At 42.4% G+C, this 127,782-nt stretch overlaps 1 protein-coding gene, 1 long non-coding RNA gene and 1 other non-coding gene across 9 annotated transcripts; 1 reads left to right on the top strand and 2 right to left on the bottom strand.

Moving 5' to 3' along the window:
* Positions 1–7,480: 7,480 nt before the first annotated feature.
* Positions 7,481–7,582, bottom strand: LOC128776305 (U6 spliceosomal RNA). Its single transcript, XR_008421383.1, has one exon. It is a non-coding gene; the product is annotated as a U6 spliceosomal RNA (small nuclear RNA).
* Positions 7,583–9,268: 1,686 nt separating this feature from the next.
* Positions 9,269–61,607, bottom strand: NUP160 (nucleoporin 160). Its single transcript, XM_053899704.1, has 36 exons — positions 61,475–61,607; positions 61,095–61,206; positions 56,141–56,351; positions 55,607–55,829; positions 54,199–54,277; positions 53,237–53,351; positions 52,581–52,739; positions 46,083–46,160; positions 45,729–45,826; positions 44,030–44,114; positions 42,387–42,455; positions 39,037–39,120; positions 38,335–38,505; positions 37,479–37,578; positions 37,041–37,206; positions 36,455–36,582; positions 36,205–36,365; positions 33,269–33,402; positions 32,493–32,563; positions 31,475–31,634; positions 30,806–30,875; positions 29,289–29,387; positions 28,234–28,353; positions 23,909–24,004; positions 23,715–23,809; positions 23,523–23,619; positions 23,328–23,433; positions 18,155–18,315; positions 16,938–16,998; positions 15,867–15,977; positions 15,553–15,676; positions 14,523–14,624; positions 13,760–13,901; positions 12,452–12,577; positions 10,816–10,920; positions 9,269–10,345 (listed from the first exon to the last, which is right to left on the bottom strand). Exons 1-36 carry the CDS (start codon positions 61,572–61,574, stop codon positions 10,256–10,258), a joined length of 4,209 nt encoding a protein of 1,402 aa, XP_053755679.1. The 5' UTR covers positions 61,575–61,607; the 3' UTR covers positions 9,269–10,255.
* Positions 61,608–61,642: 35 nt separating this feature from the next.
* On the top strand, positions 61,643–125,537 carry LOC109245139 (uncharacterized). Of its 7 annotated transcripts, none has more exons than XR_008421135.1 (6): positions 61,643–61,693; positions 74,011–74,095; positions 74,322–74,403; positions 74,807–77,738; positions 80,796–80,944; positions 125,295–125,537. It is a non-coding gene; the product is annotated as an uncharacterized LOC109245139 (long non-coding RNA). The 7 variants fall into 7 exon arrangements; XR_008421133.1 differs by lacking the exon at positions 125,295–125,537 and adding an exon at positions 89,756–90,097 and having other exon boundaries at positions 74,877–74,930; XR_008421137.1 differs by lacking the exon at positions 125,295–125,537 and adding an exon at positions 89,756–90,097 and having other exon boundaries at positions 74,877–77,738.
* Positions 125,538–127,782: the final 2,245 nt, after the last annotated feature.

Raw genomic sequence — 127,782 nt, 5'->3', positions numbered from 1 at the left:
TTTTTTTTTTTTTTTTTTTTATAATTTCTACACCCAACATGGGACTTGAACTCATGACCTTGTAGTCAAGAGTCACAGGCTCTTCTGACTGAGCCAGCCAGTTTTTGGATGTAAAAGCCATGATAACCGTGACTTATCCAGTTTGTTCCCTGTTTACGAAACGCACTTTCTGGAACATAAGCACTCAATTTTTTTAATGAATATAGTATGTAAACATGTACAAACTTGAAATAAGTAGCAAGAATTCTTTCTTGCCTATGGGAGAAATATCTGGATTAGTGTCCTGAGATTAGACTCCCCAAATTTCTGAAAAATTAGCAGCTAGAAACAGGATAATTTGCTGCTTTGAAGCTATTATCAGTTTTCTGACATTTCTTAGGGAAGAGGCATTGAAATATAGTAGTTGTGCATAGGAGTTCTGAAGCCAAACATCTTGGTTCAAAAACACCCTCTGTACCTTCCAGATGTGGTTGCTTGGATAAGTTTCTTTTTACTTTTTTAGTGTTTGTTTTGAGAGAGAAAGACAGGTCATAAGCGGGGGAGGGAGAGAGAGAGGGAGACAGAATCCAAAGCAGGCTCCAGGCTCTGAGCTGTCAGCACAGAGCCCAATGTGGGGCTAGAACTCACAAACTGTGAGATCATGATCTGAGCCAAAGTCGGATGCTTAACCGACTAAGCCACCCAGGCACCCAGGATAAGTTTCTTAACAACCCTAAATTTTGTTTCAGCAGCTATACAATGTGCTAGTAACAGTATTCTTAGGGTAGTCGTGAAGTTTAAATTAGAACATAGTTTTAAGATCTTTGCCTTGTACAAAGAACAAAATAAGCAATCGTTATATGGTAGCTATTATTATTAATAAGCCTTTATACAAAAATCTAGATCCTATTATAAAACTGGCTGGAACCAAGTTGAGATTATGAGCTAAATCACAGTGCACAGAAATGGGAAAGGTTTTTTTCTTGGGGAACTTATATTTCTGGAGGTGACTGAAATAACTGTAATATTTATAACCATGGTTCTCAATGCTGTCTCTTCATAAAACCATCTGGATAGCGCTAAAGCAATATAAAAATCAGAATCAGTTGGATTGGGGGTGGGAGTACAGAGCTCATATCAATTTTTTTTCAAATATGCATTTATTGGGGCACCTGGGTGGCTCAGTCGGTTAAGCATCCGACTTTGGCTCAGGTCATGATCTCGCGGTCCATGAATTCGAGCCCCGCGTCGGGCTCTGTGCTGACTGCTCAGAGCCTGGAGCCTGTTTCAGATTCTGTGTCTCCCTCTCTGACCCTCCCCCGTTCATGCTCCGTCTCTCTCTGTCTCAAAAATAAATAAACGTTAAAAAAAAAAATTTTAAATATGCATTTATTTATTTGAAAGAATTTTTAAAGTTTATTTATTTATTTTTGAAAGAAAGAGAGAGGGAGAGAGAGAACCAACGGGGGAGGGGCGGAAGGAGAGGGAGGGACAGAGGATCCAAAGCAGCCCCCAACTGACAGCAGAGAGTCCAACGAGGGGCTCAACGCCCAAACTGTGAGATCATGACCTGAGCCAAAGTCTGATGCTTAACTGACTGACCCACCCAGGTGCCCACCCATATCAAATTTTCTTTTCAAGTAAGCTGTATGCCCAGCGTGGACCCCAAGATCAAGAGCTGCATGTTCTACTGACTGAGCCAGACAGTCAGGCATCCCAATATCAATTATGTCTGTCTGTCTGTGTGTATGTATGTATGTATTTATAATAATCTCTACACCCATCGTGGGGCTCTAACTCATGACCCTGAGATCAAGAGTTGCATGCTCCTCTGACTAAGCCAGTCGGGCACCCCTATGAATTATTTTTTTTAAAAACTCTTTATAGTATTCTAATGCTTAGCCAGGGTTGAGAACCACTGGCTTTTGAAGGAGACATAGTCTGCTGTTATTGCCCTCAGAGAAGGTGTTAGGGATCTGGACCAGGAGTAGGCAAATTATAGCTATATCAGACCTTTTATTTTATTTTTATTTATTTTATTATAATTATTTTTAAAGTTTGATTGATTGATTGATTGATTGAGAGACAGAGTACAAGCTAGGGAGGGAGAGAGGGAGATACAGAGTGTGAAGCAGGTTCCAGGCTCTGAGCTGTCAGCACAGAACCCAATGCAGGGCTCAGACTTGCAAACTGTGAGATCATGACCTGAGCTGAAGTCAGACGCTTAACTTACTGAGCCACCCAGGAGCCCCTTAAAGTTTTTTGTTTTTTTAATGTTTATTTATTTATTTAAAAAAGTTTTTTTTTTTAATTATTACCTTTCTTTATTTTTGAGAGGCAGAGAGAGACAGAGTGCGAATGGGAGAGGGGCAGAGAGAGAGGGAGACACAGAATCCGAAGCAGGCTCCAGGCCCTGAGCTGTCAGCACGGAACCCAATGAGGGGCTTGAATTCATGGACCATGAGATCATGACCTAAGCTGGAGCCAGACGCTCAACTGACTGAGCCACCCAGGCGCCCCTAATGTTTATTTGAGACAGAGACAGATTGAGAGAGAGAGAGAGAGAGAGAGAGAGAGAGAGAGAGAGAGAGAGAGAATGAGTGAGGGAGGGGCAGAGAGCATGCTCCAAGCTGACAGCACAGAGCCTGAGGCGGGGCTCAAACTCAGGAACTGTGAGCTCCTGACCTGAGCCAAAGTCGGATGCTCAACTGACTGAGCCACCCAGACACCCCTTTAGAATTTATATTTATTTATTTGAGAGAGAGAGAGAGAGAGAGAGAGAGAGAGAGAGAGAGAGAGAGAGAGAATGAACAGGGGAGGGGCAGAGAGAAAGGGGGACAGAGGATCCAAAGCAGGCTCTGTGCTGACAACAGAGAGCCCAATGCGGGGCTCAAACTCATGAACTGTGAGATCATGACCTGAGCCAAAGTTGGATGCTTAACCAACTGAGCACTTAGGCACCTCTATTGTATTGTATTGTATTGTATTGTATTGTATTGTATTGTATTGTATTGTATTGTATTGTATTCTATTCTATTCTATTCTAGGGAGAGAGAGAGAAAGAAAGAGAATCCCAAGCAGTCTCCACACTGAGCACGGAGCCTGATGAAGGGCTCAGTCCCATGATCCTGGGATCATGATCTGAGCTGGAATCAAGAGTTGGAAGCTCAACCGACTGAGCCACCCAGACACCCCTAAAGCAGACCTTTTAAAGGGTCCTACAAAGGGGCTCCTGGGTGGTTCAGTCAGTTAAGCGTCTGAATTCAGCTCAGGTCATGATCTCATGGCTTGTGAGTTCGAGCCCTGCATTGGGCTCTGTGCTGACAGCTCAGAGCCTGGAGCCTGCTTCTGATTCTGTCTCCCTATCTCTCTTCTCCTCCCCTGTTCACTCTCTCTCTCTCTCTCAAAAATTAATAAACATTAAAAAAAAATTAAAGTGTCCTACAAACAACAAAATCAAAGAATGTGTGAGAGAGACCATATTTAGATTACAAAGGCTGAAATGTTATCTGGCTCTTTACAGAAAAGTTTGCATATATCTAGACTAAAAGTGGTCAAAGTTACTCCCTTTAAAGAAAAATCAGGCCTGATTCCTGTTTACTGGGGACTTAAGCACCTCTGGAATTACTGAGATTTTTTGGTTGTGGTGATAATGTTGTTTCAGTAAAACCAAATGATCAGGGCTGACATTTGACAAGTAAAACCTAGGAAGAACAATCGTTTAAGTAAACAAACATTTTCAGTGGCCCCTGGGTGGTTCAGTCAGTTAAGTGTAAGACTTTGGCTCAGGTCATGATCTCACAGTTCTTGAGTTCAAGCCTTGCATTGAGCCCCGCACTGACAGTGCAGAGCCTGCTTGGGATTCTCTCTTCCTCTCTCTCTGTCCTTCTCCCACCTGTATGTGTTCTCTCTCTCTCACTCTCTCTCTCTCAAAATAAATAAACTTCCATAAATAGATGTGTGTTTACATATTAAATATATATTTAATTATAATTATTATTTGATGTGCAATGGGGTGATGTCTTTACTCAGTATTTGATGTTAACGTCAAAAGTTGACCTTCCTGAATTCATTTTAAAGCTCTAGGTTTTAGGGGCGCCTGGGTGGCTCAGTCGGTTGAGCGTCCGACTTCGGCTCAGGTCATGATCTCGCGGTCCGTGGGTTCAAGCCCCGCGTCGGGCTCTGGGCTGATGGCTCAGAGCCTGGAGCCTGTTTCGGATTCTGTGTCCCCCTCTCTCTCTGACCCTCCCCCATTCATGCTCTGTCTCTCTCTGTCTCAAAAATAAATAAATGTTAAAAAAAAAATTTTAAAGCTCTAGGTTTTGGAACTTCAGGAGGTCACCTATAGAAATGGACTGTCTACAGAAGTCTCAGCTTTAGTAGGGTAGAATGAAGCTGTGTGTGTGTGTGTGTGTGTGTGTGTGTGTGTGTGTGTGTGATCTAAATTTTATCAGTCTCACTCCCAACTGGGTGCACTTTGATCAATTCAATTCTGACAGTAAGCACTCCTCCCCCCCCTTAGGGATTTAGCATCAGATTCTATAGGCTCACTTTCCCCACAAGACTGCCCTTACTTCAGAAGCCAGCTCTCAGATTTCCCAGGACACTCACACTTTGGACTGGCTATAAGATTGGGGGTTCCCACGACCTCAACAAGTTCGGTAATTCTCTAGATCCATTCGCAGAACTCAGGAAAGCTCTATACTTACAATTACACTTAAAAATTTTCTTTTTAAATGTTTATTTATTTTTGACACAGAGAGAGACAGAGCATGAATGGGGGAGGGGCAGAGAGAGAGGGAGACACAGAATCTGGATCCGAAACAGACTCCAGGCTCTGAGCCGTCAGCACAGAACCCCATGTGGGGCTCGAACTCACGAACCGTGAGATCATGACCTGAGCCAAAGTCGGACGCTCAACCAACTGAGCCACCCAGGTGCCCCTACACTTTTATTATAAAAGATAAACATGGGGGGAAGTCTGGGAGGGAGCACAGTGCTCCCATGCTGCCTGCCCCCCCGTGGAGTTAGGGCATGTCACTCCTCCAGGCACAACGAAATGTTCCTTAACCAGGATGCTCTGTTCAGCCTTGGTGTACAGCTTTTACTGGGACTTCATTATACAGGCACAGTTGATTAAATCATTGCCCAGTGTGACCGATGAACTCCATCTCCAGTTCCCGGTCTTCCCAGGAGGTTGGCCTGGCCCAAAGTTCCAACTCTAGATTCACCATCACAGGGTTGGTCTTCTTGGTAACTGGCCCTATTCTGAACTTATCTAAGGGTCCCCCTCTACTCACCTGATTAGCATAACAAAGACTTCTATCTATATGTGTATACATATACGTGTATTTTTTAAGTTTAGTTTTGTGCGTGTGAGAGAGAGGACGCAAGTGGGGAAGGGGCAGATAGAGGGAGAGAGAATCCTAGGCAGACTCTGCACTTTCAGTGCTGAGGCCAGCGTGGGGCTCAGACTCACATGAGATCATGATCTGAGCCAAAGTCAGAGGCTTAACAGACTGAGACACCCAGGTGCCCCTATACATGTATTTTTTAAGTGTTTGTTTATTTTGAAAGAGAGCGCAAGCAAGGGAGGGGCAGAGAGAGAGGGAGTCAGGGAATCTGAAGCAGGCTCTGTGCCATCAGCACAAGCCCAACATGGGACTGGAAATCATGAACCGTAAAACCATGACCTGAGCCAAAGCAGGACGCTTAACCAACTGAGCAACCCAGGCACCCATATATATGTTATATATACATATACACAAATATATATATGTATATGTGTGTATATATATATACACATATACATACACATATATATACACATATATATATACACATATATATATACACATATATATATATACTCATATATATATATATATACACATATATATATTCTTTTTCTTAAAATTATTTACTTTAAGAGAGAGAGAAAGTGACTTGGAGAAGGGCAGAGAGAGAGAATCCCAAGCAGGCTCCACACTGCCAGTGTGGAGCCCTATTCGGGGCTTAAACTCACTAACCGTGAGATTATGACCAGAGCCAAAATCTAGAATTGGACACTTAACTGACTGAGCCATCTAGGCACCCCACAAACATATATATATAAATATTTTTCAAGTAATCTTTACACCCAACATGGGGCTCGAACTCATGACCGCCAGATCAAGAGTCACCATACTTTGTTGACTGAGCCAACCAAGTGCCCCAACCAGATACATTCTTTATTATACTACACTATTTGACTTGTTTTATAGAAGTTCATTTAAACCATGAAACCTCACTTACTGGAAGAAATAGCTATTTTTAGTGTATACAGACAGCCATAGGTTATTTGAACAATAAATTCGTCTTTTGATGACGGAATTCCATACAGATGTGGAAAGGTATATTCTTGTAGATTGGGGTTAATGAGTTACTTATTAAGGTCTCAGTTTGTGAAAAAACATTAATACAGGACTGTTTCTAGGTACAGACAAAATTGGAAAGAACTGTGAAGATTAAAGAACACTTTAGAAATTTCTATTATACTGTGTTCTTTCTATTATACTGTATTCTATCATACTGTGTTCTATCTATAAAAATGGGGGCACCTGGGTGGCTCAGTCGGTTAAGCATTCCACTTCAGCTCAGATCATGATCTCGAGGTTTGTGGGTTCAAGCCCCACATCAGGCTCTGTGCTGACAGCTCAGAGCCTGGAGCCTGCTTTGGTTTCTGTGTCTCCCTCTCTTTCTCCTCAAATAAATAAAAACATAAAAATTTTTTTTTTAAATGCACCAGGTTGAGGTAAATTAGGGTAATTGTTATAGACTGTAATAAGACTTTTCACTTATTGATTAAACAGAAATCTCATTTACATTTATATTAACCCCCCCCCCCCCCCGCCATGAGGGGAATATTGGTATCAGCCACATCAGAACAGCCTGGCACCCAAAGGGTGGGCAAATAGTACAATCTATGGGGATGCACACAGTCCGTATTTTCTAGAACCTTCCATATCTTGTAACTTTTTATTTTTAAAAATTTACATCCAATTTTTTTTTTTTTTAAGCTTTTGTTTTTCTTTACTCCTAAGTGCTCAGCGCAGTTTCAGTTTTAAGAGACAACACAGCCTGGACTTTGGGAGGGAATCAGAATGGGGAGAGAAAAACCCATAGTGAGCTGGTGAGAGGTGACCCCCGGGATTCTCGAGTGTTTTAGTGAGGACGACTGGCAGAGGTGACAATGCACAATGTATTTATAGAACAGATTAGCTTTTCTTGGAAGGTCACAAAAATCAGTGATAAACTTGGTAAGAATGGTCAATATGAAACTCATGTGTATCATCAATTCTATTAACCACAGGAAATATTTTATTGTCACAGGCTGTTAAGGTAGGGACCTTATCAGTTACACCTTGTTACATGAAGAATGATAAAATTTCCGTTTGAGAGTCTTATCTTTATTTAATGGCAGTTAAGTACTAAAAAGGGGGGAGTTGTTTTTTTTCTTTTTTAATGGACTACTTCGCGAATTTGTGTCATCCTTGCATAGGGGCCATGCTAATCTCTGTATTGTTCCAATTTTTTTTTTTTTGTTTATTTATTTCTGAGACAGAGAGAGACAGAGCATGAGTGGGGAGGGGCAGAGAGAGAGGGAGACACAGAATCAGAAGCAGGCTGCAGGCTCTGAGCTGTCAGCACAGAGCCCGACGCGGGGCTCGAACCCGCGAACTGTGAGCTCATGACCCGAGCCGAAGTCGGACGCCCAACCGACTGAGCCATCTAGGTGGCTTTTAAGTTTATTCATGTATTTTGATAGAGAGAGAACCAGCAGGGAAGAGGCAGAGAGAGAGAGGGAAGGACAGAGGATCTGAAGCGGGCTCTGTGTTGACACCCATGAACCATGAGATCATGACCTGAAGTTGGACGTTTAACTGACTGAGCCATCCAGGTGCCCCTGTATCCTGTATTCCAATTTTCAGTATATGTGCTGCCGAAGTGAGCACAGGAGGCAGCTTTTTTTTTTTAGGATTTCATTTTAGTGTAATCTCTACACCCAACGTGAGGCTCAAACTCACAACCCTGATATCCCCTGATATCAAGAGTTGTGTCTCCCCTGACTGAGCTAGCTATGTGCCCGTTAAGAGGGAGCTTTTTTTTTTAAGTTTTGGGAAAGAGAGAGAGAGAGCGAGCAGTGGAGAGAGAAAATTTCAAGCACTGACAGTGTGGAGCCCAACGTGGGGCTCAAACTCACAAACCGTGAGTGAGATCATGACCTGAGCCAAAACCAAGAGCTGGATGCTTAATGACTGAGCCACTCAGGCTCCCCAAGAGGAACTCTTTTAGTAACATTTTGTAATCAGAAATTTTTGGTGTGGGAAAAACAAGGAATAATGATGCTACTATGGACTATGAAAACATCACATAGTCCAGGAAAACAAAAATGCAGAACTAAAGTGGAGAGAAAAGTGAAGTGAAAGAATTTCCATCATCTGTTCTGGTTGGAAACCAAAGTGAAGAAGGTGGGAGAAAATAGAAGAGGGGTGCCTGGGTGGCTCAGTCGGTTAAGCATCCAACTCTTGATTTTGGCTCAGGTCATGCTCTCAGTTTGTGAGTTTGAGCCCTGTGTTGGGCTCTGTGCTGACAGTGTGGAACCTACTTGGGATTCTCCATTTCTCCCTCTCTTTCTGCCCCCCCCCCCCCAGCCATGCTCTCTCCCCAAAATAAATAAATAAACATTAAAAAAGAAAGAAAGAAAGAAAGAAAGAAAGAAAGAAAGAAAGAAAGAAAAAGAAAGGAAGGAAAAGGACAGAAGAGCTGGGTTTGCTCCAGCATGGGTGGGGTCTTGAACCAAAATACTGACAACAGGAAAAACTGGTCAGGGTCTTGTGAACTGCCACCATGGAAGCTACTGCTCTGATGAGCAACACAGGTGGCTAAATTTCTGGAACAGGGCCAGTCTCAAGCTACTTCCTGTTCTCCAAAATGGCTACAAGAGGATTTGATTTTTTCAGACTGTGGCTTATGATCCATTAGTCATTCATGAAAGCGTTAGGTTACACAGCAACAAATACATATTCTGTGAAACCTTTCTTTTGGTTTTATATGTGTATATTTGGTTATAAATGTGTATTTCTTGCTATACTTGGGAGCCACACGGGTTTATGAAGCTCTGGCAGGGCAAGGGCTCTTCCAGTCCCAATTACATCAAACACTTCACATTAATCTTGGCAGAGCTAAAATGAAAAAAGAGCCATACATCTCAATATCTACCAATAACAATACCACAGTGAAGCTCACATTGTTATTTAAAATATATAATGTAATTATGGTATTGATAGTATAAAAATTAAAGGCTTATGAAAAACTCAAGAGAGGTCAAAGGGCATACAAGTAAGTAATATACAGATCATTTCCTTAAAAGATACATTTTAATATACAGAATAAAATCCAAGATTTTACTTTTCATGATCCCCCCAAATCTGTGGACATGAATACTCTGAATCCGACCAGGAAAGTTTATATTTTGGTCCAATACATTATTAGACAAGTTGTATGATCAAGTCCGGCTTGATTATCATAAATCATAGAAGTTAACAGAATTTACCTTGAAAATTGGTTACTTTTGTAGGTAAAATCCCCTATTTTTTTCTTAGCTAAGAGTTTACTCAACTTTAGCCTCAGAACCAGATTCAAAACCAGCTTCTTTCACAGCTGATCATAATTTTAGGTTTAATTTAGGCAAGTTATTTAATACTTTACTGAAGATCATACAAAAACTCCACAATAAATAATGAAAAGAGTATGCAAAATCATTAGCCTCTGTTTGCAATACAGAAAATACATGTCAGTTCTGGACCAAAATAATTCCACTGAAATACAGACAGTGGCAGGAAGAATGAAAGGGTCTGTAGTGGCTGCGTCCAGTGGTTGGCCACAACCAACCACCACCATCAGCTACTGTGGCAAGTGAGGGTGGGTTTCAATTTGCAGATAAAGAATGTCTTCGGTTGTTTAAAAAAATAGAAACTCTAAAAAAGCTTGTGAATCATATACAAAAGCAGCTGTTTGAGACCAAGGTTGAGAACCAGAAATTGTGTGTTAGCACCGCCAGCAAGCACAGGTTCTGTGACTCATCTGCCCTCTTCTCTTGTGCAGGATGCAGACTCGATGTTGCACACACCATTTGCAGGTATAAAAATTGTCCTGGAATCCAGGGTTCCTGTAGGGTAAAGTCTTAAGCCCTAAGAGGCACCAAGCGGTTACAAAAGCTAGGCAATCATCCAGATCACAAGTTCCGACGATATAATAAATCTCGTGTTGCTTTATCAACTTTTTGCTGGTAGTCCTCCAATTTGTCAAGTATTTTCTGGGACAGCTGGAGGAGAAAAGAAGGGAATCGTTACAGAATAGGTCAAGGACTAACAAAAGACTGAAGTTAGTCATCACTTTGACTTCACCAACTAGCTTCCCCCTAATAAAGATGTCCGCCACTCTGCTTCACTTACTCAACATTCAGTACCGGAGTCTGTTCTGTGATTCTACTGATAAAATTGGATTCCACTGTTCACACACACTATCCCACTCCTGTTCTAATGAATTTTCTAAACATGCAAATCACATCAGTATTTTAATAAATGCATTACTGGCTATCTTCTCAGAACCGGAGAGACTACATGTGATTTAACTAATCATTTTATAAAGGGATTGGAGCAGCATGTTAAGGGCAACAAATGCTTTCTGTTCTCCCCTTAATCCTTGAGAGCTGAAGAGCCAGCTTCAGGTGGGAGTGCTAGTGCAAGGGCTCATAAAAGACACCTGCCCCGCCACATGAAAGGACCGACTTACAGCAATGTTGTGACTGTTGGCACTGTTCTCTCCCAGAGCCTGGAGAAGCTGGTCAATAGAAGAGTATGGGAGCCACACCATCGGAGCTGTTGCAGACAATGGAAACTGGAAAGAAAAATATCTTCTATTTGAAGAAAATCTCAAAAGTGGACCATTTCTTCTGGGTAGTTTCATAGGTTTGGACAACATAAACTACTAATTTTTTTTCACAGTAAGAAACTGTGTGTGTATGTATGTACATGTACACAGACACACATTTGTACCACCCCCACCCCCTCGCTTCTCTTTTCAACTGGGAAACTTGTCCTTTTCTTAGTGAAATCAAATGTATTTTAAAAATTTTTTAATGTTTTATTTTTTTTATTTTTATTCTTAGAGAGAGAGAGAGAGAGAGAGAGAGAGAGAGAGGAAGGGAGGGAGAGAGAGAGGGAAAGACAGATTCTGAAGTAGGCTCCAGGCTCTGAGCTGTCAGTATGGAGCCCGAGGCAGGGCTCCAACCCACAAACCATGAGATCATGACTTGAGCCAACGTTGGATGCTTAGCCAACCGAGCTATCCAGGCGCCCCCAAATGTATTTTTAAATTCATGTCACCTCTTAAAGTAACCCTAAGGCCTATCAAGGAAAAATACACTCAATAAAACTCTAAATTGTCAATGAATGCTTCTATTTGCAGTCTGAAATATAGATTCAAATTAACTGGAAAGAAAAGTTTGGAAAAGGAAAGCTCACCTTTCAAAGTTCTGAATACTTTTCTGAGAGTTTAAGAGCTTGGCTTTGTAGACCCAGATTTTAGACCTGGCTCTTCCATTTACCATCTGTGTGAGCTTTGGCAACTTACTTAACCTTTGAACCTCTGTTTCTTTGTGGGTTTAAAAAAAAGGGGGGGGGGTAAAACAATCTCCCATAGGTGGCTGTAAGGATTAAACGAGAAAACACTTGCAGAAATTCAGCACAGTTTTGGAACACAGAAAATAGCATTTTGTTCTTAATTACCTCTTTCCTCTAAATACTAACTAAAGCTACGTTCCTTTGATGGAGAAAAATGAAATGTATTTCCATTTTATAAACAGGAAATTGGGAAATCCTACAGTGCCAGTTCCTGATTATAAGGAAAACTAGTCGTGAGGCCTCCTGGCTGGCTCAGTTGGTGAAGCATGCAACTCTTAATCTTGGGGTTGTGAGTTGAGCCCCATGCTGGGTGTAAACATTACTTAAAAATAAAACCTTTTTTTTTTTTTTCTTAAAGTTTCTTTCTTTATTTTGAGACAGAGAGTGTGCAAATGCATGCAAGTGGGTGAGGGTCAGAGAGACAGAGAGAGACAGAGAGAGACAGAGAGAGAGAGAGAGAGAGAGAGAGAGAGAGAGAGAATCCCAAGCTGGCACCTCAGAGCTGATGTGGGGCTCGATCCCATGAACTGTCAAATCATGAAATGAACTGAAATCAAGAGTTGGACACTCAACTGACTCAGCCACCCAGGCACCCGAAAAATAAAATCTTAAAAAACAACAAAAACGAAATAACTAATCGTTTAACTACAAATAGTAAAGGGTAAATCCACTATTCTATAGCTCAATCTACTTTCACATCCTGACTTTATTAGAGTGATAATACAGAAACACGTATGCATGCCTACCTCAATTCCAAAGTACTGATGTCCTTTCCCCAATACAGCATCTACATATTCTGAAACCAAGTCCACAGCTTCTTCTAAAAGGTCATAATTTAAGTACAAACGGAGCAACTCAGCGGCATCGACCTTCTGTAAAGAGTCAGAGATTAAGAACATCTACCTATTTCCATCTTACCTGGGCAGTGACCAAAGGATGCAGAGTGTCTAATTCCCTGGGATTTATACTTCTCAATATAAATAAATGAGCATCTTGGTTTACTTATCCTGGGACAAGGGTTGGATTCCTAAGAGCCCAATTACTTCTGGGTACCTTGTAAGACTTTATCTGTTAAGTGGTCTTCCTGCCCTGTTTTGCAATCTAAGACACATTTTATTATTTTTCTACTTCAGTGTCCACAGTAGTAGTAAAAGTCAACAAACCTCAGAAATGCTGAGTACTGAAGAGATGATATATTCACGTTAATTCCCAGAAATATATGAGTGACAAATGCAAAAGAAGTTAAAAGAATTACCAACTTTCAGTACCTGAATTAAATCTTTTTAACTCAGGGTGAAACAAAAGTGAAAACAACCTCAGTTTGGAAGGGCTCTACTAACTATGTAATTATGCTTTCCATATTCTGATATGATCACATTTGTAACTTTCATCATCTTAGCTGCTTTTCTACTTTCTAATTTAACAACAACGACAAAACCCAAAAAGAAAAAAAAAGATCAGTTTTCCTGATTTTAAGCATTACCTTCTCTCTTTCCCTATTCTACTCTATGTATTTCAGATATAGCTTTCACACTTCAGCGTGCATTATTTCAAATTAGGAGCTTGTTAAAATATAGATCCCAGATCCTGGCTCCAGATAACCTGATTCTCTAAGTCTGGAATGGGGCTCAGGAATCTGTATTTTGAAGAAGCCCACTACCCAAATAATTCTGATGCAGGCATTCCAAAAACCCAATTTTGACAAAACTTAAACCCTGCTGCAGTTTTGAAAACAACTCCACTCACTCCCGTGAATTTTTTGCGTAACGAACAGTAAATACAGTGTCATGCATATAGTCATTGTTCAGTTGAGCACACAAGCAGGCATGAACTTAATCACTAACCTGTAGAACTTTAATTCTAAACACCCAGTACTTCATACAGAATTCAAGTTCAGCTGTTCTTAGTGTTTTTAGCTAACTTTAAGAAGTTGCCCAAAGTATATGTCAGTATGTTTCCATAAATTATCACCTCTACTTTTTTATCATCTCATGAAGTTATTCATACTGATAACGACCAGCTTCTTACTCTATACGAGTTAAGATACCACTTACCTTGTAACTGTTTATTAGCCAATTAGGTAGAGGCACTCCATGAGACAAGAGCTTGTTGATTACACAGTGGTGATATAAGTTATTCCGAACTTTGTACCTTTCCAGATAAGTTGATAATAGTCTCCATGCTTCATCTGTAGCACTTGATAAAAGCAGAAAGGACTAATGAGTTCCAGATTCTTAACAGATATTTACAGCGCCATTCAAAGCATCTATTTACAAGGAGAAAAAAAATCTTTAGAAGCTCACAACTGAACTGAAAATATAACTACATGGCAACTAATATCATCAGGGTCAATGTGACTTAGGGGTAGTACTAGAAACCAAATGACATGGATTGTATCTCTCCCACTAATCACATCTTTACTCAACTACACAATTCATTGAACTTCTTTGTTATGGATTCTAAAACAAGGAAACAGGCTCACATCACTGTTTCCAAACCCGATCAAGCATTAGAATCATGCAGAAGTTCTGCTTTAGAAAATGAGGGCAATAGATCTGTATTTTAGTAGTGATATTGGTATGCTAATTTAGGGGTTGAAAACTAATGTCAGAGGACTGCCAAATTGTTAAACGCCCCAATTCTAAAGTTGTGTAATACAAATTGTAAATGCGATTCAAGGAAGGGAATTTTACTGAGGGTTAGGGTTAGAGAAGGATTCTAAAGAAACTGAAGTGCATTCAGGTAGACATGAATTGGGCACTAGGGGAAGTGTTTGGAAGGTAAGCCCTTTGGGGCAGAGGAGCACTAGAGCTGTACCTGGACTCCTTAGTGGTGATGACTGATGAGAGCTGATTGGCTGCTAGCCAGGACCAGGCTTCTGCTTGGGCTGCCTCGCCCCCTAACTGCAACTTGATGCATCTGCAACGAAAATGGTTCCACACGCCATAAACTAATCTGCTGAAAACAATCACATTATTTTGTTACCAAAACTAGAGATAAGGTGATAACTTTAGCTCTGGTCTGCTGCTGAATTCACTACTGGGGAATACTGGCTCTTTCCTCTCCTTAAAGCCACATAACTGGAGGACCCACAAGGCCATTGGTAAGTGTTAAGAGAGAATTTACTTCTAAGGGAAAAATTCTGAAAGTTTAAAAAATATTTCCAATTCACAAACTACTTGACTAATATTTAGGTACAAGTTACTTCAATAAAAAGTACTTTTTAATAATGCTTACAGGGGCCTAAAGGATTGAATACATGCCTTTTCTAAAATGGACCCCAGTGTTGACGCCACATTATCTACTGTCCTGTGGGAATGTAGGCCTAGGAATGCCAGGTTTTTTGAGTTCTCAAGAGAAGCTATAAATCAAGATTAAAAAAAATCATAATTAAAAGAAATTATAAAAATCACTGTGGTAGACTAGACAAAAGCATTTCTTTAAAGCACAACTGGGGGGCGCTTGGGTGGCTCGGTCGGTTAAGCCTCCGACTTCGGCTCAGGTCATGATCTCGTGGTCCGTGAGTTCGAGCCCCGCGTCGGGCTCTGTGCTGACAGCTCAGAGCCTGGAGCCTGTTTCAGATTCTGTGTCTCCCTCTCTCTGACCCTTCCCCGTTCATGCTGTGTCTCTCTCTCTGTCTCAAAAATAAAATAAAACATTTAAAAAAAAAATTAAAAAAAATAAATAAAGCACAACTGGCTTAGGTACTGTGCTGACAGTGTGCAGCCTGCTTCAGATCCTCTGTCCCCCTCTCTCTTTGCCCCTCCCCAACTCATTCTCTCTCAAAAATAAACGTTAAAAAAAAAGAAAGAAAATGAAGACCATGGAAAGACAATTTCGTACATACTTGAAAGCAAGTCCCTCAAAGACTGGCGTCAAGGGAAGCTTAAAAGTCTGACAGAGGGATATGGCAGTGTCAAAAAGGCCAGCCTGAACCAAGAGAGAGACCATCTCCTCTGCTGATGAACTTCCTGTGAAAATGGAAAAGAGCTTTTTAGTGCAAACAATGGTGTATGTGGATGACCCAAAGCCCCAAAGCCGCCCCTGGTATGAGCATCTCAGAGGAAGAGTGAGAGGCTCTGGCCAGTCTAGCCTACTGTGTCCACCGCCCGGCCTGAAGCGAAGCGTGCTGCCAGTGCTCCCAGAATGCCTCATTCCTACCTGCAACTGCAACTGCTGACGGGTCATGCTGAGCCAGAGTGAGGCGGATTCGGGCCAAGGAACACTCTCTTTCCAGGTCTCCCAGTTCCAGAATTTCAATCTGCCGATTGGCTAGAAGCCAAAGAAAAATGTTTTCAATTCCCAAAGTACAAAGGAAGTGTGTCTCATCAGTGCCTATTAATAACTCAGTCTGTCAATTTCCTCTAAACATGAATTCAGTGTCAATTCCAAAGGCACTGGAGGGAAAACACAGGGCTCCATAAAAGTGAACTTAAAAATAAAGCAACAGGGGGCGCCTGGGTGGCTCAGTCGGTTAAGCGGCCGACTTCGGCTCAGGTCATGATCTCGTGGTCCGTGAGTTCGAGCCCCGCGTCGGGCTCTGGGCTGACAGCTCAGAGCCTGGAGCCTGTTTCGAATTCTGTGTCTCCCTCTCTCTGACCCTCCCCCGTTCATGCTCTGTCTCTCTCTCTGTCTCAAAAATAAATAAACGTTAGAAAATAAATAAATAAATAAAGCAATAGCCCTGTGTCCAGCATGCTGCTGAGCCAAATCAAAGTACTCAAATAACAGCTGCAGTTGAGAAGATGCTTACAAGGTACTTTACACAGAATTTCCTTTAACTCTTACAACCCTGAGATGCAGTTATCTACATCAGTATGAAAGGAACATGCCCACAGTGAGAAAGGCAGAATTATAACCAGGTGTGTCCAACTCTGGAGCCCAGGCTTTTTAAGAACCAATACAATGCCTCCATGGTAATATGCAAGGAGCCCGATAAAACAAGTTTGACACTAAGCTGATTCAAATACAGCAAGCAACAAAAACAAGCACTCTCTTTCGAGCATCTTCATTTCTCGTGCAGCCATACGAAGTTTTCCAAGAGCTGCCAGCCAACTTCTAGCAGATTAAAATCTTGAAAATAAGCTAAAAGAAGGAACTTCACAATATTTTTACAGTACTGTACATAATTTACAACTACTATACAAAAACACACATTTAATACAAATAATACTGTAACATAACAATATAATTATTGTCCAGCAAAGAATCCGCGGGAGATGCCCAACTCACTTGGAGCAGCTGTGCATTCTCCATCATGATTCCTCTTAGGGGACGCACCAGGGCGATCACACTGTAAAGACAAAACAAGTGCTTAAATGTGAAAATTTAGTACAGTTGACGCTTGAACAATGTGGGGGTTGGACGCCAAACCCCTGTACAGTTGAAAATCTGCATATAACTTCTGACTCGTCCCAAAACTTAATAGCCTACTGATGACCAGAAGCCTTACCAATAACATAAACAGTCGACTAACATATATTTTGTATGTTATCTGTACTATGTACTATATTTTTACAATGAAATGAGCTGAAGCAAATCAAAAAAATCATGAGAAAATACATTTACATTATTGTATTTACTAACAAAAGCTGTGTATAAGTGGACTTGTACAGTTCAAACTTGTGTTGTTCAAGGGTCAGCTGTATTTTGAGATCATTAACTGATCCAGAGCTCTCATGCTTAAATTCTCTCCACATAAATTATGTTTATTTCAACCAGCACAGCTCTTCTTACAAAGGTACTGTAACTATCAGACACAGGAGTTGTTTGCCAAGTTGGCCAACTTAGCTCTAACATGTTATTGGGTCTAAGGACATGGATTTAACCCCCATATAAACGACTTGACTTTCCTTGGTTCCAGAGTTACATTCTCCAGCCCTAACCAGCCTAGTAATGCAGGAACTATACAAAGCACAAGTAGCTGTGCATATATGACCCCATCAGCATGACAAGAAAAACTCAAAGTGCACATTCTTTAAAACAGTAATTGTAGATTTAATTAACAAAAATGACTGAAATGGAAGCAGTGACCATTTGCTGAGCACTTTTTGCAGGTCAGGCACTGTCACTGTTCTAAGCAATCTACATGAATGATCTCATTTAGCACCCCCCAAATCCTACAAGGTAGACATCATCATCATCCCTATTTTATGCAAAAGGGTAACTGGACACCAAAACATTAAGTAATCTGCTTGAAGTTAGGTCTAATTCCAAAACCACACTGCAATACTTCTTCCTATAATAATTCTAAACTTGAGAACTAAAGGGGTAGTAATACAGAACCGAATTGTTGCAAAAATAGGTAAGTTCACAAATATCCCAGCAGAAATTTTAAATGAAATGAAGCAAAATGAGGTGATGTTTTCTAAAGGACCAAACCAGTTTCAAAAGGACCAACCCTAATAAGCCAAATGATCTCCAAACTCCAAGATGGAAAGTTTTCATACCACTGCACCAGATGCTGGGTGGACGATCCACGCGTATTCTGGACGAATAAGTCGTAAACAGTTAACAGCGGCCAAGTAACAGTTGCCTTGCTTCTCAAGTCCCCGCAGAGTTCGAACTTCTCTGCCAAGACGCATTCCATACTCAAACATCACTGTACCAGCTAGGAGGCAATAATAAGTCAGACATCAGAACTTCAAAAACGTGTTTTAGATGGGCGCCTGGCTGGCTCTGCCCGAAGAGTATGTGACTCTTAATCCTGGGGTTGTAAATTCAAGCCCCATGTTGGGTGTAGAGATTACTTAAAAAATAAAATATTAAAAAATGTGTTTTAGAGAATTTGTTATACTAATCAAATATTAAAATTAAAAAAAAAATTTTTTTTAACGTTTATTTATTTTTGAGACAGAGAGAGACAGAGCATGAACGGGGGAGGGTCAGAGAGAGAGGGAGACACAGAATCGGAAGCAGGCTCCAGGCTCTGAGCTGTCAGCCCAGAGCCCGACGCAGGGCTTGAACTCACGGACCGTGAGATCGTGACCCGAGCTGAAGTTGGACGCTTAACCGACCGAGCCACCAAGGCGTCCCTCAAATATTAAAATTTAAAACAAGATTGAGTTTAACTTAAAACCCCAAAAAATCCTGGGGTATCTGGGTGGCTCAGTTGGTTGAGTGTCCAACTTCAGCTCGGGTCATGATCTCATGGTCCGTGAGTTCAAGCCTGCGTTGGGCTCTGAGCTGACAGCTCAGAGCCTGGAGCCTGCTTCGGATTCTGTGTCTCCCTCACTCTCTGCCCTTCCCTTGCTCATGCTTTGTCTTTCCCTCAAAAACAAACAAACATTAAAACACACACACACACACACACACACACACACACACAATCCTGTGTTGGTGAGGATGTGGAAAAACTGAAACTGCTATACACTGCTGGTGGGAATGTAAATTGGTGTACCTGCTATGGAAAACAGTATTGACAATTCCTCAAAAAATTAAAAATGGGATTACCTTGTGACCCAGCAATTTCACTCCTGGACATATAGTCCAAATATGGAAAACAGGGCTTTGAGGAGATATTTGTATGCCCTTGTTCATAGCAGCCTTTACTCATATTATCCAAAAGATGATGGCAATCCAAGCATCCATTGATGGATGAACAAAATGTGACATATATATATATAATGAAATATTATTCAGTCTTAAAAAGAAGTTACATGTGGGGCGCCTGGGTGGCGCAGTCGGTTAAGCGTCCGACTTCAGCCAGGTCACGATCTCGCGGTCTGTGAGTTCGAGCCCCGCGTCAGGCTCTGGGCTGATGGCTCGGAGCCTGGAGCCTGTTTCCGATTCTGTGTCTCCCTCTCTCTCTGCCCCTCCCCCGTTCATGCTCTGTCTCTCTCTGTCCCAAAAATAAATAAAAAACGTTGAAAAAAACAAAAAAAATTAAAAAAAAAAAAAAAAAAAAAAAAAAAAAAAAAAAAGAAGTTACATGTGGGCTCCTGGGTGGCTTAGTCGGTTAAGTGTCTGACTTCAATTCAGATCATGATCTCACAGTTGGTGGGTTCGAGCCCTGCATCGGGCTCTGTGCTGACAGCTCAGAGCCTGGAGCCTGTTTCGGATTCTGTGTCTCCCTGTCTCTCTCTGCCCCTCGCCTGCTCATGCTCTGTCTCTTTCTGTCTCTCAAAAATAAATAAATGTTAAAAAAAAATTTTTTTCAAAAAGAAGTTACATGCTACAATATGGATGAACCTTGAAGATATTATGCTAAGTGAAATAAGCCAGTCAAAAGGGGTGCCTGGGTGGCTGAGTTGGTTAAGTGTCCGACTTTGACTCAGGTCATGTTCTCACAGCTAGTGAGTTTGAGCCCCACATCAGACTCGCACTGACACTGCAGAGCCTGCTTGGGATTTTTCTCTCTCCCTCCCTGCCCCCTTCTGTCCCTCCTGCACTTGATCTCTCTCTCAAAATAAACAAACTTAAAAAAGCCAGTCACACACAAAAAATACTATATGATTCCAGTAGCCAAATTCATATGGACAGAAAGAATGATGGTTGCCAAGGGCTGCAGGAAGTGGAAATAGGAAGCTGTTGTTTAATGAGTATAGTGTTTTCATTTTGCAAGATGAAAAGTTCTGGACATTGGTTACATGTAATGTGAATGCACTTAGCATTACCGTATACTAAAAGTGGTTACGTTAGTAAAGTTTGTATGTATTTTACTACAATTAAAAAAAAGACAAAAGATCATGTAAATATTATTTCTGACATTCATTCATTCATTCATTCATTCATTCATTCAGAAAGTAATCTCTATATCCAATGTGGGGCTTGTGATAACTCACGATCTTGAGATCAAAAGTCCCAAGCTCTACCAACTGAGGCAGCCAGGTGCCCCGATTTTTGACTTTTAGATACTACATCCCCAAACAGTACAGAAGACTAGTTTAGAAGGCTAGTTTCAGCCACATTGTTACCTAATTCCACACCATGAGACCAAGAAATGTTTGGATGCTCTGCTCAAGAACAGATTATTTTTATAAAACTTTAGTTACACAGGTTGAATGAGATATGAGGAACACCTTGTTCTGAGACAGCATGAGACTCCAGAAATCAAAGGGCATTAAAAATATCTTTTAGTTTTCAAATGAAACTATTTTTCATTCCAAGTTTTAAAGTTTATACAATTTTATTTAAATTGAAGTTAATTGACTTTTTCTCCCCAACAAATGTTTCTGAGTGCCTGCCATATGTAAGACATTTTGTTAGAAGAACAAGCCTTGCTTCAGAAGACCTCGACATTAATCAGGCTAAACTGGTCTTAAACAAGTTGATGTAATGGATGTTGTAACTATAAAAGCAAACAGGGAGCGGTACTTAATCACCTATATTTCTCTGTATGGGTCAAGGAGATAAGAAATACACACACGTTTTACCATTAGGAAAATTAAGAGCATGTCTACAAATTACTTGCATCTATTCTTACCAATGAAAATCAGCAAGAAACCTTATTAAAAGTTTTCTGAGCGAGGGGCGCCTGGGTGGCTCAGTCGGTTAAGCGGCCGACTTCGGCTCAGGTCATGATCTCGCAGTCCGTGAGTTCGAGCCCCGTGTCGGGCTCTGTGCTGACAGCTCAGAGCCTGGAGCCTGTTTCAGATTCTATGTCTCCCTCTCTCTGACCCTCCCCTGTTCATGCTCTGTCTCTCCCTGTCTCAAAAATAAATAAAACGTTAAAAAAAAAAAAAATTAAAAAAAAAAAAAAAGTTTTCTGAGTGAAAATGGTATAAAAATGTAACCATTTCCAAAGGGGAACCACAATGGTGATCTTGTAAAATAAGATCTTCTAATAGACATGTAATCCCTTCATTTTAGCTGTTCTTTTTTTTTCCTGTCTTAAAGACTAATTTTTTAAAGCCTCCAAGGCTCAAATTTTTTTTAATGTTTATTTATTTATTTTGAGAAAGAGTGAGAGGGTGTGTGTGCCTGTGTAAGCAGGGGGAGGAGGAGGGGGGGGAGGGGGAGAGGGGGAGAGGGGGAGAGGGGGAGAGGGGGAGAGGGGAAGGGAGAGAATCCCAAGCAGGTTCTGTGCTGTCAGCAAATGCAGGGAGCCAGATGCAGGCAGGGGTTGATCTCCTGGACCCGGGAGATCGTGAACTCAGCTGAAATAGAGTCCAATGCTTAACCAAGTCACCCAGGTGTCCCATAATTTTTTTTCTTTTAAATCTCTTTATTTAAGTGTAGTTGACACAATGCCACATTAGTTTCAGGTGTACAACACAGTGATTCAACTCCTCTATACATTATGCTATGCTCATTTTAGCTGTTCTGATAGAGTCTTCATTAGTCATCATACAAATCCAAACGAAGATACATTCTACAAAAATAACTGGCTTGTACTCTTCAAAAATATCAATGACACCAAGGGCAAATTAAGGCCAAAAGAAGGGCTCCAGATTAAAGGAGACTAAAGAGACATGACAAATATGCAATATGTGATTCTGTTTTTAACCTTTTTTTTTTTTTTGAGAGGCAGAGAAAGACAGAACATGAGTGGGGGAGGGGCAGAGAGAGAGGGAGACACAGAATTTGAAGGAGGCTCCAGGCTGTCAGCACAGAACCCGACGTGGGGCTTGGGCCCACGACCTGAGCTGAAGTCAGATGCTTAACCGAAAATCCACCCAGGTGCCTCTGATTCTATTTTTTTTTTTAAGTTTATTTATTTTGAGAGAGTGAGAGTGGGGGAGAGACAGAGACAGAGAGAGAGAGAATCCCAAGCAGGCTCTGTACTGTCACTGCAGAGCCAGATGTGGGGCTCAAACTCACAAACCGCAAGATCATGACCTGAGCTGAAATCAAGGGTTGGATGCCCAAGCAACCGAGCCACCTAGGCGCCCTGAAATATTGTGATTCTAGACCAGGGGGTAAGGATGGTATAGGAGGAATGTGCTATAAAAATAGTCATGATAGGGGCCTGTGGGTGGCTCAGTGGGCTGAGCATCTGACTCTTGATTTCGGTTCAGGTCATGATCTCACAGTTCCTGAGACTGAGCCCCATATTGGGCTCTGCGCTGTGAGTGCAGAGCCTGCTTGGGATTCTCTCTCTCCCTTCTCCCTTCTTACATGCACGCTCTCTCTCTCTCAAAATAAACTTTAAAAAATCACAATAGTATTATATTTACATTTAATTCATGAAATTAGTTGTATTTCCTTAATCTAATAATTGTATTGAAATTAAATAAGAAACTGTCCTTAGGAGATACATCTTAACTATGCATGAGATAATGATGTCCATAACTTATTCTCAAAAGAATCAACAAAAATAAGAAAAGGCCACTAGCAAGCTGGCACAAGAAGTCACCACCAGCCACAAGAATTCAAGACGCCTCTAGTAAAAAAGTTAGTTTGTCTTAAAATCAGACAGAAGATATAGACGGAATGACATCTCGCTGGAAATACCTCAAGAATGTTCTAGAATGGGATAAGTGCATCTCTTTAAGGCTAGCTGGTAATCTCAAAGGGGTGAAGCCAATCTTGTAATTAAATATAATTTTCCCAAATGCTTGTAGAGAACACTCATTCAATAGTAAAAATAAGGTAAGAATTACATAAGTCTAACAGTATTTTTGTAAACATGACTAAACTCTAAGGTTGCCCCCAACAAAGCTGTCGGCTTCAACCGCTCACCTTTTCGGTAATTGTGGCGATAGATGTGAAAGGCATAGAGGAGCTCATAGTAATTGTGAGTCATAAGGTCCACAGCTCGTGCACGTGATTCAATTATTGCCACAACCTAAGGAAGGGGAAGCAATCAGATTTCAAAGTAGCTAGTGTAACAACCACCACAGCTGTGTCCAGTCAGCAGTGGACACGTAAAATTACCTCATTATGCAGATTCACATAGGGAAACTCTACAAGATCCTGTAGCTGCGAGCGTTCACAAAGAACGACCACCAGCTGCCGCAGACAATCTAACCGCCTAGAAGGCAAAAAAAGGAGTGAAGGCAAACTGTCTCAGTGGATTAAATAGAGCTGGTAAACTGTCTTCTCTAAAAAAAGACTAGGATTGACTACCTGCTGGAATCAGGAATGTGGGTTAAGGCTTCATATGCTTGGCTATTGTGACCCAAATCCAAATGATGTTTGAAAATGCATGTCCTTAAAGTAGCCTAAATATCAAATATAGGGGGGAAAAGAAGAGTAGAAATTGAAATACTACATCCAGGACCAATCTAAAGGGAAATAACTAGATTACAGTTAGTTCTTACCTGACTTTTCCAATCATCCCCTGCTTCAGTTATTGCTGACATGGCCAACTGAATAACCAGCTCAGGCAAACCAATAACATCTAGTAGACGCAAAATCTAGAGAAATAGAGTGTCCATGAAAATTAATATGGTAGTGCACTTCAAACTGAAATAGGATTTAAAACAATCAGAAAGACAACTAGTTAAGATCAAAGATACTGACTACAAGACAGGACTATGTGGTTAATATTTATGACTTTCCTTTAGGGAGAACTGTCTGGCTCAGTTAGAAGAGCATGTAACTCTCGATTTTTGGGTTGTGAGTTGGTGGCCACCCATGTTAGGTGTAGAGATTACTTAAAATAAATAAACACAATAAAAAAAAGACTTTCCTTTAGATTCTACTGTCAACAGACTTACTGTAAAATTTCCTATTGATCTTTTTGTTCACAGCTCCATCCTCAATGTTTAGGGCTCTCAGTAAGTATTGGTTGGCAATTTCACTAACTTTTCCTACTGTTTAGGTCATAGACGAATTTAAAGCCCAATAAATAAATGGCCGCCATAGCCTTATAAAACCCTAAAGAGAATGATGTTTGACATAACCCATTTTTAAAACAAGACAGAACAGTGCTCTTCAAACTTCTCTGACTGTCCACCCTATTAACAATGTCTGTGCATGGGGTGCCTGGGTGGCTCAGTCGGTTGAGCATCCGACTTCAGCTCAGATCATGATCTCACGGTCTGTGAGTTCGAGCCCCGCATCAGGGTCTGTGCTGACCGCTCAGAGCCTGGATCCTGCTTCGGATTCTGTGTCTCCCTCTCTCTCTGCCTCTCCCCCGCTCATGCTCTGTCTCTCTCTCTCTCTGTCAAAAATAAACATTAAAAAAAAAAATCTTAAAAAAAACCAATGTGCATACTCTCCTAGACCTGTGCACATGTATTTACTTATATACACACAACTGTCTAATACATACATATAAAACACTCAACATATACATTTATAGAAGATAAAGATAAAAAACAGTTTAAAATTATCTTTATTAGTACTTATTCTTTTATTAACAGTATAAAACACATTTATCTTTTAGGTGCTTAGTTTTTCATACTTTCCACTGAAAGAACATATTTAGAAATGTACATAAATCCTAGGTATGTAGCTAATTGAATGTTCACAAAGTAAACACATCCATTTAACAAGCACCTAAATTAAGAATTGTGTTATGGCAGTACTCCAAAGCTCCCATGTGACTCCTTCCAGCCACTACTGACTTGTACTGGTTTTGTTTTTAATTTCATGGAACAGAATCTTATGGTATGAATTCTTTTGTGTGTCTGCCTTATTTTGCTTAACATGTTTATAAGGCTGATCTGTTATTACATGCAGTAATTCCTTTCACTGATACTGTATTCCATTCAAAGAATATACCGTAATTTAATGATCCATTCTATCAATGGACACTTGGGTTTCTAGTGTATGAGTGTTATGAATATGTTGCTTGGAACATAACTGCACATCTCTTTTGGTAAATACGTACGTGTTTCTGGGTAGATCTAGAACTGGAATTACTGGGTCAGAGGGTATACGTCAATGACTGCAGCTAGTAGACACTGGTAGTTTTTCAAAGTGGTTGACACCAATTTACACTCCACCACAGGTAAGTAGGATGTTTAATACCTTGATAATTTTCATGGTTTCATATTATCTTAAATTGAAATTTTATTTCAAGGTACATTTATTTTAAAATAGCATTCCTGAGAAGTTCAACTGTTATCAGCTGATTCTTATCAAACCTGATTCTAGACTGTCACTGTTTTTACCTTCCCATATGGCTGATCAAAGGCAGAAGTGTCAGCCCTATTTTGTCCTCATTTGTTGTACTTTTTTTTTTAAACGTTTATTTTGATAGCGCATGAGTGGGGGGAGGGGCAGAGAGCGAGGGAGACAGAATCTGAAACAGGCTCCACGTTGCCAGCAGAAAGCCCGATGAGGGGCTCGCACCCACAAAATGTGAGATCGTGACCTGCACTGAAGTCAGACGCTCAACTGATCCAGCCACTCAGGTGCCCCTGCTTGTACTTTCTTAATCTAGGTTCTTTGAAGGAATTTTTAAAATTGTGAAGGTGATTTTCATTAAAATTAAGCAATATAATGTGCAAATTAATTTAACCAAACATAATCTACTAAAATGAAATATAGGAGTGTAGGTGCCACTATGTGCCCCACCCGAGCTGTGACACCATCACTCTTTCAGACACCTGCTTTGAGACTAAATGATAAATGACCACCTGGTAATAGGTCCAAATAAGGGCACCAGGGATCAACCAGCGTTGATCCTTATATACATATTTTTAAGTGTTAATTATTGAGAGAGAGCGCATGAGCCAGGGAGGGGCAGAGAGAGAAGGGGACAGAGGATCCTAAGCAGGCTCTGCGCTGACAGCAGTGAAATAGCGAGTCTGATGTGGGGCTTAAACTCTCGAACCACAAGATCATGCCCTGAGCGGCAGTGTGATGCTCAACTGACTGAACCACCCAGGCGCCCCAGGTTGATCTTTCTATTAAACATTAGCACATCTTAATTTAATTCTTCTGTGAGTATTCTCTTCCCAAGGCCCACTTTGGGGTTCACTAGAGCAGTGATTCTTAAGTCCTTTTTTTTTTTTTTTTTTTGCATTTTTTGGAGCAGTGATTCTTCATGTGTTTTGAATCAGTAAGTTTCTTCTGATGAAAGCTATGGAGCTTCTCCACAGAAAAAATACAAGCAACATTTTGCACACAATTTCAGGGGATTTATCAATCCCTCAAATCTATCTAGTCTCAGATTAAAAATCCTCAGAATTCAGAGGGCCTGGCTGGCTTAGTTGGTGGAGCATGCAACTCTTAATCTCAGGGTTATGAGTTCGAGCCCCACATTGGGTGTGGAGATCATTAAGAAAAACAATAGGCGTATCTTGGGGCACCTGAGTGGCTCAGTAGTTAAGCATCTGACCTTGGCTCAGGTCATGATCTCACAGTTTGTGAGTTGGAGTCCCACACTGGCTGAGCCCCACTTCCCTCTTTCCCTCTCTCCCTCTGTCCGTCCTGGGATTCTCTCTTTCCCTGCCCCTCATTCATCTGTGCGCCACCCCCCCCCCCCCAATAAAACAAAACAAAACCCTTAAAAAAATCCTTAGAATTCAAAATAATTTTCCCATTAGTAGGATGGGGAAGGTTATGAAGAGTTACAAATCTATTTCATTTATCTTGGTGTGCCTGGCTGGCTCAGTCGGTAGAGCATGCGACTCCTGATCTTGGGGTCATGAGTTCAAGTCCCACATTGGGTGTAGAGTTCATTAAAAAAAAAAAAATCATTTTATCTCTTTAACCAGCAATGAACAAAGTAGTTAAGCCTGCCTTTACTTTCTGGTGGGGAACTCAGATAACAACAAATAGATACTCAAAATATGACAACAAGCATGGTTAAATGTTATGAGGAAAATAATAAAGGATGGCAAGGACAGAGACTGCTCACAGTGCCTCAATCTGCACGTGGGGGGGGGGTGGTACGGGTCAGCACGCAGCCCACGAGCACCACAGCTATTCTACACGGGGAGACAGAGAGGAACTCCCTGAGGTGGTGACAAATGCACAGAGATCTCAATGAAACGTGGGCTTGAGGTTTGACTATTTGGATAAAGGGGAACAGCAGGTAGAAGGGTCTTGGAGGGCAGACTGTGTGCTTGGCTTGCATGAGATAATAATAGGCCACCCTTGCAACAACTGAGTGACCAGAGCATAAAAGGCCAGAAGAGGAGGGCCAAATCATAAACTAAGGCTGAATACAACATTCAAGTTAATTCTTTGAGATATCGGCAAGACTGATATTAATAAAATTCTAGTGATGACTTTGCTAATAAAATGGTATCACAATGGGAATTTCACTGAAGTTAAAAACATTTACCAGTTTCATTAAAATACACATTTCTTTAAATTTCTCAAGGCAAATTCATTTCTCTTCTTTTGGAATTTCAGGGAATGACTTAATTTTTTTTAAACGTTTATTTATTTTTGAGACAGAGAGAGACAGAGCATGAACGGGGGAGGGTCAGAGAGAGAGAGGGAGACACAGAATCTGAAACAGGCTCCAGGCTCTGAGCTGTCAGCACAGAGCCCGATGCGGGGCTCGAACTCACGAACCGCGAGATCATGACCTGAGCCGAAGTCAGATGCTTAACCGACTGAGCCACCCAGGCGCCCCGGGAATGACTTAATTTTCACATTATTTTTCTCCCCCAATACCAAAGCCATTATTTCAGATACATTTTTACACAGGTAAGAAAGACCAAACCGAGCCACAATGTACCTTATCATAATACTGCATCCTGGGGGTGGATACAATCTCCCCATCCTCTGAGCGAATCAAGCGATCCAGGAATTCCTCTTTGCCCACTTCAGATGCTGCCTGGCGGAAGCATTGCAGAGCCTGGAGAAGTAAAAGGATACAAAATGACTTATAATGGACTGTTTCAATTCTAAGTGCTAACAATTAGGGTGGGTGGGTGCGGGGTTCAGGTGCTAAAGGAAAGCCAAAAAAGAAAAATTAAGACTGTTGACTACGTTTACATTTTCTGCTGTTCTAAATTCTGACACGTTATCTAAAGGTTTTTTGTTTTTTTTGTTTTTTTAAATGTTTATTCATTTTTGACAGACAGAGCACAAGTTGGGAGGGGCAGAGAGAGAGGGAGACACAGAATCCAAAGTGGGCTCCAGACTCTGAGCTGTCAGCACAGAGCCTGACACGGGGCTCAAACTCACGAACTGTGAGACCATGACCTGAGCCGAAGTCAGATGCTCAACCGACCGAGTCACCCAGGCACCCCTCTGACACGTTATTTAATATTTTTCTTTATCTCACTTTTTAACTTAAATGCTATTAAAAGGTAAACTTTAATAAGAAAATTAATATAAGCATACTAATATGTTAATATTTGTAGAATTTGAGTGGTGAGTATATGATGGTTTATTATAAGTCTTTAAACTTTCCTGCATGTCTGAAAATGTACATTAATAGGATGTCAGGGAACAAATTAGATAAACTACCATAATGGGGGAAGAAAGCAGCATAACATTTTAAAAAATATGTAATAAAAACAATGTAATCGAGTAATAAATTTGATTTACAAAATTCATCCTGGGGCAAAAGGATTTTAATGTTTTCTTCTTCATGTTTTCCTATGTTCTAACTAATTTGCAAAAGTACAAGAAAGCTGAACAACCCCCACATGGCTCTTGCTGAAATTAGTTGTCTTTATCCTTATTTAGAGGATTCTGTGCCACCCCATCCCCCCTCACCTAGTTAGATGGAGACTAACTGTCCTCTTTGCACTGAAGTAGGTTCATCATTTGAATACAATTTACCTTCTGTCCTTCTCCTGTAACCAGGTAACAACGTCCCAGCATAAATCGACAGGAACCAATGTTGACTTGACACCAGGGATGGAGCAGTTGAATATAATCCTGAAAGGCATAAAAGGTGCTTTCTGATTAGAAAGTAAGTGCTATTTAATGCGATAACCACCCCCAAGCTCTTCACAGAGGGAGAAAAGATAGTGGTCAATCAACAGAAAAGTATTTCCTGAAATCATCCAGAAGTTAAAATCTAATTCTGTTAATCTATTCTTGTATTAAGTTAGACACTTTAAAAACGTGAACAAAACTCAATACCAACACATATAAACACACACATGCTTTTCCAATTCAGCAATTTCCCAACTTTATTATTTACTGGTTCAATGACTAGATTCCTGTAAAGGATTTTTTTTTAAAGTTTATTTATCGGGGCACCTGGGTGCCTCAGTTGGTTAAGCATCGGACTCTTGTTTCAACTCAGGTGATGATCTCCCATTTCTGGAGTTCGAGCCCTGATTCTCTCTCTGTCCCTCCCACGCTTGCATGCACACACTCTGTAACACTTAAAAAAAAAAAAAAAAAAAAAAAAAATTATTTATTTATTTTGAGAGCAAGTGCACGCGAGCAGCAGAGGGGCAGACAGGGAAAGAAAAGCCCAAGCAGGCTCTGCACTGCCAGCATGGAGCCCGATTCGGGGCATGAACCCAGGAACCATGAGATCATGACCTGAGCTGAAACCAAGAGTCAGACTGCCTAACTGAATGAGCTATCCAGGTGCCCATCCTGTAAAGGATTTATATGAAGACAACGTTATGTTTGTTTTACTATAAAGAGAACCTAATAGGGGGTGCCAGGGTGTCTCAGTCGGTTAAGCGTCCAACTTCAGCTCAGATCTTGATCTCACAGTTTGTGGGTTCGAGCCCCATGTTGGGCTGTGTGCTGACAGCTCAAAGCCTGAAGCCTGCTTCAAATTCTGTGTCTCCCTCTCTCTCTGCCCCTCCCCGGGGCTCTCAAAAATAAATAAACATAAATTTTTTTTTTTTTTAAGAGAGGCTAATAGGATTAAAAAACAAGCCAAGATACTCTAGAAAAAAATGTTAGGAATGACATGTCAAGAGAGAAGTACATAAAGAAAATCTCTCTATAGATTTTCTGGAGTATGTTTTGGTGAAGTCAAGTTTAAATTATTGTGGCTCTTTTTATCAGCCAATTAAAATGCAGGTAACATTTAAAATTCCAGAAATCCCATTCTTTAAAAGAACGTCTAAACCAGAAATATTTGGGGCACCTGGGTGGTTCAGGAGGTTAAGCATTCAACTTCAGCCCAGGTCATGAACTCACGGTTCATGAGTTTAGCTCCGTGTCGGGCTCTGTGCTGACAGCTAAGCCTGGAGCCTGTTTTGGATTCTGTGTCTCCCTCTCCCTCTCTCTGTTCCTCCCTCACTTGCACTCTGTCTCTATCTCTCTCAAAAATAAAGACTAAAACAAAAACCAAAACAAAACCAGAAGTATTCAACAGTACTCACCTGCAACTGTACATACTGACAATTGGCCATCAAACATTCCATAAAGAGACAACCAGGATTGCTAGGCCATCTAGTCACTGGATAAGGAGATTTTTTTTTTTTTTTGGCAAAACTTTAAATCATATACATATTGGGCATCAAACTCCATGTAATGACTTAATTTTTAAAAAAGAAGGTAAAGAGAAGGGGTTAGAGCACATGTTCTTTCCACATAACTATATAACCTTAATATAAGACAAATATAGTTTAAAGGCTATACACTAAAAGCCTAATTACCTAACTCAGACCTCAGTTAACTAGGGGCTAAAGCACGTATTTCATCCCTGGACGATCACTTCTAACTCTGGCATATTGCACATACTCTTGATGCCCGTGGGACACCCAGCATCTAGCATATAGTACCTGACGTACAGAGCCATTCAATAAACACCTGTTACACGTATAATGTTGTAAAAGAGATCTAAGTATTACATATTTGTGTACCAATAAAATCTAGCTAACTCCTGAGGAAAATAAAAACTAGGACATCTGATAGTAAATATTATCATTTCTTGTTGGGGGAATAGCACTCAACCTCATTAAAAAACTTCATTATACAGGGAGAATAGAAGAGCCTTCGACTATTTAGACAGAAAAAGCCTTCTAACTGGCTTTTAAATAAAAGGATACAGAAGCTGCAATAAATAATTGGTAACTGCAGTAATCATCTCAGGCCAATTCAACCCAGTTTGGCTCAGAGGTGCCTTTGGTTGAGAGAAGAGATGGGCTATGATGTGTTTTCTTGCAACTTCTTGGAAGAATAATTCCACAATTGTCTGAGGGCTAGATACTTAAAAAGAAAAAAATTATGACAATCACCAATTTATGACAGTAATATCAATTTTCAATTAAGATAGTCTACCAATTCATGTTATATCTGTAATAAAGAACATTTATTATTTCAAAACATGAAATGCGCCATGGGTGTCATTAATGGCAATATAAATAAAAGCAGTTTGTAAAGTGTGCAGTACTATACAAATGCAAAAAAAAGTCACTTAAATCAACATTGCACTCGTTTCTTTTTTTCACTGACCTCACTACAGCTAAGCATCTTCCTTAGGAAGTGTTTACATTAAATATGGTCTCAAGATTCCACGTTTTTGTTTTTTTTTTTAAAGTTTATTTATTTATAATCTCTACACCCAACATGGGGCTCAAACTCACAATCCTGAGATCAAGAGTCACATGCTCTCCTGACTAAGCCAGCCAGGTGCCCCAAGATTCCAAGTCTTTTACCAAAATAATATAAAACAAATTCTCCAGAATGGTTCTTAAGCATGAGAGATGACGCCCCTTGAATTTTTATTAAGACAAGATTACGAAAGCTCCCATGAACTTAGTAAATTTAAAAAATAATTTTGTTGAATTAATCACTGGAGCATTAATAAACAATGGAAAAGCAGCAATACACACGTACATATTTTCATATACGCAACACCCTTAATTTATGCCTGATTTGGGCTTCACGGGGTTTCATGGACTCCCTGTCACAGCCAGAGGGCTCTGGCCACAGCTAGCTTATTAACCTCCCCAAATGAAAGCAGAGCTTACCTAATCTTTCTGCAGCAAAGGTGGCAAAGGACTTTAATGAATATGCAATAAAAGCCCAATTTAAAATCAAACGCATGCACAGACTAGTCCTTACCAAACTTATTTCCCGTTACAGCACCAGAGTCTGTTAGTTCCAGTACTGACAAGTGTTGGAGGTTGGACTCCCTATGAGAACAGACAAAGAGACAGTAGTTGTACAAAAACATTGCTTCAACAAGCTCTCCTACCAGGAACACTGTCAATTTGATTAGTAAGTTGCACATAAAAGTTCTACTGAAAGAACACTGCCAAACAGGATGGTTTATCTTATATTGAAAATGTAAATCTAGTAAGTAATAGATTTCCCTTTTTATTTTGGTTATTAAGGAAGCTCAGCCTACCTTTAATAACTGGTATGTTTTTGTGTGTGGTCCGACTTTCCCTGTGACCTCATCTAACTATTTCGCCCTCAGTAGGATTTATCTTTACGTTAAACACACACACACACGTAATAACTGTACACCCCAAACTAATGTAACATTGTGTCAACTATACTTCAATTTTAAATAAGCATTAAAAAAGTGGGTGTTTGTGAAAAGTCACCTATCTCGACAGTTTTTAAGACAAATTTTAGAAATGACATATATTTTCCACTTCCACTTCAGAATAAACATTTTTTCTTTTCAAAATGCCATACGTATAATAAATACATACTTGGTATTTTGATTCTTATAAGTTGTCTTCAACCTTTAGAAAATGAAGCATCTAAAGCTCTCTGAATTTTAAAGGCAAATCATGTTACTGCATTATGTTTACAGCTTTTTGAAAATGATGAAAAAACTAATCAAACTTGCAATTTATTTTAAAAATAATTAGAATAATGGAACTCACAGTGTGTCAACTGGAACATCAGTTGCTAAGCACTGACTTCCCCACTTAATGAGATAATAACATAAGAGGAGAGGAGAGGTTCGGTGTAGTAGGTCTTGCTGGGCTTGAAAGAGCTGATCAGCTCCCAAGATCGCCTATACATGATGGGTGGGTGGGTGAGATGGGACACAGTGATTAGTGATGATAACTCTTAAGGGTCAGGTGGAGGTAAAATAAATAACAAAACACAGTTACAAAGGGCATACAAAAAAAAGCAACATATGTACATAAATAAAGGCAACACACTCATTAAATTTTAGCGTAGCAAAAATAGCTACCCAAATATTTAATAGTGCAAAAATGCTGATAGTGAAAGAGAAAACAACAAAAGTGTAACTTTCATTGAATGTGTGGGTTCAGAATTCAAGAACAGGAACAGGGATATCTAGCCTTTCTTTATGCTACTAGCCTTGGGTAAAGACAGTTATGAACATTAGAGGAAAATTTTGGCAAAACCACCCAAAGCCTTAAAAATGTGCATAGCCTGGGGTGCCTGGGTGACTCGGTCAGTGGTTAAAAGACTACGACTCTTGATTTTGGCTTAGGTCATGATCTCACGGTTTGTGAGATTGAGCTCCGCATCAGGCTCTGCACGGATGTGCAGTGTGGAGCCTGCTTGGGATTCTCTCTCTCCCTTTCTCTATGCCCCTCTGCTCCCTTTCTCTCGTGCTCTCTCTTAATATAAATAAATTTAAAAAAAAGGAAGGGGCATAGTGTGTGACCAATCAATTCTAGTTCTGAGAATTTATCTTAGAGATATAGTCAGAGGTGTACAAAAGTATTTAGGTAGGAGGGAAAAACTGGCAACAACCTGGCAGGCCACAGATGGGAATGGCTGAATAAATTAAAACTGTGTAGGGAACTTTAAAAAATAATTTTGTAGAAGAATACTTAATGACATGTGAAAATGCAGATGAGGTGTGTAAAGTAGAAAACAATTAGATTCCAAAAATACCATGTAGCATATTCTAATTCTAGAAATAATGGGGGCGCCTGGGTGGCTCAGTCCGTTAAGCGGCCGACTTCACCTCAGGTCATGATCTCACGGTCCGTGAGTTCGAGCCCCGCATCGGGCTCTGTGCTGACAGCTCAGAGCCTGGAGCCTGTTTTGGATTCTGTGTCTCCCTCTCTCTGACCCTCCCCTGTTCACGCTCTGTCTCTCTCTGTCTCAAAAATAAATAAATGTTAAAAAAAAAAAAATTTTAAAAAAAGAAATAATGGAAACAAAACATTTGCATAGGAGAAAAAAGGATATACACTAAAATGTAAGTAAACAGCGGTTATCGGCTGCGTCAATTACAGATGAATTTTAATTTCTTTTTGTTTACAGAGAGGCTTACATATAAAGGTTCTATAAAGAACATCCATTACTTCTGTATTTAGAAAAAAACAATGGTTATAATTAAACAAACAAAAAACCCCACTAAAAACCCTGAAGAAATGGAAGATTCTACAAAGATTGAGAAGAACTTAATAATGGCTGCCTTAAGTAATGGCCTCTCAGGAAAGGTTCCTGTTTCTCTTTGGAGAAACAAATCATCTTCCTAAATGTTTTTCCTTATTTTTACCTGAAATTCTACCATTATCAATATATTTGGGCTAATAAATTCTGACTTAAAAAGTACAAACAGGGGCACCGGGGTGGCTCAGTTGATTAAGTGTCCAGCTCTTGGTTTTGGCTCAGGTCATGATCTCAGTTTGAGACTGAGCTCTGAGTTGGGCTCCATGCTGACAGCGCGGAGCCTGCTTGGGATTCTCTCTCTCCCCCTCTCTCTGCCCCTCCCTCACTCGTGCTCTCTCTCAAAATAAATAAAACAACATTAAAAAAAAAAAAAAAGTATGACTAGTTCTGAGAGCCCCAAACGCCTTTCAGTTATTTATATATTAACATGAGATAACTAGACTGCTTCCTCAGGTCAAGGTTCGTGTGAGATGACCACCTGAGAGACAAGTGGGACTTTTGCATGAGGGTGGAAAGGCAATCTCCAAACATGGAACTTTCAGTAGGGTGAGAGACAAGGACTATCGGACAAGAGTCTGGTGGCCTAAGAAGACTAGGATGGAAAAGGAAGCACAGAATAGAGTTGGGAGGATCCCAAAGACACTGCCATCTCAAAAATGTGCTTAGGCTAAATTTTGTACTGCAGAAAGAGAATTCTTTTTCTTCTTTTTCCTCTTTTCTCCACACTAAATGGTACCTGGCTACCACATGCAGAGTAGTTAGTAACAATATTAAATTTGGGGAAAGCCATCTGGGGAAATTTCCCCACTGCTATATATACAAAGGTTAATTATAAAATAATCTGCTTTATGTACTTAAAAAAATTTTTTTTAACGTTTATTTATTTTTGAGACAGAGAGAGACAGAGCATGAGCAGGGGAGGGTCAGAGAGAGAGGGAGACACAGAATCCGAAGCAGGCTCCAGGCTCTGAGCTGTCAGCACAGAGCCTGACGCGAGGCTCGAACCCATGAACCACGAGATCACGACCTGAGCCGAAGTCAGACGCTTAACCGACTGAGCCACCCAGGTGCCCCTTTATGTACTTTTTTAAAAAAAGTCTGTTTGTTTATGTATGTATGTATGTATTTACTTATTTATTTAAAGGTAATCTCTATACCCCAAATGGGATGGACTCGAACTGATGGCCCCGAGGTCAAGAGTCACAGGCTCTTCTGACTGAACCATCCTGGCGCCCCACTTCATATACGTTCTTAATTTGTAATTTTAGATTATACTGTTTACTCATTCTTAATTCAACGAATATTTATAGAGCACCTACTACAGGTCAAACATAGGTGACAGAGCAGTGGACAAAGACAAAAGTCTGCGCTCATAGGGCTGACATTCTGCTCTGTGTGAGTAGATTTTACAAGTTTTCCTTCAAGCCATACTTACCGCATCGCCCAGCCTCAATAATAGGTGCTGTAAGATCAAAAGGTCTCGGCAGATGAGGAAGCGAGTGCTGGCAATTTTGCACACACCTCTGCACACAATATATCCTGCTGTGCTGCCACCATATAGCTGGGAAAGATTCATCCGAATATTCAAAGGCTGAGCTATGATTAAGAGGAAAAAAAAAGGAAAAGTTAGAAGAAGTTAAATTGCTTTCTCTAAATCAGAGACATGTTTGCTTTTTGTCATTTACCTGGATTGAACCCCTTTTCCATTTCTACTTCTGTCTCGTAATCCATCTCCCGTAGAAGTAGCCCAATGGCATGGACTGGGTTCTTGATCTCTTGTAGCTTACTGCAAATATCCTCCATCACATTTTCTCTAGAAGGACAATTAGAAAACCATTACTACTGAGAATATGTAACGCAGACTGTTTATGTTCCATAAACTAAATGCTCTACGAAACGGGAAGACCAGCTACACAATAAAGAAATGGAGATAATCACTCTGGCATATAAGATACCTTTACTTCATACAGAGAATTTTTCCTCATTTTTTCAGAAATGACAGAAAATGAATGTGAGAAAATACTTTTCTGTTTTAGAATTCATAGCTTAGTTAGTAGTTTAACTGACCATAACTTATGAGTTAGCTTCCAGATCTGAATTCATATGTTAGATTTTGCTTAAAAGGGGAAACACCTATTTAGAACCATGACAGGTCACTTTATCCATAAGCCACTATTGTCCGTACTTGAATGTACATTAAAAACCTGACACTGGCACTAAAAATTGCTGAATTTTCATTAGGAAATGCACTTTACCCTAAATTCTCCTTACACATCAATAGTGATCAAATCTTCCAGAATCTGTTCTGCAGCCTTTTCTGGAGACTGTAGGTTGTAACAACTCATTTCCATCATTACTGACATGTCCATAGTTACTGACTCTCCAATCAGCCGAAGGCATTTTATAAGACACATGACGTCCCGAGCAACTTCCACATCTGTAAGAGAAAGTTAATATTCATGACTCAAGCCAATGAAGAGCTACTGATTAACATTATACTAAAATAAAATATTAATAATTAAATGCCAAGAATCTATCTGAAGTCTTAGAGATGCTTAGGTCTCTTCAGTTTTCCTTATAGCATCTATATTGTGGTAAACTGACCAGGAGAGGTCATAGTGGCAATCAATGTTTTTTTGCATCCAGTCGAAACAAAGCACAGGGTTCATGTAGGAAGGGGCTAAATATGGACACAGTAATTATTATTACCATCAGATATGGCGGCCTCATCCTCAGCCAAAAGGTCGTCATCAGGATGGAGATACAAATGATCCACTAAGGAGGAAGGCACAAGGAAAGACAGGTACCCCTGGAAATATAAATCTTCCAGTTATACTTTTTTTCAATTAATGTTTATAGGTGTAAAAAAAATTGAGACCAGATTCTTATCAGCAGAAAATACCAGACAAATCCAGGCTGAGGGACACTTTATAAAACAGGTATGGTCTTCAAAAAATATCAAGGTCATGAAAGACTAAGAAAGGTTGACAAAAGCCCTAGATTAAGCTAAATGAACATGACAACCAAATATATCCAAGATCTTGGATCAGACCCTAATCGAGAGGAAAAATTATGGGCACAATTGGTAGAATCAGAATGTAACTGTATGATACAATATCAGTATCGAGTCATCTGATCTTTAAATTGTGCTGTGGTTATGTAAGGATACTCTGTTCTTAAGATACGTGGTAAAATATTTAAGGACAAAGGGGCATAATGTCTACAACTAACTCCCAAGTGGCCCAGGAAGAAAAAAACGTATAGAAGGAAGGAAAGCAAATGGCAGTTAACAAACGATGAATCTGGAAGAAGGGTATACAAAAGTTCTTTGTGCTATTCCTGTAGCTCTTTAAATGTGAAATCAATATATAATAAGATAAAATAAAATGCAAGAAAATTATAAATAACGCAGGAGACTATCTAAATAGAAATGAACTAGAATTCTACGAAAAAAAATACAAAGTCCTAAAAAGCTAACTACAACATACAACAGACTGATACTCTGAAAGATCCACTGCATCGTCTAAAGGATTAGACGATTAAGGATTAGCTTTAGCTCCCTTACTTTTTTCAGTAGGCACACCATGTTTGTGTGTGGATTCAAATGCAGGGCAAGAGGATGAGAGAGGGCTTCTTGGTACTGAAGACAACAGGCATAGAACTTGCACCAGAATTCCTGTTGTAAATTTCGAAATTCCTCCTGGGAAAATTCATACTCTGTTACACTTCCTTGGAGCTGGCAAAGAAGAAGACAAAAAAGAAACTGTTAATACCATTTGGGATCTTTCTCCTCCAAAACCTAACTGCCTAATATCATTTTACTAAATTATAACCAAATGAATATCCCTTAGGCCTTACATGCCATAGATTATATATATATATATATACATTCTCTAATTAAAAGGTTTAAATATTTATACTTCCTACTAACAAGGTGCAGTGAAGTATTTGAACCATTCCCCAGTACCAATCTACCCTATATCAAGAAATTATCATTTGTTCTCTACCCAAACCTCACCTCACTTTCTTTTTTTTTTTTTTTAAATTTTTTTTTTTTTAATGTTTATTTATTTTTGAGACAGAGAGAGACAGAGCATGAGCAGGGGAGGGGCAGAGAGAGAGGGAGACACAGAATCCGAAGCAGGCTCCAGGCTCTGAGCTGTCAGCACAGAGCCCGATGCGGGGCTCGAACCCACGAACTGTGAGATCATGACCGGAGCCGAAGTCGGACGCTTAACCGACTGAGCCACCCAGGTGCCCCCCTCACCTCACTTTCAACAGCTAAAGTGACTTCTTTCTTCAGTTCACTCCAGGAAAGATCTAAATTCCTCTCAGTTCCTCGACAGAAAATCTAAAATTAAGAGAGACATTTTAGAGACATTTCATCCAAAACTGAATGAAAAAAACTTCAGTTTAGAAGGCATGGAGGCAATGCGTAACTATACAATAGAAACTGAACATGCCTAAAATACCCATCTACTTCTAATGCTGTGCAAATAATTTCTGTAAGTAAAATCATAGCAAGTTTAAAATCATTTCTTTTTAAAAAATTATTTGAAGAATATTTATTTATTTTTGAGAGACAGAGAGAGATAGAGCATGAGGGGATAGGGGCAGAGAGAGAGAGAGAGAGACAAAGAGTCCAAAGTAGGCTCCAGGCTCTGAGGTGTCAGCACAGAGCCCAATGTGGGGCTCGAACCCACGAACTGTGAGATCATGACCTGAGCTGAAGTCAGATGCTTAACCAACTGAGCCACCCAGGCACCTCTGAAATCATTTCTATAGACCAGAACGAACTATAGATATCCATGAATCTGACAGAATTATAACAGGATACATTTGGATTACTAAAAAAAGCAAAAAGCCCTGGAAAGGCCATTGCTTAGCTGGAGGGAAGTTATAAAATGATGTTAAACACATACTCCGAGACTGGTATAAAAGCAAGCCAGAGTAGTCATGTGGCTGGCCACTCTACTACGAATGACTCTCCTAAAGGAAAGCATTTGATAAATGTCTTTAGTGATTGTTTAATATCTCCGTGTGCAAGAGATATCATAAGAAATACACATTTAATTGCTGTTAACAAGGAAGAAGGCTGATGAGAGGAAAAGAAAAAACACCTTGGGGGCACCTGGATGGCTCAGTCAGTTAAGCGTTTGACTGTTGACTTCGGCTCAAGTTATGATTTCATGGTTTGTGAGTTCCAGCCCTATGTGGGACTGTGTGCTGACAGCATGGAGCCTGCTTGGGATTCTCTCTCTGCCCCTCCTCTGCTGGAGTGCTCTCTCTCTAAATAAACTTTATTATTATTTTTAAATGTTTATTCATTTTTGTGTGTGTGAGAGAGAGAGAGAGAGAGCGCGTGCACATGCAGGGGAGAGGTAAAGAGAGAGGGAAAGAGCAGATCCGAAGCAGGCTCTGTGCAGAGAGCGGTGAGCCCAAAGTGGAGCTAGAACTCACGAACTATAAGATCACGACCTGAGCCGAAGTCGACACTTGACCGACTGAGCCACCCTGGCGCCCCAATAAACTGATAAACTTAAACAAACAAACGAACCATCTCGGAGAGAGTGATCATGTCACACTGAAGTTCTATCAGAGAGAAAACAGAAAACATGTAATAGCCAGATATTTAAGAATGTATGTAACAGAAAGGTCAAGGGTCTATAAACGGTATCACCTGAGAGAAAGTTAAGGCACTGCGTGTACTTGGAGAAAGACAATGCGGAAAGATTCTTGAAATATTTGAAAAGTTGCTTTCTAGAAGAGAGACATGTTCTATGAAGTTCCAAAAGAAAGAATTCACCAAAAGGATGGGGACTAAATTTGATCCAAATGGGAAGAACCTTTAAATTATACAGCTCAGGAGCAAGAACTCCACAAGAGCCAGTGAGAAACTTGTCACTGGAGGCAGAGACAATTAGAAGCTGAAAAGCTGTGTGTTAAAAGCCTCAGAAGGTGTTTTTTTGTGTGGAGGGTCAGGTTAGGAGATTCTAAGGGGTCTTGCAAGTCTATGAGTGATTATCATATTTAATTAATTTATTTTTAAATGTTTCCTTAAATGTTTATTTTTGAGACAGAGAGAGCACATGAGCTGGGGAGGGGCAGAGAGAGAGAGAGAGGCAGAGAGAGAGACAGAGAGAGAGAGGGAGGGAGGGAGGGAGGGAGGGAGAGAGAGGGACACAGAGGATCTGAAGTGGGCTCTGCGCTGACAGTGGAGAGCCCGAGGTGGGGACCAAATTCATGAACCCAAATTCATGGCCTAAGCCAAAGTCAGGTGCTTAACTGACTGAGCCACTTAGGAACCCCTATTTATTTTTGAGAGAGAGAGAAAGAATGCACATGTGTGGGCACCAAGGGACAGAGAGGGAGGGAAAGAATCCCAAGCAAGTTCCTTGCTGTCAGCACATAGCCCGACTCGGGGCTCGATCCCATGAACCACGAGATCATGACTTGAGCCAAAACCAAGAATTGGACACTTAACCTACTGAGCCACCCAGGCACCCCAAGATTTTGTTTTTAAGTAATTTCCACACCCAATATGGGGCTCGAACTCACAATCCTGAGATAAAGAGTTGCATGCTCTAGTGACTGAGTCATTCAGGTGCCCCACTATTCTATTTCAAATCCACGAACTAATTGGCAATTTAAGGAAGCCTAAGTGACTTTTTTTTTTAATTAAAAAAAATTCTTTTAATGTTATTATTTTGAGAGAGACAGAGAGAGACAGACAGACACATGGAGTGTGAGCAGGGGAGGGGCAGAGAGAGAGAGGGGGAGACACAGAATCCAAAGCAGGCTCTAGGCTCTGAGCTGTCAGCACAGAGCCTGACGTGGGGCTCTAACTCCCAGACCGCGAGATCATGACCTGAGCCAAAGTCAGATGCTGAACCAACTGAGCCACCCAGGCGCCCCTTTAATTTTGTTTTTGAAGTTTATTTATTTTGAGAGAGAGAGAGAGAGGGTGTGCAAGCAGGGGAGGGGTGGGGGGGGGGGAGAAAATCCAAAGCATTGTTAGCTTGGAGCCCAATGCAGGGCTCAAACTCACAATCTGTGAGATCATGACCTGAGCCGAAAATGAAGAGTCAGATGTTTAACTGACTGAGCCACCCAGGTGCCCCTCTAAGTGACTTTAAGGTAAAGAATCTTTTTATAAAGCATTAAGTATCTCTTAAGCCATGTGACTTTGAAGATTCAATTTTCAGATTTTTCTTGAATCTGAACATGTCAGACCTCCATTGTATTAACAAAAAGGTAAATGTAGAGTACTATCAAAACTAACGAAGAAAACATTTTCAATTTCTTTCAAGTACAGAGATTATATGCAGTATAGTACAGTATCTTTTTACAATAGTGTAAGCACACATTTCTCTTTCAACTACTAGTATGCTTCAGTAGTCATTGGGAAAGTACCCACAATTCTACCTTCCTGTTGGGAGTCTTATTTAGTGGAAAAAACACACAAAAAAATTACACTGACATTTATAAACACACGCATATGTAACTGCAAAAATGTTTGTTTTGTGCATATAAAACAAAAGTTAATAGTAATTATTAATTATACAATGACTATACAAGAGACAGTCTTAAATAAACATTAAATCTTTTCCTGCTGACCTGTAAAGCTTTACATAAAGCTGCATTTATGAATCGTCCTGGTGTAAATAGAGTCTGCAAATACATCTCCTGTTAGAACAGTAAAACAAAAATTAGTATCATCCTAAATAGGTAAAATTTGGAAAAATTTGAAGGAAGAATTAATCACATTAGCGCCAACACTTGAGTTTCCATTATAAAAACATGGCCCTTCTGTATCTCAGCAATACCAAGTACTAGAGCAGTTCTATATTTTCACATTAAGGAAGAGACTACAGTGTGTTTGAGCCAACTAGGCATACTATAAGGAAATCAGCGTATTCCTCATGGAGTACTTTACTGGGTTCCACTGGAAAACATAGCTTGTGAAATGCCAGCCTTATATGGAAAGGCGAACACAGGTTTATTGGTGATACACACTGGTAAGAGAAGAATTAAGCTAAACTGGTTTCTCCACCATCCATAAAGTACTCATCTTATGTCTCACATATAAAAGGAACCAATAGGCATTACATGTAAAAACAAACAAAAAATGCAATAAACTGTCACTACTTGGAAGATTAAGTAGAGAAGAAAAACGGAAAGTCTTAAGTTGCCCAAATATTTTGCCCAAATTTCACAATTCAGATTTGCCAGGAAGTAGCAAATCGGACTAATCTTCACTCAAGTTTCCTTCCTTCTCCTGGGGTTCTGGGGGGTGACCCAGGGCCCATAATCTTCTACCTCATTTAACATAAAGGCATCAACTGATGCCTTTTTCTCTTCTTCTTAACCTGAGGATATCTCTGAAAAATAGGGAGACTGGCCTGTTTTGCTCTCTACTGAATTATCATCTTTTTAAAAAGAGATTTCATGCCCATTGTGGAGCCCAATGCAGGGCTTGAACTCACAACCCTGAGATCAAGACCAAGGCTGAGATCAAGTGTTGGGACTCTCAACCCACTGAGCCACGCAGGCACCCCAATTGCATTTTAAAGTTATTTTCCTCATAGCATATACTGTTACTAGAATTTATTTGATTTCTAGCTTATATGCATGTACCAACATGGTTATAAACACTAGTGGACACCTAGTGTTTATGCCTACCCAGGATCCATTACCCTTCTTTTACTAACAAATCCCTACCTTCCTCTGGGGGAACCATTCCTCCTCTACCCATATTCCCCATACTCAACTGACTTCACCACCTCCACAAGAACAAGGTGCACATTGGACATGTTTCTCATGCTAAGGCAGATTATTCTATTCTTTCTGATCAGAGTGACTGTGTCAGAAATCAGCACACTGCTCAAGCCAGGCCAATGAGAGTCTACTTCAGGACCAGGGACAGTGGTTCTCCCTCTTCTCTGGGGTCCATAGAATGCGTAGTTCACACAATGCATAGGCTCAGGGAGCCTGCCTGAGAATAAACCCAACAAGAAGGAAAACAAAATACAAAGGAGAAATCAAGCCCTGAAGGCATTGTGGCACTGTTCCCGCCTTGGGTGAAGCCAGGTAACTCTCCATTTCTCAGCTGCACAAATATTCTCCTTTTAAGCTTAAGTCAGTTTGAGGTGGGTTTCTTTCACATGCAGCTGAAAGGATTCGGACTAATACACCTGGTTCTTCTCAAACTAATGATCAGGGTAAATCATCCTCTTACATAAGACTTTAATGTTGCTTACTCTGGGGTCTTGATCATCTCTGATAATGATCTCTTCCTCTGGCAGAGAGTGCATAAAAACTGAATTCCATTGACCTGCAACATTACTATAGGGAAACAAAAAAGGCCATCAGTCTACATAAAAATGATGACTAAAAGCTGATGCTGTTGATCTACTGAAGATTTCAAAATAAATAAGTAAAATTTATTGTCAACAGTCTGGCTTTATAGAAGTGCTCTTACCAGTTTTTTTTTTTTTTAATGTTATTTTCATGTTTATTTTTGAGACAGAGAGAGACAGAGAGAGAGAGACAGAGAGAGCACGAGCGGGGGAGGAGCAGAGAGAGAGGGAGACACAGAATCTGAAACAGGCTCCAGGCTCTGAGCGGTCAGCACAGAGCCCGACATGGGGCTCGAACTCACAAACCGTGAGATCATGACCTGAGCCGAAGCTGGACGCTCAACCGACTGAGCCACCCAGGGGCCCCTTAATTTTTTTTTTTTTAATGTTTATTTTTGAGAGAATGTTATTTTAAAGTAATCTTTACACCTAACATGGGACTTGAACCTACAACCCCAAGATCAAGAGTCCCACGCTCCACTATGCCGGCCAAGTGTGCCCTTGCTCTTACCAGTTTTAACAGGCATCTTCCTGAAATGAACACTCTAACCACAAATCTACAAACAATAGCTAACTTTTATTTTGCATTTACTATTATTAGATATTATGCTAGGCACAGTTAAGGATATTATTCTTATAAGCCTTATGGTAATTCTGAAGGACGTATCACCCACATTTTGTAGATGGGAAAAGTAAGGCTTTGTCACAGCTAAATTTCACAAGTGGACTCAAACTCTTATCTGATACCAGATTCTTTGCTTATCACCACTTTGTTTGAATGCCATCTATAAGGAGTACGCTCATATTATCTGAGATGTGGCTCAACCATCTGGGGCAACTATCCCTATAGTTCTAGTCTAGAGTATAGGACTGATTATGAGGGATCCCTAAAGTTCAATTAGTTTAGTTCCAAAGACATTAAGCTATATTCCAGGGAATCCTGCACAGGGTGTTTTAGGAGTATGTAAGTGTCTGATTAAGAAATTTTTTTCAAATGTATTTTGTAGCTATTAAAACATTTAAAACTATTATGCACATTAAAATATTAGAGACCAAATATATCTATTATTAGAGATAACCAACAATAACATTAAATTGTGTTATAATTTTATTCTCACAAAATACTAGTTTTATATATTGGAGTTCATTATCTTTTGAAAAAAAGGGTTTCCTGTTTAAAACAAAAAAGTTTGAGGAGCACTATACTTGTGCAATCAATTTCTCTTATGATGAGAAAATTGAGAACCCAAAGGGGCTGCAGTATCTTTTGGAAGTTGTGGGTACTGGAAATAGTCTGCTCAGAAGCAGAGTAAACTCCCAAATTAGAAGTATTTTAGATAGGTGCTATTGCTCCCAAGAAATATGGCATTTTATCTCATTCCAACCCTAAGAATCCTTCATTTTGTTCTAAAACCAAAAGGTAAGAAACATCACAAAATGTAAAAGGAGGAATTTTGGAAAATAGTTAACAGTAGGCAAACCCAGGACTGAATCCTTTAAATGCAAACACTTGACTTCGGTTCTACATAACAAGCTCTCTTGCTTTCTTAGAATGGAACCCCTAGGGGTGAGGCTAGACGACAGAGGAAGTGATCCATACTGCTCAAAGGTGATGTATCTCACAACAGTTTGGTTCTCAGCATCATGCCACAGGGCCCAGATATCCGTTGAGGTTAAGGCAAAGTCAATCAGTGTCTCCTAGGAGGAAATGTGGGGGAAAGGGGTTAAAATATGAAAGAGGAATAGCTTACAGCAACTTAAATTTGTATTAATAGGAGGTCAAAAGCATAAAAATAGAAGATAGTACCACACGAACTTGGTAAAACTCAAATGAAATTTGGTCTGCATCTATCAGTAAATATTTCATTTTAAGATTTCCATCCCTTTACAACATAGTTAAGTCAGCCAATTCTTTCTTATACTTGAGTGATATGCAAAGGATGATCCAACCTACCTGAGAAGTGAAAACGGACGAAATGTGATCTAGACTATAGCGGTTATTCTCAGTGCTCACCAGTTGGAAAATGCAGAACTGTTAAAACACAAATTAATAATTCATAACTTGAAAAAAATCAACATGCTACTTTTCTAACAAGTTATGAGCATTCAGAAACCAATTATTTTTTTAATTAAAATTTTTTTTTTACATTTATTTATTTTTGAGAGACAGAGAGAAAGCAGAAGTGGGGGAGTGGCAGAAAGAGAGGGAGACACAGAATCTGAAGCAGGCTCCAGGCTCTGAGCCATCAGCAAAGAGCCCGATGCAGGGCTCGAACTTGCGAACCGTGAGATCATGACCTGAGCTGAAGTCGGACGCTCAACCGACTGAGCCACCCAGGCGCCCCAATTAAAAAAATGTTTTAAGTAGGCTCCATGCCCTGCATGGCAAGAGCTCCATGCAGGGCTTGAACTCATAACCTTGAGATCAAGACCTGAGCCGAGGGGTGCCTGGGTAGCTCAGCAGGTTGAGTGTCTGGCTTTGGCTCAGGTCATAGTTCATGGGTTCGAGCCCAGAGTCTGGAGCCTGCTTCAGATTTTTGTGGCTCCCTGTCTCTTTGCCCCTCCCCTGCTCGTGCTTTGTCTCTCTCTCTCTCAAAAATAAACATTAAAGGGGCGCCTGGGTGGCGCAGTCGGTTAAGCGTCCGACTTCAGCCAGGTCACGATCTCGCGGCCCGTGAGTTCGAGCCCCGCGTCAGGCTCTGGGCTGATGGCTCGGAGCCTGGAGCCTGTTTCCGATTCTGTGTCTCCCTCTCTCTCTGCCCCTCCCCCGTTCATGCTCTGTCTCTCTCTGTCCCAAAAATAAAAAAAAAAAAAAAAAAAAAAAAAACGTTGAAAAAAAAAAAAAAATAAACATTAAAAAAAAAAAAAAAAAAAAAAAGACCCGAGCCAAGATTAGGAATCAGACGTGGGATACTTAACCGAGTGAACCACCCAGGTGCCCCTAGAAACCAATTTTTATAAAGGTGTGGTAAAATACACATAACATTTGTCATCGTAAACCGCCCCCCCCCCTTTTTTTTTTACCATCTTAACCATTTTTAAGAGCACAGTTCAGTAGTATTAAATACATTCACATTATTGTGCCACCTATATCCAGATCTTTTCTCATCTTGTAAAACTGAAACTATACTCATTAAATAGCTCTACACTCCCTTCTCCCTCTAGTCCCTTCCACCCACCATTCCACTTTCTGTCTCTATGAACTTGACTGCTCTAGGCACTTTATATAAGTAGAATATTAACAGTATTTTCTTTTTGTGACTTCACCTGGCATAACATCCTCAAGGTTTATCCATGTTGTAGCATGTGTCAGAATTTCCTTCCTTGAGGCTGAATAATATCCCATTTTATGTATATACCATTTTTGTTTATTCATTCATCTGTCAAGGAACACTTGGGCTGCTTCTACCTTTTGGCTACTGTAGATAGTATGATGACTATGGGCGTACAATTTTTTTTTTTTTTTTTTGGACTGTCTACAAGAAAACACTATCTTTTAAGTAAGAAAGCGCATGCGCATGTGAGCACAAGCAGGGGAGGAACAGAGGGAGAGAGAGAGAATGATAAGCGTGGAGCACAATGTGGGGCTCAATCTCATGACCAACCACGAGATCATGACCTATGCTGAAATCAAGAGTCGGCGCTTAAACGACTAAGCCACCCAGGTGTCCCCAAATACGTCTTTGAGACCTTGCTTTGAATCCTTTGGGTATATACCCAGAAGTGGAATGGCTGGATCATAGATAGGATAATGTTACAATTAGCTTTTAAAGGAACTGCCATACTGTTTCCCACAGTGGCTGCAACATTTTACTTTCCGTCACCAGTGCACAAGGGTTCCAATTTCTCCCTATCCTTGTCAACACTGCTATTTTCTGTTTTTTTGGGGAGGATAGTAGCCATCCCACGGGTGTGAGGTGGTATCTCATTGTGGTCAGAAGCCTGTTTTAAGTTTATATTTTTACCAAAGTGCCAGAGATAATTTAAAACATATGCACAATACAAATCAACACTAGTTAACTTCTACTAAAAACAAAACTCTGTAAAATAATTCAAGTGTAGTATTTAACTCTATTGCCAAAACAAAAAATTTCAAACTCAAAAATGATACTTTATGGATATTTTAAGTAATTTTTTTGGAAAAAGAAAATTCACTATAAACTGGTAAGAGTGACAATGGTTCTCTCTTTATAACACAGAAGTTACTAAAGGGTAGTACTAAAAGAAAAATACACAGGGGCGCCTGGGTGCCTCAGTCGGTTGAGCGTCTGACTTCCGCTCAGGTCATGATCTCAGTCTGTGAGTTTGAGTCCTGCATCGGGCTCTGTGCTGACAGCTCAGAGCCTGGAGCCTGTTTCAGATTCTGTGTCTCCCTCTCTCTGTGACCTCCCCCGTTCATGCTCTGTCTCTGTCTCAAAAATAAATAAACGTTAATAAAAAAAAAATTAAAAAAAAAAAAAAGAAAAATATACAGAGAGTCCCTTCTGAGAAAAAGTTGGAGTGTATGAAATACAAAAGATATATGCAGTGTTCATATTCATCCTAGTCTAGAGCTGTATTTCACAAGTTGCAGATCTCAACCTGTTAGTGGAATATAAATCAATTTAGCAGGTCTCAACCAGCATTCAAACAACAAGAACAACAACAACAAAGTATCAAAGTTCATCAGTTCATCACTCATAGTAAAGGTAAACATGTTTCATATATTTTTTTTTTGTTACATATTTTGTAACAACATATTTTGTATACACATACACCACAATATGTGTATAGTAGATAGCAGAACAAGGTATTTCTTGTTGGAAAAATGCTGGCCAAGCATATAGTGCTTCTCAAATTACCTGTGGTAAAGGACTAGTTTTTTGTTTTATTTAATTTCCAACCTGTTGCAGATTGATACTTTATTTATAACATACAGGAATCTTAAATTTTTTTTTTTCAACATTTTTTATTTATTTTTGGGACAGCGAGAGACAGAGCATGAACGGGGGAGGGGCAGAGAGAGAGGTAGACACAGAATCGGAAACAGGCTCCAGGCTCCGAGCCATCAGCCCAGAGCCTGACGCGGGGCTCGAACTCACGGACCGCGAGATCGTGACCTGGCTGAAGTCGGACGCTTAACCGACTGCGCCACCCAGGCGCCCCATATAACATACAGGAATCTTGAATGTGGATGTCTGTAGCAATGTCAAACCACTATAAAAGTATCTGAAAGTTCACTCTCATGTTCTGTAGCTATCTTACTGCAAACTGGTAAACAAGAATTTGTGGCCCAGGACCAGTCTGTGGACCACACACCATAGTCTACAGGACTTCTGTTTGAGAGTCGTATTAAGGTCTTAGATGGAATACAGACGGCAGCTTGTATCATCAATGAGAACAAGATCCTGGAAATAACCGAAGTAATACACTTACTAAAGAATTAGAATCCAAAGAACCAAAGGAAACACCAGAAATAAATGAATAGGAATGGATATAAATATTAGAGACAAAGGAAAAATAAATTTCAACTGTGCCTATTAGAGGAAAATACAGGCTGAAGAGCAGGATATGTGTAGGGGGAAAAAAAAGTCTACAAGTTCACCATAACATGAGTAGGTCTAACTGCCAAAAAGGTTTATCTGATTTTAGGCTTCATTAATAGAATCATAATGCTCAAAAGAAAGGAGATAACAGCTCTGCTCAATTTCACACCACTCCTACACTCAATTTTGAGTCTTTTAGAGGAGTGCTTCTCAAAATGTAGACCATAGACTATTTCAGGGGATCAGTGAGGCCAAAACTCTTTTCATAAGAATACATTATCTGCAATGTCTGTGTTGATATTTTTGCATTGATGATGCACAAGCCTAAATAAGAGGGTAAAATTACTGGTGCCTTATAATGAATCAAGGCAATGGCACCAAACTGAACACCCTTGCATGAGAAAAACACTCAGTACTAGAAATAGAAAGGAACTTCCTCAACATGATAAAAGGCATTTATGAAAAATTCACAGCTAATGTCATACTCAGTGGTGAAACACTGAAAGCTTTCTCCCTTAGACCAGGAACAAGACAAAGATGCCAGCTCTTCCCACTTCTATTCAATATTGTACTGGAATATCTATCCAGGGCAATTAAAAAAAAAAAAAAAAAGGCATTCAGTTGATTCAATTGGAAAGGAAGTAATAAAACTATCTTTATTTGCAGATGAGGTTATCTTGTATACAGGAAGTTCTAAGGACTCCACTATAACCCTATTAGGACTAATAAAATAATTCAGCAGGGTTGCATGATACAAGACCAATGATACAAAAATCAACTCTATTTCTATAAACGTTCACTGAATAATCTCAAAATAAAATTAAGAAAATAATTTCATTTCAATAATTTCATTTCCACTAGCATTAAAACGAATAAATACCCAGGAATAAACTGGTCAAAAGAACTGCAAAACTTCTACTCCGAAAACTATAAAACATTGTAAAAAGAAATTAAAGATGTAAATATATGGGAAAACATTCCATGTTTATGAACCAAAAGACTTAATATTGCAAAGATGGCAATATTTTCCAGCATCATCTACAGAACCAACATAATCTCTATCAGAATCTATCAAATAATAATAATAAACATATTTTGGTCTCTGCCACTGGGTGCTGGCACTAAGCTAAAACCCTTGTAATTTCCTAAATGATGAAGATGATAGGAGCATCTTATACAAAGCTCTAGAATCCCTTGGAATTTCCTGGGTGATAAATGCCTTTTCTTTTTTCTTTTAATTTTTTTTTTTGAACGTTTATTTATTTTTGAGACAGAGAGAGACAGAGCATGAACAGGGGAGGGTCACAGAGAGAAGGAGACACAGAATCTGAAACAGGCTCCAGGCTCTGAGCTGTCAGCACAGAGCCCGACGCGGGGCTCGAACCCACAAACCGTGAGATCATGACCTGAGCCGAAGTCGGACGCTTAACCGACTGAGCCACCCAGGCGCCCCCGCCTTTTATTTTTTCAAGTAGGCTCCACAACCAGCATGGGGATCAAACTCACCCTGAGATCAAGAGTCTCTACTTACTCATGCTCTACTTACTGAGCCAGCCAGACGCCCCAGAAACACCTTTTGTTCTAATGAGATGACTCCTAGATAGCTTCAAGGATTAGGGCTGGTCACCAGAAAGACCAAGCCATGATTAGAAGCTTGAACTTTCAGCCCCAACCCCCATTCTCTGGGGTGGGGAGAGAGGCTGGAAATCTAGTAATAATGGATTATGCCTACATCATGATGCCTCCATAAAAATCCCTAAAATAAAAATCCCTAAAGTATGGTATAAGGAGAGCTTCCAGATTGGTGAACACATCCATGTGCCAGGAGGGTGGCAAACTCCTATACCACAGGGCAGACGCCTTTGAACTCAGGATCCTTCTGGACCTCACCCAACATACCTCTTCATCTAGTTGTTCACCTGTATCCTTTGTCATATAGTAAACTGGCAAATGTAAGTTACTGTTTCCCTGAGTTCTGTGGACTACTGGAGGAAACTGAGACCGAGGTCAGGGTCATAGGATGGATGAATCAAGAGCCCAAGGAGGTAAAAAGAGTATCCACATTTGGCTTAGAGTGTAGGTGCATGAGCAGAGTGTGAAGGCTTCCACACATATGGAAGGCCTGGTATAGGGTGGAAACTCAAGCAGAACAAGGAGGGTGTTCACATAGAGTAGCAGTCCGTATTGGTGATTAAAGCCCAAGCAGGGAAGGAAGGTGACCACTCAATAGGGGTGGCAGAGTATCAGCTCAAAAGGCATGAACAAGGCATCCATATGGAGGGGCAACCTGTAGTTGGGCATCAGAGCCCAACAAGGGTGAAGAGGCACCCGGATGGGCACCTCCAGCACAGTGAGGACAGACCCTACCTCAGTGAAATGTTATCCGGATTAAATGGATAACATGCATAAAGCGTGTGAGCCCAGAGTAAGCACTGTCCAAGTATTTGCTATTAATGTACATAAGGGGCCCGGCATCATGGCAAACACAGAATATCCAACGAATGGTTGTTTATTACAGGATTACCATTATATGACATCCGAAATACCTCATCTACATACAACAGCTAGTGTTTGGAAGACGAGCAAAATTATTTCTAAAAATTAACTTCCCTCCAACCACTTAGTAACACCTGCATCCCTTTCATAACTCCATTTTTCCACCCAGATGTCCAAACTGGCTCTTTCTTATTTAGCTTCGGTTAACTTTACCTTTCACGTTCCTTTGAACTCTCTACTCCCTTTCACCACGACTTCTTCACGATTTTTTTGATTCACACATTAGCACAAAACCCATCATCTCCACAGAAACAACACATGAAACACCTAGGTTGGTGGGAAGAGCTTAAATAGACTCAAATGTATCTCCCGCTACTTGCCCACATCAGTACATACAGTGTAGCTTGATACAGGTCTTATTTGTTTCATACCTGTCCGCGTTTTGGTGAATGCATGAACAGTCCTAGGTAGAGTCCCATGGAAGGGGAATAAGCAAGCCGTAACTTATGTCCAGTTCCAATACTGAGCTGAAAGTCTTTACTCACAGGAACATACTCCAGCATGTCGGCCACCATCAGGCACATTTGGTCCTGCTCAAGATAAGTCAACAAGTAGTATCAAAGAATATCCAAGTCAGTAAAAACAAACTTCTTCCCCTTTGAAAGGATGTGCACTCATCACACCTAGCACTCCTCTTTTATCTGCTGAGGGACACTAAAGATTTTTTTTTTAAAGTCTGAGATGAAAATGTCTCTTAAGTCTGATAAATAAGATCATCTAACTGTTTTGCTTATGAATCCTGAAAACTGTTTTATCAACTTGCATTTACAAAACACATTCATTCCTCTTAAGTGAAGATTATTCTCTGTACTATCTTAATTCTGTAGGATTCATAATTTAAAAATATATAAAAAGGGGAGAAATGTATGAAAAAGCTAAATGAAACTGTCTGAATGTAGAAATGGCCTGCAATTTCCAAACTTCAGTGATCTTAATAATCTTTGACAGAAACAGCAAGATTGACTTCAATTCTCTTACAATTCGCAAGGCTATTTTAACTTACAGTAACTATAAATGTAGCATTTACCTTATAAGACCACATTCGTAGTTTATGATCCTGGCACAGAGCAAAGATGAAGGCATCGTGCTCGACACAATGAACAGCAAGAGCGAGGGGACGATCTGAAGGCCCCTGGTCACCTCTAAAAACATAAAGCCCAATTTTAGGCTCGTAGTGTTCTAACTATCAGGTTATTAAAACTTGTTTTTAAAAACTTTTTTTTTAACATTTATTTACTATGAGCATGAGCAGAGGAGGGGCCGAGAGATGGAGAGACACAGAATCCAAAGCGGGCTGTAGGCTTTGAGCTGTCAGCACAGAGCCCGACGCAGAGCTCGAACACACAAACCGCGAGATCATGACCTGAGCCGAAGTCGGATGCTTAACCGACTGAGCCACCCAGGCACCCCAAGATTATTAGAACTTGTAATTAAACAGATAAAATAAAGTTATAAATGTACCATTTTGTTTAAGATTTTAAGTATTTCCTACATCCAACATGGGGCATGAACTCGCAACCCCAAGATCAAGAATTGCATGACCTACTGATTAAGCCAGCCAGGTGCCCCTATAAATGTACACTCTTAGTCAACACAAGGAACCAAGAGTTTACATGCTGGTATCAGATAACTATATTTTCTACTTGGTCTATAACCAATCACTATGATATACTTTAAAGGGCTCTACATAAGAAAGGAATAGAGTTTTAATCATCAGAAACTTTCTACTTCTAATTTTACACAAAATTAGTGAGTCAGGGCAGAGCACTGAGTTGAATATCATGAGAAAATACAGAAAAAATCAGTTTCTGCTATCAAGATGTCTGAGGTGTGGCTCTCCTCAGATGGACTGTGACATTTTGCAGACTCTTCTCCTTTCCAGTATAATGCTTATCTGCCTTAGAGTAAGACTAGAATCACTAATAGTTCCTGCCCAGTGCAAAAATGAAATTCTTGGGCCCTTTGGTTTGCCCACCAGACACCACTTACCTGATAGCTGTTGGCATCCAGCCTATAAGCAGTCTCTGCATTACTGAACTCTGTTTTAGTTCCACAATTGACACCATCCCTACGAGATTGAAAACAGACCAGTGACATCCAAGGCACCTCTTGATCAGACTCAGAGAAACTCAAAAACAAGGATCCATCCAATCATGAACAAGTTCCTTACAACAGGTGGACAGGCTTCTCCATTTCCATACTGAATAAGAGAGTTTTAGGATGTACCTTTCCACATACATCACACTTAAAATATCTTGAATCATTATCGCATTAATAAAAATAGCACTAACATATTGCTAGGGAAAATTTTTGCCAAACAGTTACAAATAGAAACCTGATTGCTGCTCAGAACAGTCATTCTTCCCAAAAGAATCATTGGGTTCCTTTCACGTGTCAGGCACAGTTCTAGGTGCTGAAGATGTGGCAGTAAACAAAACATTAAAAAAAAAAAAACACCTGTCCTCATAAAACTTACATTCCACTGGGAGAAGGGCAGAAGCCGAGACAGCTCACAAACTAAGCAGAATGGTATTAAGTGAAAACAGAAAGCATACAGTGAATGCTGCGTGTGTATGTGCAATTTGGAAAAGGGTGGTCAGGGAAGGCCTCACACACTGAGGGAACACTGAGTGAAGACCTTGAGGAGTTAAGGGAATGAGCCAAGCTGGCAGCTGGAGAAAGACTATCTCAGGCAAAAACCCTGATGTAAGAGTGTGCCCGGTATGTTCAAGGAATTGCAATTGCGAGAAGCATGAGGCTGGTGTAGAGAAGGCGAAGGGGAAAAAAGAGGTCCCTGAAAGCCAACGTAAGGACTCTGGGTTTATTCAGAATGATATGAAGAACAAACCGTCACTTGAGGGCTTTGAGCAATGGGGTGACATGACTCTACTTAGATTTAAGTGTATCTCAGAAGTTTCTGTAGAGGGGTAAGAACAGATCTGAGGGATATTTAGGAAGATAATGCAATAATCCAGGCAGGAGACAGTGGTGACTTGGAGCAGGTTATCAGCAGCCGAACTTCCTTGTGTCAATTAACTTATTTTAGTTATAGTACCTCAACCTGAAGGTAGATAACTAGTCAACTCATCTCTACTACAGGCCTTAGACTAGGCTGTCTTACAGTTATGTCTTCCCACATTCCAAAAAGCTTTACAATTCCTCATCCGCTCTATAAAATCTTACCTTCTCAGAAAACAAAACAAAACAAAACAAAACAAAACAAAACAAAACAGTAAAAGCACTAGAGACTCCTTTGGCAAGCAACACTGAATGATCAATTTCAGGGGGAGTAGGGAAACAATTCCTGCCTTGGATGATGGGTATGGTCTTCTAAGGTCTGTTTTACTGCCAACATTCCTTGCTTAAAGTTAAATCCAAGTTCAGCTCCCACTCTTACCAGGTATGTCATAAGACGGTAGTTTAAGAACAAAGATTCCCCCAGAAGCAGACGGAAGAGCAAACAGAGCCTCCCCATCACTGCCAAGCCAAGCTGCCGAGGAGGTAGAATTAGGGGAGAGTCCAGGTACTGCTGGAATTAATTGAGAGTTGCAAGGATCCCTGAAATCAACTTTTCCAACGTCAGTAAATATTGACTGCATCTGACTTTCAATTACCAACTCCTGTGGAGTGATTAAAAAGAAAAATCTGTTAAATCAAAATAAGCTGAATTTTGCTCAGTTCCTTTCAATGGCTACAAAAGCTTTAAAAGAAACAATTGAGCCTGGAAACAAAGCTGTTCTTTTTCATCAAGATTATTTCAACTTAAAAATGTGTCTGATCATTTTAAATTGTAACTATCAAAAGTATGCTTGGTAAGAGCTACCAAGAAATCCAATTTTCCTTCAATTTCTAAAGGATATTGCTCCAGCATTAGATGTGTGACAACCAGAGTAACTTGGGAAATAAAGGATATTACTCTTAACCAACTTACGCTCCTGTACATCCGGGAAGGGTGTGGCAAAAGTAATCTGTGCACTGTCTGATTGGTCAAGATCAAGATTATCACATGATTCTGAGTCTCAGAGACGTGAACCCCTCCAGGTAAGAGGCTGCAATTTTGGAATTTGAGGCGAACTGCATTATTCAACAGATTCACGTCCAGTGACTCTTCCACCAGCTCCAATGTATCTCCAGAGGTCTTCCTATTAAAAAAGAGACATTTGTTTAAACAGTTTATGCTTTCCTAACTGACTGTTGTTTTGAAATATATGGAAGTGGCTTCCAGATGAACTTTCCCAATTTCAAAGTTTTGGGTAAACAAATTCAGATCAACTTTTAGAATCTAAACCATCACGATACATTCATTTGCCAACCACAGCACCATATAAAATTCCAATCTTACTATATGATTCTCTGTTAAAATGGAGGCATTTCCAAACTTGATGGCTTATTTATTTAGGATGATGATACTCAAAGTAACTGAACCCCACTATAAAGAAAATTCACACCATGCACCCCCATTACTTACAGTGGAATGCCTCTACTATCAGTACTACAGCATCATACTACGGTGACCCTAACAAATGTGACTCTTTCCCTTTCAGTGACTTCCTCTTGGATGCAGGGAAGACCTCTTCAGGCGCAGCTCTGCCATATGGTAGCACTGGATCATAGAAAACACCGTGCTGGGAGGGCCCTACCTTCTCATCAGCTCATTTACCAGTCTGCCTGCATCCTCCCCTGAAGAGCGAGTCTCCTTCCAGCAATTCGAGGGCAACCTCTGATGTTCTCAAGTATATCCCTTCTGTGTCCATCTCTCCTTCTGCCAAAGCCTTCCCTCAACATTCAAATGCGCTCTTCCCTGGCCTCTCCCTTTCCATCACCCCATTCCTGCCACTATCCGGCTATCACCATCTCTCCTTTCCCCTCCATGGCCATGTCTTCTCTATCTCCTCATCTCCCTCATACTCTTCAACCTGCCCTCTTCTTACCAAGGTCACCACACCAATTCCAGTGGATTCCTCAGTCCTGTTCTTACTTGACCTCTTAGTAGCACTCCCCATACTTGACAATGCTGTCCTTCTGAGAGTTTCTTTCTTGACTTCGATGATACTACCCTCTCCTGCTTTTTCCCTGTGTCTCCAGGCATTCCCTCTCCTTCTCTTGGACCTGACGCTTGCATTTTATTTCCTCCAACCTTGATTTTCGGGTGTCTTATCTGCTTACTGTACCCATTCTCTCAAAGCGCATCTTTTCCACCCCCGAAGCTGTACGCACCATGTGAACTCTAATTTCCTAGGGCTGCTTTGCTTCTGGTAACTCACGGCACGTCATCAGCACAATTTTTTGGACTCTCAACCTCGTCTCTGAAAACCTGCTTCACCTTCCTGCTTTATGGTTAAAGTTGGGTCCTGGATCTTGCCCTGAGGACACCCCCCAGAGTCCTCTCTAACGGTGGTAAGCTCTCTCTACCACACTCTCTGTGCTGGGGCCTCAAAGTGGGGCACAGCTGTCCTGCTTGCTCCCCACTGCCACTGTTCCTCCCTCCCTGCCCGGACTACTCAGCTCTGAGGCATGTGCAGCCAGATACCACCTACAACCCCTGCCCACCGCAGTTATCTGCAGGTCTCTTTCATTCCTTGAAGACTAGCTCCTGGCTCACTGCTACTCTCCCACACTTCCTTTCCCGTATCTATATTTTTTTCTAATATCTCACTTTCCACAGTTCCCTTCTAGTGATTGCTCTTGACTGTGTATACATACACTATTATACTTCCTCCATACACTTGCTTTGCCCTCCTTCAAGAATTGGAGTTCTCTGCTTCTCTCACAGCGGTGCTCCTTAAGAGAGCTATTCTGTACTCACAATTCCTGTCATCTTCTCTCCAGAGCCCAGCCACTTCGGATGTTTGTACCACAGTGGGAGCAGTTTCTGACAAACCTCCACCACGCAGACGTCTATTTTCATTTCTCTGACTTATATGCAGTACTTAACAGTTTTTCACTATTCTTCTCCTTGAAATATTTCCCTTAGCTTCTGAGATAACACTCTCTTTTTGTTCAACTCTTATTTCCCTCCTATTCCTTCCTAGTCTCCTTATCTTACTAAATATTGGAGTGCTCCAGGGTTTAGTCCTCAGACCTTAACTTTCCTCCACTACACAAGTTCTCAACAGGGGAACGATCTACCCCACTCCTTAATAACATTTAATAGTACCTGGAGAACTTTTTGCTTGTCACACTGGGGAGGGGGTGCTCTTGGCCTGTAGTGGGTAGAGACCAGGGATGCTACTCAATACCCTAAAATGTGCAGGGCAGCTCCCCACGACAAAGGTTTTTCTGGCCCCAAATGCCAATACTTCTGGCAATCTCTAAGTGATCTCATTCAGTGTAATAGCTTTAAATGCCATCTAATGCCAGCAATTCCCAAATCTATATCTTTAGTCCAAACTCTCCACTGAACTGGCTACTGCCTCAACACTTCCACCTGGATATCTAACAGGGGTTTCAAATGAAACCTGTTACAGAACACCTAGACTAGCAAACCTGAAAAACAAAGAGACCAAAACACCTACTTCACCTTCACTCTTCTCCAACTCAATTAATGGCATCTCTGTAACTTCCAGTTGCTCAAGACAAAACTCTGGAGGTCACCCTTGATGCTTCTCTTTCTGTATACCCTATATCTGAACCAATGGTAATTCTAACAAACTCACCTTCAAGACATATCCACAAACAGAATATTTCTCACTGCCTCTGCCAATACCACCCTGTTCTAAGCTGCCAGCATCTCGTCTGGACCGTGGCACCAACCTCCTAATCAGTCTCCCTGCTCCCAACCTTTCCCCACTATACCCTGTCCTCAATACAGCAGCCACAGCGATCCTCTAAAAACACAACCTAGATCAGGTCATTCCTCCACTTAAAACCCTTCAATGGCTTCTTCTCATCTAACTCAGAGCAAAAGTCGAAGCCTTAAAGTTACCAACAAAGCCCTGATTTGACCCGTGGCTACTTTCCTATTCTACCCTTTGATCACTCAGCTGCAGACTCCTGGCCCCTTGCCATTCTTTGAGCACAATGAACAAGCTCCTGTCTGAGGTTCCTTGCATTTTTGGTTCCTTTTTCTTGGAAGGCTCTACCTGAAAAATCTCATCCCCCAGATACCTACTTCTTCCACTCAAATGCCAACTTCTCACTGGGTCTTCCCTGACTACCTTCTATGAAAGGTAACTGCAGGCATGTCCTGCAGGCATTTCCCTTTCCTCTCACCTTGCCTCCCTGTTCTCTATTCCACTCATCACTGGACAAACTGTATTTATTTGTTTTGGGGGGTTATTGCTGTTTATTGCCTCTTTCCCTCCACCAGAGCAGGGACTTTGTTTTGTTCCCTGCTATATTCTCAGTCCCTGAACACTGACTGGAAAATATTAGGTACTAAAAAGTATTTCTTAAATGAGATTTGTATGTCAAACATAGGTCTCTCTTCTGAGCCTCAGACCTATACATTTCAAGGCCTACATGACATTTCTGAAGGGCTCCTACACAGGTAACTTCAAATGTATCGGAAAGAATTATTCACATCTCTCCATCTTCTTTGTATTAGTAAAAGGCAACTTGCCCACCCAATATCTTGTTAGTCACACCAGAAACCAGGGAACTGACTTTGTTCCCTCCATTTCCCTTCCCATCTTCTACCCCATATTCACTCTGTCACCAAGTCCTAGTGAAACTGCCTTCTAAATGCATCTTAAATCCATCTATTTCTCCTTTCCTAGCTACTCCCGTAAGTGAGCCACCAGCATCTCTCACGTGGGCCATCATTAAAGCAAGCAGTTTTTTTGTATTATACCTATCTAACTGAAATCCACCTGCCATAGAGTAAAATGATTTTTTTTCTTTTTAAAGAAAAGAAAAGGGGTCAAGACCTGAGCTGAAATCAAGAGTCAGACGCTTAACCAACCGAGCCACCCAGGAACCCCTAAACTGTTTTTTTTCTTAATGCAATTTTGGTTATGTTAGTAAAGAGTAACTCTTTAAAATCCTTCAGTGATTACTCAGTGTGCTCGGGGGGAAAAAATCCAAAACGCTTAGAAAGGATCTGAGGGTCCTCCATGATCTGAGTCCTGCTTACTTCCCCCGTCTCAGCATCTTCACACCACTTTCCATTTCGCCCACTGTACTTAAGCCACACAGATCTCCATCCAGTTAGTTCCTCAAACCTGCCCAGTTCCTTCTACCTCATGGATTTTGCATATGGTGATGCCGTGTGCTGGACGGCTCTGTCCCCCAATCCCCTCCCTGCCCGGCCAACTTTTCATCCTACAGATCTCGGGTTAAATGTGATATCCTTGAAGGCCTTCTCTGTCTCACTAATAACATTTGGTCCTCTCATTAGCCTCTCACAGCCCCTATACTTTTCCTATGAGGCAAGTATGAAAAATTTGTATTTATACACCTATGTCGCAGTCCCTTACTTTAGTGTATTTTCCTTCATAAGACTGCACCATCAAAAGCAGGTCCATACCCGTCTTCAAACAGCTACAACATCTTGCGTGATGGAAATGGTGTTGCTTTTGTTCACCACTCCATCTCTAGCAAACTTAGATACTAGACATGCTCAGATGCCTGACGTGAAAGAGCTCAAATGTATTTGAAGAATTAAGGAAGCTGTAGAACACTATAAAAACACAATGAGTTCAAGTTTAAGACTGGACTTTGGGGCTTTATCCCATAAGCTTCATTTCCTCTGCTTTTAGTGCTGCCTGGAAGGGCAGCTCTCCTAGTACTCTGCGTCTCCCTAATTTTCCCCTGATTCAGATGTGAAAACAGTCCTCTTTTCCTGTCTATTACCGCCTCGGAGAATGACATTCTGGGAACAGCCATGAGAAGTCAGAAGTCCAACAGCCCAACCTGCCAGGGGGGTTGGCGAACACAGCACTTACCAATGAATGAACCTGTTTCTGGTGACGGCGAACAACTTGCCACTTTCCAGATAACAGAAGCCTCCCGCGCTCTCACTGTATTTCACGGCTCCAGCCAAGGCATTTGCAGTCCCTGCAAAAGAAGATTGGTCAGCCCGCACACCTAGCTCTTTAGGGATGACAGGGACTGAAGGCACTGAGAAAGCAGAGGGTGACGACTGACAATCCATACAAAGAGAAGGGGAAGAAAGGAGGGCGAAGTAGGACACTACGGAAGCTCTGATCCCGGGGCTATAGGCATGTGGACTTAGGAGTATGAACGAGGGGTCAGACATGTAGGGACCCATAGGAGATGCCCGAGGGGAAGGACCGGATCGCGTCCTCCTTAGCTGCTTCCGTACCAATGCCGCACACTGTGAATTCCCGAAAGTGTCTCGGCCTCTCGCGCTCAGCACCGCTGAGCTCCACGAAGCTCCGTTCCAGGGCTCCCGCCGCCGCCATCTTCCCGCCGCCGCCGCAAGGCTCGACGGGACGCAAGCAAGGATGGGAGGCCATCGTCACTTCCGGGGGTGGGGCGGGCGGAGTTGCGGACAGGTGAGGAAGCCAGAGGAGAAGAGAGGGTAAGACCGTTCGTTGCAAGGCTTCCAGTCAGTTGGCTGGAGAACGAAAGTGGGCAGGGAGGAAGTCAGAAGGGAAAGGGAAAACGCGAGCCGATTCTGCTTGCGGGAACTTTCGCCTGGCCGGCTGGGATGCCCCCCAGGGGGCGGTGCCCTTTTCCCGGCGACCTCCGGGAGCGGGGCGGGGCCGGGTTTGTTTCCATTTTGAAAACCCGGGCGCGGGCGGCGGTGGAGCTGAGCTTCCCGGGAGGGGCGAGGTCCGGGGAGGCGGGGCAGCTGAGCGCCCTCTGCCGGGTTTTCCGAGTTCGCGGTCACCCTTCACTGCGTTGGGGTGGGCAGTCCCTAAGTCTCCTGGTCTCCCTTTTGGCCTTCGGTTGACATGTGGAATGGGGAGAGGGAATCTTCTGTATTGGAATCTTTTCAAGAGGCTGTATTCGTGTAATCTTGTGTAATGATACATATTGCGTTCGATAAAACATTGATACAACTTGCTGAGATTACCTAAATACTGCTCACTTGCGTACGTGAAGGGAATTTGCCTTTGCTTCCATTCCTCATCTGGAAGTTTGGAAGATATTGTGACTTTGCCCATATCTAGGGCACAATAGATGCCCAGAACTGGGGAAAATGCTGATTTTCAGGGGAAAATGTTTTTCTTTTTTCCTCAGTAGTCAACATTTGTTAAGCAATTCTGTTATTCTTGCTATTACCAGTGACTGCAACCTTTCGCTGTCATTCTGTTTCATTGATCCTATGCTGACCACTCCCGCCTAACTTTCCAGCTTGCTCCTAGGACACCAACGCTAGTGATGCCATCCCTCCATCCCACCTACTGTGTCCATTGTTCTTCCACCTTTTCACTGTCCCTCATTTCCTTGAGGTTTCCTTCTTGCTCTGCTTAAGTTCCATTTAAATTACTCCTTTGCCTAGCTCTCTTCCTCTTCATTATGCTCTGGTAAAAACTACAGCTTTGATTGAATCCAAGTCTGCAGCTGAACAGGGCTGGAATAAAATACGCAATCATCCAGATGACTTCCTCTACCTCCATTAGGCTTCTAAACCTTGAGTGGGTCCATATTGCTGCCCAACAAACACATCGTACTTCTTTGTCCACTTATGGTCCAAGATATGAGTATTTCACAACTTCTCTAACCGGTAACACCTCCTCCCTCCTCCTCACTCTCAGCTTGCATTTTCACTTACAAGATTGATGCAATCGAAAGAGAATTTCCCTCACTACCACCTCTCCCTACCTGCCTTCATCTGTACCCACATACTCTGTCTTCCTGTACTGTTACCACTATAAATTGAACCGTCCCTGAACTTACGGGAGGACAACCTTTTTACATTTTTTCCAGATCACCTACTCAAGGACACCATTCTAGCAGTTATATCCTCTCTCCTACGTCTTCAACCCCTGCTCCTATTTACTGACTTGCTTCCCTAAGCACACAAACATGCTGTTATTTTTCCTTCTCACCACACACAGAAACCCTCATTTGATCTCTGCTTTCTTTAGCTACTATCTCCTACCTCAGAGCTGTTCTTCACTGTTAGAGCAGAATTCAAGAGCTTTCTGTTTAATTTCTTTTCTTCCAATCTCTCTCTTTTTTAAAATTTAGTTTAATTATTATTATTATTTTTTTAAAAAACTTACATCCAAATTAGTTAGCATATAGTGCAACAATGATTTCAGGAGTAGATTCCTTAGTGCCCCTTACCCATTTAGCCCATCCCCCCTCCCACAACCCCTCCCGTAACCCTCACTTTGCTCTCTATATTTATGAGTCTCTTCTGTTTTGTCCCCCTCCTTGTTTTTATGTTATTTTTGTTTCTCTTCCCTTATGTTCATCTGTTTTGTGTCTTAAAGTCCTCATATGAGTGAAGTCATGTGATTTTTGTCTTTCTCTGACTAATTTCACTTAGCATAACACCCTCCAGTTCCATCCATGTGGTTGCAAATGGCAAGATTTCATTCTTTTTGATTGCCGAGTGATACTCCATTGTATATATGTACCACATCTTCTTTATCCATTCATCCATCGATGGACATTTGGGCTCTTTCCATGCTTTGGCTATTGTTGATAGTGCTGCTATAAACATGGGGGCGCATGTGTCCCTTTGAAAGAGCACACCTGTATCCCTTGGATAAATGCCTAGTAGTGCAATTGCTGGGTCGTAGGGTAGTTCTATTTTTAGTTTTTTGAGGAACCTCCATACTGAGGTTCCAGAGCGGCTGCACCAGCTTGCAGTCCCATCTTCCAGTCTCTCTTAAACCCACTATTATCAGGCTTTTGCTCCTGCTGCTCTACTGAAGCAGCTTTTTTCAAGATCTCCAATGACATCCATTATATCTAACTCTGAACTCTTATTCCTTTTTCTTTTTTTTAAAAGTAATCTCTACACTTAATGTGGGGCTCGAACTCACAACCCCAAGATCAAGAGTTGCATGCTCTACAGACTCAGACAGCCAGACACCCCTGAATTCTTAACCCTGAACTTGACCATCTGCAGCATTTGAACAATTAGTTGCTTTCTTGCTCACTTTCTTCACACGGCCTCCAGGGCACCACACTACACTCTCTTGTTTTCCTCCCATTTCACTGACTGTTTCTTTTCAGGCTCCTTTGCTAATTTGCTTCTCTTTTCCCCAACCCTCTTAATGTTGGAGTGCCCCAGAGCTCAGTTTTTGAGCCTGTCTACAAATAACTCCCCTGAGGATTTCATGCAGTCTTCTGGCTTTAAATACTAGATTGCTACATTCTGATAATTCCCAGATGCAGATCTCCAGTGTAAAAACCTTTCTCCCTTGAACTCCAACCTTATGCATCCAACTGCCTATTCTTTTTCTTTTTCTTTTTTTTAGAGTTTTCATTTTTAAAGTAAGCTCTAGGCCCAACATAGAGCTTGAACTCACAAAGCCAAGATCAAGAGTCACATGCTCTACTGACTGAGCCAGCCAGGCACCCAGTCCCTTGAGTGCTCAGTCTTTGCATTCATCTGCCTACAAACATCACTGGGATTCCCCCACAGACCTCTCAACCTCAACATATCCAGGACTTAACTCATTTTATCTCACTCTACACCATTATGTGATTATGTGCCTATCAGTACCCAGTGACCTGATTTAGAAATCTAGGAATCATACTGGGCACAGAGATCCTAAAACCCTTGGAATTCCCTAAGTGATGAGAGGATAAAGGTGTCTTTTTTTATGTTAACGAAATGACTTTTGGAAAGTCCCTAGGTAACTTAAAGGTGGGGGCTGGTTGCCAGGGGAAGCAACCGTGTGATTTGAAGGTTGGAACTTTCAGCCCCACCCCAGCCCCCAATCTCTGGGGAGGTTTGCGAGGTTGGAGATTGAGTTCAGTCACCAGTGGCCAATGATCTAATCAACCACGCCTATATAATGAAGCCTCCGTGAAAGCCCCGAAGGGTGGGTTTGGAGAGCTTCAAGATTGGTGAACCAGAATAAACCCATTGTACTGTGCCCCAAATTCCATGGGAACAGAAGCTCTTGCATTCAGGACCTTGCCCTATGTATCTCTATCTGGCTGTTTATCCATATCCTTTGGTATCCTTTGTAATAAACCAAAATCTGGTAAGTAAACTGGTTTTCTGAGTTTTGTGAGCCACTCTAGCAGTTAATCAAACTGAAGGAAGGGGTTGTGGGAACCTCCAGTTTATAGCCAATGGTCAGAAGCACATGTGACAACCTGAACTTGCAATTGGCATCTGAAATGGGAGCAGTGTTGTGGGACTGAGCCCTTAACTTATGAAATCTGATGTTATTTCCAGGTAGATAGTGTCAGAATTGAGTTAAATTTGTGGGATATCTGGTCAGTGTCCACAGGAGTTGAGTTAATTTGCCTGGTGGTGTGGAAAAGTCCCACACACTGGACCTCTGGAAAGTCTACTTTTAAATATCATGACAGTAGGGATTAGGTTTCAACATACTAATTTGGGAGGTGGTGGTGAGGACACAAACATTCAGTCTCTAACACTTCTTAAAAAGTTTCGGGGACTCAAAAAAGCCTTTCAGGGGCTCCCTGTTGCCCTGACTTCCAAGGTCTTTGTCCTAATTTAAGCTTATCTACCTTCTTTAAATTCTTGAATCTCCTTGAGGGAGAAACACACTGTCCCAGGCGTAGACTGCCTTGTTCATACAGTGGGAGTCTTAACTTGAGTCCAAGTGGGATGTGGTCACATCTGGGCACATCTGTCAAACTTGTGTGATGGGTTTGCCCGAAACCTACTTGCTAGGGGACTGAAAAGGGACTTGGGGAAAAAAGTTTGCCTTAGGGCAAAAGGAACCTGTAGTAGTTTGATTTGGGACTTAGTTGTAGTGGAGGGATCATTGTGAGTACATTGTGATTCGCCTACCTCCCTGGTAGCCCTCCCTGGGCTTATATCTGATGTCCATGGAGAGCAGAGTGGGGAACTAGGAAGACAAAAAGACTAAGTACATTATAAAATCTATAAAACATTGAGCGCCCTCAAGTACTGCGTCAAGACTGATCATGTGGAGGATACACAAAAAGGAGAACCAGTCTTCCTCCTGTGCAAATGACCCCAGAGCAGTTTTTCCAGTTTAAAGCCTCCGGCATATTGGAGGGGGTGCCTTCCAGAAGTCTGGTGACCAAAGGAGTGGGGTGAGTACCTGGGAAGGACTTGTGTCCTAGAAAGCAGGGGTGGTTCCCCCAAGGAGACTGGAGCCTGGCCAGCACAGCAATTCTTAATAGTAACTTGGTGGAATTACCTGGATTACTTGGAGATGGATTATTTCATGAACACACATGCTCCTTGGATACTCCCAGAAATGCTTGCGGGGCTCTTTAGCAGGGACTGAAAATATGCCAGCTGGAGTAGGTGGGACCAGAAGTCAGTGGAATTTGTTCATTTTATATATATGTGTGTGTGTGTGTGTGTGTGTGTGTATGATATATTTATATTTACATACACACACACGCATATATATATATATATATATATATATATATATATAAATCTTAATGCTTATTTTTGAGAGAGAGGAACAGAGGGTGAGCAGGGAGGGGCAGAGAGAGAGGGAGACACAGAATCGGAAGCAGGCTCCAGGCTCTGAGCTGTCCACACAGAGCCCAGCGCGGGGCTTGAACTCATGAACCGTGAGACCATGACCTGAGCTGAAAGCGGGTGCTCAACTGACTGAGCCACCCAGGTGCCCCTCTTCATGTTTTTAATGTAATTGTACTTTTACCCATAGGTTGGGGAAATTTGGATATTACTGTATTGAACTATTTCACTCGTGTATGTCATGCTCTTAGAGTTCAGTGTGCTTTATTGTATGAGTTTTCTATTGCTGCTACAGTAAATGACCACAGATTTAGTGGCTTACATGGTTGCATAGGTTAGAAGTCCAACATGGGTTTTGTTGGGCTAAGATCAAGGGGTCAGTAGTGCTGTATTCTTTCTGGAGACTGTATAGGAGAGTCCCTTTCCGTATCTTTTCCAGCTTCATGATGCCAACCCTCTCCTTGACTGGTGGCCCCTTCTTTCATCTTCAAAGCCAGCAATGTCACATTTCTCTCTGACGTCAGAGAAAAGTTCTCTGCTGTGATTAGGTTGGGCCTCCCAGATCATCTAGAATAATCTCCTCATCTCTAGATTCTACAAAGTTCCTTTTGCCATGTGAGGTACTCAGTCACAGGTTCCAAGGATTAGTATGTGGACATCTTCCTTGGGTTGTGGGGAAAGGGGACATTTTTCTATGTACCATATTTACGATTTACTAAATATATCATATTCTCATTTCATTTTTGTAACATCCTTGTATGATAAATTATTCCTATAAGACAGATAACTTTTCTGAAGCACTTATTAAAAATATAGTTCCCATCAGTTGTTACTATCTTAACCCAGAGTTCAATCTTAGCATTACTCACTAATAAGGACAACCAGGTGTAACGTGACTCCTGGGTGATGCAAAGTGAAAGAATATGGCATCATCTGTAGAAGATTTTTAAACAACTTGATGAAGGTATTAACATACCATAAAATTTGCCCCTATAAAGTCTGCAGTTCAGTGATTTTTGTATATGTACATAGCTATGTAACCAGCCCCACAATCTAATTTTGAAACATTTATATCATCCTCCAAAGAAATCCAATACCCATCAACATCACTGCCCATTTCCCCTCTCCTCAGCGTGTGGAAACTACTGAAGTCAACTTTCCTGTGTCTATAGATCTGCCTATTCTGGACATCTTATACAAATGGAATATTACGTATGTGGCCATTTGGCTTCTTTAACTTGGCATAATGTTTTCAAAGTTCATCTGTGTTATAGTGTGAATCAGTACTAAATTCCTTTTTATGGTCAAACAGTATTCCGTTGTGCAGATATACTACATTTTTTTCATCAGTTACTGGCCATTTGAGTTGTTTTCCTTTATGGCTATTATAAATAATGCTGCTATGAATATATAAAGTATTCTTGCAAAAATGTTTAATCCAGATTGTGGTAGGTAGAATAATGCCCTCCCTGCCCCCACAAATGTCTACATCCTAATCCCTGGCACCTGAAAAGGGTGCCTTTTGCCTTACATGGCAAAAGGGACGTTGTAAGTGTGAGTAAGGTTGAGGAACTAGAGGTGGAGATGTGAGCCTGGATCACACAGGTAGGCCCTATCTAATCACACAGTCCTTAAAAGGAGAGAGCATCTCCCTCTGAGGATGGAAAGGGACTGAGATGGAGCAAGAAGGCCAGGAGCAAGGAATGTGGGTAGCCTCTAGAAGCTGGGAAAGGCACAGAAACAGATTTCCCCCGACAGCCTCCAAAAAGGAATGGGAACCCCGCCAACTCCTTGATCTGAGTCCATTGATTTTTGCTTTTAGCTGAAGGGAGCTGCCTTGTCTATGATTATGCCCCCTGCAACCAGTGAGTGGCCAACATGGGAAGATCCTCCCCTCTTGCTTTGATCTAGGACAACTCTGAAGGACCATCTCAGCTCCAGGGTGCTGAGTGGGATGGGTCTGAGGCCTCAACCTCTATTTCTGCCCAACCCTGCTTCCCTTAGTCCCTTCCAGGCACTGTTCCTGAGAGCAATCTGCACGCAAATCTCTGCCTCCAAGTCTGTTTCCTGGGGAATCCAACATGAGACACATGCACATGACATCTTGTCCAAGGATGCTCAGCCAGCTGGGAATCCGCAAAAAAAAGTTGAGGGGAGAGAAAGAGTTTAGGGGAGGATCTACTCTAAGTTCCAAAATTGGTGATGAAATATCGAAAAGAACGTCAGCTGGGCATTGGAAGGCCTGCGTTCAAGCTCTAGCCCTGCCTCACTGACCTGCTGCTGCCCATCTCCCTGCCTCTAAGGGAGAGGGTATTGTACTTCTTTTTAATGTTTATTTATTTTTGAGAGAAGAGAGACAGAGTGTGAGTGGGGGAGGAGCAGAGAGAGAGGGAGACACAGAATCTGAAGCAGGGTCCAGGCTCTGAGCTGTCAGCACAGAGCCCGATGCGGGGCTCTAACCCACAGATTGCAAGATCGTGGCCTGAGCCGAAGTCGGATGCTTGACCGACTGAGCCGCTCAGGCGCCCACAAGTTCTCTTCTGGCACTGAAGTTCCAGATCTGTGGCCCAAAAGCCAGAGACAGGCTGGATCTTCACCTTCATCTCTCCCTAATTTCCGAGTTCGAAACTGAGTCCCCTCCAGAAGTTCCCCAGGACTGAGGACAGGCATGTCCTTCCTGGGTCAAAATTGACTCTCGAGTTGCACAACTTGTGGCCTTTGGGACACTTAGTTCAGACAGTGAAAATTTCTTAGATGCTTGTCTATCACCAGGTTTTCCACATGTGCCGTATTCTCATTTCTGTGTTGATAACTTAAAATGTCATGCAATCAGTGTGCATGTTTTATGTAGTTTCCTTCTTTCCTTCCTTCTCTCCCTCCCTGCTTCCTTCCTTCCTTCCTTCCTTCCTTCCTTCCTTCCTTCCTCTCTCCCTTCCTTCCTTTCTTTTCTTTCTCTTTCTTCCTTTCCTTTTCTCCTTTCCTCCCTTTCTCTTCTCTTCTCTTCTCTTCTCTTCTCTTCTCTTCTCTTCTCTTCTCTTCATTCCACAAAAGTGTTTGTTAAATTGATGGGTGTCGCCTTACAGTTTCCTAGGAATCCAATAATTATAGTGTTTACAGTGAGCTTTGTCATTCCTTTTCTGATCTTCAACATCCATCAGAGTCCTTGAAACTTAGAAGTTACCTAAAAATGTTTGAAGGAATTACTAAATGAATGAATAAGCCCGCAAAGGAATCCTTAGGAAACTCAAATATCTTTTGAACCATTACTATGCTGCTGTGGGATGACTATAATATAAATGGAATCATACTGCCATCTAGTGGTTATTTGGTGACTTCATTTAGAAGCAAAATGCAGAATGTTGCTAAGATTATTATTTGCGCAGCAAATTTTATTAAAAGATACTTTTGTAAGAAAATACTTTTATCACTTGACACTGTATTGTGAGAATGTCTTGGTTTTCTAGATCACCACTAATAAGTAAGTAGAAGTGAACGGTATTATAAATTGAAGTTTAAAGCCGATTTTCCTAACCTAAGAGATATTCTTTGAAAGGAGAATTTGGTAGTTTATAGATTTTGGATACTAACCCTTTATCCGATATGTCATTTGCAAATATCTTCTCCCATTCTGTCGGTTGCCTTTTAGTTTTGCTGATTGTTTCCTTCACTGTGCAGAAGCTTTTCTCTTGGTGAGGTCCCAATAGTTCATTTTTGCTTTTATTTCCCTTGCCTCTGGAGACATGTCAAGTAAGAAGTTGCTGTGGCCAAGTTCAAAGAGGTTGCTGCCTGTTTTCTCCTGTAGGATTTTGATGGTTTCCTGTCTCACATTTAGGTCTTTCATCCATTTTGAATTTATAACTCAATACCCCAAAACAAATAATCCAGTGAAGAAATGGACAGAAGACATGAATAGACACTTCTCCAAAGAAGACATCCAGATGGCTAACAGACATGTGAAAAGATACTCAACAGCACTCATCATCAGAGAAATACAAATCAAAACCACAGTGAGATACCACTTTACACCTGTCAGAATGGCTAAAATTAATAACTCAGGAAACAACAGATGTTGACAAGGATGCAGAGAAAGGGGACTCTTTTGCACTGTTGGTGGGAATGCAACTGGTACAGCCACTCTGGAAAACAGTATGGAGGTTCCTCAGAAAATTAAAAATAGAACTACCCTATGACCCAGCAATTGCATTACCAGGAATTTATCTAAAGGATACAAAAATGCTAATCTGAAGGGGCACATGCACCCCAATGTTTATAGCAGTGCTATCATGTCCATCAACTGATGAATGGATAAAGAAGATGCGATAAAAAAAAAAAAAAAAAAAGATGTGATGCACGCATGCACACACACACTGGAATACTACTTGACAATGAAAAAGAATGAAATCTACAAACACAAAGAGACGCCTGGGTGGCTCTGTTGGTTAAGTGCCTGACTTAGGCTCAGGTCATAATCTCACAGCTTGTGAGTTTAAGCCCCGCATCGGGCTCTGTGCTGACAGCTCAGAGCCTGGAATCTGCTTCGGATTCTGTGTCTCCCTCTCTCTCTGCCCCTCACCTGTTTGCTCGCTTGCTCTTTCTCACTCTCTCTTAAAAATAAATAAGACGTTAAAAAAAAATTTAAAACAAATCTACACACACAATGGAATACTACTTGGCAATGAAAAAGAATGAAATCTTGCCATTTACAACAACGTGGATGGAAGTAGAATGTATTATGCTAAGTGAATTAAGTCTGTCAGAGAAAGATATCATATGATTTCATTCATATGTGAATTTGAGAAACACAACAGATGAACACGGGAAGGGGAGGAGAAGTAAGACAAAAACAGAGAAGGAGGCAAACCATAAGAGACTATTAAATAAAGAGAACAAACTGAGGGTTGCTGGAGGGGAGCTGGGGGGAGGGATGGGTTAAATGGGTGATGGGCCTTAAGGAGAGCACTTGTTGGGATGAGCACTGGGTGTCATACGTAAGAGATGAATCACTGGGTTCAACTCCTGAAACCAAGACTACGCTGTATGTTAACTAACTTGAATTTAAATAAATTAAAAAAAAAGAATTTGGTGGTTTAAGTAAGTATGGGAAATGATGATTAACACAGTCAAACATATTTCTTTTCTGCAGAACTTTTGAGAGACATTAATATGATAGTGTGCTTTGTGAAGCTGCGAGAGAGGCTTATGCGTGATGTTTTCTAGACACTTTATACTCTTTTCAGGGAACAGCTTATTGGATCATTGTTTTATGGGAAAAAAATTCAGAAACACTGTTTTATTGTCATTTTCCCAATATGTTAAAAATATCTAGGGTGCCTCAGTGGTCTCAGTTGGTTAAACCCAACACTTGATTTTGACTCGGGTCATGATCTCACGGTTCATGAGTTTGAGTCCCACAGTAGACTCTGTGCTGATAGCGTGGAGCCTGCTTGGGATTCTCTCTCTCTGCCTCTCCCCTCCAAATAAATAAACTTTAAAAATATGTATCTATTAGTGCACAGCATTTCCTGACTACGGAGCCTTCTTTGACCTTTATTTCCATGATATAGTCAGTTTAAGAAGCATCAGAATAAGTCAGGAGTTCTACTCTCCATGTATATGGATCTTAGTTTTTTTTGTTTTTTTTTTTAAATTTTTTGTTTTTAATGTTTATTTATTTTTGAGACAGAGAGAGACAGAGCATGAATGGGGGAGGGTCAGAGAGAGAGGGAGACACAGAATCTGAAACAGGCTCCAGGCTCTGAGCCGTCAGCACAGAGCCCGACGTGGGGCTCGAACTCACGGACCGTGAGATCATGACCTGAGCCGAAGTCGGACGCTTAACCGACTGAGCCACCCAGGCGCCCCGGATCTTAGTTTTTAGGTAACAATTTTTTTTAATCGGAATTAGTATTCTTCCACATCAAAAGCTTTTTTACATAATCTGCTTTCTTTTGGATTCTAAGAATGTGGTTTCCTGCTCTTTGGGCTGTTACTTTCAATGATTGCCGTTAGTGATGGTGGAAATGACTCGGGATTCAACCACAATGCAATTGACTTAAGATTTCCTATTTCTGCCTTTTACCTATGTGCTGTCGTATTAACCTAAGCAACTAATTTATAAATTCCTGGCAGAAGCTTCATTTCTTTCTTTCTTTCTTTCTTTCTTTCTTTCTTTCTTTCTTTCTTTCTTTCTTTCTTTCTCTTTCATTTATTCTTTTAAAGTAAGCTCTATGCCCAGTGTGGGGCTTGAACTCACGACCCCAAGATCAAGAGTCACAGGCGCTACAGACTGAGCCAACCAGGTGCCCCTATTCTTTCAGTCTTGATTGCACACCTACCATGAGCTAGGCACTTGGGTTAGAAAGACCCCGCTGGATTGAGCTCTATGCAGTCAGGGATCTTGTCCACCTTGTTTTCTGTCGTATCTCTCACGCCTGGCACAGTGCCTGGCAGTGACGAAGTATTCAGGAGGTATCTGGACAGAATACACATTTCCTGTTCTCTGTTTTTGAGGTTTAATAGACAAAGAAATACAGATAACAGTAAAGTGTGATCATTGTAGTAAAAGATATGCACAAGAAGGAGAAAGCATTCTAGGCTAAAAGTCTTGAATGTATGGAGAGAACCGGGTTGGGAAGTGGTTGAGAAGGATGGAGTTACAGTGGAGAGAGCTTTTTCATTCTTGCTGAGGAGTTAGAGTTTATTGAAATGTTTCTCTTTACGACTCCGTGCTTAAAGTACTTGGTGAGGGGCACTTGGGTGGCTCAGTTGGTTGAGCCTCTGGCTTCGGCTCAGGTCATGATCTCGCAGTCTGTGAGTTCAAGCCCAATGTCAGGCTCTGTGCTGACAGCTCAAAGCCTGGAGCCTGCCTTGGATTCTGTCTCCCTCTCTCTCTGCCCTACCCCCACTCGTGCTCTGTCTCTCTCAAAAATAAATAAATGTTAATTTTTTTAAATGTTTATATATTTTTGACAGAGAGAGACAGAGCACGAGCGGGGGAGGGGCAGAGAGAGAGGGAGACACGAATCCAAAGCAGGCTCCAGGCTCTGAGCTGTCAGCACAGAGCCCGATGCGGGGCTCGAACTCACAGACCATGAGATCATGACCTGAGCTGAAGTCGGATGTTCAACCGACTGAGCCACCCAGGCGCCCCCCCCCCCATTTTTTTTTTAATTAAAAAATACTTAAATACTTGGTGAATTCTTGTTGTAGATGTAAGTTTTATTTCAGCTGAAATCAACTTTGTAAATAATTTTTTTTTTTGAAAGGTTGATTTGACCTCAATATAGAGAGCCTTAGCATGTGTGTGGGCCCACAAGATCCTTGCTGAAAAAGAGAAGACATCACTGTAAGGTCAGTGAATTCAGGGGGAGCCAGGATGATATTGTAAGTAGTTAATAATTGCCCCGACCATGCTATCTAGACTGAAGCTCTCCCAAGGCAACGCTTAGTGCAGAGCCCTGCAGAGAAGTTTCTTTTAAAAAAGCAAAATTGTGGAATAAGTGAAGTATGTCAGTGACTTTTCACTTCCTTTTTTCATTATACTTTCGACCTGCTTCTGAAACCACCATGACTTCAGAGACCAGGGCCCTCTGATGGCCCCTGAAAGCGCAGGGTTCCCAGCCAGACTTGACTGTCCTGTGCTTTGGACTTATCCTTGGGTAGGTGTGCCCTGGAGTGTTTTCATTACCTTTTATGTAATAATTCCCACAAATTTCAATAGGTTGTGATTCATTTCATGCTTAATCAAATATTACTTGTATATCTTTGTGAGAACTGGTATATGATTTAATTTACAAAATCAGTAAAAGAAAGTCCTTGCTTAAACCATACATCCTGAGTTTTGCTTCTAAAAATACCAATGCTGTATCTACAAACCCAGCTCCAGTATATCCACACTGAGGGGCCGATGATAGATAAAAGCTTAATAAATAACCCTTTCCAGAAGAATGGGTACTGCAACACACATTGCCTTAACCCACAGACATTGCCTCTCTTCCCTTTCTTGTTATCTTGCTAATCAGTTGTGGGAGGCTTTTCTACCTTAATATCATTTCAACACAGTGATTCAGACTTCTGTTGGTCGACTGGTATTGGCCTGTGATACAGAATCTGCTTACCATCCAATTTAAAGGAATGGAACTCTAGAGGTAGGATTGAAGGCAGCAACAAGGAACCAGACTCATAGGTAAGCCCAACAGGGGGCAGTTAAGTCATCTCAGTGAAATATAATTAATATTGACCTTACCGACCAAGATCAAAGCTGATCCAATAAAGAGTTTTTATTTGCATGAATGGAGCCCAGAACTACTTTTCTAGGTAAAAGCACACAATACAGTTAAGCTAGAAATCCACAAAGTATAGATTTTCATTTAGTTCTGGACTCTTTTGAGATCACACCCAGATGCTCCCATCTCATCCTGTTCCCCACCCCCCTTTTTAAAAGTGTTTATTTATTTATTTTGAGAGAGAGAGAGAGACTGAGAAAGCACGAGCAGAGGAGAGGGGCAGAGGGAGAGGGAATGAAAGAATGCCGAGCAGGCTCCATGCTGTCAGCGCAGAGCATGATGTGGGGTTCGGTCCCATGAACTGAGACATCATGATCTGAGCTGAAATCGAGAGTCGGACACTCAATTGACTGAGCCACCCAGGTGCCCCTCATCCTGTTCTCTCTCGAAACTCAGGGCCGTCACTTCTTTTTCTGCTGCACAGTCACAAGCAGTGCCAATCAAACTGCCCACATCTTTGCATGTCTGCAAAATCATGACTGCAATAAATAATAATGGGAGATTCTTGCCATCTGTTTAATTCTTTCCTCCTTTTATCTGATCCTGAAAGTTATCTAATGTCTTTCTCCTGTTCTACTGTTTCAAAGACGTAAACGGTTCAAATCATAAAAGTAGGAAGAGTTTTTAGAAGTGTTGCCCCTTCCTCATTTTGTCTGCCAAGTTTCAATTCAGTGCAGGTGCTGACAGATGTTTATAGGCAAATAAAATAAGTCATTTCCATGTTGCAGAGCAAAGATGCTCGCTAACCTGAGCGAGGGTTAGGACTATGATTAGAGGCTCCAGTGTGAGATTAGAGGCCAGTGCTTTCCTAATTCCCAGCCTTTAGTTTGTTTTAGCTCGCCTTTGTCATTGCCCAAATCCTGGAAGAATGTCTGGGAATTAAAAGTCAAAATGTACTCCTGCAATCTCGGGCCTGGCAAAGCTTCTATAGGCAACCGCAGGTCCGCACCCAGTGATTGTTTACATTTCTCTTGCATCCTCCAGAATCCTGCTTACGCACCACTTTCTGTTGAGTAACGGTGTGTGGAGCCAAGTCAGGACCGGTAATGTTCCTCGTCTGCCTTCTTGGGCTGGTCCTGACGCTGGCCCCTGACAATGCCAGGCTCGGGAACTATTTGTTTCTGATTTCCAGCCAAGAAGTCTAACAATTCTCTCCCTTCCTTCCTATCGCCCTCTTCTTCCTTACCGATGCCAAGTCTGGGATTTTCCTTGTCTAGAGACCCTACCAGGCAAGGAAATGAACTTTCTTGGGATATGACAGACTGCTTAACAGAAACTGTGCCCTTTGTTCTCATTCAAATGCCTTTTCCATAAATGACATTTCTCTTTCTAAGGCTCCTGCTGATAATCTGCTCTAGCTACTTAATTTCTACGAGGTCCCTCTCAGAAGATTGAGGCGTAGTAGGTGTTGGAATTCTGATTGTTCTGATTGGGAAGCAACAGCTCAGAAAGGAAAAATAATTTGCCCAGGGATTGAGTCAAGCAATTCTATTAGTTGTGTCTAAATCCATTCTTTAAGGGGCACCTGGGTGGCTCAGTCGGTTAAGTGTCACGATCTTATGGTCCGTGAGTTTGAGCCCCATGTTCGGCTCTGTGCTGACAGCTCAGAGCCTGGAGCCTGCTTCGGATTCAGTGTTTCCCTCTCTCTCTGCCCTTCCCCCGCCAGCACTCTCTCTCTCTCTCTCTCTCTCTCTCTCAAAAATAAATAAACATTAAAAAATAATAAAAATAAATCTATTCTGAAACTTTAAAAATCCTTTTCGTTCCTAGCAACTGTGTCCAAAACAAAGGAAGCAAACCCTTATGTTTACCTACAGAAAATAGAGGCAGGTCTGGTTGTTGATCACTGATTCCACTATGAGTCAGAAAACTTTATTTCTTTTGCACATGCTTATGGACAGCCCAGCCCAGCCCAGATGACAGTCTGCAGGGATACGAGTTCTACTTCCCACTGTTAACAAGGCGCTCAACCCTGGGCAAGTCACTTGACTCCTTCTCGTCTATAACATGAGGTAGTTGGGATTCATGGTCTCTTAGGTTTTCTTCCAGCTCCTGGATCTCCAGCTAGGAAAATGCAGGGATAAAGGCATAAGGCTAACCCATCTTCAGAAAGTCAGCAAAACATCTATATATAACACTGTAAAATTAATCTCTACTAAATAAGAATTTGTATACACTTTGGCTCAGCAATTTCACTCTTGGGGCTTTATCCAAAGGAAGCAATCAGAGATGTGCTTCAATAAGCAAGGATGACTGTCACAGTGTTTATTTTTAATAAACTTTTAATTTTAGCATGGTTTTAGATACACAGAGAAGTTGCAAAGATAGTACCGAGAGTTCTTCTGTACTCCATCCATCCTTCCTCCTCATTTCCTTCACTGTTAACAACTGCTATTCGTATATTACATTCATCACAACTAATGAACCACTATTGATTTCATTTTATTAACTAAAATCCATACTGTATTCATATTTCCTTAATTTTAAGCTACTTTTCTTTAATTTTTTTTTTATGTTTATTTATTTTTGAGAGAGAGAGAAAGACAGAGTGTGAGTAGGGAAAGGGCAGAGAGAGAAGGAGACACAGAATCTGAAGGAGGCTCCAGGCTCTGAGCTGTCAGCACAGAGCCCGATGAGTGTTCAAACTCATGGACTACGAGATCATGACCTGAGCCAAAGTCAGACACTTACCCGACTAAGCCACCCAGGTACCCCTAACCTACTATTCTTTTTTCTGTTCTGGGATTCTATCCAGAACACTACGTTATTACATTTAGTTGTCGTGTCTCCCTAGGTTCCTCAAGACTGTAAGAGTTTGCCAGACTATCCTTATTTTTTTTAAAGATTTTATTTTTTTCTTTTTAAAATTAATGTTTATTTTTGAGAGAGAGACACACACACAGTGTGAGAGGGAAAGGGCAGAGAGAGAGGGAGACACAGAATCCAAAGCAGGCTCCAGGCTCTAGGCTCTGAGCTGTCAGTACAGAGCACAATGCAGGGCTCAAACCCACGAACTGTGAGATCATGACCTGAGCTGAAGTCAGACACTTAGCCGACTGAGCCACCCAGGTGCCCCATAAAGATTTTATTTTTTAAAACATTTCTTAAGGTTTATTTATTTTTGAGAGAGAGAAGGGCAGAGAAGGAGACTGATTTTCCAAAGCAGATGCCGCGCTGACAGCGGAAAGCTGGCTGTGAGGGCTCACGAACCTCGAGATCATGACCTGAGCTAAAGTCAGATGCTTAACCAACTGTGCCACCCAGGTGTCCCTTTAAATACTTTATTTTTAAGTAATCTCCACACCCAATGTGGGGCTCAAACTTAGAAGATCAAGAGTTGCATGCTCTTACCAACTGAGCCAGCCAGGCGCCCCAGATTTTCCTTATTTTTGATGACCTTGACAGTTCTGAGGAGCACTGGTCAGATATTTTGTAGCATGTCTCTTGATTAAAAAAAAATGATTATTAAACTGGGGTTTTAGTTATTAAGCTGGGGACAAACTGTCTACATGAGCTTTCACCAATGATGTTAACCTTAACCACCCAGTAGAGGTAGCATTTGCCAGGTTTCACTGTGCAATTTTCGAATAATGTAAGTTCTAATATAAGTAGGGTGCCTGAGTAGCTCGGTTGGTTAAGTGTTTGACTCGACCTCAGCCCAGTTCTTGATCTCAGGGTCCTGAGTTTAAGCCCTACGTTGGGCTCCATGCTGGGTATGGAGCCTACTTAAAAAAAGTTCTCGAATAAGCTACACATCAGTAACAGGACAGTATACTCCATGAGGGCAGGAATTTTGACTGTTTCACTCCCCACTGTGCACCCACTACCAAGCACAGTTCTGACATAAAGTGGGTGTTCCATGAACAGAATTTGTTGGATGAAAAATAGATTGGTTAAATAAGTTAATTTATATGATATGATGGAATACTAGTGGTCATCATAAATATTTGGGGATATGGAAAAAAAAAACATTAATGATATAGCCAATGAACAAAACAGATCAGAAGACAATTTGTATACATCCTATTTTCTATAAAGTTTGTGTGTTCATGTGTGTGTATTTATGCCCGTGTATGTGTAGAAAAAGAACCAGAAGAATGTTGTCAAAATGTTAAAGTGGTCATTGGTTATTGCAAGGTTGAAGGATTACAGGGGATTTTAATTTTCTTCCATGTTCAGAAATGATAAGAATGGATTACTTTTGAAATTAAAAAAAAAACACACAATAAAAACAGAGAGAAGTTTTGACCTTCAAGAAGGTTCTCGAGCAAGAAAAACAGATGTTTCAATACAATGCCCAGCAACCACATTATTTAGCCGTGTATTAGTCTTTGTGAAGGAACTGAAATCAGTGGTGCGGTGCACGGAGGGTGTTGTCCTCAAAATTCTGCTGTTTCTAGGAAACAGGGTACACTAGGTACCATCTGTTTCTGATTTAGGGCATTAGAGTTGCAAGATCATGAGCTGTATCTTTGTTACTCTCATAACAAATTGTTTAAAGTTAAAAAAAAAAAAAAAAGTAAAGAGCGAAACCAAATGCACAGGAGGCCAGAGTGAATGGCATTATTGTATCGTTTGCTTTCTCCTCCCTGGGGCTTTGCATTTTAAAAACACATGTTGTGGTTTTTCTATGATTATCTTCCCACTTCCTGTGTTGTATCTCCCTTACTGTAAATATCCTTTTGTATAGTCATGCTTTTCTTTCTGTGTCTTGCATGTGTGTCTTTCTTAATACTTGCTAACTTTCTCCAAACTTCCAGTGTCTATTTTTCCTGATACTAATTCGTATAGGTCCAATGGCGTTTTTGCTCTCCGAGATTCTTGCCTTGATTTCGAATCCTAGCTCCATCTTTTATTAGCTGTGTGAGCTATGGAGAGTTGCCTAACCTCTCTGAGCCCCCCCCCCCCACCCCAGAAAATTAGGATAGTATTTTGTACTCAAAGTATTCCAAGGATTAAATGAGATTTAATGTAAATATGTGCTGGACCCATCCTAGTGCCAGTCACAAACAAGGCTCTTAGCCTTTGGTATCCTTTACTTCCTTCTCACTTCTATACATACTCCATACTGTGTCTTCTATTATCTTTCTAAAATTCCATTAACGTACTCAAGGATCAAGTCTAACCTTTGGCTTTCAGGGTCCTCTTTAAATGAGCCCCAGCCCATTTCTGTGGTCTCACTATCTTCCAGGCACATTGTATATACACATTATGCTCCAGCCACACCAAATTACTAGCTGTTGCCTAAATACATGTTACTCTTTTCTTCTCTCCATGCTGTTAAGCATGCTGTTTTCTGTGTCTGGAAGTCTTTTGTGTTCCTGACAACCTTCTTTGTGAAGCCTTCTCTGACAGCTTGAGGTCCCCCACGCTCTCCTCTGACCACAGTAACTTGTTCAGACCTTTATTAATGTGATTCCTTATACAAACGTCTACATCATTCACTTCTTTATTCAACAAATAGTTATCCAGCCCTTCCATTGCGCCAGGCACTGGAATGTATCCTCTACTTAAATGGTGGATTCCATAGGGCCGGGGGCTTGTCTCATCCACCACCCCCCAGCCCCATGCTTAGCATAGGAGTAAAGCAAATACTCAGTTTGTTTGTTCAGCATTGAATAAAATTCGGGCATTTCTTTTTCAGTAATCAAACTGAAAATCATAATGCTACCAAGTACTTCCTCATTTGCCCTTTAAAGACAAAGATAAAAGACACATATTTTCTTGTACATGTAACATATTGTTATGCTTATTAACAATTCCAGGGGGCTCAGAAATATTCCTTTGCTTTGAATGTCCTCCATCTGGAAGAGTTTAGCTAATTAAACCAAAGATCACGGATGAGTTGGCCCCATTTATCTCCAATGGATGAAATCCTTTTCTCTCCAGAGGATTCTTCAGACAAATATCAAGGGTCAGTGTTATTTTTAGTAACATACAGTTTTGAAAGTCTTACATTTTTTTTTTTTTTTCAATTTCTAAGTTTGGTAACACATACTTTTGAAACTTTTTATTTTTTTTTTAAATAAATTTATTAGCGTAACTTAGCCTATACAGAAGTATTTGTCTCAACTCTAGATGATATTGAATTACCATACTGGAGATTAAGGTAGTCATTAGTCTGAAAAAGAAGTTAGAAAAAAAATGCTTCCTGCCCTCCCCCCCCCCCCCCCCCCACCGCAAGCCCCCACCGTGTAAGTGCAAGATTCCTGTTGGTGATGATATACTGTGCAGATTGAATGGTGATTCAGAGAAAGCTATTATTATCCTTCCTTTTGAGGGACTTTTAATTTTTGATGATTAATATTTGTCAGTATTTCAGAATTTTCATTCCTTTCTTCCCCTCTCCTCCATTCTTTCTTTTTTTTCTAAAAAGTTTTTTAATGTTTATTTTATTTTTGAGAAAGAGAGCGTGAGCAGGGGAGGGGCAGAGACAGAGAGGGAGACACAGAATCTGAAGCAGGCTTCAGGCTCTGAGCTGTCAGCACAGAGCCCAGTGCAGGGCTCGAACCCACGAACTGAGATCGTGACCTGAGTCGAAGTTGACGCTTCACCGACTGAGCCACCCAGGAGCCCCTCCATTCTTTCTTAATGCAAAGAAACATACGAGCCTTACTTTCTTGGATTCATTTGGATCCCCCTTGTACATTTCACAGGCCGGTTATGAAAATCCGTGTGTCGATTACATGCTGACTTAAGCTTAAGAATGAGAACACTTTTAACTTCACATTAGCAACAATTAAATCATGGCTACAAGAGTTGAGTTTTGCTGATCTAAATTCATTTTTCCCCCGCTAGTTGAAAACCATTTTTCCATTTCCTGAGTTATATCATGAAATTTAGACTGACATGCCCAGATAGGAAGAAGCTAAAGCAAGGTTTAGTGAAAAAGATGCTGTGTGAACTTGGACTATGAATAAACCAAATCTAACATCTACCATTACCATCCTCGCTAGACAATGTACAACAGACTCACCTGAATTTCATTAAAAGCTAAAAAAAAAACCCAATAAAAGTCAGTATGGGGCCAAAGCAACCCACAGAAGTTCATCCGGCCCTATTTAAGTGAGGCCCTCTTTCACATCCCTTCTTGGGGCTGTCCCTCAGCCTCTCAAGACTGCTTCCTCCTATCCCACTTTCCTTCTGGGGGGACAAAAGAAGGGAGGCGGGCGGTCACCATGGCATTCAGATCACTGAATTTGATAAACAGGTTCTTTGGTATCGTGGCCCTGGTAGCAGATCTGATCAAATCCTCAGCTCCTGAGTGGTGTTTGGCAATCTTACAGTGCCCTAAAAATCAGAGAACTGTCACCAGACCCTTTTCTCATTTCTCTTCCCTGAGGCCCTCACAGCATTTCTATGGAGGTCATTCCATTCGTTCTTCACCCTCTGGTAGTGTCAGAGGAGGTTAATCATGTTTTTGTAGCCTCAGGTAGAAATACTTCTGCTAACTGGTGCTTTGGTATTACAAGGAGGTCCCATGAAATCCTTCACTGCACTTTGAGAAAGACAGTAGGACACTGTTTTCTAAAGTCCTTTGGGTGGACCCCTGGGAGACAGTGCAATTGTGCTCGTCCTATACAGCTGGTGTTTTTTATCCGTTAGGGGCTCTGTGCATTTTATAGCTCATTATATAATGTTTCTCTCTTTGTGTTGCTTATCAGGAGACTCTGATCCATCTTTAGCAGAGACTTCATGACTTGTATCCTACTTCTTCTCCCTTTGCTGTATGTTTCTCATCTCAAACTTATTTTATTTTGCTACAGTACTTACATTTTTATAAGCAGCCATACATTCTTCTTGCAGGAAGATAGATTATAGGTAAATAAGTAAACATTTATGGACAGGCAAATCCAGAGAAAATGAGTTCTCTCAGGCCACAAGAGAACCTTGGGGCCTGCCACAAATTACCCAAGGTACTGTGTAGATTGTATTAGAAAATGCAGTGCCCTTTTGAGCACCATGGCAATTCTTAGTATGGATAAATATAGCAATGGATGTGTGAATTTCACCCAAGTCACGAAACCCAGGAATCGCTGAATGAATGGTAGGGCAGGAATCTAGGAAGGTCTTTTTCAACTTTTTTGTTGAAAATGATTAGACTCTCCTATGGGAGAAAGACTCAAGTGACCCAAAGGAAGTGATTTGTAGGGGATGAAACCAGAAAGTAGTGCCAGAAAAGGTCACCAGGGGGAAAGCGGGAAGTGCCAAGCAGAAAGTCCAAAAAAATAAATAAATAAGCATTTGTCAAAAGGCGAATACCTAAGCCGTCCAACCCAGGGTCACAAGCTCCCAGCGAAGTGGCTAGAATTTCTGCTGATGAATTGAAGGAAATTTGCAATAAGGAAAAATACACCCATCTGAAAAGAAATCCAGTTCGTAAGGTCAGCCCAACCCAAAACAACATCAGTGAACAGGAATTTCATTCTGCGAACAATACCAATCTTAGCCCTACAGTGGCCAACTCATTCCTTTCCAAAGTGCACACAGTTCACACCTATTTTTGTTCTGAAAATTCTACAGGGAACTTCTGAAAAAAGTCCTGGACAGTCAGGAACCCTCAAAAAATGTGATCTTTGTTTTCTTGTACAGCTGCATGATGGCACATGTCTGTTAGCAATTGCCAACTTCACTAGAGCGCACAGTGGGGGTAGTGAAACTGCCAGTTACCTCACACGTAGAACTTTCAGGGAAGGGAGGCAATGTCACATGGTGCGGTCTTACATTTAAATACCAGCAGAGAACAAATGCCCATGAGGCCTACAGGTGGTATGGAAAGCTGAGGAAATGGGTGAGATCATATAGAGGGTGAAGAGGAAGAGGAGGGAGGACCCAGGATTGGACCTCCAAGTTCTATGTCTGTGCTGGACTCTAGGTCCACGTGTCCAGCTGTCTCCAGTTGAATATCCGATAGGTATCTCAGCCCAAATGCTCAAAGCCCAACCTTGACCTTCACCCTCCTGGTCTTCTCTAACTCTGCAAATGGCATCTCCATCCTCCAGCTGCTCAAACCCCAGACTTTGAGTTACCTGATCACTCCTCTTTTTCTCACATCCTGTATCCAGTCGGTCAATAAATCCTCCCTCCAGGAGAGCTCCTTCATTTTCCACTTGTTATTATGTCTGCCACTGCCTCTCTTGTCCAAGCCATTGTCTCCTCTCCCCTGGATTATTATAGTAGCTCTTAATTCCACCCTTCCCTCCTCTAGTTTATTCTTTTTTAAAGTTTATTTATTTATTTTGAGAGGGGGAGAGGGGCAGAGAGAGAGGCAGAGAGAATCCCAAGTAGGCTCCACACTGTCAGTACAGAGCCCTACGCAGGGCTCGAATCCAGGAACCCTGAGATCGTGACCTGAGCTGAAACCAAGAGTCAGATGCTTAACTGACTGAGCCACCCAGGCGCCACCCTCCAATATATTCTTTCTTTCTTTTCTTCCTTTTTTTTTTTTTTTTTGACATTTTAATTTATGTTTGAGAGACAGAGAAAGACAGGGTGTAAGCAGGGGAGGGGCAGAGAGACAGAGACACAGAATCTGAAGCAGGCTGCAGGCTCTGAGCTGTCAGCACAGGGCCGGACCTAGGGCTTGAACCCATGAACTGTGAGATCATGACCTGAGCTGAAGTCAGACGCTTAACCGACTGAGCCACCCAGGGGTCCCCCTCCTCTAGTTTATTCTTAACTCTGCAACCAGAATGGTCCTGTCAGAACATTTGTCAGGTCATGTCATTCCTCTATTTGCTTTCTCTTCTCAATCAGACTGAAACTGTCTCTCAGGCTGTTTATGACCTATATCCCCAGCCCCATTACCTCCTGGAGTACACACTCATCTCATTCTGCTTCCATCACCCTGGGCCCTTTGCTATCCTTCAAGCACTCTGTTCTGCCTCAGGGCCTTTGCACTGTGATCTGCTTAGAAAGCTTTTCCATATAACAGCATTGTTTGCTTCCCCACCACCTACATTTCACTGCTCAAATGTAACCTTAACAGAGCATCCTGTAAAGAAATAGCAACCTCTATCCTTGACTCTTCCAATTTCCCCTAACCTGCTTCATCTATCTATCTATATCTATCTATCTATCTATCTATCTATCCATCTATTGCTGTATCTCTTATGATCATCTAACATGCTACATATTTACTTACTTATTTGTTTCTAGATTATTACCTATCTAGTAAGAATATATGGTCCATAGGAGAAACTTTGTGTCTCTTGTTCACTGCTTATTCCTAGCATACAGTAGACACTCAAATATTTGTTGAAGGGAGGAAGGAAGGAAGGACTACAGCATTTCTCATCCAGGTAGAGAAGGCATTGACTAGGAGACTAAGAAATGGCTTGACTAGGAGACTAAGAAGGTAGGAAAGGAGAAGCCAAGAGCATGAAGTATAATAGAAGCTGCGAGAGAAAGCATGTAAAAAAATTAAAAAAAAATGTTTATTTATTTTAGAGACAGAGCACAAATGGGGGAGGGGCAGGGAGATCCGGAGACAGAATCTGAAGTAGGCTGCAGGCTCTGAGCTGTCAGCACAGAGCCCAATGCAGGGCTCGAACCCACGAACCATGAGATCATGACCTGAGCCGAAGTCGGACACTTAACCGAATGAGCCACCCAGGCATGCTGGGAAAGCATTTTTTGTTGTGGTAAAAAATATGTAACAGGGGCACCTGGCTGGATCAGTCAGTGGAGCATGTGACTTTTTTTTTTTTAATGTTTATTTATTTTTGAGGGAGAGTGTGTGAGCAGGGGAGGGACAGAGAGAGAAGGGGATAGAAGATCCAAAGTGGGCTCCACACTGCCAGCAGCAAGCCCGATGTGGGGCTCAAACTCACGAACCTTGAGATCATGACCTGAGCCAAAGTCAGATACTCAACCGACTGAGCCACCAGGTGCTCCTATGTGACTCTCGATTTCAGGGTTGTAAGTTCAAGCCCCATGTTGCGCATAAAGCTTATGTATATACTTATGTGTATATACACATATATATGTATATATATGTATATGTATACATATATATGACGTAAAACCATTTTAACATAGACAGTTCAGTGGCATTAAGTACACTCACATTGTTTTGCAACCGTCACCATTGTCCATCTCCAGAACTTTCTTTGTCTTCCCAAACTGAGACTCTGTACTCATTAAACAACTCTCCATCCTCCCTTCACTGCTACCCCAGGCAACCACCACTCTACTGTTTGTCTCTATGACTGACTACTCTAGGTATCTCATATGAGTGAAATCATACAGCGTTTGCCTTTTTTGTTACTCGCTTATTTCACTTAGTATAATGCCTTCAAGGTTTATCCATGTCTTGCATTTATCAGTTTCCTTCCTTTTTAAAAGCTTTTAAAAGTATTTTTATTTTAATTATTTATTTATTTATTAAAATTTTGTTTAATGTTTATTTATTTTTGAGACAATGCAAGAGACAGAGTGCAAGCAGTGGAGGGGCAGACAGAGGGAGACACAGAATCTGAAGTGGGTTCCAGGCTCTGAGCTGTCAGCTCAGAGCTGGATGCGGGGCTCGAACTCACGAACCGTGAGATCATGACCTGAGCCGAAGTCAGACGCTTAACCGACTGAGCCACCCAGGCACCCCTAAAAATATTTTTATATTTAGGGGCGCCTGGGTGGCTCAGTCGGTTAAGTGACAGACTCTTGATTTTGGCGCAGGTCATGATCTCATGGTTTGTGAGTTTGAGCCCTGCATTGGGCTCTGCACTGTCAGTGTGGAGCCTGCTTGGGATTCTCTCTCTCTCTCTCTCTCTCTCTCTCTCTCTCTTTTTCTTTCTCTGCCTCTCCCCTGCTGACACCCTCTCTGTCTCTCTTTCGAAATAAATAAACTTAAAAAAATTTTTTTTTAAATAAAAATATTTAAAAAAAAAATTTTAAAGGTTAATTTATTTTTCAGAGACAGAGAGAGACAGAGCGTGAGGAGAGGAGGGGCAGAGAGAGTGGGAGACACAGAATCAGAAGCAGGCTCCAGGCTCTGAGCTGTCAGCACAGAGCCTGACATGGGGCTTGAACTCACCGTGAGATCATGACCCGAGCTGAAGTTGTACACTCAACTGACTGAGCCACCCAGCCACCTCAATAAAAATATTTTTATATTAAAAAATTTGTTTTAAATATTCCATTGTATGCATACACACACACACACACACACACACACACACACACACACACACACACACACAATGTTTATCCATTCATCTGTTGATGGATAACTTGGGTGGCTTCCACCTTTAGGTTATTGTGAGTAAGACTGCTATGAATATGGGCATACAAATATCTCTTTGAGACTCTGCTTTGACTTTTTTGGGGGTTATATATGAAGAAGTGGAATTACTGGATCATATAGTAATTCTATGATTAATTTCTTGAGGAGCCACCATCCCATTTTCTACAGCAACTGCACCAGCGCACGAGGGTTTCGATTTCTCCACATCCTCATCAACGCTGATATTCTGTTTAAAAAATGCTTTTAAAAAAAATAATGGCCATCCTGAAAAAAAATAATAGCCATCCTTCACACATCCATTAGGGTGTGAAGTGGCCTCCCGTTGTGTTTACAGGAAAGGATTTAATGAATTTATTTTTAAAGATTAAAAAAATTTTTAAAGCTTATTTATTTATTTTGAGAGAGAGAGAGAGAGAGAACACAAGCTGAGGAGGGGCAGAGAGAGAGGAGAGAGAATCCCAATCATGTTCCATGCTGTCAGCTCAGAGTCCAACGTGGGGCTTGGATTCATGAACCGTGAGATCATGACCTGAGCGGAAATCAAGAGTGGGATGCTTAACTGACTGAGCCACTTAGGTGCCCCAAAATTTTCATTTCTAAGTAATCTCTACACCCAGCGTGGGGCTTGAACACCCAATCCCGAGATAAAGAGTCACATGCTCCACTGACTGAGCCAGCCAGGTGCCGATAGATAGATAGATAGATAGATAGATAGATAGATAGATAGATAGATTTTTTAAAAAAGTAATCTCTACACCCAACCTGGGGCTCAAACTCACAACCCCAAGACCAAGAATTGCACGCTCTTCTGACTGAGTCGTCCAGGAGCCCCTAAAGGAAAGAATTTTTTTTTGAGAGAGAGAGTGTGGCAGGGTGGGGGAGGGGAAGTGGTAGAGGGAGAGAGAGAACCTTAAGCAGGCTCCACACTGGGCATGGAGCCTGACGCAGGGCTCGATCTCTGACCCTGGGATCATGACCTGAGCAGAAATCAAAAGTCAGATGCTTAACCAGCTGAGCCACCCCGGTGCCCCTAGAGGAAAGCATTTTAAACCAGAGAGAGTGGTCACCTGTCAAGAGCTGCTCCGAGATCTAGTAAAGCAAGACTGAGAGTATCTGTTGGAATTGGCTCGTGGAGGTGGTGGTGACGCCAGCAGAATGGCGGAGGGTCACTAGATCGGAGCAAGCAGGAGAGCGAGTAGGTTCTGAAGGTGACTCGAGAAGCTTGCCTGTCCTCAAGAGCAGAGGAATATTATTTATTGTTTGTTATGCCCGGTCATCATATGAGGTGCGGGGTTGGAGCAGAGGCTAACAGACGTGGTTCCTTTCATGGGGCTGGCAGTCCAGCAGAGGAGGGGTAGACGGTCAACACGTTTCTTCAACTCCGATTTGATAAGCGCTAAAACCAGAAGCGGAGGGTGCTGTGTATATTGTGGCAAGATGGCAAATGAGGACGGGAGGAGGATGTCAGAGGAGGTGTCCTGAGGAAGTGACTCTCCAGTGAGTTAAAATTTGGTGTCCCCTGGGGGTCTGTCTTCAGGGAGAGGATGCCTTGGTCACCCCGACATGGGCATTTGGGCCTCCGTGGCGATCTCACCGGACCATTACTGTGGCCAAAGTTGAAGGGACTCGATGTAAGAAGTACCAAGAGTGTGCCAACGCTTCTTCCTCAGGCTTCTAAAGTCACGTGTCTTGTGAGTGAGGAGCAGGGCTGGGCCTGGGCGGGGGTGTGGGGGCATAGTGTGCTCTACCTGTACCCCAAAGCAACAATGCTTGTGCTTACAGAGCCTCTCATTCAAGTTTTCTGTCAACTTTCTGTCCTGTTCAGTTCTAGTTCAAGGGTCAGATGGGGGAGTCGACATACGACCTTGGGCAAATTAAGCATAACTTCCTTGTGCCTCAATTTTTTCATCTGTAATTTGAGGACAATACAAGTACCTATTTCAAAGTAAGTGAAAAAACTCACGTAAAGCATTAGCGCGGTGACTAGCACATAGGAGGAGCCTGGCAAATGTTAGCTTCTATTGTTACTTTTACTCCTCTGATTATATGCTAAAGCTTCGGTACATTAAGTGTCTGAGCCTTAGCGAGTCTACTGTTCAAAGTCTACTGTTTAATGAATTGGAATTCTAGTTTTATCCGTTAGTTTTACAAGCTTAGGTAATGCGTATCTGCTTCTAAGAGCTAAGGCTGCCCTGGGGTGCTGATAAGATCTGGATTCTGAATGGCTGGGGCTGAGGACAGACGTGGCCTGGACTGTATTCACCAGAGTAGTGGGGCTTCTCGGGAGCCAGCTTGCTGCCCTCCCTGGATATGTTCAACCTCTCCATTATCTTTCCATTTGCTGCAACGCCAATCCTATTTTTCATATACCCCCTGGAAAAGAAAGTGTTTTTAAGCACCTGCATGCCAAAGGTGTCCAAGTGTCTCTAGAGTTTAGGGAGATGTTTTTTATGTTTTCGTTTTTTTGGGTTTTTTTTGCAGCAGTCCCTTGCTTCACCCAGTGGGCCTTCCGATCTCTTCCTTAGCAAGGCAATGTGGTGCTGAGCACCAGAAAATTCCCGGGGAGAGCCTCTGCCAAAATGCAAAACCAAGGAAAAAGGATAAAAGCAACAGTTTTGGACCAGGCTGGCAGAAATGGTAAACCCAATCTGCCATATTTGCTTTTTCTTAATCTAAAATAACAGAGATAACATACACAATGGACTTTCTAACTTGCCACTTTTCCCTTATCTTTTTTCCCTTTGTGAGCCTAAGACATCGTGTTCTTTCATATAACCTCTCTCTCTCAAAAAAAAAAAAAAAAAAAAAAAAAAAAAAAAAACCAACAACAACAAAAACAAAAAAACCCTTGGCCATTCCGTTCCCTGCCGCCCATGGAGAAGAACAGACTCTATCTGATATTTCAGCTGGAAGGCAGGGTGGCAGATTCTTTCCAATGGGGTGGCGACTTCCTCCCTACTCTCAGAACACACCCCTTCCCAAAAATACGCCCTCCTGGGCAAGCAGCACAAAGGGAATGTCAGCAAATGCCCACATCCCTTCCTTTTCCTTTTACACCCAGTGGCCTGGGAATGGCGGGCACGCTCGGGGAATGCACACCACCAATCGGTGTGCGGCCCCATGGGGCCTGTAAAGCGGCCTTGCTCTCATCTCTTGCCCTCTTGGGCCGTCTTCCAAACCAACTGCCAGATGGGATTGTCCTAAAACGCAAATCTGATCATTTCATTTCATCTACTTAAGAACTTGCCGTGGCCTTTTGGCCCACAATGAGGGTTCCCAAACTCCTGCCTGAGGTCTATGCCAGCTATATAAGAATCATTGTATTCAGATGTAGTTTCTAGAGTTTAGGTTAGAACCCGGGGATCTGCCTATGTTAGCCTGAATTCTTTAGGTTGGTAAGTGACAGTAACTCATCTCAAACTAGCTTAGGTCAAAAAAGGAATCTATTATTTCCTCTGACAAGGAAGTTTAGGGGGTAAAATGATCTCAATTATATCTGTGAGATTTTAATTTATGGAGGTGACTAAATGATGATGTGGAGACGTCAATACCATTGAAAGACTAAAGTATTAATTAATTTCCTAAGAGGAGAGGGTATGCTATGCCACACAGGACCATTTGGGGAAGCACGAGGTGGAAGGGAGCGGGGGTGGAGTGGGATCGTTGAGGGGGCGTAGACCACAGCCTTTGTTGGGATTCCTGCAGGACAGGCAAGGCAGTTTAGGACTAGCTAGTTTGAATAAATCAGGTGGCCTTTGGGGGATAGCAACTGTACCTGGTAGTCTGTTACCGGGCCCTGGGTTGATTTAGGGCAGGGGACATAACGTCTTGGTGGTGTGAATTCCCTGAAGGAGCTGACTTCAGAGCATCAACTCTGGATCTCAGGGGAGATGTAAACAACTTCAGCTGTTACTTTGGGTGCCAAAGAGACCGATGTAGAATCTAAGAAAACACAATTAGAACAAGAGCTGGCTTCAGTGGGAATGGCTTTAGAGGTGTGCTAATAATGCAGCCACGAGCTACATGTGGCTGTTGCACACTTAGAACGTGGGTAACACAAACTGAAATGTGATGGAGGTGTGAAACACATGCCGGCTTTCAGACAGCATAACGAAGAGAAAACTTGTATAGCCCAGTGATTTGACAATTCTGTGCGTTGCTCAATGCTCACCAGCATCGGTGTGCTTGCCATCTGTCACCCGCAACACGATTACAGTATTATCGACTATATTTCCTATGCTGTAAAAAACAAAACAAAACAAAAAAACCCTATGTCATTAATGATCTTTCAACTTTTTTTTTTAATGTTATTTATTTTTGAAAGAGAGAGAGAGAGAGTGTATGTAAGTGCAAGTAGGGGAGGGGCAGAGAGAGAGAGTGTGTATGCGAGTGCAAGTAGGGGAGGGGCAGAGAGAGAGAGGGGAACAGAGGATGAGAAATGGGCTCCGCAGTGTCAGCACAGAGCCCGACATGGGGCTCAAACCCAAGAACTGTGAGGTCATGACCTGAGCCAAAGTTGGATGCTCAACCGACTGAGCCGCCCGGGTGCCCCTATGATCTGTTATATTGATTACGTTGAAAATAATATTTAATATGTTGGAAATATTGGATTAAATAAAATATAGCACGGAAATTAATTGCATCTGTTTCCTTTTACTTTTCTTAACATAGACACTAGAAACTTGAAACAGCACGTGCAGCTTGCACTTTGAGAGAGAGACAGAACATGAGCTGGGGAGAAAGGCAGAGGGAGAGGAAGACACAGAATCTGAAGCAGGCTCCAGGCTCTGAGCTGTCAGCACAGAGCCTGATGGCGGGGCTCGAACTCATGAACCGCGAGATCATGACTTCAGCCCGAGTCGGTCGCTTAACCGACCGAGCCACCCAGGCGCCCCTGGTTCACATTATATTTCTGTTGGACAGCAGTGGTCAGGATCAAATGTTCTCTTTCTCTCTATGGACTCTGCTCTTTTTACGTATATTTGGAATTCATTCTCTCCTACTTTAAACTGTCTTCCGTGTGTCTGCGAAAATGGCTGCTGGTATTTCCAAGCTTATAGAATTCCAGCTTCCCAATGCCATCCAAACGGGAAGTTCTTTCTTCCATTGTTCATATATCAATCTCGGGGAAAGACACTCAATGGCCCTGCTGATGTCACATTCCACCCCTTGGACAAAGCACTGTTGACAGGAAAACAGGTTCCTGTGGCTTGTCATGAATTGCGTCCCCATCAAATAGGGGTGGAGCATCTGCGTGGCATGGGAGAGGTGCACTACCCCATATGATGAAAGGAACCCGTGGTTACTAATGTGGTTTCATTACACTTCCCAGGTGATTCTGATGCACAGTAAAGTTTGTTACGTGCCAGACCCTGGAGGTAAAACCCAACTGTATTAGTGTGTGTTTGTGGTGCTTATTAGGCCTTCTGTGGTCTGGTCTCCTGCTGACTTTAATCTCTTGTCAGTTCCCTTCTCTTTCCTAGCTATATGTCAACATTGTATTGTTTAAAATTTCTTGCAGCTCCCTAAACACTCCATGCTGAAAACATTTACTATAGAAATTGTCAAATACACATAAAAGTAGAGAGGATAGTATACTGATCCCTCCATATACTATCACCCAGCTTCAACAATTATCAGTGAATGACCGATCTTGTCCCACCCATGCCCCCATTACTTTTCCTAATGGATTAGTTGGAAGCAAATTTCCAACATCATATTGTTTCATCTGTGAATATCGCAATAAGTATATCTATGGATTAAGGATCCTTAAAACAAGGTAATCACAATACCATTTGGACTCTCAAAAACACAATACTTCCTTGTTATCAAATATCCAGCAGGTGTTCAAATTTCTGCGGATTGCTGGAGCTGGTTTCTCTGATATCCAAACAAGGTCGTTGGTATGTCTCTCAGATTTCTTTTAACCCATAGGCTTCCCACCCTCTTTTTCTAACCTCGCAAGTTATTTATCGAAGAAACTGAGTATTTTGTCTTGTGGAGTTACCCACATATTAGATTTTAATGGTGGCGACCTTATGGTGTCGTTTCACATGTTTGTTCTCTGCATTTCCTATAAACTGGTACTTAGATTTCAAGCAGTGTTGCCCAATAAAAATATCATGTAAATCACAAAGGCAATTTTAACATTTTCTAGTAGCTACATTGATCAAACGAAAAGGAGAAGATGACATTCACTTTACTACTATGTCTTATTTAACCCAATATACCCAAAATATGAACAACGTAGTGTATAGAAAAGATCACGAAATATCTTGTGTTCTTTTTTTCCTTGGAGTCTGAGCAATCCAGCACGGGTTGGACACTTCCTGCACGTCTCAATGCAGACTGGAGACCCTGCAAGTACGAACAGCTACTTGTGGCTAGCAGTTACTGGGTTTTTTTTGCCCAGCACAGCTCCAGGGGCTTTACCCAAAGTCAGTTCTGTTTTGTCAAGAATACTTCATAGGTGTCCTTTCCCCGAAGGCACTTGGTGGTATCACTTCACACTGCCGTGATGGGCAAGGAAACAAATAAGTGTTGACGAGGACGTGGGGAGACTTCAACCCTCATGTATTCCTGGCGGCATGTAGAATATGGCACAGCAGCCGTGAAATACAGTCTGGCGCTTCCTCCATAGGTTATGCGTAGAATTTCCATGTGACCCTGCGATTCTCCTCTTGGGCAAATACTCAAAGGAGGTGAGAGCAGGCATTCAAACAAACGCTTGCACACAAATGTTCATGGTAGCGTTCTTCACAATAACCAAAATGTGGAAACAACCCAAATGTCCATCAGATAGTAAATGAATAACCCAAACATGGCATATCCAGACAACGGAATATTATTCAGCCATAAAGAGGAACAAAGGACTAACACATGTAGAGCAAGGCTGAATCTTGAAAACATGCGAAGCCAAATAAGCCAGACCTAAAGGCCACAGATTGTGTGGTTTCCCCTATTTAGGTGAAATATCTAGAATAGGCAAATCTGCAGGGGCAGAAAGCAGGTTGATGATTGCTGTGGGCTAGAGGAAGGGGGAAATGGGGAGCGACTGCTTAATGGGAATGGGGTTACCTTCTGGGGAGATGAAAATGTGCTAGGTCCAGGCAGCAGTGATGGTTGCACAGCACTGTGAATGCACGATACACCCCTGAATTGGACACTTTAAAATAGCTAAAAAAGTGAATTTTATTTTACATGACTTTACCACAATAAAAAAAGAACGGGTGATGTCTGGTTGTTTGTCTTTTAGCAGATAATGATCTTTGCCTAGATCTGTTATTTCACCAGGGGTTTAGGGGCACGGACGGTGATATTCTACATCTATAATTCCTTCGTCATATATTATCCGCGGGTACTTCTATCTGATGAAAATTTCCCTTGTCAGTCACTTGGTACAACGTGTACCCCCTCATGCCCATGCTTTTGCTGTGTCAGTCCATGGCTCTGGAACACCTTTCTTTCCTTCCCCTCTGTGCCTGGCTAATTCCTAATTCAGCCCGATCCCTCATGATCCAGGTGAAATGTTACCACTGTGAAGCTCCACCATCTTGACTGTAGCACTTACTGCCTTTATTGTCATTTTTCTTTTTTTTGGTCTTTCTGTCTCCTTTACCAGCCTTTAGCTCACAAAGGGTAGGTTCTGTCCCCTATTCAAAGATTCAGCTCCAGTGGAATAGTGGGTGTTCAATAAACATTGGTGACTTGGAGGTGAGCTTGTTCATTGCAGTGGGCAAAAAGATAAGTGTCAGTCCTCTACTTTACATGAGGGTGCTGGCTTTGTATATCCGTGTAACTAATGGCCACAAATCTGGGGAATTAAAACAGTACATTAATTTTTATTTTATTTATTTATTTTAAATTAATTAATTTATTTTTGAGAGACAGAGAGAGACTGAGCACAAGTAGGGGAGGGGCAGAGAGAGAAGGAGACACAGAATCCGAAGCAGGCTCCAGGCTCTGAGCTGTCAGCACAGAGCCCGACACGGGGCTCGAACTCACAAACTGTGAGATCGTGACCTGAGACAAAGTCGGAGGCTTAACCAACTGAGCCACCCAGGCGCCCTGAATTTTTAAAAATGTTTACATTTTACTTAAAAAATTTTTTTTTAATATTTATTTATTTTTGAGACAGAGAGAGAGACAGAGTGTGAGCAGGGGAGGGGTGGAGAGAGAGGGAGACACAGATCTGAAGCAGGTTCCAGGTTCTGAGCTGTCAACACAGAGCCCGACGCGGGGCTCGAACCCACAGACTGCGAGATCATGACCTGAGCCGAAGTTGGACGCTTAACCGACCGAGCCACCCAGGCACCCCTAAAATTTTCACATTAAAAAATTTTAAGTTTATTGGGACTCTGGGGTGGCTCGGTCGGTTAAGCATCCGACTTCGGTTCAGGTCATGATCTCGCGGCTCGTGAGTTTGAGCCCTGCATTGGGCTCTGTGCCGACAGTTCAGAGCCTGGATTCTGTGTCTCCCTTTCTCTCTCTGCCCCTCCCCCACTCATGCTGTCTCTCTCTCTCTCTCTCTCTCTCTCTCAAAAATAAATAAACATCAAAAAAAATTTTTTTTTAATTTTAAGTTCATTTATTTTTGAGAGAGAGAGAGAGAGAGAGAGAGAGAGACAACAAGTGAGGAGGGGCAGAGAGAAGGAGAGACAGAACGATGCCATCAGCCAAGAGCCTGATGCGGGGCTTGAACTCACAAACTGTGAGATCACGACCCGAGCCGAGATTAAGAGTCTGACACTTAACCGACTATGCCACCCAGGTGCTCCAAAACAGTACATTTGTTATCTCCTGGTCTGGAGTTTGGCATGGCTTAGCTGGATCCTCTGCTCAGGATGTCATCAGGCAGTAGTCAAGGTGGCCGCTGTACTGCACTATAATCTGCAGGCTCCAGGAGTGAGGACTTAGTTTCCAAGATCTTTCACGTTGTTGGCGGAATTCATTTCCTTATGGTTCTGTGACTGAGCTCTCAGTGTTCTTGCTGGTTTAAGCCAGGGGCCACTCTTAGCTACCACAGGTGGTCCGTAGTTCCCACAATTCTTTGCCCCATGACCCTCTCTAACGGCCCTCTCATGACATGACAGCTTGCTTCTTCCAAGCCAGCAGTAGAAAGTGGATCTCTCTAGAGTGTGCTAGCAGCCCCGAGCCTTATCTATATAATTGTAACTCTAAATCACATTGACCACGTTCCTCTGGTTATGAGCAAGTCCAACGTCTCACCTGTAACCAGACAAGGTGTGACCATAGGGGCCTGTTGTCCCTATGGTCAACAGACCCTAGGGCCTGTTGTCCACAATTAGCTATGACTTACTGAGAATCTGCTGTGTACCAGACACTGTGCTAGGCATTTTCCATTAATTATTTCATTTAATCCTCAAACTATTTTATGAAATGAATCCTACAAGAGCTGATTTGTAGATATGCAAATTGAAGCTCAGAGAAATCGGTGTTTGAGTTGTTCAAGGTCTCACAATCAATGACAAATCTGACATGCAAACCCAAGTTTGATCCTAAAATCACCTTCTACCCTACATACCTCATCTTTTAACTAGTTGGGAGCAGAAAAATCTTAAAAAATCGTCCCCTCATTCCTCTTTCTCAAGAGTAACAACAGACATAGGAGACACACATTCTCTGCTCCTTGGATTCATATTTTAGAGCATAGAATGAACTCTGTCTGCTAAGAGGGAATGTTCAGATGGGAGCTGGCCCTTCTAGGAAATGTTATGTTGCAGAATTAGGGCAGGCTGCCAAAGCACGCGAACAGACCTGACCTGGATTTTCTCAATGCCATTAGGAGAGAGTCATAATACCTCCTAGCTATATAGTGAGTTGTCAGTTCCTCTCATTTTATTCACAATGTCCCCGTGAATCAGCAAGGGCGGGGATTTTATATATTTACTGTAGGGATTATTCTGTATCTGCAAGTTTGTATTTTGGCTTAAAAACCTTAGTATGTTATTGCATGAACAGTTTCCTATATTCTTATATTGTCTCTCTAAATGTGACTTAAAATTTTTTTTAATGTTTATTTTTGAGAGAGAGAGAGAGAAAGAGAGGCAGAGCGTGAGCAGGGAAGGGGCAGAGAGAGAGGGAGACACAAAATCGGAAGCAGGCTCCAGGCTTTCAGCTGTCAGCACAGAGCCCCACGCGGGGCTCGAACCCCCAAACTGTGAGATCATGACCTGAGCCAGAGTTGGATGCTGCTCAACCGACTGAGCTACCCAGGTGCCCCTCTAAATGTGATTTTAAATGGATACTTAATATTCAATTCCATGGATCTATCCTAGCTTACTAAAATGTTTCCCTAATTTGGGCTATTAGGTTTCTTCTTGTTTTTCACTATTACAAAAAATGTCGTGATAAACACCTTTGATGGTCGAAAATGTGTCCACACATCCATATGCATACATGCTTAGGATACGGTCCCAGAAACGGGATGGCAGAGGACAGTCCCAAGGCTCTTGGCACATACACATCGAGACGTGTACCTCCCGCTTTTCAGGCGAGGCTGCAGACTCGAAGGGAGACTTGCCCCAAGTCACGTGGCCCACACGCGCAGCTGAGATTTGGACGCGGGTCTCCTGCTTCCTACAGTGATGTTCTTCCTTACAACTAGCCCCTCACAGTGTGCGCCCCCCCCCCCCCCCAGCAGCACTGGTAAACCCCGGAAGAATGTTAGAAATCTGTGCTCTCAGACCCCCCCCCCCCCCGAGACTTTGTGGATCAGAGTCTGCATTTTCTACGATCTTCAGATGCTTCTATGCACATTGAAGTTCGGGAGTGCTGCTCACAGTACACCCTCCCCCAGAATCCCGTGAAGTGCTTTGGAACCAGGCGAAACGCCACTAGCCATGGTGTGACCAGTTTCCCCTCAGCTTTGAGATGCCTCTTTCATATTTCCTGGTACAGGGGCTGTGTGTGATGTGCCCACCTCATGAAGGGATTTGCGAATTCACTGTAAAACAGCAGGATATTTAACTTGCCTCCATATTATCTCTGGATGTGGCCAAACCCTCCTGCTCAGAATTGTACAAATAGCTTTTGGGGATAGTTTTTAGGAAGTATTGTGGTGAAGGGGAAAGAGTATCACACCAAGAGTTCTGATCCAGGCAACAACAGATGTTGGCGAGGATGCGGAGGAAGAGGGCCTTTTTTGCACTGCTGGTGGGAATGCAAACTGGTGCAGCCACTCTGGAAAACAGCATGGAAGCTCCTCAAAAAATTAAAAATAGAACTACCCTATGACCCCGCAATTGCACTATTAGGCATTTATCCACTGGATACAGGTGTGCTCTTTCGAAGGGGCACATGCACCCCCATGTCTATAGCAGCTCTATCAGCAATAGACAAAGTATGGAAAGAGCCCAGGTGTCCATCGATGGATGAATGGATAAAGAAGATGTGGGATATATATACAATGGAGTATTACTTGGCAATCAAAAAGGATGAAATCTTGCCATTTGCAACTATGAGGATGGAACTGGAGGGTATTATGCTAAGTGAAATTAGTCAGAGAAAGACAAAAATCATATGACTTCACTCATATGAAGACTTTAAGAGACAAAACAGATGAACAGAAGGGAAGGGAAACAAAAATAATATAAATACAAAACAGAAGAGGGGGGACAAAACAGAAGAGACTCTTAAATATGGAGAACAAACAGAAGGTTACTAGAGGGGTTTTGAGAGGGGGGATGGGCTAAATGGGTCAGGGGCACTAAGGAATCTACTCCTGAAATCATTGTTGCACTATATGCTAACTAATTTAGATGTAAATTAAAAAAATAAAATTAAGTATTATGTTGAAAAAAAATTAAAAAATTAAAAAAATAAAGGAATGCTAAAAAGAAAAAAAGAGTTCTGGTCCAGCTTCCACCATTAGCAAGCCGGGTGACCTTGGAGAGCTGTTGGGTTATTCTTTATTGAATTAGCTACTCTGATGAGAACACACTTTGTTGATCACGAGGCGATGGGCATATCTGTGGGGAGCCTGTATTTAGACATCATCTTCCTTGTGAAAGAAATGAAGGTGTTTAGACCAGATGATGCTTAAGGCAAATATTCAGAGGACGGAAGACATCCTTCTGAAGAAGCCTACTTTAGGTTGGACCCCCGCCTTGTGCTCTGCAGGGATATGACAGAGCGTTCTGAGTCAAATCAGGATGGGTACCAGCGAGCGCTGGAGTAATTGATCTTCAGAGTCTCATCTAAATCTAAAAACGTATGATCTTATACCATTTCAACATGAAAAAGAGAATCAGAATTCTAGCATTAGCTGGTCATTTTATGCATCTACCTGCCCTCAGGAAAGAGAGCAGCTTGTCTCTCCTTTTAAGAATTTGGATTTCTTTCAAATCCCGTTTCTGGGATTAGAGTCTTTCTTTTTGTTGCGATTCAATTAATTTCATCTGCCTTAAGCACATTAAGCAATCAGAGGCCAGGCTTGGGTCTTCCCAATCAGATGTAATTACTGGAGTCCCTGATCTCTGGTTCGTTTTCCTTTCTGCTCTCCGCACATTATCTTTCTTAGAGGAAGGAAGTTAAAGGCTTTATATAGTTCTCTCTGTTTTGCAACCGCATTTCTCAAACTTAGAATTGCACATCCTTATGCCTAAATAAGTGACCATGATTCAGCCTCTTGGAAAACCAGATACTTAAAGGAGTTTGTCACATGCAGCAGATTCAAAGAAATGGTCAGTGATGGCCCTTTACCTTGAAAGTCACAGTAATGGCCTCAGAAAAAAGAAAACATATTTTTGAGACTAAAATCCAAACCTTTTCTTTTGTTTTAATGTATTACATAATCCATTTTCTTGTAATAAATAAGATTATTTAATCATTTTTTTTCGCTTACAGCGCCTTTGATATAGGTGGGGGTGTTAAATTGAGATTAAAAAAATTTTTTTTTGAGTTTTTGTTTTTTTTTTAAGTTCATTTATTTTGAGAGACAGAGAGAGTGGGAGAGGGGCAGAGGGAGAGAAGGAGAAAGAGAATCCTAAGCAGGCTCTGCAATGTCAGTGCAGAGAGAGCCCGATGTGAGGCTTGAGCTCACGAACCATGAGATCGTGGATGGAGCCGAAGCCGGACGTTTAACCGACTGAGTCACCCAGGTGCCCCAAATCGAGCTTTTTTGATATTGAAAGGTCAGTATTTGTAAAACCCCCAGGTTCTAAGAGGAAAAAGGAAAAAAAAAAAAAAAGAGAGAGCATTTCTATTACTTTCAACAGCAGAATATTTGCACAAGGGTCTATTATTTAATGCCCCTTATGTAGGCACTGGTGGGAAATTACTCATTCATTTCACACATGTTCAGTAAAAGCTTACTAGATGTCAAGCACACTTCGAGGTCCCAGGTGAAGGATGTGGCTCCTGCCGTCAAGGAGCTTAGAAGGGAGTGGTGTACTGGGTGCTGGTATAGGGTAAGCACAGGAACTGAAGATATTCACAGGCAGACAATTCGTCCTAAGGGGTTGAGGAAAGCCCCCTAGAAGAGATGTGCCTTGGGTTGAGGAGGAGATAGTCAGAGGCTCAAGGGAGTGACGTACATTTCAAGCAGAGGGAACAGCAAATGTGAGGGAAGAGCAAATCAAAGGTGCAGAGGCAGTTGAGAGCACAGGAAAGAATTAAGCATGCCTGGATCATGAAGAGCATGAGGAAGACGGGGGAGATACAGGAGTGGGTGGCAAACACACAATGTGGCACTGGCTGAAATAAATCAGGCCGGCTGAGCCAAAGCCTCCAACGTATAAAGATTTCAGAGAGTAGAGTTACTTTACAAGCATTTTAGAAATGATCCCTGTGAAGAGTGAAATTTAGTTTGGAGAAGGCGCCATGTCAAGAAATCCGTTGGCATTACCCCAAAGAAGAGACTATATTTTTCCTTTGGCTTGGGCATAGTCCCCCCTCCCCGCCCCCTTTGAGTGTGACTGCTTCATCTTTCTTTGGAAGAAAATAAAGTCTCAGCACAGGCAGCGTTTGATGCACTGCTCATTTGATCTGGTTGATTCAGGAAACAGATGCATCCTCTTGGTCTCAGCACAAATTGTTGGGGTTTCTTTTTTCTGGTTTCACCAAAGCCAGATCTATGTCTCTATCAGCACAGAGGAAAAAAGTAATTACTGAAGTATTAGTGTGATTATTATTTCCTGATATGAATTCCTGCATTCCTTACTTGTATCTGGTCCTCTCCCTCGGCTGCAGTTACAAAATTTAAAAACAAATTCTTCTTGGACAAAGCCTATATTGATTATTTTTAAACCTCGTTAGCATTAGAGGACTCTTTTGAGAATTTAATGAAAAAAGCCCTCTCCTCGGAAGGATTCGCATTTTCTCACGCTTACAAAATGGAACACGGTTTCAAGAGCTTCACAAACCTCTTGAAGCCCCCCGAGGACCCTTGCGGAATCTGTAGACCCTGGTTAAGGACCTCCGGTCTGTACAGCAAAAAATAAAATGGAAGAGCTGCTCGCTGAGACTGGACGGTGACAGTTAGCTGTCTGCTAATTAAGGCAGTATATTTTGGGAGGTCAGAATAAACCCGAATTGTATTTCCCGTATAGTGGCTGGAGGCTCTGCTATCACATTGACTCAGTGGGTGGACCTCAGCTTTCCCAACCCCCCCACCTCCATGCCAACCCAAACCCGAGTGAAGGTCCCAGAGAGAGGAGGAAGAGAAGCCAGAAACCACTTGAGGCTTTTCATTTTGTTGTTTTTAAATTTTTAATGTTTATTTTTGAGAGAGAGAGAGAGAGAGAGAGAGAGAGAGAGGGGAGAGAAAGAGAGTGCCCAAGTGGGGGAGGGGCACAGAGAGAAAGGGGACAGAAGATCCGCAGCAGGTTCTTTGCTGACAGCGGACAACCCGATGTGGGGCTTGAACTCACCAACTGGGAGATCACGACCTGAGTGGAAGTCAGACATTTAACCGACTAAGCCACACAGGCATCCCTAGACTTTTCATTTTCTAAAGTCAAGTCCATGGCCTTGGAGTTAGAAGAGCTGCTTTTTCATCTTAGCTCTCCCACTTTCTTATGCAATCTTGTCAAGTGATTACAATTTTTCCAGTATCTGCTTCCTCATCTGTAAAGTGGGCCTCACAACAAGACTTAGTGAGAGTGTTTGCCAGACATCTGGTTCCTAGACGGTGCTTGACAACTGGTAACTGAAATTCAGTTCTTCTAGCACAGAGTAGAACCTTTCAGAGAACCTCAGTATTGAAAAACGTATGGTGTGGGGACTTGCGGTTTCTGGTTCCAGCATGTAGGGAACTTAGACATTGCCATTCTGTCCTAACAAGGAAAACGCTGAACGCACTGAAAAATCCACAACTTTTCTTAGATCGGTCAAAGAAATGAGGTCACAGAGCAAACTGCTGTTCCCCAAATTGGAAAGACAGTTGCACACAGAGAGTCACAACTTCCAGGGGCAGAACTTGCCATGGGAAGCAGGGCCAGGGTAGAGAAACCTGAACTGTAATGGGCAAATTGCTCAGTGTGGTCAACTCTGAGAGTTAAAAAACTCCAGGGGGACTCTTTCAAGGGGGGAGGGGGTGGCGGGGGAGGCTATTTTGGTGAGTTTTACCTTCAGGAGTTCTATCAGGTCCTCACAGTACATACTGGAGAAAAGTACTCATACTTCTGGCAGGTGGAGGGAAAAAGGAGCCATTTTGAAATCTGTCAGAGCATTCTGTTGTTCTTAACAGGGCCTGCCCTCAGGAGAAACTTTTGCCAGAGCTTAACCTATTGGGGTTTTAGCGGAGCCTTAACCGGCCTGGGGTAAGAGCAATAGATAACTCTGTCTCTTCCAGGAGGAAGGATGGGGGAAGGAACTGAGAAGCGCCGGTGAAGTTCACAGTCCAGGGGCACAGGCTCACCAAAGGACAGAGACCTCACTGGAGGGTTCTAGAATATGTCCCCTCCACCTACACCTTACCGCCTCGTCACTAAGGGCCTGCTCATCGTAATTCCTTTTACCCAGCGCATCATGTCCATCCTTCAACAACAACAAGCATACTAACGGGCAAAAAACACGGTTTGAAGAGAACTGAGCCAGCATCAGAACCAGAGGCAGATATGGTAGGAATGTTGCAATTATCAGAGCAGGAATTTTTAAAAGCTATGATTAATATGCCAAGGGCTTTAGTGGCAAAGGCGTCCCACATGCAAGAACAGACAGATAATGTAAACAGAAATAAAAATTCTACAAAGAATGAAATGAACTGCTAGCAATAAAGAAAACACTGGGACCAAAATGAAGAATGTCTCTCGTGGGCTCATGAGTAGACAGGACGCGGCTGAGGAAAGAATCTCTGAGCCTGAGGATATGACGATAGAACCTTCCAAAACTGAAAGGCAGAGAGAACAAAAGACCGAAAAAAGCAACAGAATAGAATATCCAAGAACCGTGGGACGATTACAAAAGGTTTGGCATACATGTAATGGGAATATTAGAAGGAGCAGGGAAAAAGGAACAGAAGCAATATTTAAAGCAACAACGACTGAGAAATTTCCCTAAGTTCATGTCAGACCCCAGCCCACAAGCAGCCAGAGAACACCAACCAGGAAAAATGACCAAAAAAACTATGTGTAAAGTATCATATTGAAACATCAGAAAATTGCAGATAAAGAAAAAATCTTGAAAGAAGCCAGAAAGAAAACAAACAAACAAACAAACAAACAAACCAAAACTGTTATCTAAAGAGGAGCGAGGCACCTGGGCAGCTCAGTTGGTTAAGCATCCGACTCTTGATCTCTGTTCAGGTCACGATCTCACAGTTTGCAAGTGAGAGCCCTGCCTGGCGCTCTGCGCTGAGAGCACGGAGCCTGCTTGGGATTCCGTCTCTCCCTCTCTCTGCCTCCCCCCCCACCCCCCACAAAAAATAAATAAATAAACTTTAAGAAAATAAAGAAGGGCAAAGATGAACATTACATCCAACTTCTCTGAAGCCATGTAAGCAAGAAGAGTGAAGTATTTGGAGTGCTCAGAGAAAACCCCCCACCAATCTAGCATTCTGTACCCCCCCAAATTGCCCTTCAAAAGTGAAGGAGAAATCACGACTTTCTCACACAAACAGAAGTTGAGAGGACTTGTTGCTAGTAGACCTGCCTTGCGAGAAATGTTAAGAGGAGTTCTTCAGAGAGAAGGAAAGCGATGCAGGTCCGAATCTCAATCTATACAAAGAAAGGGAAAGCATTGGAGAATAAGCAAAAGTAAAACAAACGCTTTTATTTTTTCTTATTCTTAACTGATGTCATAGGGAATAGTTGGTTCAAAATAACAGCAACATATTTGATTATGTATGCTCATGTACGTATGCATGCTTGCATGTGCTTATGTGTAAGTGAAATGAATGACAGCAATGATATAAGAGATTGGAGGGAGGAATTAGGAATATTTGGTTATGATAAGGTGCTTGCACTACTTCCGAAGGAGTATGGGGCTTTTGGAGAGTGGACTGGGGTTAGTTGTAAATGTAATATTGCGAACTCTAGGAAAACTGCGACAAAAAGTTTTTAAAAAGTGTAACGGATATGCTAAGAAAGGAGAGAAAATGGAATCGTAAAATGTTCAGTTAAAACCACAGAAGGCAGAAGAAGTATGAAAGTAAAAACAGGAATAAGAACACGAGTAATAAATAGACAAAGGTGACAGATATTGTAGGTGTTAATCCAAATATACCAGTAATCACCTTAAACATCAATGGTCCAAATGCACCAATTAAAACATAGAGCTGGTCAGAGTGGATCGGAAGATAAGACCGTTTTGTCTATAAGAAACCCATTTAAATTTTTTTAAGTTTATTTTTTTATTTTGAGAAAGAGAGAGGGAGAGCATGAGCACACTGGGGAGGGGCAGAGAGAGAGGAAGGGAGAGAGAAGCCCAAGCAGGCTCTTCGCTGTTAGTGCAGAGCCTGACATGGAGCTCAATCTCACTAACCTGAACCAAAATCAAGAGTCAGATGCTTTTTTTTTTTTAACGTGTATTTATTTTTGAAGGAGAGAGAGGCAGAGTGTGAGTGGGGGAGGGACAGAGAGAGAGGGAGACACAGAATCCAAAGCAGGCTCCAGGCTCTGAGCTGTCAGCACAGAGCCCGACGTGGGGCTCGAACCCACGAACTGCCAGATCATGACCTGAGCCCAAGTTGGTCGCTCAGCTGACTGAGCCACCCAGGCACCCTCCATTTTAAGTATAAAGATGTATATAGATTAAAAGCAAAGGGATGGAGAAAGATATATCATGCTAATATGAATCAAGAGAAAGTGGGAGTAGCTATATTAATTTCAGACAGATCAGATTTTAGACCCAGGGATTACATAATGTTAAAGGGGTCACTACTCTAAAAAGACACATGATCCTTAATGTGTATGCACCTAACGACAGAGTAGCAAAATATGTGAGGCAAAAACGGACAGAACTGCAAGGAGAAATAGAATCCTGGGTTTATTATTATAGTTGGACACTTTAACAACCCTTTATCAGTAACGTACAGAACCAACAAACAGAAATTCAGTGAGGACAGGGGTGAACTCAACAAAACCATCAATCAACTGGATATAACTGACATCTATACCCTGCTTCATCCAACAACAGATTACATGTTCTTTCTCAAGCTCATGTGGAACATTCACCAAAATAGACTACATTCTGGACCATAAAACACACCTTGGCAAAGCTACATTTAGACTACAACACATTCTTAAATTATACATAGTCAAAGAAGAAATCTTAAGAGAAATTAAAAAATATTTTGAACTCAATGAAAATGAAACCACAACTTATCAAAATGTGTGAGATGCAGTGAAAGCAAGGTTTAGAGGGAAATTTATAGCATTGAATGCATATATTAGGAAAGAAGAGGGGCGCCTGGGTGCCTTAGTCAGTTAAGCATCTGACTTTGGCTCAGGTCACGATCTTGCAGTTCATGGGTTCGAGCCCCTCATTGGGCTCTATCCTGACAGCTCAGAGCCTGGAGCCTGCTTCAGAGTCTGTGTCTCCCTCTCCCTCTGCCCAACCCCCCCCCCCCCAAAATAAATAAATATTAAAAAAAAATTTAAAACAAGAAAAGAAGAAAGATGTTCCTATTTATTTATTTTTGAGACAGAGAGAGACAGAGCATGAGCAGGGGAGGGGCAGAGAGACAGGGAGACACAGAATCCAAAGCAGGCTCCAAGCTGTCAGCACAGAGCCCAACGTGGGGCTCAAACTCACAGACCGCAAGATCATGACCTGAGCCAAAGTCAGACGCCCAACTGACTGAGCCACCCAGGCACCCTAGAAAAGAAGAAAGATGTAAGATTGATAATCTAAGGAGGAACCTCACGAAAGAAGAGACACAGATGGCGAGTAAGCACATGAAAAGATGCTTAACAACATACGGCATTAGGGAACTGCGGTTTAAAATAACAATGAGGTACTACCACACACAATAGAATGGCCAAACGGCGAGGACGCGAAGCAGCAGGGACGCGCATTCATTGCCAGTGGGAATGCAAAATGGTGCAGCCACTTTGAAAGACAGTTTGCATTTTCTTACACAAAGCCAAACATACTTTTACTGTATGACCCAGCAATCATGCTCTGTAGTATTTACCCAAATGAATTGAAGACGTGTGGCCGCATAAAACCTGCACGGCTTTTTCGTAACTGTCAGAACTTGGAAGCAACTAAGATGTCCTTCAGTAGGTGAATGGGTGAATAAACGATGGTACATCTAGACAATGGGATATTGCTACTGCTAAAAAGAAATGAGCTCTCAAGCCGTGAAAAGACATGGAGGGAACTGAAGTGGCATATTGAAAAAGGCTACATACTATATGATTCCAACTACATGGCATTCTGGAAAAGGCAAAAGCTACGGAGATAGTCAAAACATTAATGGTCGCTAGGGACTCGTGGGGAGGGAGTTGAGTAGGCAGAGCACAGAGGATTTGTTTTATTAAAATTTTTTTTAATGTTTATTTTTGAGAGAGAGACAGAGAGTGAGCAGGGGAGGGGCAGAGAGAGGGAGACACAGACTTTTACTGTGTACGATACTACAATGGGGACACCTGTCATTATGTATCTGTCCATAAAGTGTGGACTTTGGGTGATGATGTGTCAGTGTGGGTTCGTGGATTGTGACACATGTACCATCTGGTGGGAGATGTTAATAGCAGGGGGAGTGAGGTTTGTGTGAGGACAGGTGTATATGGGAACTCTGTACTTTCCGTTCAATTGTGCCGTGAACCTAAAATTAAAAAAAAAAAAAGGCAAAAAAATTGTGGTGCACCTCAACTCCCACAAATAATTTGAACTAAGGACAATATACAATAAATAAACCTAAGGGAAAATATTATTTTTTCCTATGATGGCATCAGAGCTTTTTTTAGAAAAAATAAACTTTTAGGGGCACCTGGGTGGCTCAGTTAGTTAAGTATCCAATTCTTGATTTTGGCTTAGGTCACGATCTCATGATTTGTGAGCTTAAGCCCTGCATCAGGCTCTGGGATTCTCTCTCTCTGCCTCTCCCCCACTCATGCTCTCTCTGTCAAAAGAAATAAATAAACTTAAAAAAATTCCCCCCCTTTATTTTGTGTGTGTGTGTATGCATGCATGTGTGTGTGTGTGTGTGTGTGTGTGTGTGTGTGTGTGCGCCTGACTTACTGGTGTCCTAAGAACATGCTCCGTCTTCCAAGGGGGTAGCTAGCACTGAACTGCCCAAACACACAGGCTGTAACTAAGGCCAGACCCAAGGAAGTCAGGAAGGAAGAATCCTTTGGTGGGGTGCTATCATGGTCAGGTTCACAGACAATAGAACACGTTCCTCATCAGGATTCCTGCCCATAAGGCCACTTTCTTGGCTGGGCTGCCCCTTCTCTCTCCCTGCATCCCTGCAGCTGCGGCATCAGTGGATGGAAAGTTCTTACACGTGCCGTGTAGCTAGCCCAGTGGATGGATGGGTCACCTCAGGCCTCAGGTGCTTTACTCTTTCTAAAGCAGAACTGAAATTTCACCTGGGCAGTTAGTTCTAGTGACCACAGAACTTTCGTTTCCCTTTTGTTGTAAGGAGAAAGTTCTGAACACTACTATTTCACCATGAGTAACTGGGTACTGGGTGGGGACTTGATTCACACGTGTGGTTCCTAACCAGCAAAGCACTAGAACCACCTGGGGGAGCTTGGTATGAGGCAGAGGCTTAGGCTCCACCTGGACGGGTGAGCAGGGAGGGTCTGTAATTTCCTTTCTTTTTTTTCATTTTTAGTTTAGTTTTTCTTAAAGTGTTTATTATTTTGAAAGAGAGAGAGAGAGAGAGGGAGAGAGAGAGAGAGCGAGCGAGAGAGAGAGAGAGAATGAGTAGGGGAGGGGCAGAGAGAGAGAGAGAGAGGGAGAGAATCCCAAGCAGGCCCTGTGCTGTCAGCTCAGATCCCGTGGCAGGGCTTGATTCTATGAACTGTAAGATCATGACTTGAACCAAAATCAAGTATTGCACGCTCAACCGACTGAGCTACCCAGGCACCCCAATTTTAGTTTCTTTAAAAAAATGTAACCTCTATGTCCAACGTGGGGCTTGAACTCAGGACTCTGAGATCGAGAGTCGAATGCTCTACCTATGGAGCCAACCAGACACCCCTCATTTTTAGTTTTAAATCATTACTTTTTTTCGCCCAGTTTTATTGAGATATAATTGACATATAGCGCTGTATAAGTTTAAGATATACAGCATAATGATCTGATTCATGTATACTGTGAAATGATTCCCACAGTAAGTTAACAGCCTTTGTCTCACATAGATACAAACACATATATATTCTCCCTTGTGATGAGAACTCTTAGAATTTGCTCTCCTAACTTTCTTACATAGCATATATCAGTGTTAACTATAGTCATCCTGTTGTACATTACATCCCTGATGCTTATTTATCTTATAACTACCTTCCTCCTGTTTCCCTGAGCCCCTCTGTAACCTCAAATCTAATTTCTTTTTCTATTAGTCTGGTTTTTTCTTTTCTTTTGGTTCCACACATAAGTAAGATGATACAGTATTTGTTTTTCTTTGACTTATTTCACTTAGCATAATGCCCAGGTTGTTGCAAGTTGTAAGATTTCCTCATTTTTTAATGGCTGAATAATAAAGTGTTCCTCAAGGAATTCAGATGGCCTTCTAGGCTTGGGAACCACTGGTGCAGAGCACATAGCTCCTTCCCCCTTCGGCCCGAGCATATTCGGTCTCCTCTAAATTGGCCCCATATTTTCATGCCTCATTATCCTTGCTCACTTCTCTCTCTCGCTGCTCCCTGCCATAATATTTTTACATTCACTTTATTATGTCACTTATATGATATCATACTTGTTTCCATATTTCTTTCCCTGACCAGATGAGCTCTTCAAGGGCAGAGATCATGTCTCATTCATCTTTGAGTTTCCTGCATTCAAGATTGCCATGTATAGCTGAGCAGGTTGTTCACTGCTCAAAAGAGCGGGGTGTCTACACATACTAATAGAGGTTTATTTACTTATTTTTTGGAAACGTTTTTATTTATTTAAGTAATCTCTACACAACCTGAGATCAAGAGCCACATGCTCTTCCAACTGAGCCAGCGAGGTAGTAAAGGTTTATCAAATGAACAAACGATCCAATCCCTTTAAACTCTGGGTCTTACCAGATCAAGTAAAGATGCAGTAACTTTCATCTCTATCACCTGAAAGTGGAAGCAAAATTTCAGAAATTAGTATTAATTCGATTCATTATATACGTGTGTGAGTAGCTATATACATTATATGTGCACGTAGGTATATGTGTAAACATACACATATATGGTAACTTCAGCTTTGTAGACAGCACTGGACCAAGTTAAACAGGTGATTGGCAGACAATTCAGCTGGTTGCTATTCTTCTAATGACATTTAAATGTGCGCAATACTGGGTTACAGCTGTGTGTGGGGGAGCTTGCATTTTGATTCCACTGATGTAGTAAACAATTCTGAGATTGTTCCATGGCCAAAAATTTTTTTTTTTTTTTAGATTTCATTTTTAAGTAATCTCCACACCCACTGTGGGACTCAAACTCACAACTCTGAGGTCAAGAGTCACGTGTTGCACCAACTAGCCAGCCAGGCATCCCCATGTCTAAGATTTTAAAATAAGGTCTTCTCTGGATTAATCTTTCTCCCCTTTTGCAGGGGGGGCGGTGTGTAGAAGAGGGGATAATTATAGGAGTTCCTTCTCCTTGGCCTACATGGATCCTGAGATGTACAAATAATGTGGGGTAAGATAGTAGGATGTAAAACATACTCAACTATGTCCAAGCTCGGGAATGTTGTTTGGAAAGACCAGTGCCCACTTTCAGGCACTGGTTAATTTGATTAGATTGAGATTGATTTGATTAGATTAATTAGATTAATTGATTAGATTATTTTGATTGAGGCATCGGGACCTCTAGAAGTCAAAAGAAGTTCAGAATTTTTTTTGGGGGGGGGTATCTCCTGATAAATGGAAATATGAAGAATGCCTGAATCAGTGTGATACAAATGTGGTATATTTAAAATGTTTGGATTTAACAAATGACTATTTTTATCCCCCCCAAATGTAGTTTTATAATGTTATTTACAAGCCATAATGAAGTTCTAAAGCAACATTAAATTTTTTTAACTTTTTTATTTATTTTTGAGAGACAGAGAGAGACAGAGCATGAATGGGGGAGGAGCAGAGAAAGAGGGAGACACAGAATGCGAAGCAGGTTCCAGGCTCCGAGCTGTCAGCACAGAGCCTGATGTGGGGCTGGAACCCATGAACTGTGAGATCACGATCTGAGCTGAAGTCAGATGCTCAACTGACTGAGCCACCCAGGTGCCCCAAAAGCAGTATTAATTCAAAGTAGGTTCTAAGTGACATGGCCCAGTATCAAGTGCAGTCCTTCAGCATAATACAGTGGCCCTGGTTAAATTCTTCTGTAGATGATGCGAAAAATCTGAGTTTGAGGTCTTTGTCAATGTGAATTTAATCGACAAATTGAATTACATGTCTCCCATCTCCTCCCCCAAACCATACTATGTTTGCCTAGCATCAAAGACAGAACTTGGGTCCTATTTATTGAATTCATGAGAGCTGAGGGTGTCCAGTGTAAAGACTCTCACTGGGAATGAAATTACTGTGAAGGCATCACGAAGGGCATGTTGGGCAGAGAAGCATGAACTGGGTGACTAGAAGCCCTGACCATTCAAATATGCAAATTTTCTTGGTCTTCCCCTGGAATTGAGAAGGAAGGCGAACTTGTTTTGAATTCAGGCACAGTTGGGTAAGCACGGGATTGGTCTTAGAGAGTTATTTTGACTTTTGAACCCAAGTGCATTCTTGGGTAGCCTCCTCTTGAGTTGCATGTTACATATGGTGAATGGAATGTGCTGTGGCTATAGAATAGAGTTAATGAGGGCAGTTTTCCGGCAAATCAAGTCCTTGTTTATGCACATTCTTTCCTCCTTTGGATATGAAGTCATATGCTCTTCTGGGGTTCCAAGTCATACCGGAAGAGGTGGAGACACATGGCAACATCTGAGGCCAAGCAGAAGGAGAAAAGCCCTATAAAAGGTAGAATTTGTGGAACTGCAATCTTCAAGAACCTCAGATTGAACCCTGATCCTGGTCTCAGGCTGACCCATGACCCTAGCCAAAGACAGTGATCAAGGGGAAGACCAGTTAAGTTTATATTATGGGCCAATGGTCAGCAGACATCTTCTATAAATGGCCAGAAATAGCATTTTAGGCCTTTTTGGGCCGCACAGTCTTCATCTCCATTGCAGCCACTCAGCTCTGCCGTCGTAGCATGAAAGCAATCATAGTTAATTTGCAAGTGAATGAGTGTGGCTGTGTCCCAATACAATTATACACACACACACACACACACACACACACACACACATATATTTTAAAAGTTTATTTATTTTGAGAGAGAGAGTGCACGCGTGCATAGGTGTGTACATGCACAAGTAGGAGAGGGCAGAGAGAGAATCCTAAGCAGGCTCCCTGCTGTCATCGGGAGCCCCATGCAGGGGTCCATCCTATGAACTGTGGGATCATGACCTGAGCCGAAATCAAGAGTTGGAGGCTCAACCAACTGAGCCACCCAGGTTCCCCTAAAATTTTCTTTATAAAACAGGTGGCAGCATATATGACTGACAGGCCATAATATGCTAACCCTTACTCTGGAGTACCACGAACAGAAATCTGTGCATCCTCAAGAAATATCAAGTCTCAAATATAATCGGAGAGCACTCTTGATTCCATAAATGGGACTCCCTGTTTAAGTGAGCTTGAATCTCAAGTCTATTATTTACAAGTTGTGGGCCTTGGGAGAAAACACATCCCTTTTCTCATCTCAGGCTCCTTAGTTGTAGTATGGAGATTGTAAAAGCTGCTCTGCCTCCCCCAGGATGATGATGACACTCAAATGAACTGTAATGCACCGACAGAAGCTCTCATTGGTACTCTCATGGAAGTGCAGAAACACCTTATGAGTTAAAAACTGAAGCGCCTTAATGGAAGACATGGTGATTATTCACCACTGAATCTTTAGCACCTGCCGCATGCTGGCCCTCGGAATAAATTTATTGACTTTAGAAATGAAATAGATAAAATATTTCCTTCTTTCAACTCAGTGTGGTGTTATTTGAGTAGACTGGAGTAATCGACGCTTGCAGAGAAACAGTGATTTGAAAATAGAACGTGAGCCATTTAATTTTTGGAGTTTAGCTACATTTGGGGAGTGTTTCTGGACCAACTTGCCTAAACAACTTCGGACTTGCAGAAAAGACTCCCATCAGGATATTACATACACATTTCCAACTCCACTCAGATATACTGGAAGTGTTCCATAATTGAGGGAGGGTTTTCCCTCAGGCCTTTAAAAATTTCTCATCAGTAATATCCTCACTGCAAGAGAATCCTGAGCCATCTGACCGAGCACCCCTGGGACAGTCACTTGTTTCAACACTGATCCCGTGGTTGGACGTGACCATGTGCACAGACTCCCCAGACTCACAATACTAGCTTGTTAAGCAAGTTGAGAGTTTGTTTGGTGTTTTACAGATGTGTCACTGCCCAGATAAAGGCTAAAGATAACAGTCTGAGTACTATTGATGCCAATAAAAAGAAAATGAACCCAAAACCTTAGTTATGTTGACTTATCCTAAGTCAAATGCAATAGTCTCATTTGCCTTTCCATTTTGAAGGCAGCATTGAACAGTTGAAAGAACAAGAGCTTTGGACTCAGCCAGACCTGAGTCAAAATTATGATGATAGCATGTTAGAGAACTGTGGCCTTGTATGGTTGACTTAATCTCAGTTGTAAGTCTCAAGGTTGTTGTGAAAGTAAGACAGGTCAATGGAAATGGAGGTACCTAGCACGGTTCTGGCTGGCACCCATTCTTGGGTAGGAGTGGAGGAAACTTCTGAGAGTTGGGAGTTGTTGTGGGCTGGGTGGCCTCCCCCACAGGAATCTACTACAGTGGCCTTCTTCCAGGGCTCTGCATTCTGCTCATCATAGTTAGGGTCAATGAGACCTCTCTTGGCTGAGAGTAGATGAAAACCATTTTGGATCAGGGTATGATGTGGGGGGAAATGTTCTTGGACAACCTTGAAAGGAGAGACCAAAAGACTCAGGGGTAGGAAGAGAGGCCTAGGTGGCCAGACCCATCCCACAGAAAGGAGCCACCACCAGTGAATGACCAAGGATCTTTTTGTTCATTCCCTACAAACAGTTCCCTCCATTAGCTTGTATAATAAGGATTTATCTGCACTGAATGTAACGTAGATGCTTTTGGGAGCGACTTGAGAGTATGGTGTGCTGGTTGGGAGAGTAGGCTTTAGGATTAGGCTACCTGTTAGGCAGGTTACTTGGCATCTCTGAGTCTCAGCTTCCCTACCCCAGAAGATGAGAGTATTTATTCTCTACCCTCTGTGTCACTGCCTTATCTTGTGACTTCTGCCTTGTCATTGTGGCAGCTCACTCATGGTCTTCAAAGCTAATCACTGAGGTCTCTGGGCAGAACTGTTCATTTCAGACACTCCAGAAGCTGCTGGCCAGCCTACCATTGCCTGCCTTTGGGTCAGGTGTAATCAGCATGGCCGGCAGGGAGACAGGGTGGATATGATCACATGAAGTAATCCAGAGGTGGCTGCTTAGCCGAGGACTGTGGACCGAGCCATTTCTCACCAGAGATTGTGGATGTGATGTGCATAATGATCTATGTTCAGGATGCAGAGATAAGACAGCGATCTTTAATGCAAGGTAGACAGCGGTAATGGCAACAAAGGAAGTGCTGATGAAAAGCTTTCCAAGTTCAAATGAGAAAGAATTTGCCTTCTAGCTAGGGGAGTAAAGGAAAAGCTTCATGAAAGAAAAGGCCTGCAGAGCGTCTATTACCCTAGGTCAGTTAGGGCTCATACCCGAACTTGAAGATGAGGGTCAGTCTCACCCAAACCTCACGACTGGGAAATTCAGGGAGTTCCTCCAGTGAACCCATCCCATCCCCCAGCCACAAGCATTGATTCAAGGATGGTGTGTGACAAAAGTCAAGCAAGCCAGGGACAGTGAGATCTACCAGGAAGCAGACGTGCCTCTTCTCTGCTGAATTTGAACATGGAAGTATGTGGCCTTAGAAGCCACTGTCAGTTATCTTACAGGCACAGGGGGAGAGACTTTTAAGTACAGAACCCTCTCTGAGGAGGTACAGCTGGGAGGGGAGGGGAAGAGAGAGAGAGAGAGAGAGAGAGAGAGAGAGAGAGAGAGAGAGAGAGAAACTGGGCCCTGGATGCATCATTTCAGGGAAAATATGGGGAGTTGAGGCATTAGTGAAAAATACAATTTGCTGGGAGCACTGGAGCAAGGATGTTAATATTGGAAAAGCAGATTAGAAAGAGATCACGGAAGGTCTTGGATGGGGAATAAGAGACTTTCTATAGCCTTTCCATAGGCAATCAGAAGCTATTGGGAGTATTTAAGTACTGTGCTATGAGTGGCGTTGTGGGTAAATAATCAGTAATGGGTGCAAAATAGATTGGAACAGAGAGAGGCTGCACCTGGGGGGGGGATGATGGGGAGCTCACTATGATAATCTGAAGACCCGAATGGAGCTAATGCAGTGGGGCTGGCAAGAGGAGAGTGGGGGGAAATAAAAGCACAGGGTCAAGATTGTAGATAAAGATTTTTGTCACTAAGGCTGCGTGAATGAAGCAGCCTATATGCAAGTCAAGCCTGGAGGAGCCCCCGCCTCAAGTTCTTGGCTGGCTCCTTTTTTTTTTTTTTTAATTTTTAAATTTTTTTTTTTTTTTTATTTTTGAGAGAGAGACAGAACGCAAGCAGGGAAGGGCAGAGAGAGAGGGAGACAGAACCCGAAGCAGGCTCCAGGCTCTGAGCCCTCTGCACAGAGTCTGACGCAGGGCTCGAACTCACGAACTGTGAGATCATGACCTGAGGCGAAGTCGGACGCTCAACCGACTGCACCACCCAGTTGCCCCCCCCCCTTTTTTTTTCTTGGCTTGCTCCTTTAGGCCAGTAGTTTATCACCATAAAAGATGGGTGTAAAAGATTAGACAACAGGTTAAATAAAAAATTTTCTTCAGGCACCATCCCACAATGCAAATGGAGCACGATGATGACATTTTACGACATTGAGAAGTAGTTTGTGGTGTTGACTCACAATCTGTACTGTTAGCAAACTTTAGGAGCTGTTTATACACAGTACTAGCAAACTACTTTTGAAGGGGGTAGCATAAAGCATACACTTCCATTTGTTGAGAGTTTGTACTTTTTTTCTAACTGGCTGTGTGACTCTGAGTAAATCACTCACCCTCTCTGAGCTACAGTTTCCTCGATTGTAAAAAGGGGAAGAATAGAGCTTCTTTCTGGGGTTCTGGTCCTCACCTCATGATGTTATAGGAAACCCCCTTGCCAGTTTCTAATAAATTTAAGATAATGAAATAAACAGTAAAATACATAAAAGTATTCAAAAATAAATAAATACAAGGTAAATAGGTTTCAATCTCTTTCCTATCTCTCTCCTGTCCTTTTTTTTTTTTTTTCCTTTTCTGAGTATGCTTTCTGTTTGCAGCCTGCCCTTAAACAGATACTATTTGCATTTTTGCGTTGTCACAGCTTGGTGGTAGGTTTTCAGCTTCATGTAGATTTTCTGGTTAAGGCAGTCTTCCAGATTCTGGCACCATCTGCATTACAGGATTGGGATGGCCTTTCTCTGTCCTGTATTTTAGAATGGTGGAATAACTAATACGCAGTCTTTTATTATGATGATTTGCTCGAAGAGCTAAAAGCCACTCCTGATTTATATGGGGCGCCTGGGTGGCTCAGTCGGTTGAGCTTCCGACTTTGGCTCAGGTCATGATCTTGCCATTCGTGAGTTCCAGCCCTGTGCTGGGCTCTGCGCTGACGGCTTGGAGCCTGGAGCCTGCTTCAGATTCTAGGTCTCCCTCCCTCTCTTTCTGTCTCTGTCCTTCCCCCGCTCATACTCTCTCTCTCTCTCTCAGAAATAAACATTAAAAAAATTCTAAAAAAGCTACTCCTGATCCATAATAGTGGGGAGAAGGGGGTGCTTCTCAGCAAAAGGCTGTGGGTATGACGAGCATTGTGAGTGGTATCTCTAGAGCCGGAGGGTGATATGAATGGCTAACGCAAGGGAAAGTGATGAAGGCCATAGAAGATGCATCGCTCAAGTCCCATGGCTAGGGGAGAGCCACTGTTAGGGATCTAGTGTCTTAGATCTATCGACAGCTCCCCATTTCCCCTGCACTACCATTTATTCTGAATGTTTACTATGTGCTAAGTGTTTGTACTATTTCATTCAAGTCTTGAGATAACCCTAGGAGGTAGATAAGGCATTATTATTAAGCTCATTTGACAGATAAGGAAATTGACGCTTAGGTCATTTGTCTGAGGTCACGGAGACAGAGCTTAGTTAAGGGACAGAGCAAGAACTTGAATCCTGGCCTTAGTGATTTTAGAGCCCATGGTTTTAACTATTGTCCCAGATCGCCTGGGAAGCTCTCTCTTATCTTTTCTTTTACAGGCACTTGATTTATGTCACCCATCTGGAATGGGATGGAGTGAAAAAAGGGGATTTGGGAACTATTGTCTCTTCAAGATTACTCAGCTCTTTGATATCTCCCCTGGGAGCCACGTTGACTGTCGGCTAGAAGGTGCTGGAAAAAAATAGATAGCTCCAGGGTGTTCACTTGTATGCAATTTATTATTTCTAAAGATAAGGCTTAAGGAGCCGTCTATATTGCATTCTACTTCTTCCAATGAATGAAAGCAGAAGGGCATCTGTTTAGCATTTGGGACAGGCACCTGGTTCACCCTGGTTAAAAGAGAAAAATAAAGGGGCACCTGAGTGGCTCAGTTGGTTAAGCCTCTGACTTTGGCTCAGGTCACGATTTCACAGTTTGTGAGTTCGAGCCCCGTGCCGAGCTCTCTGCTGCCAGCCCACAGCCCGCTTCAGATCCTTTGTCTCTCTCTGCCCCTGCCCCTCTCGGTGCATGCTCTCTCTCAAAAATAAATAAAATTTTAAAAAATGAGAGACAAAAAAAGAAATACTAAAACATAGTAATCCAGATAATTAATCCCTCTCTGGCTGGCTTGCCCACTGCTTTGAGTATGAGACTCAAAGACGATAATTTAAATTTGGGGCTGCCAAAAAAGGATGTACTTACGCTTGATTAATTGGGAAAGCTAAAGATCTCCCCAGGAGAGGGTTGGATTCCCTTCTGGGTCTAGACCTTCCGGGTTCTGGTCTGAAGCTTTGGGAAAGTGCTGAGGTTCTACCAGACGGTGAACTGGAAGGGACATCATCTCATTTAATACTGCCCTTTACCTGTGGAAGGCACTGAAGTCTAGTGTGCTAAGTACCTGCCCAATGCCCCTCCAAGACCGGCTCTCCACCCTTTCCCGACCTGCACTTTGTCCTGGGAGGCAGGCCTGTGTGCACTGCTTTGGTGGCTTTCCTTATTCTCTGGTCTCCAGTTTGATCAGGCCGGAGGGAAGCACGCACAGCCGAGCAGAAGTCAGAGGAGAGCGGCTGCTTCTCCCTTGCTCCTTCAAGGCCTCGGTGGAATAAGGGCTCCTTGTAGTGACGAGCCCTGAGATGCCACACGATCCATCTTGCGCACACGTCTTTGTAAGTAGCTGCATTCTGACGCTGGAGTCAAATCGCCCAGTTTGGATGGTGCCATCTGTTTCCTGCGGGGACCTTGACTGATACACCCAGAAAGGTTGAATGACTTGTCCAAGGTCTCAGGAGGATGTGGCCACATACCAGGCTGTGCTAATGAGAAGAGATAACGCTGGCATACTTTACTGTTTATGAAGAATTTTCATCACCAGAATCTCAGGTGCAGGAAAAGCTTTCCACTTAGAGATTAGAAAAGTGAATCTTCGGGAAGAGGAGCCATTGGCCACGGCTGATGAGCGACAGAGCTATCCTCAAACCCAAGGCATGGGCTGTGCCCGTCCCACCCCATGGCCACCTCCAAGTCAGGCCAAACTTCTGATCGTTTACTGGCACTACTCCGGTGTGGCGCGTCGGGAGAGCACGGGCCCCAGAGTTCCATCTTCCAGGCCCAGAGCTACTGATGCTCCCTGCACAAGCCAGCGGCCATGCGAAGAAAGTGATTTTACACATGAGGGAAGTGACGCTCAGAAGGCTGAACATCTTATCCAAAGTCACGCAGCTGGGAAGTACCTGGAACTTGAACCGGAGCCCGTCTGCCCGCCCTTTCTGCTGCCCCGAGCTGTCTTTGTGTGCACAGGTGTGGATTTCTGAAGTTACTGTAGGCTGCAGACCATGCACATCCTTTGTATTTTCTCTCATCAAACCAGTCTCAGCCTGGCCTTTACACTAACTCTGGGACCTTGGCCTGGCTTTCCTATTGGGAAGCCAAGGAGGCTTTTGTGGATAAAACATGACAGAAAATGGACTGTAGCTGATTAAGATCAAGAGATAACATGGGAAGGCCAGGCAGGCCCTTTGTCTGAGTTAGCCTGGGAAAAATGCAGCCGGGGTCAGAACCACCTCCTGTTCCTACTGAGGGGATAGCGGTGCCAGAGGGTGATTTTCAGCTTTGATGGGCATCTCAGTTAGCAGGGCTGAAGGGTCCATCTGATCTATCATCTTGGTAAAAAAATTCCCCTGGGCCCACTAACTTTCATGACATAAAAGCAGAGTAGGGGGCTGTTGTTGGCTGAGCATCGACCTGGGGTCACCCACTCTCTGTTTGGCCTCGAGGACTCACTCCCCCGGTTTGGGCCTCGGTTTCCTTATCTGAAATATGGACGAGATGGGTGACTCCAGATGCCACCTATCTTCCCAGTCTGTCGTTCATGAGTTCGGGGGTCTGGGGAAGTATGTGAGCCTTTCAAGACCTCCCCACTTGCTGACACCCCTCCCATCCCTTAGCAGGATATCAGGGTTGTACTGTTGGTGGATTTGCATCAGTCAGTTCACATTTTCTTCCCTATTTACTCACATCCATGAACAGCTGGCCGAGACCAGGCAGTGGTTGCCGAGGGGGTTGCAGAGGGGGTTGCAGAGAGGGTAGGACTATCTGCATAGCATTTGTGCCTGCCACCACCCCTTGAATGGCGGTTAGCAGATTTGGGAAGTATTCTAGGTTATGTGCTGGTCCAACCTCCCCTTACTTTACGACAGTGACGAGCAGAGCCTGGGATGCTAAGTGACTTGCCCAGGATGCCCGTGACCCGGGGCCGCCACCCTCCTGGAACACTGTGCTCTTGCCGCCAAAGAAGACTCACTGTGCTTGGTGAGGGTCTCCGAAGACGACTGCTTTGAGGATAAAACAGAAATAATAAACCTACAGTGTAGAGAGAAACACCATGGAAAGCGTAGACAAAAGACGAAGGGGAAAAAGGTCACGTGATGCCACGCTGTTTTGGCTGAAGCAGAGCAGGGCTCTTACGGGATGCGCTGGAACCTGGCTTAAAACCCAGCAGTGACTGAACTTCTTGTTCTTATTGGCAGGTTCAAGGGGTAGCGGCTGCTGTGTTTTCTGTTCGGGGAGGGCCCTTGGCCAGAGTTGCTGAGTACTCAGCGCAAGCCAGGTGATGAAGCAACTGGCAGGACCGGGAGAGAGGGAGAGCGTTTCTCCTGGCTGAATGAGGAAATGGGTTCCATGGTGGTACGGTCTGGGGACGGGGTGGTCCCTGAGACAGGTGGGTAAATCTATGGGGACATTTGCTCCGTGGGAAGGCTTGCTTGCCTCTCGTGCCCCCCTGTACAGCTTTGTTCTCTTTCCGTGTGTCCTAAGAAAGAGCTGCTCTCGGACGCGTTTTGGCACCGACGCCTGTGCCTCCCACAGCCGATTAGAAAAATTCTTTTCAAAACTTAAGGCACAGGATTTTAGAGTGCCAGGTCTAAGGACCGTAGAGCTCAGCTAGTCACATCCGGTTATTTAACACTTGAGGAAACTGAGGTTCTGGGATGAAAGTTGGCTCACTGAATGCCACGTGGTAAGATACTGGCAGTGCTAAGCCTCCGACGTAGGCTTTCGGATTCCACTTGGTGTGATCTCAGGCTAGGCAAACGGTACTCGTGTTCTCAGCCAGCCTGGGATGGTACAAGGGAGTCAGTGCTTCTAAATAAGTAACTGGTAGCCTTAATCCCATATACATAATAATGAGCTGAAATGTACTGAGATCTTATGTGCAAGCAGTTTTACACGATCTCATTTAATGTCACTTGACCTGTGAAGGAGGTGTTATTATTGCAGGTGTTTTACATAAGGAAACTGAGGCCTAAAGTGATGTAACTTGCCAGAATTCACACAGCCAGCAGGTAGCCGAGTGAGAATTGTAAGTCTGAGGCTGAACCTTGTTGTCAGGTCATTAGATTAACATCAAATAATCTTGTAAAATTTGTTCTGGAGTGAGACATAAGTTTTAGGCATCTTTTCCCTTTCATATTTGAATTTTTATTTATTTATTTTTTAAACGTTTATTTATTATTATTTTTTTTTATAAAATTTTTTTTTAACGTTTATTTATTTTTGAGACAGAGAGAGACAGAGCATGAACAGGGGAGGGGCAGAGAGAGAGGGAGACACAGAATCTGAAACAGGCTCCAGGCTCTGAGCTGTCAGCACAGAGCCCGACGCGGGGCTCGAACTCACGGGCGGCGAGATCATGACCTGAGCCAAGTTGGACGCTTAACCGACCAAGCCACCCAGGCGCCCCTAAACGTTTATTTTTGAGCGAGAGAGACAGAGTGTAAGCAGGGGAGGGGCAGAGAGAGAGGGAGACACAGAATCTGAAGCAGGTTCCAGGCTCTGAGCTGTCAGCCCAGAACCTGATGTGGGTCTGGAACCCATGAGCTGTGAGATTATGACCTGAGCCGATGTTGGAGGCTCAACTGACTGAGCCACCCAGGTGCCCCTATTTGAAATTTTTCTAACAATTAAAAAAATTGAGGGGTGCCTGGCTGGCTGAGTCGGTAGAGCATGTGACTTGATTTCAGGGTGGTGAGTTCAAGCCTCACAATGGCTGTAGAACTTATTTAAAGAAAACCTGACACATAGTTCACACTTGAATGTTTTATGTAAATTCATATAGGACTGAACTTAGTGTTTTGATTTCTTTTTAGATTTTATTTTTTTAAGTAATCTCTGCACCCAATGTGGGGCTCAAACTCACAACCCCAAGATCAAGAGTCAAGCTCCAACGACTGAGCCAGACAGGCGGCTTAGTGGTTTAAAGCAGAAGTTCTCAAGCTCTAGTGGGCATAAGAATCACCTGGAGAGTTTCTGAAAAACCCAAGCTGTTGGCCTTTCCCCCAGAGTTTCTAATACCTCAGGTCTGGTGTGGGCCTGAGAATTTGCATTTTTAAGTTCCCAGGGGCTGCTGGTGCTGCTGATCTAGGGACCTCACAGAGAATCACTGACTTAAAGGACTCATGCAAAAACTTTGTGTCCGCTGAATTTTCTTGCATCGGGTCTCATTTTCCAAGTTAAGTATACCTCTCCCAGAAAAGAGTCTTGTCAGGAAATAAGGGAAACAATGTTATCACTTGATTGCTTAACTACCATTTCAAAAGGGCTGCAGAAGGGCCTTCAGTTAGGACGAATTGTCTAGCAGGCTAAAGACTTGGGCTGAAAAACACCAGCAGGAATTAATAGATCCCAGCCACATCTTCTGCTCCTGCCCTACTCTCAAGATAGAGGATTCTGGGGGGACAAAGGGAGAATGGCTGAGCTGAGGTCACATATCTATTCCTGAGCCAATTACCGCAGCCAGGAAAATGTGATGCTCTGATTGGCCAGACCTGAGTCACATGCTGACTCCTAAATCAGGAAGTGAAATGAACTCCTGGAAATAATTCCACTAGGGTGCAGACCCTGTGGATGTGAGTGGTCCCTCTAGAGGAAGCCTGGGGATGAGGAACATCAGAAAAAAGGGTAAAGTGGAGGCCAGGTGGCAAAAACACACATGCCCACCTTTCTAGTTGCTAAGCAACCTTTTACATTTTAGTTCTGGTTATGCTTATTTCCCACAAAGTTCTCCTAGCACAAGGGCTGACCTCTCTGTAGATGAAAGAGGGCCAAACCCAGGGGGTCTTGAGTGAAGTGGAAAGATCTGGGCTGGAGATTTGGGTTGTAGTTCTTTTCTGCCGTGAACTTCCTTCCCTCTGTGAGTCTGTGTTTTCTTCGGCTATAAGGTGAGGAGACTGGCGAGGATCTCAGTGGGCCCTTGCAGTTCTAATTAGGGCTGTGGTTCTGGGCAGTGTCACAGGCAGCGGGGCCCTCCCAGTGCCTTTCACATGATATCTCAGAAATGAAGGCAGCTTTTTCTAAACATGGGAGGTACCTGACACAGAATGACCTGGCTTACTGGAAAAAGCCTCAGATAGACTTGGCATCAGATAGACCTTTTTTTTTTTTTTTAAATTATATTTATTTATTTATTTTTGAGAGCAAGAGAGCATGCACATGTGACCGGAAGAGGGGCAGAGAGAGGGAGACAGAGGATCTGAACCAGGCTCTGCGCTGACAGCAGACAGCCCCGTGTGGGGCTGGAACTTACAAACCCTGAGATCATGACCTGAGCCGAAGTCGGATCCTTAACTGACTGAGCCACACAGGCGCTCCTCAGAGAGACTTGATTCCTGTGTGACCCAGGCGAGTTAGAGTAGCCCCTCTGAACCTCCCTCTAGAAAGTGGAGTTAATGATAATCCACACTTGGTCTCAAAGGTTGTTGCGGCTGAGAAGGTGCATGAGAAAGTGCTTTGGAAACCTTCGAGCGCGGTGCCGATGGCGGGCCCACCGACCCAGGGCTCTTGCGTCCCAGGCCGGCATGCTTGAGGGACTCAGTGCTCCTGAGTGAAGGCTAACGCTCACATTCAGTGGGCACCAGCCCTTCCACAAGGCACGTCTGATACTTGCAGAGGACTTTTTATACTTGCTATTCTGCCCACGAGTGCCCCATCGGGTGGTAAATTCAGGCCACTGGAAGCCTCCCCTAATGACTCTACCCAAGTAATCCCCACCACCCACCAGTTTCCCTCTCTCTCTGCCTCCATTTGTTTCCTTCACAGCGCGTATTGCAATTCCTATTTATCACTGGGGTCATTTAGCTGCGTATTGCCTTAGCCCCACGACACTGTAAGCTCAGGATAGCAGGGAAAGTACCTTCCTGTTGTATGCCCAGCATGTATGTACTCAATCAGTACTTCTTTTTTTTTTTTTTTAATTTTTAAATGTTTTTGTTTTATTTTTGAGAGAGAGACAGAGCTAGTGGGAGAGGGGCAGAGAGAGAGAGAGAGGGAGACACGGAATTGGAAGCAGGCTCCAGGCTCTGAGATGTCAGCACAGAGCCTGACATGGGGCTCGAACTCATGAACCGTGAGATCATGACCTGAGCCGAAGTCGGAGGCTTAAGCGACGGAGCCACCCAGGCGCCCCTATTTCTTGAATCAAAGAACAAATGCAAAAAGTTAGAGGCCTGTCCCTGTGACTTCTTTGGATTTTCCTCAAAGGTGCCATCCTGTGAACCAGTAGCTCTCAGCACCTTGTGTGAGCCAGGAATGGCGAGAAATGCTGACGGTGCCGGGGTCTTCCCAGACTGGTAGGGAGCGGGCTGCCCTGCCCCTGTCCCTTGACCTTGAGCATGCATGCCCTTGCCTTCCCACTTATCCATGGGGACCCGTGTCTGGGCCCTAAAGCTCTCCTGAAATGATTTTCAGAAAAGGTTCTGATGAAGTCAGGTACACTGGTGAAGGAGAACACTATTTTTCATAACGAACGATAAACCATGAGACTTGAGATGACAAGGATTTTTGTGCTACTTCCCGCAGGACTAAGTATTTTGTAGGGCCTAGTGCAAAATGCAAATATGGGCTTTTAAAAAATTTATTAAGAATGTTGAGATTGTGACAACAGAGCATTAAACCAAGTGCAAGGACGTCCCCCTACCCCCGCCTTTTTTTTTTTTTTTTTTTTCTAAAGTAGGCTTCGCATCCAGCACAGAGCCCAGTGCAGGGCTTGAACTCATGACCCTGAGATCAAGACCTGAGCCAAGGTGCTTAACTGACTGAGCCCCCCAGGGGCCCCATGCCAGGACCCTCCTAAGTGAGAGTTGCACACCCATGAGCCGGACCCTGCTTACTGCCTTCAGAGTCTAGTGAGGAGATGAGTTTGGATTCTCCGGGCTGGCCTGCTGTTTGTGGACACTGTGGCTTCCAAAGACCCTTTTTCCATCAGCTCAAGAATAATTCTGATTCCAGACAGGACTCTCAGCAGCCAGGATACGCCACTCGCCCAAGAAGCTGCCGCTGCTCCTTACCCCCGGATTTACCCCCAGACTCCGTGGTAAGCCAGTGGACTCAGCTAAGCCAGTGGACTCAGAGCAGAGCCAAATTTATTTATTTTTTTATCTAGTAGCTTAAGGAAGCAGGAAAGTTGTTTTTGAAAAACTCCCTAGAAGGTAAACATGATGAATGATGACATTCTTTCATTGTTTACAGCAACACACTGGCATGGAGGGGGTTCGCGTTGCCACCACAAGCTGCTGTTTACCTGTCCTCCGCACACCGCACGCCTACAGCAAGCGACACAGCCTCCTTCCGGGGCCCCACCTTCAGGAATGTGGCCTTATTTTAGAGGAGGGGAGTGGCGGGGAGAGGATGGGCGAGGGCAGGCTTAGGTGGAATGGGAGGGGATACTGGCTTATGTTTCCTGAAAGCCACCGAGGGAAACTCGAAACTGTATACATCAAATTATCCAATCAATATATATTTTAAATAAATGAACCTAGTTGTGTATTCAGTTGATTTTATTTCAGAACAGGTAATACATTCTTACAGTTCAAAACTCCAAAGTTACAAGAAGGTTTATGGTGAAAAATCTTCTTGGCTCCCCTGCCCCTGCGGGTAGACATTACAATTCGTGGGGTTTTGTTTTTTGGGTTTTTTTTTTTTGCACCCCGGTAGAAATACTGTTTGCATAAATGAGCACATATGAACACACCCTTCCACCCTGTTTTTTTTCCCCCCTCCCCACTGATCACACACTTTAACACTGTCCTGTACTTTGCTTTTTTCACTAAAGATTATATCCAGGAAATCTTTCTGCCTCAGTTCACAAAGAGCTTCCTTGTTCTTTTCTAAATATGCATAGTATCTTCGTTGTGTAACTGTGTTGTAATTTATTTAACCACGTGGACGTTTAGGCTCCTCCAGGCTTTTGTTATTACAAACAGTGGTGTAATAAGCGATTTTGACCAGTGTGGTTCAGAGTTTCTCTTGGTTCCATTGGGGAAAATGGAAGTCAGATTCACCCTCCCAATTTCTTTTTCGGTCAGAGTCGAGGGCATGTGCATTTCCAGATCTAATGGAGTGGAATGGATACCACCATTCAACCTTCTGTGAACTTCCACAAGTATTTATTGAGTGCCCACTTTGTGCTAACACTCTTGCAAAACACTCGGGATACTCCAATGCCATGACAGTCCCTGCTCTTCTGGGGAGACAGTCTGGTTAGGGGCTGAGGGAGGAGACCTATGATCAATCAACAAGAAGCCCAAATGAGGCACCTGGGTGGCTCAGTTGGTTGAGCATCTGACTTCGGCTCAGGTCACGATCTCACGGGTCGTGGGTTCGAGCCACGCATCAGGCTCTGTGCTGACAGCGCGAAGCCTGCATGGGATTCTCTGTCTCCCTCTCTCCCTGCCCGTTCCCTACCCATGCTTGCTCTCTCTCAAAAATAAATAAATAAACATTAAAAAAAAATGCCTCAAGTGCTGTGATGGGGTGTGTGTGGAGGGCACCACTTAAATGGGGACTAGGAACAGCCTCTCTTGGATCACTGAGCTGTACTTGGGGGGATGGTACCAGGCGAGATTAAAAATTAAGCCTCAGACTTCGAATTTGTGTGATTTGTACAGCTCTTTCAGACTTTCCCCATCGTATGGCTGGTTGCCTAAGTAGTAGGGATTACTCTCGTAGGGCGGAGAGGTTTGGAGACATTTTCTTGTTTTCTCTCTATTCTGTTTTTGCAAAAGAGAAAATCGTCTTCACCTAGCCGCTCCACAGGAGGGTTACCCTTTGCGCCGTCTGAAGAGGTCAGCCCACAGAGCAGCAGTGGAGGCCAGATCTGGAGAGGGCTCAGCCTTTGTAACTCAGGCCGCCTGAGCTAGCATTCTCATCCAGTCCAAGTGGCCCACAGTCTGCAGAAATGGAGTCTTGTGGTGGAGGCCGCTCGGCTGGGAGGATCCAGATGGTTCTTCAGGCTCACCCCCGTCAGCCTTTTGATTTGGATGCTCCCGGAGCTGGGAGCACTGAAGTGAAGGAAGTATTAACGGGTAGCAAATGTTGATGGGGATCCTGGGCACGGAAGCTGGCGATCTTTCCTTCATTCGAGGATGATATTGAACACTTTGAGCTGGCCGTCCGGCACCAGCCCTGGCTAATCTGGCTGCTGTGCTGAATGGGTGCTTCTCTCCCACCCTCTGCCCTGACCCACACTCTCCTGCATCCTGTCCATCAGCAAGGCAGGCAATTCCTTACTGTTCTTGCCCCTTAAATCCTTCCCATCCTTCAAGTCCCAGCCATGAAGCCCCCCACCTCCCTTATAGCCTGCTTTAAAGCCTTTAGGGCAGGTCACGCATTGTCTTTATTCCCTACAGGGTCCTTTGGGGCAGAAACCTTGACACCCGGGCCCAGTTCTGTTGCCCCTCCCCACCCTGATCCTGGCACAATACAGCCTTGTCCGTACTAGGCCTTCAACACACATGTGTTGTCCGCAGAGTAAAAGCACTGCCCTGGTTTGTAAGACGACACTCTGTCCATAAACGAGGGAGCTGGCAATGTTAGGAATGGCGATTAGCACATTGTTGTTACTTGAAGTTGTTCTAGTGGGTCTATTTCCCATCCAAGTCAGCACTGCCTTGTTTTCTATTTTGGGTCCCATTTCAGCAGAATGATTAAACAAAGGGGAAATCATCAAAAACCACAG

Source organism: Panthera pardus, unplaced genomic scaffold, assembly GCF_024362965.1.
Source record: "Panthera pardus isolate Hobbes unplaced genomic scaffold, ASM2436296v1 HiC_scaffold_12, whole genome shotgun sequence".
NCBI lineage: Eukaryota > Metazoa > Chordata > Mammalia > Carnivora > Felidae > Panthera > Panthera pardus.
This window is presented reverse-complemented; position numbering and strand designations above follow the sequence as displayed.

What these genes read in the sequence shown, in the direction of transcription:
- NUP160 (XM_053899704.1), bottom strand. Translation starts at nt 61,574, where the DNA reads ATGGCGGCGGCGGGAGCCCTGGAACGGAGCTTCGTGGAGCTCAGCGGT. An exon ending in CTTTAGCTGTTGAAAGTGAG is followed by an intron (nt 38,506 to 39,036) that starts GTGAGGGGGGCA and finishes CTTCTTTGCCAG; the next exon opens with CTCCAAGGAAGTGTAACAGA. An exon ending in GATTTGATCACTATTGATGT is followed by an intron (nt 36,583 to 37,040) that starts GTAAGGAGAATT and finishes TTGTCCTTCTAG; the next exon opens with AGAAAATGTGATGGAGGATA.